Consider the following 144,179-nt stretch of genomic DNA (forward strand, 5'->3'; position numbering starts at 1 on the left):
TGAAATCCATCTTTCCAGTCTTGAAGAAAACCTGCAACCTAATATGCAACCTCGAACCTCCTGCAATGAAAACTTCAAAATATCCGCTTTATGAAATTTACTAAACCACAAGACTTGAAGCTACTCTACTGATTTGTGGAAGTTAATTCACCATATAAAACAAGAATCATAGACATGAAAGAGGAAACATCACACCTGAACAAAGATTTATCTAGGGTAAAGAAACTGCTCAAAACCCCTTTACGATATATATATTGTATTCATTAGATAATAGAGAATAAATACAATGCTTGCTCAAGCCTGAGCACACCCTACAAGTGTATAGTCTATCCCTCTGCCTGACTAACTTAACTTGGCCCAACACTTCGCTAATTTCAAGCCTTCCCAAGCTCCTATTTACTTGCATTGTTCCCTTGGGATTCCCCTATTTCTTAGGAATTTCACACCAAGGAATTGTGCAATAGCCTTAGGTAAATCTCTGACTACATGCACCAGCTATACACATGGGAATATGCTACAACTGATAGTACATTGCCTTGGAATTTCCATCTCAACTGGGTAATTCAATTTATCTGCATGCAACAATTATTTTAGGTTGATTAGTCAGTTAATTGGTTGATCACTTAACGATGGTTGAAGTTCCACTACCCTACCTCCACTAGTTCTTCTAACAATTAGAACTTGTTAAACCGACAATAACTCAGATTAATCGCAATCGATTGCTACAAATTAGCAATTAATCATGTAGAATTTAACTCAATCTTTCCCAACTTTAATTTACTAAGCTAACTGAGTGACAAGAGCCATGTCTCCTCAGTTAACTACCTCCAAGTATTCTGTTGAAATAGAAATTCAAATTTTAATCTAGTTTGAACAAGACAAAGTCAAAACTATTTTTTTTTATTGCGTTTTCAACAAGAAACTCAACCATAATATCACCAACATAATCACTACAAGCATACATGAATCATAGTATAAGAATAGCTCTTATAAATATGTGAAAATACCAACCAAGCCAAGGACTTCCATGTACCACCTGACCATATATTGGGCTAAACCAAACCTTTCTTTGAGTCAATCACCCCCACGCCATATTCCAATCATGAATATGGGATCTCATGGAATAAACTAAGAAAAAACCAACCAGAGCTTCCAGATGCCAAGCCACCTCAATTGTTAACCATATTGATTCCACCTCCATTGTCAGACATTACTAACATCAACCAAATTGTTCTCTACCCAATTTGTCCAAGGCTCCAGGAACTAGTAACTCAACCCATAGCCTTGCGAGACTCTAAAGAGTTTTTCCAACTCTACTCTAGGGACTAGTAACTAAACCCAGTGAGGGTTCCAGATCGTTTGTCTGAACCTAGGCTCTAGGATGAGTAACTCAACCCAAGTTGTTCCAGGGCTTCCAGAGAATTTGTTCCAACCCAAATCCATAAGGAACATGAACACGAACAAGAAACTAATCAAATGGAAACACCCACAACACCATGGCTATCCAAGAAATGGCAAGGCAAGGCTCAAAACATTGTCAATCCAGGAAATCCTCCATCCTAATGACATCACATTAACAGATAATGACATGCATATATCATGCATCCAAAAATAAACAAGGAGATCATACATGCAACATGTTAACTACAAAGAAATTCAGTTGTAGCTACAGATCCATATGTTCCCTTGCGCTATCTTACTTTCCCCTGCATTATTTCTCCAATCCAAGTGAATAATAAAGTGCTCCAAGCATCCTACAATAATTCTCTAAGTGTGCAAGAGTATGATAGAATGGGAGAATGAACAAGAGCTCCCATCCAAAACTATCAAAAGACTAAAAAATGATCCTTAGAATCCTTTTTATCTATAACGCCCTCCTCCCACATTTACCCAAGTTAACAGATCCCCTAGGGTAAACATGTGACAAGAGGCTACTGTGAACTCTCCATGTCCAATTAAGGAAGTATAACTGAAAAAACAAATCCATTATGAACTTCCACACATGCTATAGAACCTTCAGGAGCCAACCAATCTTTCCAGGTGGCCAACCCTTGAGAAAACTTGACATTTCACAGATTTGGACCCTTAGTCTCTCCCATGACAAGCCATGCTACCTAGAACTTCATGAAACTTTCAAAAATGATAAATAACAATATAATAAGGCTACTAATGCAATCATTGATAAAATTACTTGATGTAACGCCTACAATCCATTTTAGGCATTTTGTTAAATATGTCACAAATATGTAATCTACAGGTCATAACAATAGATTTTAGCATAGGGGTCTCATAGTTATCTGATATTCAGAAAGAGGCATTGTTGCTCTATCACAATATCTACATTATCATATATTAGTTCATATATTCATTTTACATTCATTTGTAAATCAAAGCATGATGAGAGACATACATCAAGTCTGTCATAAAATATACTCATAACTAGCATATAACCAACAGAAATAACAAGGATATAACAACCATAAGAATCACATATGAACCAGTATATTTACACTTGAAATACCAAGGAGAAAGAACTCTTATTAATGAATGCATAATTCAATCAGCTATGGGACTTCCACGAACCCCCCAACCATAGATTGGTTGAACCGAATATTTCTTTCAGCCAATTACCCCCATGCCATATTCCAGGCATGAATGTGGGACTCACAACAAAACCAATCCAAGTTTCCTCAGGCTTTACCACAATCCTCATCGGACCACTAGGCCCTAAACAAGCATGGGTGCCACCGGATTTCTCCACCTACACTGTGAGGAATTTGTCTTCCTCCTAGTCTCTAGGCTTTACCGTATATCCTACCATTCACCAATCAAGGATTCTTAGGCCTAATCGAGACTCCACCCTCCAAGATTTACCGTATATGTCGCCATTCACTAGTTGAGAATTCCTAGGCCTGATCGAGGGCACATACCTCTAGGCTTTACCATATATCTCTCCATTCATTGGCCGAGGATGCCTAGGCCCACCGAGGTACACAAAATTTGGCTTTACTACAATCCCACCTTATCCGGTCCAGGGATTCCTAGGCCTTGTGTTCTTCTTCAAAGATCACCTCACTTAGTTTCAAAACCATCTGAAAATCCAGGTTAACCAATTAAAAGAGAGCCCATCACACCATGGCTATGTAGAAATGGCAAGGAAAGGTTGAAAACCATTGCCACACTTGGAAAACCCCATGCCAATGACAACAAGAGAACCAAGTACTCACATGCATGTACCATGCATGCCAAATCTAGCAAGGAAATCACACATGAAAATCGATAACTACAAGTAATCTCACTGTAGCTACTTGATCCTGCTCTTCCTTGCTTGATCTTTGCTTCCCTTTGCATTCTTTTTCCTTCCTTTTCTTTCATTTATCCAATGCTAGAGTGTCGCAAGTATGCTCTAAGTGTCCAAGAGTGTGAGAGAGAGAAAGAGAATAGAGAGAAAGCTCCAAAACTGAGCCGACAAAATGTAAACTACAAAAAGGTACCAATTGATCCTCAGAAGCTTTTTTATTGATGAGGCTTCTATTTTCTTCTATTTTCTATTATTTTCCTTCATTTTCCTCCTCACATGCAACCTGTGACATTTCGCCTTCATTTTCTCCTAATTTCCATTATTTTCATAAATAAAATACCAATTAATGCCTCATTTCGTTCCAAAGCCTTTGTTAATTTTCTTTAGCCAAAATAAACCAAATGAACACCCATCGGGATGTTTTTCCCATCATTCACCTATGAATACATGTCCCATTACCTTGGTTATTATTTTGCCTTCATTAATTTTATTACATGGAATTTAGACCAGGGTTGTTACAGAACCCTCCCCCTTTGGTGGAACACTATCATCAGTGTTCAATGACACCTACAATTAGCAAGACTGCTGAAATCAAAACATACTACTCATGAAGCTTTATAACTTAGCTTGTTGCAGTATTTACAATGATAAACCTGCTAAAAAGCAAAATAACATGACAACCATAATGACATGACACCCATACTTCTTATTGGAGCTTTATATCATATCTCATGGTGGTATTTACGTCCATATACATATGTGCATATACCAAAACAACATACCAAAACATATACCAAAAACATTCACTCAAACAGTGAATAGATAAGGATACATAATCCACATCTGATGCACCATCTCCCATGTATCTTCATTGGGCACAAAGTGCTTCCACTACACTTTGACCTGCTTGCTTGCTTAGTTTTGGTGCATGAGCATCTTTCTAGGAAAAATACAATGAGGTTATGACTGGAATTCTCCTTTTGGATCCACCTACAAAACAGACCAGTAAATCACATGATCAACATCTTTAACACACTTCTTAAGTAATGACACATGGAAAACATCATGGAATTTCACTGTAGGAGGCAATGCAAGTCAATGGGCTATTGGACCAATCCTTTCAAGAATCTTAAAAGGTACACAAAACCAAGTTTCCAGCTTCACACATGACCCAATCCTTAAGGAACTCTTCTTGGGATTGATGCGCAAGTACACCTGTTCCCCAACCTAAAACTCCTTAAACACCTTGTTCTAATCTGCATAAACTTTATGTTTTTCCTATGCTGCCTTTAGATTCTTCTTGATTACCTACATTTCTTGTTGCATCTCCACCAACATGTCTGATCCTATCAACACCCTATTCACTAGATCACTCCAACTAATGGGAATATTCCAACTCCACCCATATAGTACATCAAACAGACTCATCCTCAGTAACTCTTGGGAACCATTTTTGTAAGTGAACTCATCCAAAGGTAGATACTCTTCCCACTTCCATTGTTAATGCATCACATACATCCTCAACATGTCCTCCAAAATCCTGTTGACCCTCCCCATCTGTCCATATGTCTGCAGATGATAAGTTATGTTGAAGGCCAACTATGTAGCCAAACCTACAAATAAGTCTTTCCATAACATAAAAGTGAATGTAGCACCCCTGTCTGACACAATGTTCTTCGGCACACCATGCAGCCTCACCACATCTCTAATGAATACCTGTGCCATATCACTAGCTAAATGTAAGTGCGCTACCTTTGTCAACCTGTCTACCACAACCATGATAGAATCATGTTGTCTAGATGTCCCCAACAAACCTATAATAAAATACATGGAAATGACCTCCCACTTCCACTCTAAAATCATAATCAATTATAGTAGTCCACCCGGATGCTTACATTTGTCTTTCACCTTCTGACAGCCCAAACATCTAGCCACAAACTCTACTATGTCCTTTCTCATGTTTTGGAAATGATAAAACATATTCATTGTTGTCAATGTCTTCTGGTAGCCTGGGTGACCTGTATATTGTTTTGCATGAAACTCTCACAAAATAGTTGTCTTGAGCTCACTATCATTCAATACATGTATTCTGTCCCTAAATATGACCAAACCATATTCAGTAAGACAATGGTTCACATCTTGAACACATGTACCCTACTATAACCTATACATAAGCTCCATGTACTGGCCATCCTATTTTTCTACCTGTAAGATCCAATCATGTAAGTCTATCCCATAAGAACTCATAGTTGTTATGTGATTCACCTATACTCTCCTACTAAGAGCATCTGCAACCCTATTCTCCTTACCCTTTATGTACCTAATTGCAAAGTCAAACTCACTAATTGTGGACAACGATCTAGCTTTCCTAGCGTTTAGATTCGGTAGGTCAAACATGTGTCTCAATCCACTGTGGTTGCTCATCAGTACAAACCTCTTGCCAAGATGATAGTGCCTCCACATATTAAATGCATGGATGGTTGTTGCCAACTCAAGATCATGTGTCGGATAATTCTTCTCATTGTCATTCAGTTTTCATGACTCATATCATACTACCTATCCTTCCTGCATCAAGACTCTACAAAGTCCTCTCTTGCAAAAATTTGTACACACCAAAAACTCTTTGCCTCAATCTATAATCTTTAACATAGGATCATTTGTCAACAACTACTTCAATTGCTCAAAACTAGCTGCACATTCCTCATTCCATTCAAATTTCTTACCTTGCCTCTGTAGTGACGTAATAGGATATGAAATGAGAGAGAAGTTCTTGATGAACCTCCTGTAATAACCTACTAGCTCCATGAATGATCTCACCTCATCCACATTTCTAAGAGTTTCCTACTCCATGATAGCTCTTATCTTATATGGTTCCACAACTATACCTTCCTTACAAAAAACATGTCCCAAGTAATGTACCTGTCTCTGATAGAAACTGCATTTGCTAAGCTTGGCATAAAACCGATGCTCTCTTAGTAATCTCAACACTATTGCTAATTTCTCGACGTGATATTACTCATTTTTAGAATATATCAAGATTTCATCAATGAATACAATAACAAACTTGTCCAGATAAGGATACAATACACTATTCATCAAGTACATAAAATTAGTTGGAGCATTAGTCAAACCAAATGGAACTACAACAAACTCATAATGCCCATACCTGGTTTGAAAATTTGTATTTTTAATTTCCTCCTCCTTGATGCGTACCTGATGTTTTCCTGATCACAGATCAATCTTCGAGAACATTTCTTCTACCTTCAACTAATCAAACAAGTCATCAATCGTTAGGAACAGATACCTGTTCTTGATGGTTACCTTGTTAAAATTCGTGTAATCAATCCATACCCTGAGAGTACCATCCTTCTTCTTCACAAACAATATTGATGCACCCTAAGGTGATACACTTGGCCAAATGTATCCCTTGTCAAGCATTTCCTTCAGCTATAACTTTAACTCTACTAACTCTGGTGTGTTCATCTTGTATGGTGCTTTCGATGTTGGTGCTACCCCTGGTACCAACTGAATGGAAATTTCCACTTCTCTATGAGGGAGAAACTCTAAAATATGTTCTGGAAACACATATTGAAACTACTGCAAGATCGGGTACCTTCTCAATACATCCACATCCTCAACATCCTTACCTTATCACTAGAAATGTGAAATGCAAATAACGCACACCTTTTTCTGCGACTACGCTTTTCCTGCATAGTTGCCACCATTCTATGGATGTTGTCTTCTTCTTATCTTGCAAGATCCTTTGTTCTCCATTGCCATCCAAGAACTCAATGGCCTTGTCTTAACAATCCACCTTGGTCCTAGTAAGATACAACCAGTCCATGCACAAAAGAATACTATATGATCCAAGCAACAATACATTCAAATGTGTTGATGTAGGCATACCATTAAAATCGAATGTTTTGGCTTACAGGGGCCTAACCCAAGTTCAGAGTTGTTCACACCAACCAAAAAAACCCTAATTGTTGACCCTTTCGGCAACAGCCCGTGTAGTGCAGGCTACAGTCTCACCCAAAGCAGTATTGGGGGATGGTAGAACCAGGTTTCTGCATCTAGGGACATGTGATAAGTGGTTTTTAAGTCTTCGCACCTCAGATATGCCTCCGCACAGATCGATATCCTTCTAGAGATCGTTACAGTAACTCGGGTAAAATGGCTTCTAGAGCTTCATGAAGGTCCATGATCAGTATTTACAGACCCTAAATAGGAGGATTATCGACTTGCATGTGTTAATCAATAACCCTAGATATCCCTTCACACAGATCTATCCAATTTATCATAAATGATAATAGAAATAACCTGTAACTTCGCGAAAAAAGATAATTTCTTAAAACAGACATAAATAAGATAGATTCAGTAGTTTCACATAGAATTCATACATTATTCGATGAAAACATATTATTGAGCCAGATAATATAGCATAAGCAGAATTCACAATTATACTCAAATGCACAATAATTCTTCAAAACCAGTCTTTATTCAATTCCAACTTTCAAATTATAGACTTCTTCGCCCTGCACACTCAGCTATAGGGGTCTGCGCACTCAGTTGTGGACTTACCAAGGCCTCTTGCACACTCAGCTGTAGGAGCCTTCCCCTTCTCACCTAAGTACAAGAAGCAGAGCCTTCCTACCTTAGCACTTTCCCAAAACCACAAAACTCATTCAAAGTTCACAATTCTTCATTCTAAGTTATCTCTAAGACTCGCTATGACTCAACTATTTATAGATTTTTTTCCATATAATACCATGGTCCCCAGACCATGGGAGAATCTTAAAACCGAACCAAAACAAGGGGCTAAAACACTTTTGACTCCTATCTAGCTACGCACTCCGCATCCACATTTCGCGGAGACTTTACATTCTTTACAAAAAAATTTACAAAATTGGGTTAAACTAACCCCAAAACTAACCCCTAAGGACCCTAACCCAACAGGACCCCAACACAAATATAGCGACTCACACTCAAGTCACCTAGTTGGCACCTCGATCTTGCTACGAAGGCCACCCAAATCAACTTATAATGTTGCGGCCTCAACAACGATTTGTACTGCTACCTATTGTACTTCCTCGACTAATTTCTATGTTATCGAGCTTTCAACCATTAGGCGCATTATCCTCTGAGTCTGCTGCAAGACTTTTAACTTTTTCTTAAGCAATAAAGTAAGCTGGAAGGCCTCCTCTAGCCACGGCTTCAGCCTAGCCTTTAGAAGGGCCTCTTTCCTCTGTAATTATTCCATTTGTTCTTGCAACCGCTTGCCTTCCTGCAACTTCGTGATCCATTGCGTTGGCACCAAAGTGCATGCAATCTCACAGACTTCATCACACTTGCAGTGTGTCTCTCATACATCGTTGTTCAGTGTTATGAAACCAGCTCAAGAAAATATAGAAAAGATAGATCAACGCCTTAGAATTCAGCCTCTTCGAGGGGGCAACCTCCTTTACATTACATAAATGAATAATTCTTAGATGATTCAAATGAAAAAACCTCCTTTCTATATATATGAGTCTAAGGGGTCACAATATAACCTAGCTGACCTAACAATAATAATATAAATCCACAAAAATAACAATAGAGGGATTCTATGGGGCACAATAATAACAATATGGGGATAATAGGGGCACAACAATATTAATAAGGGATGAAACTACAATATTAATGGGGTAATCACTAGTATTATAGGGACCCAACATGCCCCTCTCCTTCAAAAAATTGTTGTCCTCAACGCTTGAGTAGTTCTGGATGCTTCTGTATAAAATTCTCATCTTCCCATGTGGAATCTTCAGCAGATAAGTTCTTCCACTTTATAAGATACTCCGAAATTGATCGATTTCGTAGTTGTTGAGTTCTTGTTTCTGTGACTGCTTCTGGTTCCAATATAATTTTTCCTTCCTCATCAAGTTCTGGCAATATTGTTTGAACTAGGAGCTTGTCACCTATAACCTTCTTTAAACATGAAACATGGAAAATTGGGTGCAATCGAGAAGCTACAGGAAGCTCTAATTTGTATGCCATAGTACCAATCTTTTGCAACACCTTGTACGGACCATAATACTTTGGTGATAATTTATTATCCTTCTTAGCTTGCTTGAGGGACATTTGCTTATATGGTTGTAGCCGTAGGAATACCCAATCACCTACATCAAAAATTCTTTCATTGCGATGTTGATCTGCCTATTGTTTCATTCTATTTCGTGCCAACACGAGGTTATCCTTTAAGAGTTGTAGGACTTATTGTTGATGTTCGATGTGATGTTCCACTGCTTGAACCTTAGAATTTTCTCTTAAATATGATGTGATGGATGGTGGCTGATATCCATAAAGTGCCATAAATGGGGTCATTTTTATTGTTGTATGGAAGGAAGTGTTATACCACCATTCAGCCAGAGGCAACCATTTGACCCATTGTGTCTATTTATCAGATATAAAGCAACGAAGATATCCTTCCAAACATTTGTTTACTATCTCAGTTTGCCCATCAGATTGAGGATGATAAGATGAGCTATGAGCTAAATGAGTACCAAGACAAGAAAATAATTCTATCCAAAAATTTCCAATGAAAATGGGATCTCTGTCACTTACAATAATCTTTGGGTTTCCATGTAGCTTTTGAATTGTTTCCATAAATGCAATAGATATTGTACTGGCTTTAAATGGATGTGATAATGCACAAAAGTGTGCATACTTAGTAAGTCTGTCAACTACCACCATGATGACACTCTTTCCCTTAGACTTGGGTAAACCTGTGATAAAATCCATTGAAACCTCCTCCCAACGTTGGCTTGGAATGGATAAAGGTTGTATAGACCCGGTGTCTTAACTATATCAACTTTATTTTGTTGTCAAACCAAACATTCTGCCACAAATTTTTGAATATCCAATTTAAGGCCATCCCAAAAAAATTCCTTCTTAACCCTATGGTAAGTTTTTAAAAATCCCGAGTGCCCTCCTAAGGGAGAAGTGTGCAATTCCATAAGAATCTTTTTTTTAGTTGGGAATTCTTACAGAGGTATAAGCGATCTTTGTACCATAACGAATCATTTTTCCAGCTAAATGTATCAGAAGTACTGGAATCTTGTTGTAGCTTTCGAATAAGTGCCCACACTTCTTCGTCATTCTTCCATTCCTCCCTTGCTTCGTTTATCCAATCTGGATGGATAATAGAAATGGCACACAACCATGCTTCCACATCCTCATCCTTTCTTGAGAGTGCATCTGCCACCACATTTTGCTTACCTTTCTTCAATAATGTTGTTAGAGGTGCTGCTATTCTCCCATAATTCTTAACAAACTTACGATAATACCCTGTCAACCCGAGAAATCCTTGCAAATGCTTTATAGATGTGTGGATTTTCCATTCCTTAATGGCTTTAATTGTACTCCAAAGAAACATTTGGATCTTTTTGCATATAATTGTTTCTCCTCCAATAGTTGTAGCACCCTGTCAACATGTTCAACATGATCCTTCCAAGACTTGCTGTAGATTAGTATATCATCAAAAAATACTAAAACAAATTTTCTACTGAATGGTTTGAAAATGGAATTCATCAAACCTTGAAATGTTGAAGGTGCATTGGTAAGGCCAAAAGGCATGAACAAAAATTCATAATGACCCTCATGAGTTCTAAATGTTGTTTTTGGAATGTCTTTAGTCTTCATTCTGATTTGATGATATCCTGAACGAAGATTCAACTTGGTGAAGTAAATTGATCCATGCAATTCATCCAGTAATTCATCAATGACAGGAATGGGAAACTTATCGTTAATAGTTAGCTTGTTGAGCTCCCTATAATCCGGACACATGCGCCATGATCCATCCTTCTTGTGCACTAATATTACTGGAGAAGAGAAAGAACTTTGACTCGGTTGAATTATACCAGCCTCTAGCATTTCTGCAACCATACGTTCAATTTCGATCTTTTGGCATAGTGATATCTCTACGGCCTGATGTTTGGAGAACACTTCCTGGAATCAGATGAATAGCATGATCATGATCACGAATAGGTGGGAGACCTTTGGGAGTCTCAAATACCTTGGAATGATTGTTCAAGACTTTTTGGAGATCTGGAGAAATAGATGATTCCAATGTGGAAACATCTAGTGAACATAATTTTTCAATTACACCTCTTTGTTCCTTTTTTAGAAGCTTTTTCATACCGTTAGAGCTGATTATCTTTCCCGATTTCCCTGCAATACCCCTTATTTCAACTTCCTTTACTTCCACAGAAAATTTCGTGAAAAGTTCTTGAAAATTAGAAGCTATTGTACCCAAGGATTGTAGCCATTGGACTCCTAATACAACATCAGCACCTCCCATTGCAATGGAAAGCATTGGGCTAGTCAATACATATTATCCCGTCGATAGCTTGATATTATGGCACTTTCCAGAGAAATTTATTGTTCCTCCATTTTCAACCATCACTTGACACTCTGGTGTTGGATATAAGAAGCAATTCAATTCTTTTTCTACCTTACAATCAATAAAATTGTGGGTACTTCCTGAATCAATCAACACTATTACCTTTTTCTTCTTGATTTGTCCTTCTATCTTGATGGTTTGGGGAGTGGTAATTCCAGCCAATGCATTACAAGATATGGTTGGATTCATTTCTTCTTTATCTAGGCTTTGTTCCTGGAGTATATCCTCTTCTTTTGATCTTTCTTGCTCCTTTTCTTCTTCCTCTTCACAATTTATGTAGAATAATTTCTTCTCAGCACACTTATGACCTTTAGTGTATTTTCTATCACAACTATAACAAAGCCCTTTTGCTCTTTTTTCTTCCAATGTTGCAGTGTCAACCTTATAGGTTGTGGAAGATTAGGGGCAAAAAAACTTCCATCTTTATAGTTGTGAGTGGTATGCTTCCTGGTTGCCATAATTTTTCTTTCCATTTTTCTTGCTAACCTGAATGCCTTCTCTAATGAATCAGGTTCCCAAAGGCGAACATCATGTTGGATATTATCCTTTAAAGTTCCTATGAACACATCAATCCTATGCTCCTCTGGAATATTTTTCACCCTTATGTTCAATTTTTGGAACTCCTCAATGTGCTCCATTATTGAACCCTTTTGTTTGAGACTTATCAATTGGCTAAAAAAAGTGTTGCTTTTTGTATCCTCATAATGTGCTGTCAATTCTTCCGTAAAAATTGCCCAAGTGATAATTTGTTTACGAGAGCAAAGCCATTGATACCATACAAATTGATTTGGTTCCAAATATAAAGTTGCAATACGTACCTTTTGTGTGTTTTGCACATTATTGAGATCGAAAAATTGCTCCATCTGTAATATCCATGTTGCGGGATCCTTGCTATCAAACTTCCTCATATCGATTTTTGGAATATGGTGGGTCTTCAATCCCACATTAGAGTCTATGAAATCATGATTAACATTTCTTTTGTTTGCATCATGAGTTTCCTTTACAACCTTTTCACCATTAGGAAGTATTTCTTGTAGAAAATTTGTCAAATCTGTCTTCAAATCTGCCATGTCTGTCTTCGAGTCTGTCTTCAAATTTTCCATGTCTCTCTTCAAATCTGTCTTCAAATCTATCTTCAAATCATCCATCTTAGCTTCCATGCCCTTTATCGTAGATTCCACGCCATTTATCTTAGCTTGTGTTATCTTTTGTGAGCGTGACATTTGTTGCACTTGTTCTTGTAATTTTGATATATCATGTAGCATTTCTTCCTCTTCTTCATGAGTCATGCTAGAGCTTTCAGGTTGCTTACTAGGTGTTTGCATTTTCTTTCCTCGGGGCATCAGTTACTGATAATAATGCTCTACTATGCCCTTTGAATTCCTTCAAAATAATTTTTCAAACCAATCTTAAGCAAAAGTTTAAAAGAATCTACACACCTTTTTTCACTTTGTAGGAGCTCGATATTGCCTCTAATGTATATCTGTACTTTTGGATCATCTAGTTATGGAATTGAAACCTGAAATAGCCCTCTATGTCCTCTTTCCAATGCCACCAGTCTGATCCAAATTGGATTCTCCAAGGCAGAGTTATGCGAAATCTCCCACAGTGACCTGATTATAGACTAGTTCAGTAGAGCGAACTTGTATGACGTGCAACAAGTCACTGTTTCAACCTTTGGCTCTGAAAAATATATACAAGAAACTATAGTTCGTCCTCTTTCTGTACCTTCTTACGAAATTTAAATCCGATGCTTAGAGAGAAAGTTATGACGATTTTCCTCAGGTCACCTGTTTGGAATGTAATTCAGGAGTTTGCAAAAAGACCAACTTCCTCAGATCATATCTCCGTAAATATAGCACGAAAAGCTCTGAAATTTGGTCCCATGATTTAGCATGATTTCTTATCAAATGGTTTTTTTTTTAGCTTCTGAAACTTCGCAAAAAAAAATTTATAGCAAAAATGCCACGATGACCTGTTTGGAGGAGCGAAACCCTAGAATCCAAAGCTCTAATACCAAATGTTATGAAACCAGCTCAAGAAAAGATAGGAAAGATATATCAACGCCTTAGAATTCAGCCTCTTCGAGGGGGAAACCTCCTTTACATTACATAAATGAACAATTCTTGGATGATTCAAATGACAAAAACTCCTTTCTATATATAGGAGTCTAAGGAGTCACAATATAACCCAGCCGACCTAACAATAATAATATAAAGCCACAAAAATAACAAAAGAGGGATTCTATGGGGCACAATAATAACAATATGGGGATAATAGGGGCACAAAAATATTAATAAGGGATGCAACTACAATATTAATGGGGTAATCACTAGTATTATAGGGACCCAACATTCAGCCTCCTAAAGTTCGGGTCCTCCGACAAGTTGTTCCACAATTCCATAGCTTGATCAAACATCGTGGTGCAGTCTATGATTGTGGTATCTAATGTGCCCATATTCTCCTTGATTATTGCTCTACGTTGCTCCCAAACCTCTGGTAGAGTAGTTGGCTACAACTTCAACTGTAGGTTGGATATCTTCATTTGAAAATCAAATGTAACCATGCCCACTTCATCCTTTGATGCACGTACTGCAACAGCCAATTTCCTTGCTTTTGCCGAAGCTTTGGCATCCTCCGAGATGTTCAATTTTGGCAATATCTTGCAGGCCTGCTCAATTGATGTCTCCAGGCTCTGACTTCTTGTCTGTATCTCCTCCTTTTCCTTCAGCATCTACGTTTTCTCTGTGAACAGATGTTCATTGTTGACCTTAAACTCACTTATGACTGTGAGGGCGCACTGCTCTCTGATCCTCAACTCATCTAAAACTCCTTGATGCAATGCATGGAGAGTCGAATGTAACAGCACGAACAAATTCACTCCCATGTCCTTCACTGTACTGAGCACAGTGGAATCCTCATCTGATTTTGCATGAACAGACCCTTCTGGAAATGGTATGACTCTGAGGTCTAGTGTCCATTCTAGCTCTGCGACTATTCCACTTCCTTGTGTCAGGATCCCTTGTACCCCGCTCGCTTGCCCAACGCCTGCCTGAATCCTGCTAGTTTGGATCTGTAGCTCGCGCAAACCCTTTTGGATGCTGCCCAACGTCTACATATACTGTTGCTCGAACTACTGCAACAACTCGGTTGTCATGTCTCTAACCTTGTCACTAATCTCATCAAGATCACCTTTTGTAAGCACCATCGGGTCAATGCACATCTTCTTATCATACTTATGCTTTTTTCATTGTCCACTAGTCTGCTCCTACCCACGCCTCTTCAAGGTGAAGGGAGTGCTTTGCTCCTCTCCACCGCCTCCTTCCTCCTTTGAAAGATCCTTCTTATCTGTGCATTACGAAGCCAAATCTTCAAAGTCTTCTATCTCCATGCATTCTTTTCAGCTCTCTCTTTCATAGCGCACTCCTTCTTAGAAAATTCCTTCACAGCACGCTCTTTTTCCACGGCGACCTTGTCAGCGGCTTCTTTATTCTTTTTCTCAACCAAAGCAATTGCTTCCTTTTGCGCTACTTCTTTATGCTTCTGCACAGTAGAGCTGCCTGCACCTTTACTAGTACCTATGCCAAGCTCTATGGGTTCATGCCACTCACCTAGCCAACTCCCCACGATCTTCTGCATGTCCGTCTCAGGTACGAAATATGGCAGCTTGTGCCATAGGTGCTTTGGGTCCTTGCTCAGCCTAATTGAAACATTATGGAAATTGGTCTTGAACACCGCGTAGGTCATCAATTGCACGAACAAGGTTGGGGACAACCTTGGCCTCTGACCAATAACCATGGGAAGGTCCATCTCCATCAGAATCCTGAAAATTTTCGACTCCTTGATCCTTTCTGGATCCTTTTTTATCCATAACGAAGTGAACCTTGTTGCCCCAGGTAAGTATTTTGGTTACGGGGGAAACTGACTGTCCTCCGACAATATCCAAGCTACTAAAACAATAGACAGTAACAACCACACATAGTGGAAATGATTGCTCTCTTGCTGATCTTCGTGGCAGTTCGCGAGGAACTCCTTGCACAGATACTTCACCCAGTTGTATTGAATTCCCTTCGCGCACTAGGCAGCTAGCGATACCAATGACTTTGGAACTTCGTTAGCAGGACATTTCCTTAGGATTTTCCCTGCAAGAATCTGGGCGGCGAATTGCATCGCTTCGTCCTAAATAAAGAGGATAGAATATCTGTGTGACTTCTTAATGAGCCCATATTTGGCCTTCATCTTGTCTATTAACTCTTTTTCTCCACTTTTCCCTCTAAACTCCTTGGCAGGGTCCGCCCCTTTGTAGGGAAGCTTTGTGATCCGATGAATTAACATGTTCGTAATTGGGATGGACTCCCCAAGCCATAGGCACCCATCATGCACCAATGCGAGGAGCTTGCGTACACACACCGTGTTGATTTTCAATCTATGAAAAGGCAGTACACAGAGTATGTGCAGTAACCCAGCCTACTCAACGCCCTTGAACCATGCCATAGGTTCCAACAGTGTAACCCCAGTCTCTTCATAGTAATTTTTCATCATATACTCGTTGGTCACCAAATGTGTGAATTTCTTATGGTCCACGATGTCCCAATCCCCCATTTTTAGCACTAGAATGCACGCAAGTGTTGTGCCTTCAAATTCCACCTGTTCAGGCAACAAGGGTGTTGAAACTGTGAATTTCCCATAATCCGAGTCCTTGGTAACTTTGGTTTATCCCTTCTGCGTAGGGATATACTTTGAGAGCCATGTGATAGGCTCACCCTCCTTGGTATTAACCTCTTCCACACCTTCATATTCTTCCTCCTCCAAATCGAGCACTTTCTCCAGTTGTTTACCTTTCTTCTCCTTCGGTCACACCTCTGGGGTCTTACTCGGTGACTATCTCACCGTCATCAGCTTCTTCTGTTTTTCTTTAGCATCAGATTGCTTCAGTGTAGGAAACCTTGGCGTGATAGGGACAAGGTTTGACACTTCAAGGCCCGACGAATCAGAAACAACAGCTTTGGAACCTATGGCATCGGTGGGGTTTGTAGCAGTCATCCGTTATATGAACAACTCTTGGGATTATTCAATGTATTTTACGAACGAGGGGCGGATCACAAACTTCTCCCAGAGTTGACGATTCATAAGCATCAAAAAGTAAAGCACCCAGAGAAATCTCAGAATGAAAAGTGTTCTTTAGCAAACCAACACGCATAATTTATAGGAAGTTTTAAATTAAAATCTGACCATTCCACCAAATTATGATAATAAATGCATCTTTGACGGTAGATCTCCAATGATATTCAAAATAATAGCGCCTACCCACTCCTCTTAACTGATGTTTTTCCATCAAATCATGAATAGTAACCCCAACGACTAATTTTGGACCCCTCTGCACAACACCATCCTCCATGGCGCAGCTCATCCAGCGCAACTTCACATGTCGCACTCTTGTATTCCGTTGCGCAACCCCCAACTATGTCATTGAATTCAACGAGTAGCATATTTTATAGTCCCACAATCCCTTACAATTTCTTGGATTACTAAGAACCTGTAGCCATATATTCATTGCACAGGGGCATGATCCCTTGTGTAAAACTTCAGTCTACTTCCGTTCACTTTCCCAGGGAATGGTTCCCCATTCATCTTTGCGAGCTGAACTACGCCACCATTCATGATCTCCTTAATAACATATGCCCCCAACTAGCGCATTGAAACTCTCCTGGAAATTTCTTGAAATTGTTGTCGTAAAACAACACTAAATCATCCACCTTAAACGTGTGCAGCTTAATATGCCTATCGTGCTTTGATTTCTCGCGCTCCTTTTTTTCTTTTTAATGAAATCCCTCAGGAAAGTGATCTTATTCTAACTCCATCAACTATGCAAGTCATTCCTCCAAGGTCTTGCAATCTGCCATGTTTGTTAAAGCTGTAATACGTAGACTCGACACAATATACTCCATAGGCCTGACTGCTTCAATCCCATAGACCAACATGGATGGTGTTTGACCTGTCAACTTCTTGCAAGTCATCCTATAAGCCCATAAAACAACAAGTATGCGCATGTCCCAACCATTCATATTTGCGTTGCATACCTTTGTTAATGCATTCTCCAAAATCTTGTTAAAATCTTCCACCATTCCATTCACCTGTGGGTGATAAGGCATGATTTTTTGATGATATTCTTGGAACTCCTCAAGCATCGCACTGATAGTTTCATTCAAGAAATGGGTACCCCTATCACTCATCAATATCTTAGGACATCCAAACCTAGTCAAGACATATTCAAACAAAAACTTCACAGTAGTGGCCCCTGTACAATCTTTCACTGACTGCGCTTCTGCCCATCTGGTTAAGTATTCTGTGGCAGTAATGATATACTGAACACCTATCTTCTTTCCTAGTGGCTAGATAGGACCTATGAAATCAATGGCCCATTTATCAAAAGACTTGCAACAAAAACTAGGGATATAACGACATTTCATCTTTTAGCGAAGGTTTCCCCATCCATTGGCAAGAATCGCACGGCTTGCAATACAACTTAGAATCCTTATGTAATGTAGGGCACCATAACACAACGTGAAAAATATTTTGCGCAGTCACTTTTTCGGCATAGTGGCCTCCTGCCACTCCTCCATGGGCTTCAGCTGGGATACTAGCGCATTCAAACTCCGGAACATACCTTCGCAGTATCTCATTTATTACCATCTTATAAAAATGACCTGCAACCACTAAAAAATTTGTAGTGCAGACTACTAACTCCTTCTTTTGTGAGTGGAATAACCTTCGAGAGTGGTTCCCGTTGTTAAGAACTAAATGATATCGGAAAAATGATCATCTGTGATGTGCACCGCAAAGAGCTGCGCATCTGACAATCCTTCCTCCAAATTACTTGGTTCTTCGCCTGTTTCAATCCTTGACAGATGGTTTGGTCTGACATTCAACCTTCCCATCTTCATAATTACTTCAAAGTCATATTCCTAGAACAATAGTAACCATCAGCATATCTTTCCCCCCAACATAGGCTTATTGACCAGGTTCTTCAACATGGAGTGATCTGTATACATTTTAAAACGTTCACCCAATAAATGGTGTCTAAACTTTTGTAGCGCATAGACCATTGCGAACCCTTCGCGCTCTGTAGTGGAATAATTCTTCTCAGCTTTGGATAACTTCCTGCTCGCAAAAGCTACTAGACAATCAATCTCGCCCTCACTTGCTTGTGTTAATACTACTCCAATCACAATTCAAGAGGTGTCAACATGCACATGGAATTATTTCATCTAGTCTGGAGATACCAAAATAGGCGTTTTCACCATATTTTCCTTCAAGACATCCAAACTACACTGACAGTCTTCATCCCAGCAAAAATATCATCTTTCTTCAATAGTTTCTCCATCGTCGTGGTTATCTGGGCATATGCCTTGATAAACTTCCTGTAATACCCAGTGTGTCCTAATTTTTTGCATATTTGTTTCACATTCATAGGAGCTTCCAAATTCACAATTACAACGATCTTCGAAGGGTCCATCATCAATCCCTACTTACATTCAACATGGCTGAGAAAAATTCCAAAATGGACACAGAATATACACTTCTTCAAATTCAGTGTGATATGATACCTTCGACAGGTATCCAGCATAAGGTGCAAAATCGCAACATGGCACTTCACTAATCCAAACAAAGTCCAATCGTCAAAGTATACTTCCAAGAATTTATGAATAAAGTCTTTGAATGCCGCGATCATGACCGAGGAAAATATTGCAGGCACGTTCTTTAATCTGAATGACATAACTATATATAGAGAACAACCCCACTCCATCGCGAAGGTTGTCTTGCTTCGATCTTCAGGCATGATATTGATTTGATGATATCCTGAAAAACCATCAGTAAATGAATATGCCTCTTGTCCACCCACATGCATCATTCAGCTTCTTTAGATCTACGCATATCCTGATTTCACCTTTTTGTTTCTTCTCCTGGACCACCATAGGGCTTACCTAATCAGATTCCTCAACAGGTTCAATAATACTGGTAGCCAACATCTTCTTAAGTTCTTGGCGCGCCTTTTCCTTATACTTTAGATTCAACCTATAAGGTCGCTGCTGAACATGCTTCACATCCGGTTTCAACGTAATATTCATAACACCCAAGTCTCCTACAATCCATTTCAAATCGAAGAAATTCATTGGGGATAAATACTAGTACTCGCGCAGTAGTTCGACCACATTGCCGACTATATCATCATACCAATAGTCTCTTATCTTCGTGAACTTAGGTTCTGCTTCAAACCTAATGTTTACTTATCGAGTTTTCAAAGGTTCCAATATATCTAGGTTCTCCACCTTCGGTCCTTCAACTTCGCTATGTCCTTCCCTATCTAGAATGTTAATATTCTGTGCATCATCATCATCTTGTTCAGTAGTCACATTGTAACATTTAAGCGCATGGCACAACTGTGTACTCCAATCAAGCTGAGCCCATTCTACCGGTTCCTTCAATGCTCTGAATATAGTTGGAGCGCTTCGTCAATACAGGAAAACCCATCCTCAAAGCTAAAAATTAGTAAGAATCTTTCTCTTAAAATGTCCCATTCGGCCGTTTCGTGGCAAAGCTCCGTTTCCAGATACCAATTCACTGGGATTGTATCTAAGGTGTGACAAAAAATATGCACCCATTCTAGTTGTGGTTCTGTTCCCTCGGCCTTAGTCCATCACACTAAATGATCGCGCAGATCATCCTTTCCACTTTATTTTTCTGTCATCTGTGTATTAGTATACCCAAATCTTAACTTCATCATTCTTCTGCATTATTTCCATCCAGCAAAGTTCTCCTTGTGCGTACCCCACCAACGGGCAGGCGTAGTGCCAATTCCAGTGCCTAGAATCAATGCTCTTCTGATACTTCCCTTTCAAATTCATCCAAAAACAACTCCACATCAGTCAAACCATCATAATGCAAAAGATTTCTTACCTTAGTCGAGACACACCGCAGCGATTTCGACATTATATTTCAACGGAGCATAGATACTTCATGTAGCCGATTCTGCGGTGTTCAAGTTCTTCATCTGAATTTGAGGCATAGGAGATATCCCTTGTTGTGTGGAAAAGTATCCGATGCGGATGACCCTATCCCTACTCTAAAGGTGACAGTCTTTAGCAACAACTGAAAGTAAAGCTTTGATGTTTTCCTTTATGAAAGTACAGAGAGAAGGAAGAAAAGATTAACCAACCTGGTGTCTTTCTCTTAGTCGATCCTTGTCCTCTCTCTTTGTCTCTTGTTCCCAGCTCTTTGCTCTCTTTGCCGGTCCAGCTACACACAGATCCTGCACAAAACAAGAGAGGAAACTACAAGATACATGTACTCATAACTGATGCATGGATTAGAGTGAATCAAATATACATGTAAATACAATACATCAATGCAATACAAGTATATAGGAGAACATGCAAAACTTTATTGATAGAAGTAACAGGGTTCTGAGAAGGTTACAACCATTGATGGCTCCAATCCAGCAGCACCTCCCCAGCAGCAAGAACTCTCCTCTTCACCTCTAGTAAAACAATCACCCAATAGCTCTAACTGTAAACCAACAACACCTCCTTGCTTTACACAAAATTCCAGCCTCCTTAGACCTCATAGAAGAGCTCTATATATAGGATAGAAGAAGAGAGGATGAGTCAGCTTGAGACTGACATGAAGCTGCCTTGTGTCCTCTCCCTCTTCAGTTAATCTTCAGTTCTTGAGTCCACTTGGAGATCCTTGGTTACACATGGTGATCAAGTACCTCTTACTCATCACAGGGCGAATCTCATGAACCAAGTGTCAGTTTGGAAGCTTCCTGGGTAGTTGACACCTTGCAGGATGACTGTGCCACTTGGCCAATCTCACCCAGCGCAGGTAGCCTTCATTAGTTTTGACTTCCAGCGCAGGTACAAGGAGGGACAGTTGCATTCCAGCGCAGAAGCTCAGTGGAGTAGCTGACATGATCCAAAATAAGCCTGTTTTGAAGTGTTTTCAGGTGGATAACTGATTGGAAGTGCTGTTGTTTGATGACCTTGCTCTTTTAGGGGTAAGAACAACATGTTTAGGGACTGAGGATCCCTGTAATTATCGACATTTCATGCTCCATGATGCGAGGCACAAAAATGTCTATAACAGTTGCCCCCTAAAGTATGAGGCCGTTTATCGGGTGAAATGCTTTATCTAGAGGGTCCGAAGTTCGTTCCAGTGCTGAGGAGGCGCCCTGTAATACAATACAATACATTATTTTTCATTCTTTTTTTCATGATCTAGCTGAGGCGGGCATTCCCATGCTCAGCTTTTATAAATACATTTTGGTACATATGACAGACGATCGTCTGAAGGTAGACTGATAATTTTCTGCTGAAATTATCAGCCTTTGAACAGGATGATCATCTGCTGCAATGATGTACATGGAAAATGCTTTTATATTTCCTGAATATATATCGCAGCCCGGATGGATGAAACTAGATCCGGGGTCTTCAAACTCGTTCGATCTTCACTCTAAGTACAAGTCGATCCATGTGAGAATTTCGCTGAAGTCGAACATGGAAAGACATCGCTTGATTACCGGTCAATAATGAAAACCGTTAACAAGCGCGAGAGGAATCACCAATAATGACGATGATCCTCAAGGTACTGCAGTACAATTCACGTGGCGTGAATAAAGGACTTGGCGTCGAACGCCACGCAAAATCTTCTGGTCGAAGGTCATTGATGTATACCTGTCGCCGGAAGTGAGAAACTTGCCATTGAGGCATGCAAGCTTCAAAGTACTGATGGGGGTGTTCCTAGATCAACTTCTTGGATAATGAGCTGACGTCGACAAGAAGCGATCCGTCAAAGGAGGGCCTTAATGAATCCCACATCAATGACACGGAATGGAGCTAATGATTTTAGTGGAGGTGAAAACAAACTGTGACATATGATTCAGGGTGGCGATCATGAATGGATGAAGGATAATGTATGGCAGTGGATGGGACACAGTTGACACTTTCAGAATGACCCCTCTTGAACATATAACGACATCGATGCGATGGATCGGTAGCATTACCCCAAATGTGGATGGTTTGGCGAGGACCATGGCGGTGAGACCGGTGAATGAAACAACCCAACCCGATGTGGTACGGAGGAAAAGTGTCATGTTCAAGAGTGACTTGCTACCATTAAACTTTGATGTTCTCCCAATTTTTCCCCAGTCATTTCTGACCAGTACCTCTTTATTTTTGTCAAGCTTGAGGAGGATAACATATGCTTGTTCTATAACCTGCCCTTCGGGCAAGCCCATCGCTATGATTTAACGAGCCTAGCGATAGGGAAACTCGTTCTCGTCTAAAGACAAGTTTGTCGCTATTTAATCATTTTAACGAGTCTAACGACAAGGAAAACTCGGTCCCTTTCATTTTTAGAGAGTCTAAAAAGGTACAGAAAGTCAACTCCATAATTCCTTTTTCGTCAGCTAATCCCTTAAGTCCGAAAAAGTATAAAACAATACAGAAGGGATGGCTGTTCGGTACTTTTAACGAGCCGAACAAGACAAGCACTCAATCCTTTTGTGCAATAATCCCTCAGGTCCAAAAAGATTAAAATTTAGAGGAGGGATAGCATTCCGGTCATTTAACGAGCTGGAAGGCCAAAACTCGGCAAACTTTTCATATTTTACGAGTCAGTGAAAAGAGCTCAAAGAAGACTCGTCTTTTGAGGAACGAGTGATAAACAGGGATAGCAGCAGATTCCAGGTACAGGTTGGAATTTTCCAATCACGGCAGTGTCACAAGGATGGCTAGGTGAAATCACTCTTCGCAGCTGTTTCTCAAAAGAGGTAAACACACAAATGGAAGTGAATAATCGGCCAAATGAACAGTGGAGGTGATGGATGAAAACACGATCAAGGTTCTTATGGCTGATGAATTTACGATCTCAAAAGGTCATTTACCGGTTCATTTTTTCATGAGCTTGAACTCTGGGGGAACCTTTTGCTCACACTTTTCTATTTTTTAACGAGCATAAATTCAGTCATAAAACTGCTCGGATTTTGCGTTTATTTTTTAAACGAGCATGAACTATATGCTAAAACTGCTCGATATACCAGTCATAATAAGAACGCCTCCTATGAGATAACTATTTTTTAAGGAGCTTTATCTCATAAATCTATGCTCCAATTTTGGCAAATTTTACTTTTGCCCCACAAGCTTTCTTCATGCAAGGTCGGAAACGGCTAATCCTACAAGTTTAACGGGTTAGACCTACAGGTTTAAAGGGAGGACCTAAAAATTTTAAAAATAAATAGTCGTCCCTTGCTTGCATTCCAAAAGTTTGCATGCCCCCAGGTATAGGATAGAATTTCGAGGCTGCCCCTCCTCTCCCCTACCTCTGCTTTTCTTTGGGTGTTCACAGTTATTTGTCATCTTGCTAATCTAATGCTAACGATACTTGTCTTCTCATTATTTTAAGGGGTCTTACGCAGTACTCAGGCTTCCCGTTGGCCCACTTTTAACAAACAACTATTTGTGACAATAGAAGAACACTACTCAAAGACAAAACATTGGTATTATTGAGGGAGGCTTGCCTCTTTCTTATTATCCGAAGAGGGTTCTATTCGCTGCCGCAAATCAATCTCTTTCTTCGGCGGTGTCTATCATTGGGTTGTCCAAAGATGGTTACCCTCTGTCACAATAATATAGTCTCCTACTTTGTAGGCTGCCCCTGCTTATCCTTCAAAACATATGTTTCGATGGGCGAGGCTTGAATTCAAAGATGGTTACTATTCGTCGCGATAAGGGAATTCCTACTTGGGCATTGCCCACTTTTTTAGACAAAGGTGAATGACTCTTTTGTCAAACACATAACTTTAACAAAAGATTATTATTCCAGAACAACCCCACTTCCTTCCACGGACGGGGTACGGACTAGTCATATTCTTCTGCAGAAATTCTTCCTTATACCCGGAGTTTCTTCTGCCCGAAGCAGACGAGGGTGCATGCCCCCTGGGTCCTAGTCTTTCTTTCCGAATCACTCGCATTCATCGGGAAGGAGGACTGGGGGCGGAGGTGTATCTTGAGTGAACAGACCATTTAGGATTGGTATTTGACTATTTGCGATGCGAGATCCCGGAAATGAAAGTTGGTCTACGAGCTTGACCATCCTTCCTTCGTGTGGAAAACACATTACTCTAAAGAGTGAGGAGACTATCGCTCCCATGCAATAAATATAGTCGCGTCCGAGGAGTAGGTTATAATCCAAGGGTCCTTGGACGACCAACACGTTCATCCTGACGGTGTTCCCCTTCAATGTAACAGGTACATTGGGGAGGATCCCTAATGGTCGACTGGTTCCTTTATCAAAACCTGAGAGATTTCTCAACTCAGGTAAAAGCGCTGGGGAACCCAGTGCTTTCCAAGCAATAGAGGAAAGGATACTCACAGACGCCCCTTCATCAATCATAGTACCAGCCATAATCATTCTATAGATCTGGACAATGATTCTGAATGGTATACTGGCTGGTAACCGGGGTCTGCCTAGTTGATTCCAATGAAAGGATACAACCAGGTTGCTTGGCGGTGGGACTGAATATACGGCCGGATATGACTCTGATGATGTTCCTTCCTGCGATAAAGGAATGGGCGCATTGCCCTGACGCTCATCGGAGTCGGTGCTGATGAAAAGAACCTGGATGGTGTCATCCTTATTCTCTTCAGTGAGGGTGTCGCATGAAGATGACTCTTCGGCGACGGTGTCATTTGAAGACGGGTCTTCAATGACGGAGTCATTGGACGATAGAACCTCTGAATGAAGAACCGGGCCAACTGTCGTTTCAACCTTTAGACTTTCGTCTGGTCTAGATTCGGTAGGTTCATTCTCAATGACCAACACTTCAGCTGACCACTTGAGCGGGTCAACTGGATTTTCAACTATCGAGGGATTAGGCGCGAGTTTTCGGTATCCAGGAGGAAGTTGCAACGGCAAAACCGGGCGATCTTCCAAAACTCTCTTTGCCTCATCTAAGAATGGACATTTGTGGATGGCATGATTGCCTTCACACAATAGACAGGGTGATCTTGGTCCCCTTCTTCGTCCTTCACTCTCGCTAGTTGACGGAATGCAATCAACATGACAACCAGAGGTTGATGCTACCGGATTGTGCAACCTTGGGGACCAGTCCCTTAGTATCCGGGGAATACAAGGACAATCACGATGGAAATGGATCCCTTTGCAAATGACACATGGCGATTTAGGCCCGGTCGGTGCAGTGTGTGGGTTTTTGTCAGCTTTCTTCTGCTTGCCCCTAGTCGCCTTCGCCAGAGGCTCCTTCTGCTTCTTTTCTCTCTTCTTCTTTTCCTTCTTCTCCTTGGGAGGCTGACTTTTGCCGGCTCTACCTTGCGAAGATGAAGGATCAGAGGAAGTATCGTAAGAAGGGGAAGGCTGGTGGGTAGTTCTAGATTGTTCTGACTGTTGATTCGACTGCTCAGGATTAGTGGCGATCTGGACTACATTAGTTGAAAAGAGCCATACAGGGAGGGCAATTGTCAACCCTGGAAGTGACAATGTAGCCATATGAGGCGCACCAACATCTCCCCAAGAGGAGAAGGAATTTGGACTTCCGCCAAGGTTACTTCCTTGGTTGGTGGGCTCCATACTTTTCAACTGAAAGATCAACGTGGGAATAACAGGTGATTATGTTCCGCTTAAAATAAATTTTATTAACGACGCTTTTAGACACAAACTTGCTTTTTCATATTTTAAGAGTCGAGAAAAAGCTAAAGATGACTCTAGTCGCCTTCAATGTATTAACGAGCCCGAAGTGACAAATGCTCGGTTGGACCTTTTCAGTTATAGAGTTTGAAAAGGGCCAAAAGAAACTGCTCTGGAGATCTAGGCAGAGGGTGTGCCAAACCTTTCGCGAAACCACAGAATACGTTTTACGGTACGAGTGGTCGATCTTCGTGAATGCTGTGTTCACTGCATCGCGATCAGTAGGGCGGCCGACACAGTTTCCTAAGGATAAAGGATAAAAGCCTATAGGGGTCTCCCAATATACGCGACGGTACGCGGGAGCTCAAGTCTGTGTTAGTGCCACCGACTCTCAGGAGGAATCACCCACCTTCGTAGAGATCGACAGTCACTATGTTTAACGACGCCGGAACACGTCTCTACCTAGACCTCTAGATGTTTGCGTTAAATTCCAAAGCGTTGTTATGTAAATTGAGTTTATTTTAATGTTGATCTTTCTTAACAATTTGCCTTTCAGGTTCGCCACGAGATGTATATATACAACTTCCTATATGCAATCTAAGAATGAGAAGCAAATCTTTTCAATCTTTCAACTTTGAAAACCTTAATCTACTGAGGGAAAAGAAAGACACAACTTTTTCCACAGATCATAGAACACACACTAAAATGCACATTTTCCTAAATCGTCAAGCACACAGTCAAATGCAAAATGCACAATGCATGTATTTCTTTTCGTTATCCTTAATGTTGATGTAAGACAGAAAGGAAACTGTTGTATAATTTTGAATCTAATTTCAAGTAGAAATAAACAAGCTTGTCCACAATCAAAAAGACACCTTATGATAGACTTGTTTAAACACAGGAAATGTATAGATTCAAACCATAAAAATGAAGAGCAAACAAACTCAAACAGCCATGAACAGTAATAAAACTAGCTCACAAGATCACAAAGACACTTTTACAGTTCAGGATCTAAGAGGTCACAGCTATACTAGTTCGGTTTTCACAATGGGAAACTGTGACTGAAACAAGAAATACTGAAAGAACACTCATAGTTTCATCACACAACTGAGGCGGAATAATGTCAAGGAGAAGTGGTTTACAGCAAGTTCAATGACCAGCAAGCAATCAGCAAAAAATCAGTGAAAAACAGGGCCAAGACACAATGGGAAAGCTGAGCAAGACAATGGCTAACTGGACCAGCGCAGGTTCTAGTCTGCCAGTTTGACTCTCAGCGCAGTTCCCGAAGGGAGCACCTGCGCTGTAATGCAGACTGCCTGTGGACAGCCTGCACTGACACACGAGAGTTGCGTCTACAAAGAATTCCGGGTCATAAAAAGCTCAAAAATGCACTGTTTTTGCTGAAATAAAAAGCTATAGGTCAAGTACAGGCTAAGGGATGATCAAGAGGATGAAGATCTATCACAAAGAGTAAAGAGTCTTTTGTAGATAAGCTCTTCAAATCTTGAATTTGCTTAGCAAATGAGTAAGAGTAGCAGTCCCTCTACTTCGCTTTTGATATAGTCAAAAGCTTTTCGATTTGGTACTCTTTTCTTCAAGAAATGAATAGCAAAATACTACAAACACCAACAAGATACTAGGCTCCCCAGTGGAGTCGCCAGTTTGTTGTGGGGAAAAGTATCCGATGCGGATGACCCTATCCCTACTCTAAAGGTGACAGTCTTTAGCAACAACTGAAAGTAAAGCTTTGATGTTTTCCTTTATGAAAGTACAGAGAGAAGGAAGAAAAGATTAACCAACCTGGTGTCTTTCGCTTAGTCGATCCTTGTCCTCTCTCTTTGTCTCTTGTTCCCAGCTCTTTGCTCTCTTTGCCGGTCCAGCTACACACAGATCCTGCACAAAACAAGAGAGGAAACTACAAGATACATGTACTCATAACTGATGCATGGATTAGAGTGAATCAAATATACATGTAAATACAATACATCAATGCAATACAAGTATATAGGAGAACATGCAAAACTTTATTGATAGAAGTAACAGGGTTCTGAGAAGGTTACAACCATTGATGGCTCCAATCCAGCAGCACCTCCCCAGCAGCAAGAACTCTCCTCTTCACCTCTAGTAAAACAATCACCCAATAGCTCTAACTGTAAACCAACAGCACCTCCTTGCTTTACACAAAATTCCAGCCTCCTTAGACCTCATAGAAGAGCTCTATATATAGGATAGAAGAAGAGAGGATGAGTCAGCTTGAGACTGACATGAAGCTGCCTTATGTCCTCTCCCTCTTCAGTTAAGCTTCAGTTCTTGAGTCCACTTGGAGATCCTTGGTTACACATGGTGATCAAGTACCTCTTACTCATCACAGGGTGAATCTCATGAACCAAGTGTCAGTTTGGAAGCTTCCTGGGCAGTTGACACCTTGCAGGATGGCTGTGCCACTTGGCCAATCTCGCCCAGCGCAGGTAACCTTCATTAGTTTTGACTTCCAGCGCAGGTACAAGGAGGGACAGTTGCATTCTAGCGCAGAAGCTCAGTGGAGCAGCTGACATGATCCAAAATAAGCCTGTTTTGAAGTGTTTTCAGGTGGAGAACTGATTGGAAGTGTTGTTGTTTGATGACCTTGCACTTTTAGGGGTAAGAACAACATGTTTAAGGACTGAGGATCCCTGTAATTATCGACATTTCATGCTCCATGATGCGAGGCACAAAAATGTCTATAACATCCCTGTCCCACACAATTCGTCCATCAGCTATGGGATTGATCCAATCTTCATCTCACATTGTTATCTTGTATATCTGATCCAAGTCATCGTCACTTTCTACATAGTCGCAGACAGGTTCTGTATAATGCGCTCCTTCTGCAGGGTCTATTGGTATTATAACCCTGAGCAACTTCTTCTCAAATGACATCTTATGCTTCTTCAAGTTGATTACCCTGTTCATATCAATAGCCCAATAAATCCCTAGCAACGTATGGTAGGGGTTATTGTCATACACTATTTCAATGACCTCAAAGTTAGCCAACACGCTCCTGCCCTCAATGTCCACCGTTACAACATATAAGCGCCCCATCGGAATAATCTTATGTTGGTTTTCAATGCGCAACTGAATAGGAGACCATTGCAGCGCGGGTATCCCCATCCTTTCCCATGTCTTCTTAGGTAAGACATTCAAATCAGATCCCATATCCAAGACTACCTGGTCCATTTCATATTCACCTATCTATGCAGTTAGCCTCACCTCACACCCCGTTCGTGTCTTATGCTTAGAAATCTTTCTCACTGTGCGTTGTTGAGCGGGACTCTATTCTTTATCTTCACACTTGTCGATTAATTCTTGCAACCCTTGTACTACTTTCTGATCACGCAATAACTTCATACAAGTCTCCAGAAAAGTGGCTAGTACTGAAGGATCTACTTCTTGCATCACGCTGGTCTTGGGCACTTTCTCCTGACTTCTTGAGGTAGAGGTCTTAGCAAAGTTCTTCTTAGCCTCCATGAAGGTCTCTTTAGCATGATTAAGATCAAAATCTACTTCCTTCTTACCAACCTTGAGCACCCATCCATCTTCCTAAGACTTCTTTCCTTTATCTGCACCAGTCGTTATGCCACTTCTCAGCACGATATTTATGTTCTGATCCTCTTCGTAGGGCTCATTCCTCATCATCTGAATGTTCTGCATAGGCTGTTTTGGCTGCGCATTCTTTTCTTGAATCTTTTTCAAAAGGACCAGACATTCCTCTATGATATGGTCAAATTTTTTACAATACTGACATGATGGATGTGTGGGATTTGTACAATCTCACGCAAAGTTCCCTACTTCGCCACAATTATAGCAGATTACCTACCCATGCCCCCAACCTGGTCCAATGCCCCTTCCTCGTCCTCAACCTTGGAATCCTCTAAGCATAGCCCTTATGTCCTGATCTGTATTCCGGTTCTTTACCTACATTCTGTAGGCGGAGGTTTTATCCATCATCAGCTCCTAACTCCTACAATGGCGTTCATCGTGTCCTACAGACTTACAGAAGTTGCAAAACAACTACTAAGGAGTCTGTACAATTTTTTGCAATAAATGGCAGTTATCAATAGCATGTTGCCCTGTAACCTGACAGATAGTTCACCATAGCACAACTCGCATGCTCATCCCAACATTATTCTCTGGTTTCAGGGGGACAGGTCCTCCCCCTATAATATAGTTTTTATAGACCAAGTAATGGTCCTTATCATATCCATGGCTCTTACACTTTAGACACCAAATCTTAGCGCACACGTTCAGCTAAGCTTCCTGTCCTTTCTTCAAGCTCCGCAACTACAAGTACATGATTTCCAGATGTGAATGAATATGTTGCACTCCAAGGTTCGTACCTTGAATAAGCGATGCATCCAGCCTCATCGTGATCTTCAAGCCTTCCACTTGCATGTATATCTTCTACTGTGACAGAGGTATTCTTAAATCTAGCAAGAGCGATCCTATAAATAAATCGTGATGTTGGAAATCTGAGACTAACATATTAGCCTGCCTAATAAGGCACTTCAACCTCTAATCAAAGTCCCAAGATGTCTCATTGACCTTTTTTCAGATTTCCTTCAATTCAATTTTTGATTGCGCCTTTGACTTAGGCCTACTGAACTTCTTGTTCAAAGTTAGTTGGGTATCCTCCAACGTCGCGTTGGGGTTGTCAGTGCAATACTTGATATACCCTGTTTATTCGCGATTCTGTAAGGTTGTACCCAATTGCGCTTTCCTAACATTATCGTCCGTAATCTGTTGTGTTGTCCAAACAACATCTGCGACAAACCAAAACTGTTATGGATATTCGCTCCCTATTCCTTTAAAAATAGGCATTTTCATTGCATTTTCCATGTTCAATGGTGGGAGTGGAGGTGGAGGTGGAGGTGAAGGTGTATGAGGTGTAGGTGGAGGTGGAGGTGGAGTGGATGGATGAGGTATCCTCAGAATACCCTGTGTTATTAACTGAACTGCACTTCACGGTGTAGTCAGCACCATCCCTTCATCATCGCTTGAAGGAGGTTTGATGAGTGGACTATATTCTGGGCTAGATCCTCCATTTCTACTAAAGAATCTCTCGCTTCGAATAGCGCCAAACATCAAGGTAATTGCATAACCTTCTTTTCACATAATAACATTTTAATCCAAGACTTCATTGATTTCAAATACTTATCTTGCGGTTCTTTAAAATTCTTCGTTCCGCTTCGTTGTAGTTGATGTTTCTGTCGATCCTGAAATAAGTCAGAAAGCTTCCGAATGTGCGATCAATCCAGTGATCCACAAACCGTGCAATGTTTCTTCTTGACACCTTTAGACGTCACACCATTTCAAGAGTCCACACGATAGGGCCTTTGAGCCTCCACATCCATTGACTATCAACCAATTTAGACAACCACTCATATATTTCTTCCGGGAAGAAACAAAATAATACAGTGGTCTTGTCTGTCTACAAAACCTCTATAACCAATGCTCCTTGGATAATTTAGGGCTCCTATTCTCTTGAGTTGTGAATGCGTGCCATTTTCGATCAATCCACTTATCAAGCTCTTTCTCCGTAGAGAACCATTTATCACACTTCTCTTAGACAGATCCTGGTCCTGGAAACAGTATCATTTGTTGGATTAAGGGGGCGTAACATAGGGTCATAGTTGTTCACGCCAAACAACAAAACCCTAACTGCTGGCACTTTCGGCAACAACCCACGTAGTGCAGGCTGCAGTCTCACCCAAAGCTATACTTGGGGATGCTAGAACCAGGTTTCTGCATCCAAGAGCATGTGATAAGTGGTTTTTAAGTCTTTGCAGCTCAGATCTGCCTTTACGCAAATTAGTATCCTTCTAGAGCTTGTTACAGTGACTCGGTTAAAATGGCTTCTAGACCTCCATGAAGGTCTACGATCGGTCTTTGCGGACCCTAAATAGGAATATCATCCACTTTCACGTGTTAATCGATAACCCTAGATCTCCCTCCCCGTAGATCGATCCAATTTATTAGAAATCATAACTGAAATAACCCGTAACTTCGCGAACAAATATAATTACTTAAAACAGGGATAAATAAGATAGATTCAGTAGTTTCGCGCAGACTTCGTACATTATTCAAAGAAAAAAATATTATTGAGCAACAAAATATAACATAAGCATAATTGACAATAATACTCAAATGCACGATAATTCTTAAAAATCAGTCTTTATTCAGTTCCAGCATTCAAATTACAGTCTTCTCCGCCCTACATAGTCAGTTGCAGGGGTCTGTGCACTCAGTTGCAGACTTACCAAGAAATCCTACACACTCAGCCGTAGGAGCCTTCCCCATCTCGCCTAGGTATAGGAAGTAGAGCCTTCCTGCCTTAGCACTTGCCCAAAAACGCAAAACTCATTCAAAGTTCACAATTCTTCATTCTAAGTTATCTCTAAGACTCGCTATGACCCAACTATTTATATATTTATTCCATACAATACCATGGTCCCTAGACCATGGGAGAATCTTAAAATTGACCCAAAACAAGGGGCTGAAACCCCTTTGACTCCTATCTAGCTGCGCGCTTTGCATTTACATTTCACGGAGACTTTACATTCTTTACAAAAAAAATTACAAAATTCGGTTAAACTAACCCCAAAACTGACCCCTAAGGACCCTAACCCAATAGAATGCACAAGCTCTTAACCAGTGATACACTCTCTTCTTTGTAACTGTTGCCAACTTCATTAATCAGGAGTCTGCATGCACTTCTTTATTCAAGCCACACTTATCCACCAGTTCAGGACTAAGATAACTATAATTAGATCTAGGTTCAATCAAAATAGAAACAACTTGATCACAAATCTTATCATCCATCTCGATAATACATGTCTGGTGATCTACCTACCTATTATTCAACGTCGCATAGATACGAGGAATGATCTGCCCAACATCCCAAAATATATGTGCTTCCTATGCAGTGTAAATCTGAGGCCTACCATCTTGATTCAGCTGACAATCCCTCTTAAGATTCTTCTTACCACATGTTCAACACTGCAACTATCCTATACCATCACCTCTATTATGTTTCCCTCCATGTTGTGACCCATTAAACGTATTTTAAGGCACAACATCTTCCTTCTCACATGCATCATGAGTCCTTGTTCTTTTTGGTTTCCATTTACCTTTAGCTATGTCCTTCCATTTCCAACCTTACTGAGATCTTGTCTTGTGCTTAAACTACTCATAACAATGCTTCAATTTCCTAATAACTTCCTCAAGTGATTGAGGCTCATCATACTCAATCTGATCTCTAAATGCTAATGGAAATCCACTAACAAATCTATGAACTTTGGCTTTCTCATCCTTAACATATGGTACATACCTCAATAAGTTTAGGAACTTAGTAGTGTACTCCTCATTTGTCATCGATCCCATCTTTAGCTAATGGAATTCCTTGGCTTTGTTGTCGTAGTACCTCTCTGACGAGTACATATTCCTAAAAAATCTATTAAATTCATGCCAACTCAAGTCTTTTGTCCTGATGTCTCTAACCCACTTCGTATCTTCCCACCAGATGTCTTCTTTCCCTTTGAGGCTGAAGATAGCTATTCTAGCCTTCATATTCTCTGTGTATTCATGCAATTCAAAGAATTTCTTCATCCCAAGTAACCATGCTTCTACATCCTATGGCTTCTGCAAATCTCCATCAAAGGTAGGTGGTTTCACTTGCTTGAACTCATATAGAAAATATCCCCTGTCACTCCTCTTGAAAGGATTATAACGATGACGATCATAGTGCCTGTCAGAACCATAACTAGAATAGAACTTATGTCCATCACCTCTCCTATCTAGAGTATCCAAGAGCCTTCCATCTCATATCGTGTCATCCCTATTTGACCCGTGCCCACCATGATACCAACTACCATATGCCCCATTAGTTCTTTCCTCCTTCCCATGGTTGATATTAAGTGGTCCCTATCTCTACAATTCTGACACACCGTGAAGAATGACTGCATTAAATTCTGCTCGTTTCTCTTGTGCTTGCATGATTACGTCACTATTAGCCTTGCAACTTCTTATTTTTGCCTTCAATCTTCTCAACGTGTCTACTATATCAGAAGAGTTCCCAACACCAGACTCGTCTGATCCATTAAGAGAGTCTCGTGAATTATAACCTACCATCTTTCTAGTCATATTTGATCTTCATCCTGCAATCATACGTTGTTAGCTTAAAACAAAACATAACATAATCAAAATACCTTGGTATATTTCAAGGGAGGATATATCGTCTGCAAGACCAACTAGATTAGCACAATTGATGCATAATGATAATCATATCAATACACAAACAAGATTTCAACCATCAGCCAGTTACCGTGCCTGAGCATACTGACCACATACCATGATCTCATACACAACAACTATAACCATGTCAATGTATGCATAACAACATATAAGCACTAACATGCATAACAACATATAAGCACTAACATGCATAACCTGCACACACTCATGATGACCACATCCAAAAACAACACCATCAAATTTCACATGGCGACACAACTGCAACCATGACCACCACCTTGCATACACAAAAAACACATAACCCACAAGCATAAGGAACACATATGCAACCAATATGTATGCATGTCCAACACACACCGCCGATCGAGTCCAAGGGGTGAACCATGCTCTGATACCACTTTGCAGCACCCTCCTCCCAAATTTACCCAAGTTGCCCGATCTGTTGGGTTAAACATGTGATGAGAGGCTACTATGATGTAATTAAAATCCCCATGTACACTTAAGGAAGTGGAACCGATAAAACAAAACCATTATGGCCTTCTACACATGCTACATAACCTTCAGGAACCAACCAACCTTTCCAAGTGACTATTTTATCTTCAATTTCTTCCTCATGCAAATTTGTGATCCTTCAACTCCATTTTCTCATATTTTCCTTTATTTTCATAGATAAATGTCAATTAATGTCTCTTTTCCTTTGCCAATGCATTTTCCAAGCCAGTAATTAATCACAAGTGATACCCATCACCATGTTTTGCCCAACATTTAGCTTGGAGTATGTGTCCCATGACCTTGGTTTTATTTTATTTACATGGAAAATCAACCAAGGGCTATCACACAATATTTTGGGTAGGTTGATTCTAGTGGCAGTTATTTCTTGTTCTCCTTTTCACTTATTTCCATTGCTAATTCTGATCTCCCTGTTGCTCTTGGCCTACTTGTGATTTGGGGCATCCTTTTGCAAAATGCCCATATTCATGACAAATTTTGCATCTAAAAGGAAGTTGGTCGTATTCAACTTCTTAAACATGAGACCAGTTACCCATGCAAAGGTTGATCACATTCGCTAGTTCTTTGTATATATCTACCTGTACACATATATGTGCACAGGAAAATCATCCATCTTTAGTCTCAATACGACGGACGCTGCTGATGCCGAGTCAACATCTTTCCAGCTGTCAATCATTCTCTCTCCTCTCCATGTGACGGAAATTGAAAAAGTAATTTTTGAAATAGCAGCGAAGTTGTTTAAGATATTAATTTTTTAATTTAATACTTTTTAATGAGAAATCTAAAATTATTGAAATGATTGTAACTTGGTCTGACATTTTCGCATTTTATTTTAATTTTGTTCCGTTTTGTTTTCTACAAACTAACCAACTATTTTCTATAATCTGTTGAAATCTTCATATTTCTTCTTTCTTTATTTAGGGTATTTTTACTTAAATATGTGATATGATTTAAATATTTTAATTTTGTTTTATACAAATTAATAAATTATTTTCTATGACCAGTTGAAAGGGTTTAAATTCGCAATGTCATTTTCGTATTTGTTTTTTCTTTCTTTATTTATTTAGCGTATTTTAACCTAAATATGTGATATGATTTAAGTATTTTACAATAATATGGTAAATATTTTTTTAGATTAAAAAAAATATTGTTGATATTTATATTAATGAAAACTAATATATGGACATATTTAATCGTGTATGTCTATCATCAACTATGAAAATTACAATTCAAAGAACTATCACAATTAAGTTATAACATCAGCTATATCTTAATATCCATTAATAGATTATGTGTTCTCTTATAGATTTCACCAGCACAGAATATTCCAAAAAGTCACACTAGAGACAACTCCATACATTAATCTCTCATCTGAAAATAACACCTAATCCCCGCATTGATTGATGGCATTGAATATTGAGCGTGCACCCATCAAATCATTAATACAAATTAGAGTTTGGGAAAGAGGTTATGATTCAAAGGTATGGCCTCTTGAACAACATTTATCTTTTAATCTATATTTTCCCTTGTAATATGTTAATGGCAGTTTTTCAAGAGCAATGGTCATTTCATTGTATTCCTTCAACTCTGTGTCCTGTGTTTCGTGCTTTTGTTCCGAGACTTCAACATCTTTAAGTTTTCATTCATAATTTGTGAGTAACTATATCAAATTTGTTTTCACTAAGAGTTTTTGGGATCTCTAGCCATGTCTCTATTTCTAGGTTATTATTAACATTCATATGTGTTTTCTATAAGATAAATTCCATTATATTTGAGTTCTTAAGGTTTATGGGCAAACTTTTATCATATCTTGTAACTCTTTGTTTGATGCATGTTTTTCTACTAAAAATACACTTTTTGAAGGTTTTATGTTCCTAGAAGTTGTTGGTCGTTGTCTATATTTGAGCCATGAGTTTTAAATATCATGTAGGGTAGAGAGGGTTTTTTCATTTTCTAGCGGAATTACGTGCTACCGATTTCTTTATGTTGTAAATTATGTTAGCTTTTATATGATGTCTATATTTTTTCTGCTAATGTGCTTTGATGATTTTCAGGTATATCTAAGAGGTCAATAGAGTTGTAGGAGCAACAAAATCTATTTAGTCGCCATGGTTCTGAAGTAAGTTTCCCGTTATCATTATGGTGGGACAACATTATGTCTACGTTTTTATTGTCAGAAATGTTTTTTTATGAAGGTTTTATTAGGGTTTCGCTAATGATTTCCATTGTTGTTTCTAAAGAACTTATATGTGCTTCATGTTAAGCTCTCTTTCAAGGTCCTCCTTGTAAGATCAGATCAACTGCTCATCGCCAGTAAGGATCAATTCATCAACATATAAAACAATAATCAATAAGTTACCTTCTACCAAAATATGATAGAGGTTTGCATCTGCTTCACTTTTTGTGAAGCCCAAACCGATGAGATAGATATCGATCCTAGTGTACCATGTACGAGATGGTTACTTGAGTCCATACAATTCTGGCTTGAGTCTGCACACATGAAATTTTTTGTCAAAGGTCTAAAACACGTCCAGCTTTTCAATATACACCTCCTCCTCAATAACTCCATTGAGGAATTTTGTCTTCACATCAATATGGAGGATCTTCCACCCCATTTATGATGATAGTGCTAGAATTGACCTGATGGATGAGTACTTTGCTACTGGAGCAATGGTCTCATCATATTTATGTCCCTCAACTTGAGAGAACCCTTTGGCCAAGAATCTTTCCTTTTGTTTCTCTATGCTTCCATCTGCTGCATGCTTTTCTTTGTAAATCCATCTCGAACCAACTAATGATTTGTCTATTGGTCTTGGGAACACTTCCCAAACACTGCTTATGACAATGGAATTATATACCTCTACCATAACATCAACACATATTGGTTACTTTACAACTTCCTCAAATTAGGATGGCTCAATCTCTATAAGCTCACTCATCATAGCCATATAGCCAGTGTACTAATCCGATGACCCCCTCTGCTTGTGTTATGATGTGGGTGCTCCCACATTCTCTCTAGCCTCATTTAATAATCTGTCAAATTCCTTGGTTCACTTCCTTCCTTCTCTGGATGTCTCAGTTTGAATGTAAGGATCCATTCTCTACTCCTCTTCTTGTAGCTACTCCACAAATTCCTTAGGTTCTTCCTTTGGAGCCAAAAGCTCCTGATCAAATTACAAATGAAGCTCCCTCTCAACAGAACACTTCATTTCCTTCCCCTCATCAAATTTCACATCCCTTCTAACCATTGTCATCATGAGGGATGGAAAGTACACACGATAGTTGTCAAGTGTTTCTGTGTACCCCACAAATATGCCCAACCCTGTTGTTGACTCTAGCATTTTCCTTACTTCCTTGGAAACATGACAGTAAACTAATGATCCAAATATTTTGAAGTGTGACACAACTAATTTCTTCCTTAAAAAAGGTTCCTCTGGTTTACTCATGCCAAGAATCCTATGAGGACTCTTTTTCTACGAATAGACCTTTGTGTTGCATGCTTCAACCCAAAAGTGCAGTGGTAGGCCTTGGTCATGCAAAATCACCCTGGCTGCTGCCATAATACTACTATTCTTCCTCTCAGTCACCCCACTTTGTTTTGGGTTATGGGGTGTTGTCAACCCCGTTGAATGCCTTCCTTTGCATAGAAATTTTTAAACTCATTCGACACGTACTCACCGTCCTTATCACTCCTAAGATCCTTCACCTTCTTGCCAATTAATTTCTCAACAAGTGTTTTAAATTCAACAAATTTGGAGAATGTATGGTCTTTCTTCTGCATGAAGTAGATCCACCACTTCCGTGAGAAATCACCTACACATATAAAATAATACCTATGCTTGGAATTTGAGGTTGTTGAGAAAGGTCCACATACATCAAAATGGATCCTTTCAAGGACTGTTTGTGCCTTGATATATTGATCATTGAAGGAGGAGTTTTTGTACTTCCCCAACACACACCCTTTACATGTACACCACTGCCTTAGTGCTCCTTTGGGGAGGCCTGTAGAAATATGTTGCATGATCTTCAAAGCACCATGATGCAAATGGCCAAGTCTTATATTCCATAATTAGCCAACATCACAGCTCTGCACCTTCTCTACTTTTGTGCTCAATGCTACACAATCTCCCACATCTAACTTTTACAAGTTATTCACTCGAACCCCGATTTGCTTCACTTGTCTCGTGGAAATGTGTCTCAAGAAAGCCTTCCCTTTTCTAAGTATCACATCATAGCCATGGTCTTCTAACACAGCTACGAAGACTAGATTCTTATTCGGGCTCAGTACGAACATCACATCCTTGAGTGTGAGAGGAGAGCCATACTCCCTCTGAAAAGCAATTGTACCAATGTAGGTTGTGCTATAACTTCCATCATTTCCCATCTCAATGTGCATCTAGAGATTCCCTTTGGATTGGGATTTCTTCCCTTTCCCTTTCTTTGAATTTCCATCCAAGGCACAATTATCCTCATCCTCACCCTTGGATGAGGTCTAGTCTAAGGTGTTTCGCCTTATCTCCTCTTGTACCAAATTGAACCAAAGGCACTCCAAATTTGGTCGTTTCTCCCTTTCGTTCACCAAATATTGGTAGTTGCCTCAGCTCTTAGGAAGGCCTGTAAGGGCTAGGCTCACCAAATCATTCGTTGCTACAGTAACGCCAACTTGACCAAGTTCATCACGACATTGTGTGAACCTGATTAGGTACAGTGGAATGGTATCATTCCTCTGCATCTTGATATTTTGAAGCTTTTCCTTAAGTGCCAATTTCCTATGGTCACTACTATTCTAGAAAAAATTTGTCAGCACTTGCCACATTGGATACAAAGTATATTTCCCATGGATATTGGATACAATATGGTCTCGTACTCTCTCCAATATGATCCTGCTCCCCTTGGCAACACACTTCTTCTAGTTTGTTAGATTATGAGCATCCGTTGTTGTTGGTTTCAGAATATCATTATCAGTGAATTCGTTCAACCCATTATCCTCCAGTATTACCTCCATAAGGTCCTTCCATGAAACATAATTTTAGCTTCCGTCAAGCGCATACTCGAGCCTTAGTCCATTGAAATCCATCTTCCCAGTCCTGAAGAAAACCTGCAACCTAATATGCAAACTCGAACCTCTTGCAATGAAAACTTCAAAATATCTGCTTTAAGGTGATTCCAGCTCTGATACCATGTAGAAATTAATGGGTAGATTTAATAATACTCATGAAATTTACTAAACCACAAGACTTGAAGCTACTCTACTGATTTGTGGAAGTTAATTCACCATATAAAACAAGAATCATAGACATGCAAGAGGAAACATCACACCTGAACAAAGATTTATATAGGGTAAAGAAACTGCTCAAAACCCCTTTATTGTATATATTGTATTCATTAGAGAATAGAGAAGAAATACAATGCTTGCTCAAGCCTGAGCACACCCTGCAAGTGTATAGTCTATCCCTCTGCCTGACTAACTTAACTTGGCCCAACACTTCGCCAATTTCAAGACTTCCCAAGCTCCTATTTACTTGCATTGTTCCCTTGGGATTCCCCTATTTCTTAGGAATTTCACACCAAGGAATTGTGCAATAGCCTTAGGTAAATCTCTGACTGCATGCACTAGCTATACACATGGGAATATGCTACAACTGATAGTACACTGCCTTGGAATTTCCATCTCAACTAGGTAATTCAATTTATCTGCATGCAACAATTATTTTAGGTTGATTAATCAGTTAATTGGTTGATCATTGAACGATGGTTGAAGTTCCACTACCCTACCTCCACTAGTTCTTCTAACAGTTAGAACTTGTTAAACCGACAATAACTCAGATTAATCGCAATCGATAGCTACAAATTAGCAATTGATCATGTAGAAGTTAGCTCAATCTTTCCCAACTTTAATTTACTGAGTTAACTGAGTGACAAGAGCCATGTCTCCTCAGTTAAATACCTCCAAGTATTCTGTTGAAATAGAAATTCAAATTTTAATCTAGTTTGAACAAGACAAAGTCAAAACTATTTTTTCTTATTGCGTTTTCAACAAGAAACTCAACCATAATATCACCAACATAATCACTACAAGCATACATGAATCATAGTATAAGAATAGCTCTTATAAATATGTGAAAATACCAACCAAGCCAAGGACTTCCATGTACCACCTGACCATATATTGGGCTAAAGCAAACCTTTCTTTGAGTCAATCACCCCCACGCCATATTCCAATCATGAATATGGGATCTCATGGAATAAACTAAGAAAAAACCAACTAGAGTTTCCAGATGCCAAGCCACCTCAATTGTTAACCATATTGATTCCACCTCCATTGTCAGACATTACTAACATCAACCAAATTGTTCTCTACCCAAGTTGTCCAAGGCTCCAGGAACTAGTAACTCAACCCATAGCCTTGCGGGACTCTAAAACGTTTTTCCAACTCTGCTCTAGGGACTAGTAACTAAACCCAGTAAGGGTTCTAGATCGTTTGTCCGAACCTAGGCTCTAGGATGAGTAACTCAACCCAAGTTTTTTCATGGCTTCCAGAGAATTTGTTCCAACCCAAATCCATAAGGAACATGAACACCAACAAGAAACTAATCAAATGGAAACACCCACAACACCATGGCTATCCAGGAAATGGTAAGGCAAGGCTCAAAACATTGTCAATCCAGGCAATCCTCCATCCTAATGACATCACATTAACAGATAATGACATGCATATATCATGCATCCAAAAATAAACAAGGAGATCATACATGCAACATGTTACCTACAAAGAAATTCAGTTGTAGCTACAGATCCATATGTTCCCTTGCGCTATCCTACTTTCCCCTGCATTATTTCTCCAATCCAAGTGAATACTAGAGTGCTCCAAGCATGCTACAAGAATTCTCTAAGTGTGCAAGAGTATGATAGAATGGGAGAATGAACAAGAGCTCTGTTACACTAAAAAATGTCACCATGGCTATTTGCAGTTGGTATGGCTCTATCAACAGTCATACTACCCTCTTAAGCAAGTCTTATGCCTCTGCTATCCATGTCAAACTCCAAGAAAGAGAGAAAGTCTTTATAAATATGTTCATCTCTGGGTACGCAGGTTCTCTCAAGCCTTGCCTGCGGGTACGCACCCTATGTTCACAAAAGCTGCGTCCCTGGACGCTCTGTATGTAAAGGGGCAGGTGCGTCCCTCTGAAAAGGTTAAAATGCGCAAGTTTTATCTTCAAAAACTTACTTGTGGTCATTTCTAGAGCATTCTAGAAGGTTGTTTGACGTGTATGAGGCGCCTCCAGATGGTTCATGCACCCCTAGCAAAGAGGAACTTATCCCATCAATAAGGGAGCTATCCCACCCAAAGAGGGGATTATCCCATTGATGTTGGACCTGAATAACTTCCTTTTGAGCACTATAAATACAGGCATTGGGCCAGAGGGAGAGAGGTTGAAAGCTATACATTTCTAAGGGTAAATGCTGCAGGAATTAGGTCTCCCATTTAGAAGCTTGTGAGGAGAGATTGTCATCTTTGCTTGTTCTATTGGGAGTGGGTGAGCTTTGTCAAAGTAGAGGAAGACTCTTGGGGACCTTGGAAGGAGCTTGCACAACACCAAGGCTCAGGTTGTAACAGTTCCTTTTGATTACCTTTAATGCAAATTAGTTCATTCTTCTCAATAGCTTGTTGTTTATGAGTTATTTCATGTACTCCTTGGTCTACATGTTGAATATGCTTTGTTTTATGTTATAATCAGGTGCTATTTAATGGTTTGACTGTTGGTGATTGCAGGTTTTGGAGAAAAGGAAGAGCTCATCCAGATCAACAAAGCTTGGACTTCTACAACAGCGTTTGGACAAAGGTAAGAACGAAACACTTGATTTCTCATATTATGATGCATGTTTAGTAAAGGATAGCTCTAGTTTGTTTTGTTTGTCATTAGAATGTCTTAGACTTCTAGGAAGGTCAGTTCGTGTCCGCACTATTGACCGATTCCGTGTGACAAATTGGCGACTCCGCTGGGGATTCCATTGTTGAGAAAAGACTTTTCCTTTATACGAACTTTGCTTTGAGAAAATTGGTTTATTTTTCTAGTTTTTAGCTCTGTGACTTTGTCTGTGGGTGGGTTAGCTTAGGATTAGGTTCATTTTGATTTTTCTTAAGTTTTTCCAAAGGACGCACCCTCTGAGTGCTGCACAGTGCGTCCCTGGACGCACTTTTGCAGTGTGCACAGAGCGGGCCCGCACCTGTGCTAACGGGTAGCCTGCGTCCCCTGCTAAAATTTGAGAAAATTCTATTTTTTGCATTTTTTGCTCTTAGATTTAGATTTTTCTTAGTTTTTTCTGCCCAGATTCATTAGTCCCTTGTCAAAGATCTTCACCTGAACTTGTTTCGATAGCATTGAGTGTTTTAGTGGATTTCATCGAAGTGTAAGCCCTAGGGTTTGATTTTTGAGTAGGTCTTGTAGTGTCTTTGGCGGTAGAAGTTGTCAAGCCTTAGATCTCTCTAGTTTTGTCAGCATTCTAAGAAGTCAGACCTGTCATAAAGTCTACCTGCGAAAGCAACTTACCATTGAGTTGTCTTTTGGGCCATTTTCGAAGTTCTTGTTGATTAAGTCTTGAATTCCATTTTACAAAAGAACAAAAATATTTGAGTTTTGTTTTGACTAGTCTTTTGATTCTGCATTAGCTGGTCCTTGATTTGATTTTGATCAAGTAAAACAACCTAGAATCATCTTTGTGAGCTTTTGACTTGTTAGGTTTGCTTAGAGTAATTTCTTTTTGATTTGCTTATGAGTCAAGTTTTTATAGTTTTTGTAGCTTTTGAAATTGTCTTTTGGTAAGATAGGTTTATTTGCTTTATTGGAAAAGAAAATACAAAAACATCTCCTTTGAAGAGTTTCATTTCAAGTAGTTTTGAAAAGTTTTGAAAGAAAAAGAGTTTTTTCGTGCACGTAAAAAGTGGTCATGTTTGTATGCTTGAAAAGCGAAAGAGAATTGTTTCTTTGATTGTCTTTTCTAAGGAAGTTGTTTTCTCTAAAAGTTGCATTCTCTCAACTCTCTTAGTTAAAAATTTCATTGAAAAAGGAAAATAGCGTAAATCATCTTAGGTGCATCTTTATAGTGATTTGAAGTCGAGTCTACACACCATTGGTTTCACTTCCATTTCCTTTTGTCTTTAAAGAAAAACCATAAAATTAACGCTTAAAGTAAAATCGACGTAGTAACTTTTATTTACTAGGGCTCTGAAACACCAATTTAGATCAGGCTAGTGTCTTGGAGTAGGTGAGTAATTAACTCTCCAAGACAACAAAACCAAACAAGTAGCTTATCTTGTGATAGAATAAATCCAATTGTCTCAATTGTACTCTGGGAAAGCTCCTCTTAAAGGAGAAGCACGAGCTTGTGTCCGAACCAGTGAGGGGATGAATCCTCCCTCATTGGGAACGATGCCAGACACGCACGTATTACAAACGGTAAACCTCGGATTAACCATTGTCGAGGAGCCAGGGGTCACTTGTTGGTAAACCTTGGACCGCTGTCAAGGAACCGACAAGGGGATTGAGCTTGCTACTCTGCCCTTGCGTGCTGTCGGAGTTTAGACTGTTCCCCCAGGTGCATTTGTTGCGGTTGGTAACCTTAGTGACCATTATCTTTAGGATTCTACCGAGGTGACGGTGGAGGGAAGATCCCACTGTACCTGGAGCAGACGTCGGCTAGACTCACTTGGATTTTCTGGGGGGTTCACTTCACTCGAGACGGTTAAAGTGGAGGAACTTGGTCCAGTCTATTCATTAAGCAGGTTGCCAGGGTAACTGTTCCACCCACCACTTCTGTACTGAATCCGGCGATGTTGGGTTTCATCACCAACTAGCGCTTTCGGTCTGGAAGGCTACTGTTTGTGCTTGGTTTGACGCCCTAGATTCTTTAGGCGAGTGCTTCAAATTTGTTTGGTTCTTTAGAGACCTTAGGTGGTTTGATTTGAAATTTTATTTTGTTTTCGTGTGTAGTAGTTAAAAGTTTTAGCTGTGGCGGAATTACCGAGACAATTCCGTAGACAACGGGGCCAGTCTCCTGAAGTTGTTTCTGTGGCCGAAGTGTTGAGAAGATCCCGTAGACTTAGGGGTGAACCTCCTCGAGAAGAATCCACTCATCTCGAAGGTTTAAAGGTCCTTGTAACTCCTCCTAGGGGCAGTAGAGTAGGTTCACCTGAAGAAGGAGAATCTTCCTTGGTGGTCCATTCAGATTACCAAGGCTTAGAGACAGGTTATAATCCCGAAGTTGTTACAGTTTTTGAGCTTGAAGGTAGTTTTTTGTCTGCTAGTGATACAGGCGAACAACCAGAAATATCTGAGCATGTCATTCCGACTTCTAGTGTTCCAGATTCACCAAGAATAGAAAGAATTATTACCGAAAATCTTCCTATTGGTTTGATTGCTATCGAAGAACTTGCTCCAGAGGAAGAAATAGGTGTCTTTAACCCTGAAGATCAAATTACCCTTGATCTAAGGGAGCGTGAATCTATCTTTTACAGCCCTCCTAGAAGTACTACTTGGTACCTTGCACTAACGAACCATTTAGACAACTTTGGATTAGGTTTTTCTACACCTCGTGCTCCTTTTCCACCCGGAGGTATTCACACTCCTGTAAATATGGCCGGTTCGTCATCCGTGTTTTCTCAAAGTCCTGAATCTTTTATTCATGGCGGTCCTTCTGTCCCTCCTGGGTATCAGTCACTTTCGGGTACCTTTGCGGGGGCATCTCCTCAACCTATTGATCATGGGTTATTAACTGGAAACAGTGGTAATGTACCATTGGGTGTAGGAGACATTTACATGATGTCAGGTTCAGTTCCCGCTTCCCAACCTCAAGGTAGTCAATTTCCGCCTGGGGGGCAGCCTCAATTAACGCCTGGGGGGCAACCTTAAGGTACACAAACTGGGTCTGGGGGGCAACCTCAAGGTCAGTATACACCTATGGTGCAGTACGTGCCTCAAGGTCAATCCCAGCCTCAATATGTACCCCAGGGTCCTCCTCAGTATCAATATCAACTTCAAGGATGGCAACCTCAAGGATGGCAACCCCAAGGGTATCAACCCCAAGGGTACCAACCTCAAGGGTACCAACCTCAAGGTCAAGGTCAACCCCAGTACCCGTATTTACCTCCAGGTTATCAACCTCAAGGTCAATACTCAGGTCAAGGTTATCAACCGCCTCAAGGTCCATCATATGTTCAAGGTATGGGAACTGCACCTTACAGTTATCAATCCTATCCTCAATCCGGTTATGGGTCTCAGTATCCTCAACCTGTTACGGGTCAATACCCTGGAATGTTAGTGTGGGATCCATCACAGGGTCAACAGATGATGCAGCCAAGTATACAGTTGGTACCTCAAGCTGGACAACCCGTAGTTTCTGGTCCACCCCAGCAACCGCAACCTGTCCAGTCAAGTGTTCAAACTCCTGTAACTTCGGTAGTTACTCAGCTGCCAATTGCACCTAGTACTCCATCTCAAACGGCTGCTGCAACTTCCGCACCATCTGTCCAGTCCACCGCACTTACTTCTGGAGTATCGACAGCTCCGGTTTCTACTGTCTCTGCAACCACCCCTCAGACATCTGTACCGTTGTCTGGATCTACGGTTCAAACCACGGTCCAGATGCCTGTAGGGCAGCCTGGTTTAAGTACTGTTGTAACAACTCAACCACAGTATACGTATCAACAGAACCAGGGACAGTACCAATACGGGCCTGCTGTCCAACAACCGGTTTACCAGTATCAACCGTATCCTGGGTACACTTATCAACAACCTCAGCAATCCCAGTACGGTCCGGTTAATCCTGGTTTTCTAGGAGGATATAATATCCCAAATGCGACTCATGTTCCTAGTTATCCTGGATATCCTCCCCTGGAGCCGGTATTGTGACCCAGAGTTTTAGAGATCCTAATCGGCAATTACCGTTTATCGCAACTTTGGACTTACCAGACTTGACGCGCCTAACGAATGATCCAATTCAATATCTTCAGTTATGGCCGCCAATGCCAAATAAGTTGCCCAGCGATATACCCAAGTTCGAAGGTAAGCCTGGAGAGGATCCGTCCAATCACGTGATGACTTACCACCTCTGGTGTGCTTCAAATTCTATCTCGGATGATTCGATCCGTTTACGTCTTTTCCAGCGTACACTCATTGGTCTCGCGGCTAAGTGGTACATTGAGTTACCACGGGCCTCTTTTTACAATTTTAGCCAGTTAGCTACCTCATTCCTAACTCACTTTCAGTTGCCGGTCAGATACGATAACGGCACGGAATTATTAACTTCACTAAAACAATCGACGTCCACGTATATTTCTGATCACATTCATGAGTGGAGGTGTCGAAGAAGATTGGTGAAAGTTTTTATCCCGGACCAAATCTTAGCTGAATGGTTTGTTAAATCATTATTACCGAAGATTACTGAAGATGTAGCTAAGGCCGGAGTAGTTACTGAGGAGCAAGTCATTGCTCAAGCGCAATACCTTGACTTAGTTTACACTCAGTCAGGTACTTTACATGAGAAGATCCCAGATCTTCCAAAATCGAATCAAATCGCTGCTGCTCCTTCGGGATCTCATGCTGCTGATGGTATGATTGGCACCGTGAATACAAAGAGTAAGAAGAAGTCTTCCAAGGCCTCGACTACTCCTATTATCACTTTGCCAGATTCCCCGACAGGAGAGTCTTCTCCTGAACTTACCGTCGATATTCACGCTGTAGAATCATCTACGGCCAAATCAAAGAACAGTGGCAAGAAGAAAGGTAAGAAGAAAGAGAAAGCAGATAAGGCTCCAAAGGAGAAAAAAGAGAAGTCGGAACCTAATGACGAGAAGCGCAAACCTAAATATCCTTGTTTAATTTGTGAAGAAGATCATTTCACAAGGGATTGCCCTCATCGGGCATAGGTTGTGAAAATCGTTAAGGGTTCCCCAACTCCTACTGTTTTGAAAGATCCATTTCCAAAGAAGGAGACTAAGATGATAGGCTCTTCCTCGAGTGCTAGTGAAGAACCCATTTTAATGATGTCTCATGTACGGATTGCGACTCGGTCGCAAGATTATGGTAGTAAGAGTCCTGTTGATGGTAAAGAAGCAGAATCTTCCCATTCTAATCCATCAACCTCAGCTCCGGGTTCCGATCCACTACAGATCGAGAAACCTAACCCAGACTTGGTAATCAAACCGCCCGCCAAGGGTATACTTCGAAAATCTGCTTTCAATCCACATGCGAGGGCAACGCAGAATTATAACATTGTTGAGGACTTAGTTGTCTCACCATCAGCAATGTCGGCCTTGGAAGTGCTACAATCATGTCCAGCACAGCGCAAGTTACTATTGTCGGCTATAGGAGCTGTTGATATTCAGGATCCGAACCTGATGATCTTCGATCTAGAAAATAGTACACCACGTCTTCCTCATCTAATGGCTTTCCAGATCCCAATGATAGTAAAAAACAGACCCGTTCATAGGACTGTAATTGATGAGGGAGCTTCCACGTGTATTATGTCGATTCAATGTTGGAGATCGCTTGGTTCTCCTACGTTGAACCAGTCCCCGACCATTCTTAAGGCCTTCGATGGCCGTGGGTTCCATCCGTTTGTCATTCTTCAGGATCTGCCTATAGGGGTTGAAGGAAAAACAGTTAGTCTGGATGTGGAAGTGGTTGATGCCCCTCTAGATTACAACCTTCTTTTGGGTCAAAGTTGGTCTTACGCTATGACAGCGGTCGTGTCATCGGTCTTCAGAGTTATAAAATTTCCATACAATGGTAAGATCGTGACCATAGATCAGCTGGCTTATTTTTCATCTGACCCAGTCTCTTCTGAGAGTATTCAGCATGTCGGAAAAACGACAATCCCTTATAGGGACGTTGGCGTAGGTTTAGTTAAAGATTCTGGTTTACTGGGAACTTTTCCTTTACCTCCAATCAACGCAGACCCTTCATTTGCAACAATTCATATGATTACGTCAGAAAATATTATTTACGATGATCCTTGGATTGTCCCATCTGAATCTGAGATAGACTCATTCGGTCATGCTATGCCTTTGAGTCCGTATGAACTTGCTTATGAAGCTGTTACGTCTTTTTCCGACACGAGTTCAACCCAAATTGACCAAATGAATGTGGTCGGTGAAGAATCACTTTTCACATCAACCTCAGAACGGATAACGTTTCCTGAAGTTGTGTCATCTGACGAACAACTTCGCGAAATCCTCAGTGTAGACGATCTACCATGGGAAGATCTCCATCATAGATCTTCGTTTTTACCTGAAGATGATGATTTTGAAAAAGATTTTTCATCTATTTTTACCACTGAATATGTCAAGGAGGCTCAGAATCCAATGAAACATCCTGATTCCGAGTTGAATTTAGCAAATATTTCTCATACTATTGCCATTGACATTTCAGTAAAAGTGGGAACTATTGAGAACATTCATATAGGTGCCTCATGTACAAATGATGAAATTCAAAATTACAAGGTCCTATTCCAAGAGTTCCGCGACGTGTTTTCCTGGTCTTACGAAGAAATGCCAGGAATTGATTCCTCCATTGTTGTTCATGAGATAAAGACTTACCCGGACGCTAAACCCGTTCGGCAACGTCTGCGTCAGATACACCCTAGGAAAGCGGCTGCAATAAAAGCAGAAGTTGAGAAGCTGTTGAAAGCAGGTTTCATTTATCCAATTCCGCTAACGGATTGGGTTTCGAATATTGTTCCGGTCAACAAGAAACAAGGGACAATAAGAATCTGTATCGATTATAGGGATATAAATCGTGCTTGTCCAAAAGACAACTATCCCACGCCCTATATCGATCAAATCATTGATGATTGTGCCGGCAGTGAAATATTTTCCTTCATGGACGGTTTTTCCGGATACAATCAAATCAATATTCTGCCTGCCAATCAACCAAAAATGGCTTTCATTTGCCCTTGGGGGACGTTTGCTTATTGCAAACTACCTTTTGGACTTAAGAATGCCGGAGCGACTTTCCAACGGGCAATGTCTTACGCGTTTCACGACATCAAACACATTGTACAACCGTATCTCGATGATTTTCCTGCTCACTCATTACGTCGAGCTGATCACCCTGTTCACTTACGAGCTATTTTCATGAGGTGTCGGCATTATCAAATTCGTTTGAATCCACACAAATGTGTCTTCTGCATAGAAGTGGGACGATTGCTAGGTTTCTTTGTTTCAAAAGCCGGCATTCACGTCGATCCCTCGAAGGTAGAAGCTATCGTGAAATTGCCTCCTCCCTCGAGTTTACGCCAACTCCAAAGTTTGCAGGGGAAAGAAAACTTTTTACGTCGATTCATTCCTAATTACGCCGAGATTACAAAGGGTTTCACCCAGTTGTTGAAACAAAATGTTCAATTCTTTTGGGATGAGATAGCTCAGAAATCTTTTGATGCGCTAAAGCACGCGTTGACCCATGCACCGTTGCTGCATCCTCCCAACTACAACCAGGATTACCTCTTGTATCTCGCCGCCTCCCACTCCACCATTGGAATGGTTTTAGTTCAGGAAGATGAACTCGGAACGGAACATGTGATATATTATCTTAGTCGGACCTTAAATCCCACCGAGTTAAAATACTCACATGTGGAAAAGTTGGCTCTGGTAGCCGTTCAAGCTGTTCAGCGTTTTCGTCATTACATTCTTCTCCGCAAAACTATTGTGATTTCGGATTGCAACCCTATGACCTATATTTTGACAAAACAACTGCTAGGGGGCAAGTACTCCAAATGGATCGTTATCCTGCAGGAGTTCGATTTGGAGTTCGAGAAGTCCAAGTCTAAGAAATCCTTGGTTTTCGCTGAGTTGATGTGTGATTTCCCGTATACTGATTCAGAGACTGTGGCAGAGGAGCCCATCGCAGACGAATCTTTGTTTCTTATCAGTACTTTAGATCCGTGGTATGGGGATATCATCATCTATCTCCAAACCCAAACCTTTCGGCCTGAAGCTTCAAAGTCGGAGCGTCGGAAAATTCGGTTTCAATCCCAGCAATACAAGATCATTGGAGATACACTTTATCGCAAGGGGGCAGACTTGGTTTTTCGACGTTGTTTAACTCACGAAGAGGCTGAAAAGGTTTTGAATGACTGTCACTTTGGAGCGTGTGGTGGTCATATGTCTGGGTATGCCACAGCTCAGAAGGTGTTGCGTGCTGGTTATTTTTTGCCGTCTATGTTTAAAGATTGTATCATTGCGGTACGGAAATGCCACAACTATCAAGTGTTTGATCGCAAGATGCGCACACCACCTACTCCTCTCCACCCTATAATTGCCGTTGGTCCGTTCGCCAAATGGGGTATCGATTTTATTACTTGTAACCCTCACTCGGCCGGGGGGCATGCGTATATCATCCTCGCGGTTGATTATTTTACTAAATGGGCCGAGGCGATGCCTACATTCGACGCAAGCGGCAAAACAGCTGCAGTTTTTGTATTCAATCATATTATAACTAGGTTTGGTGTCCCACAAGCAATCATTATTGACCATGGGAGTCATTTTCGAAACATCATGATGACAGAGCTTACAAGCCAGCTTGGTTTGCGCCACGACAGTTCTACTCCTTATTATCCGCAAGCCAACGGCTTGGTTGAGTCTATCAACAAGGTTCTAGTCATCATGATTCGATGGATCATTGGTATCCATCGATCGAACTGGCACAACATGTTGTTTTCGGCACTATGGGCATACCGAACCTCAGTGAAAACTTCAACAGGGTTCACTCCTTTCCAGCTAGTTTATGGTTTGGAAGCTGTGTTACCCATTGAATGCGAAATCCCATCACTTCAAATGGCTGTCGAATTACTCCCAGCTACTTCTGAAGAGGAGAAACATCTATTGTACTTAGCTAAATTAGATGAGACTCGACGTGAAGCTACTTTAGCAATCGAGACTCATGCGAAACGAATGAAAGCTCAGTATGATAAGAATGTAACCCCTCGTAGTTTTTCGGAAGGAGACCTAGTGCTATTATATGATCAAGCTAATGATAAGCTAGGTGCTGGAAAATTCGTTCCTATGTGGCATGGGCCCTACATTGTAAAGCGAAAGCTAGAAAAAGGGGCCTATGAGTTGGTAGATTTTTATGGGGACTCTTTGGGCAAACCCAAAAATGGGCTATACCTGAAGAGGTATTATGCTTAAATGATGGGTGTGGAGAATTTTTTAGTTAGGTTAAATTTACTTTTCTAGCTAGTATGTTTGTTAGTTTAGTCAGTGTGCTTAGTTTAGAAGAGTGTGTTTTCGTCATTATTCTGGCTTATCTTGGTTTTGCTCTTGATATTGCAGATGTCGACGCCTCTCCAAACGTACATAGGATTTGCTGACGGTGCTTGTCGTAGTACACGGAATATCTCTTCCGCAGCTTGGGTTATCTATTCACCCTCTGACGAGTTAGTTTCTTTGCATGGGGTAAGCCTCGGTCAAACAACAAACAACATTGTTGAATACAGTGCAGTGATTGAATTATTATCTGAGTCTATTTCATTTGGGATTCGGAGTTTGATAGTGAGGTTGGATTCTGAACTCGTTGTATTACAGCTTAATAGATTTTATGCCATTAGAAATCCTGTGTTGTTAAGATTGTTTTTGAGAGTGCGTCTCTTGGAACGTGAATTTGATTACATTGAATATCAACATATTCCAAGGTCTTTAAATACATTAGCAGATGCATTGGCGTCTCGAATGTTAAATAGACATCTGTAAACAATCATACATGCAAATTTAAAAACATTTCATCATACATGTTAAACAAGATAATCCGGTAATAGTGATATATATATAGATAGGAGTGTGTCAAAAAATATACATCGTCTTCGATCATAGGTTGAAAAACACCTTATGATCGGCAAAATGATAAGTACAAAAAGTCAAAATGTCACATGTGTCTACAAGTGACTAGTCAATCACTGGTGGTGCTCTCTATACGACACCACTGCACGGGCTACCTTGCGCAAAAATCTCCTGAATGGTCCAGGGACCGCGACTACATAGCGCTGAAGCCTGATAGGGATATCGTCCATGGTAGTCTTAGGTATATCCGCCGTGAGACGCTGTAGATCATGCTCCAACTCAGTCAGTACCTCTGCAGCCGCCGCGTCCTGTGGGGCCGGTACCGGTGCAACTGGATGTCTTCTCTCAAAAGGCCGGAGGTTGGCTGGACGCTGTGAACCAACATCTGCATTTTGAAAATTTTACTGTCAGTTCTGAGACGATATATATAAAAAACAAAAAAAAAATACATAATTTGAAAACTCGTGAAAAATAAAGTACCTCTGTCGTCCCATTGTTCTCCCTGTGGAAGAACCATGTCCGGATCACCTCGAAAATCTATTCCGGCATACGGGAAGTCCTGGATAGCAAACACTTGGTCCTCTAACCAGTGAAAATATCTGTCAGTGAATCGAACAACTGCCGTACCCTCGTCTGGATGCCGGGCCATTACCATGACCCATCGTATCAGCTTTGGCTCCTGAGGACCCGAAATATCAACGGTGAGATGCTGAGGGATCAGCATCGGGACTCTCTCCAAAGCAAAGCTCACGACTATAGGTCCATATCCAAAGGTCTTTAGTCTCCCAGTCTTTGCCTTGGTCAGTTGAGCTTTCAAGTTAGCCAACATCGTATCACACCAGTTGAAGATGGTGCCTTGGAGACAGTCAATTGCCATCCGCATTTGGGACCCAGTGGCAATATGTAGAGTGGCTGAGCCACAAATCCTGGTCACGGTGAAAGCCAAGACCATGAGTTCACGCCGAGAGATGTATTTGATCTCTATGCCTTTCGCATGGCGTTGATTTGGTACGCACCAATCTGCTCGGAGACTATCAAGGGATTGGCCACCCAGCCTAGTCCTGGCTAGATTGAGTTGCTCGCCTCTGTTCGGCAAGCCAGTGAGAAAGTAGATGTCGGAGCGCTCTATCTCGAGTTGTTGCCCCCCGATATAAAAGTATTGGTCGACAACGTTCCATCTCTCGACCAGCCACTCCAAGAATCTTACCTGAGCCCTCATGCCAGGTATGGCCCAGTATTTGTATAACCCACATCCTCTTAGGGCATCGAGGGAAGGTTGATGATTGATTGCAGCTTCATCAACCTCCTCATGCTCTCTTTCTCTCCAATCCAGCATGATAAGTGCCCTATACATCAGTAAACAGGCATTAGAATAAACTTTATTCAATTTGAATGGTTGATTTGGGAGTTTAGGGTTTCAAAATCCGCGTTTTGCGGAGGACGCACCCCGCGTTTGGCGCACAGTGCGCCGAGACGCAGGTGGCCTGAAGGTAGCCTGCGTCCCCCGAACTTTTCCCTGTGTAGGAAAAAGTTGGGGGACGCAGCCTAGCCTTTAGGGAACCTGCGTCCCCCGCGGAGTGGTTTTCAAAACCTAAAACCTCCCAAAAATAAAAAAAGATACCTAAAACAAAATTCTAAATGGATGAATTTGACAAGGAGGATGTTGTGAAATACCTGGAGGAGACGGCGTTCGATTCCGACGGTCAGATTTTCCGCAGCGACCACGGGAAGTTTCTTGCCAAAAGCCCTTTTCTCAACCTCAACAGTAAAATGGTAAAAATGATATTGTAAAAAGTCTTTTTATAGGTTTTTTGGATGAATTTCTTCATTTTTCACCATGAAAGGATGATTTTCAATGAAATTTTGCCTATCTTAAACAGGTATGAGTAATGTGTCGTTTTTGTGCAGGACAAAGGGATTTAGAGGGAAATTATCATTTTTTACGAACAAAAATATCAGAGTCATCTTTTAAGCCCTTTTCTGACTCCTAAAAAATGAAAAGATTGCTGAGCATTTCTTTTATACTCGTTAAAATGGAATTAAAAGATGGTCCCCTTATAGCTCTTTTCTGACCATAAAATCAGGAAAAGATTGTCGAGTTTTTGTCGTTTCAAACTCGATATGGAAATAAAACGACGTGTCCTTTATCGCTTTTTACTTTTCAGGTCAGTGGCACTAATCATGAAAGTACTCCTTGGTCGCAAGATCAAGCGATTCCCCCAGGTATTATTTTATACTTTTTCGGGCTTGAGGGACACAAATCTATGAAAAAGTTCAACTTGGAGTCTTCTTAAAATTTTCAGACTCTCTAAAATTGAAAAACGCCGAGTTATTCCTATACTGGACTCGTTAAAATTTCACAGTAAAGGACCTATTCAATTACAAACAGGAACGAACCACTCCTTCCTAGGGTTCGAATCAAAACTAGGTTGGACTCGTCCGAAGGATGAGCTTATAACCAAGCATATGTTATCCTCCTCAAGCTTGTTAAAAATAAAGAGGTACTTGCCAAAAATGGTGGGGGAAAAGAGAGAAGAATGAGCCTATTTGTTACCTTTTGTCTCAAAAGAAGCTTTATTACCACTCTTGGACACGACACTTTTTCATTCACCTGGGTTGGGAAATCATTTACCTCACAGTTGACCAAACCACTTTGCAAGTTTTCGAACCGGGTTCTGGGAATTGACTTTGAGTTATTTATCACCAAACCATCTGTCGTGTCGTTATGTGTTCAAGAGGTCTGCAAACAAAACTTTCATCTGCAAAATACTTGTCGTCCATTTGACCATCCCTGAGTCAGTCCTTACAGCAACATTTCCTCAACTTGAACAATGATTTCGTGTTGCAGGCTTGCCTGCAACGAGTCGCTTTCTATCGACATCAACACATTATCTAGAAAGATGACCTAGAAATCGTCAGTACCTTGAAGTCTGCATGCATCAATGGCAGGTTTCTCGCCTTTGACGTCAGTTTACATCATTGACTTTCGATCGAAGGATTCCGTGAAATGTTCGACGTCAACTCATTCATTCACATCTCATGGATTGTACTGGGTACTTTGAGAACCATTGACATTACTGGTGGTCTCTCTCACGCTTGTTAACAGTTTACATCATTGACTGGTAATCAAGTGGTTTCTACCATGTTCGACGACAACTCATTTATTCACATGGCTAGGATCGTACCAATTCGGGAAGTAGAAATGAAGACCCTGGATCTAGTTTCCACCATCCAGGCTGCGAGGAGTTTTGTATTCATTATCTAAGTAGACTAATCATAAACAGATGGCTGCGCCCATACTGTGTCTACAAAAGTCTATGATTATGATGTACTACAAGATCATTCCTGTATCAGAGTAGTTAGTCTGTTAGTTAAAGTTTTGATCTGAGTATGGGAATGCCTACCTCAGTGATGATATAATCTTATACATGTATTTTGTGTTGAAAATTGCAGGTTCCAACCAGGTTCTCTACGAGATAATCCTCGAAATGATAAAGCGCTTCACCCTTCCTAGATTTACAAAACCCTAGTCTATTCCAGACTTCGCACTTTAGGGGGCAATCTGTTACACTAAAAAATGTCACCATGGCTATTTGCAGTTGGTATGGCTCTATCAACAGTCATACTACCCTCTTAAGCAAGTCTTATGCCTCTGCTATCCATGTCAAACTCCAAGAAAGAGAGAAAGTCTTTATAAATATGTTCATCTCTGGGTACGCAGGTTCTCTCAAGCCTTGCCTGCGGGTACGCACCCTATGTTCACAAAAGCTGTGTCCCTGGACGCTCTGTATGTAAAGGGGCAGGTGCGTCCCTCTGAAAAGGTTAAAATGCGCAAGTTTTATCTTCAAAAACTTACTTGTGGTCATTTCTAGAGCATTCTAGAAGGTTGTTTGACGTGTATGAGGCGCCTCCAGATGGTTCATGCACCCCTAGCAAAGAGGAACTTATCCCATCAATAAGGGAGCTATCCCACCCAAAGAGGGGATTATCCCATTGATGTTGGACCTGAATAACTTCCTTTTGAGCACTATAAATACAGGCATTGGGCCAGAGGGAGAGAGGTTGAAAGCTATACATTTCTAAGGGTAAATGCTGCAGGAATTAGGTCTCCCATTTAGAAGCTTGTGAGGAGAGATTGTCATCTTTGCTTGTTCTATTGGGAGTGGGTGAGCTTTGTCAAAGTAGAGGAAGACTCTTGGGGACCTTGAAAGGAGCTTGCACAACACCAAGGCTCAGGTTGTAACAGTTCCTTTTGATTACCTTTAATGCAAATTAGTTCATTCTTCTCAATAGCTTGTTGTTTATGAGTTATTTCATGTACTCCTTGGTCTACATGTTGAATATGCTTTGTTTTATGTTATAATCAGGTGCTATTTAATGGTTTGACTGTTGGTGATTGCAGGTTTTGGAGAAAAGGAAGAGCTCATCCAGATCAACAAAGCTTGGACTTCTACAACAGCGTTTGGACAAAGGTAAGAACGAAACACTTGATTTCTCATATTATGATGCATGTTTAGTAAAGGATAGCTCTAGTTTGTTTTGTTTGTCATTAGAATGTCTTAGACTTCTAGGAAGGTCAGTTCGTGTCCGCACTATTGACCGATTCCGTGTGACAAGCTCCCATTCAAAACTATCAAAAGACTAAAAAATGATCCTTAGAATCCTTTTTATCTATAACACCCTCCTCCCACATTTACCCAAGTTAACAGATCCCCTAGGGTAAACATGTTACGAGAGGCTACTGTGAACTCCCCATGTCCAATTAAGGAAGTATAACTGAAAAAACAAAACCATTATGAACTTCCACACATGCTATAGAACCTTCAGGAGCCAACCAATCTTTCCAGGTGGCCAACCCTTGAGAAAACTTGACATTTCATAGATTTGGACCTTTAGTCTCTCCCATGACAAGCCATGCTATCTAGAACTTCATGAAACTTTCAAAAATGATAAATAACAATATAATAAGGCTACTAATGCAATCATTGATAAAAATACTTGATGTAACCCCTACAATCCATTTTAGGCATTTTGTTAAATATGTCACAAATATGTAATCTACAGGTCATAACAATAGATTTTAGCATAGGGGTCTCATAGTTATCTAATATTCAGAAAGAGGCATTGTTGCTCTATCACAATATCTACATTATCATATATTAGTTCATCTATTCATTTTACATTCATTTGTAAATCAAAGCATGATGAGAGACATACATCAAGTTTTTCATAAAATATACTCATAACTAGCATATAACCAACAACAATAACAAAGATATAGCAGCCATAAGAATGACATATGAACCAATATATTTACACTTGAAATACCAAGGAGAAAGAACTCTTATTAATGAATGCATAATTCAATCAGCTATGGGACTTCCACGAACCCCCCAACCATAGATTGGTTGAACCAAATATTTCTTTCAGCCTATCACCCCCATGCCATATTCCAGGCATGAATGTGGGACTCACAACAAAACCAATCCAAGTTTTCTAAGGCTTTACCACAATCCTTGTCGGACCACTAGGCCCTAAACAAGCATGGGTACCACCGGATTTCTCCACCTACACCGTGAGGAATTTGTCTTCCTCCTGGTCTCTAGGCTTTACCATATATCCTACCATTCACCAATCAAGGATTCTTAGGCCTAATCGAGACTCCACCCTCCAAGCTTTACCATATATGTCGCCATTCACTAGTCGAGAATTCCTAGGCCTGATCGAGGGCACACACCTCTAGGCTTTACCATATATCTCTCCATTCATTGGCCTAGGATGCCTAGGCCCACCGAGGTACACAAAATTTGGCTTTACTACAATCCCACCTTATCCGGTCCAGGGATTCCTAGGCCTTGTGTTCTTCTTCAAAGATCACCTCACTTAGTTTCAAAACCATCTGAAAATCCAAGTTAACCAATTAAAAGAGAGCGCATCACACAATGGCTATGTAGAAATGGCAAGGAAAGGTTGAAAACCATTGCCACACTTGGAAAACCCCATGCCAATGACAACAAGAGAACCAAGTACTCACATGCATGTACCATGCATGCCAAATCTAGCAAGGAAATCACACATGAAAATCGATAACTACAAGTAATCTCACTGTAGCTACTTGATCCTGCTCTTCCTTGCTTGATCTTTGCTTCCCTTTGCATTCTTTTTCCTTCCTTTTCTTTCATTGATCCAATGCTAGAGTGTCCCAAGTATGCTCTAAGTGTCCAAGAATGTGTGAGAGAGAAAGAGAATAGAGAGAAAGCTCCAAAACTGAACCGACAAAATGTAAACTACAAAAAGGTACCAATTGATCCTCAGAAGCTTTTTTATTGATGAGGCTTCTATTTTCTATTATTTTCCTTCATTTTCCTCCTCACATGCAACCTGTGACATTTCGCCTTCATTTTCTCCTAATTTCCATTATTTTCGTAAATAAAATACCAATTAATGCCTCATTTCGTTCCAAAGCCTTTGTTAATTTTCTTTAGCCATAATAAACCAAATGAACACCCATCGGGATGTTTTTCCCACCATTCACCTAGGAATACATGTCCTATGACCTTGGTTATTATTTTGCCTTCATTAATTTTATTACATGGAATTTAGACCAGGGTTGTTACAGAACCCTCCCCCTTTGGTGGAACACTATCATCAGTGTTCAATGACACCTACAATTAGCAAGACTACTGAAATCAAAACATACTACTCATGAAGCTTTATAACTTAGCTTGTTGCAGTATTTACAATGATAAACCTGCTAAAAAGAAAAATAACATGACAACCATAATGACATGACACCCATACTTCTTATTGGAGCTTTATATCATATCTCATGGTGGTATTTACGTCCATATACATATGTGCATATACCAAAACAACACACCAAAACATATACCAAAAACATTCACTCAAAGAGTGAATAGATAAGGATACATAATCCACATCTGATGCACCATCTCCCATGTATCTTCATTGGGCACAAAGTGCTTCCACTACACTTTGACCTGCTTGCTTGCTTAGTTTTGGTGCATGAGCATCTTTCTAGGAAAAATACAATGAGGTTATGACTGGAATTCTCCTTTTGGATCCACCTACAAAACAGACCAGTAAATAACATGATCAACATCTTTAACACACTTCTTAAGTAATGACACATGGAAAACATCATGGACTTTCACTGTAGGAGGCAATGCAAGTCAATGGGCTATTGGACCAATCCTTTCAAGAATCTTGAAAGGTACACAAAACCAAGTTGCCAGCTTCACACATGACCCAATCCTTAAGGAACTCTTCTTGGGATTGATGCGCAAGTACACCTGTTCCCCAACCTAAAACTCCTTAAACACCTTGTTCTAATCTGCATAAACTTTATGTTTTTCCTATGCTGCCTTTAGATCCTTCTTGATTACCTACATTTCTTGTTCCATCTCCACCAACATGTCCGATCTTATCAACACCCTATTCACTAGATCACTCCAACTAATGGGAATATTCCAACTCCACCCATATAGTACATCAAACAGACTCATCCTCAGTAACTCTTGGGAACCATTTTTGTAAGTGAACTCATCCAAAGGTAGATACTCTTCCCACTTCCATTGTCAATGCATCACATACATCCTCAACATGTCCTCCAAAATCTTGTTGACCCTCTCCATCTATCCATATGTCTGCAGATGATAAGTTATGTTGAAGGCCAACTATGTAGCCAAACCTTCAAATAAGTCTTTCCATAACATAAAAGTGAATGTAGCACCTCTGTCTGACACAATGTTCTTCGGCACACCATGCAACCTCACCACATCTCTAATGAATACCTGTGCCACATCACTAGCTAAATGTAAGTGCTCTACCTTTGTCAACCTGTCTACCAGAACCATGATAGAATCATGTTGTCTAGATGTCCCCAACAAACCTGTAATGAAATACATGGAAATGACCTCCCACATCCACTCTAAAATCATAATCAGTTGTAGTAGTCCACCTGGATGCTTACATTTGTCTTTCACCTTCTGACAGCCCAAACATCTAGCCACAAACTCTACTATGTCCTTTCTCATATTTTGGAAATGATAAAACATATTCACTGTTGTCAATGTCTTCTGGTAGCCTGGGTGACCTGTATATTGTTTTGCATGAAACTCTCACAAAATAGTTGTCTTGAGCTCACTATCTTTCAATACATGTATTCTGTCCCTAAATATGACCAAACCATATTCAGTAAGACAATGGTTCACATCTTGAACACATGTACCCTACTATAACCTATACATAAGCTCCATGTACTGGCCATCCTATTGTTCTACCTGTAAGATCCAATCATGTAAGTCTATCCCATAAGAACTCATAGTTGTTATGTGATTCACCTATACTCTCCTACTAAGAGCATCTGTGACCCTATTCTCCTTACCCTTTATGTACCTAATCGCAAAGTCAAACTCACTAATTATGGACAACCATCTAGCTTTCCTAGCGTTTAGATTTGGTAGGTCAAACATGTATCTCAATCCACTGTGGTTGCTCATCAGTACAAACCTCTTGCCAAGATGATAGTGCCTCCACATATTAAATGCATGGATGGTTGTTGCCAACTCAAGATCATGTGTCGGATAATTCTTCTCATTCTCATTCAGTTTTCATGACTCATATCATACTACCTATCCTTCCTGCATCAAGACTCTGCAAAGTCCTCTCTTGCAAACATTTGTACACACCACAAACTGTTTGCCTCAATCTATAGTATTTAACATTGGATCATTTGTCAACAACTACTTCAATTGCTCAAAACTAGCTGCACATTCCTCATTCCATTCAAATTTCTTACCTTGCTTCTGTAGTGACGTAATAGGATATGAAATGAGAGAGAAGTTCTTGATGAACCTCCTGTAATAACCTACTAGCTCCATGAATGATCTCACCTCATCCTCATTTCTAAGAGTTTCCTACTCCATGATAGCTCTCATCTTATCTGGTTCCACAACTATACCTTCCTTACAAAAAACATGTCCCAAGTAATGTACCTGTCTCTGATAGAAACTGCATTTGCTAAGCTTGGCATAAAACCGATGCTCTTTTAGTAATCTCAACACTATTGCTAATTGCTCGACGTGATATTACTCATTTTTAGAATATATCAAGATTTCATCAATGAATACAATAAAAAACTTGTCCAGATAAGGATACAATACACTATTCATCAAGTACATAAAATTAGTTGGAGCATTAGTCAAACCAAATGGAACTACAACAAACTCATAATGCCCATACCTGGTCTAAAAATTTGTCTTTTTAATTTCCTCCTCCTTGATGCGTACCTGATGTTTTCCTGATCACAGATCAATCTTCGAGAACATTTATTCTCCCTTCAACTGATCAAACAAATCATCAATCGTTAGGAACAGATACCTGTTCTTGATGGTTACCTTGTTAAAATTGTTGTAATCAATCCATACCCTGAGAGTACCATCCTTCTTCTTCACAAACAATATTGATGCACCCTAAGGTGATACACTTGGCCAAATGTATCCCTAGTCAAGCATTTCCTTCAGCTATAACTTTAGCTCTACTAACTCTGGTGTGTTCATCTTGTATGGTGCTTTCGATGTTGGTGCTACCCCTAGTACCAACTGAATGGAAATTTCCACTTCTCTATGAGGGAGAAACTCTAAAATCTGTTCTGGAAACACATATTGAAACTACTGCAAGATCGGGTACCTTCTCAATACATCCACATCCTCAACATCCTTACCTTATCACTAGAAATGTGAAATGCAAATAACGCACACCTTTTTCTGCGACTACGTTTTTCCTGCATAGTTGTCACCATTCTACGGATGTTGTCTTCTTCTTATCTTACAAGATCCTTTGTTCTCCATTTCCATCCAAGAACTCAATGGCCTTGTCTTAACAATCCACCTTGGTCCTAGTAAGATACAACCAGTCCATGCACAAAAGAATAATATATGATCCAAGCAACAATACATTCAAATGTGTTGATGTAGGCATACCATTAAAATCGAATGTGTTGGCTTACGGGGGCCTAACCCAAGTTCAGAGTTGTTCACACCAACCAAAAAAACCCTAATTGTTGACCCTTTAGGCAACAACCCCCATAGCGCAGGCTACAGTCTCACCCAAAGCAGTATTGGGGGATGGTAGAACCAGGTTTCTGCATCCAGGGACATGTGATAAGTGGTTTTTAAGTCTTCGCACCTCAGATATGCCTCCGCGCAGATCGATATCCTTCTAGAGATCGTTACAGTAACTCGGGTAAAATGGCTTCTAGAGCTTCACGAAGGTCCATGATCAGTATTTGCAGACTCTAAATAGGAGGATTATCGACTTGCATGTGTTAATCAATAACCCTAGATATCCCTTCACACAGATCTATCCAATTTATCATAAATGATAATAGAAATAACCTGTAACTTCGCAAACAAAGATAATTTCTTAAAACAGGCATAAATAAGATAGATTCAGTAGTTTCACATAGAATTCATACATTATTCGATGAAAACATATTATTGAGCCAGATAATATAGCATAAGAAGAATTGACAATAATACTCAAATGCACAATAATTCTTCAAAACCAGTCTTTATTCAATTCCAACTTTCAAATTATAGACTTCTTCGCACTGCACACTCAACTATAGGGGTCTGCGCACTCAGTTGCGGACTTACCAAGGCCTCTTGCACACTCAGCTGTAGGAGCCTTCCCCTTCTCACCTAAGTACAAGAAGCAGAACCTTCCTACCTTAGCACTTTCCCAAAACCACAAAACTCATTCAAAGTTCACAATTCTTCATTCTAAGTTATCTCTAAGACTTGCTATGACTCAACTATTTATAGATTTTTTTCCATATAATACCATGGTCCCCAGACCATGGGAGAATCTTAAAACCGAACCAAAACAAGGGGCTAAAACCCTTTTGACTCCTATCTAGTTGCGTGCTCCGCATCCACATTTCGCGGAGACTTTACATTCTTTACAAAAAAATTTACAAAATTGGGTTAAACTAACCCCAAAACTGACCCCTAAGGACCCTAACCCAATAGGACCCCAACACAAATATAGCGACTCACCCTCGAGTCACCCAATTGGCACCTCGATCTTGCTGCGAAGGCCACCCAAATCAACTTATAATGTTGCGGCCTCAACAACGATCTGTACTGCTACCTATTGTACTTCCTCGACTAATTTCTTTGTTATCGAGCCTTCAACCATTAGGCGCATTATCCTCTGAGTCTGCTGCAAGACTTTTAACTTTTTCTTAAGCAATAAAGTAAGCTGGAAGGCCTCCTCTAGCCACGGCTTCAGCCTAGCCTTTAGAAGGGCCTCTTTCCTCTGTAATTCTTCCGTTTGTGCTTGCAACCGCTTGCCTTCCTGCAACTTTGTGATCCATTGCGTTGGCACCAAAGTGCATGCAATCTCACAGACTTCATCACACTTGTAGTGTGTCTCTCATACATCGTTGTTCAGTGTTATGAAACCAGCTCAAGAAAAGATAGAAAAGATAGATCAACGCCTTAGAATTCAGCCTCTTCGAGGGGGCAACCTCCTTTACATTACATAAATGAATAATTCTTGGATGATTCAAATGACAAAACCTCCTTTCTATATATATGAGTCTAAGGAGTCACAATATAACCCAGCTGACCTAACAATAATAATATAAAGCCACAAAAATAACAATAGAGGGATTCTATGGGGCACAATAATAACAATATGGGGATAATAGGGGCACAACAATATTAATAAGGGATGAAACTACAATATTAATGGGGTAATCACTAGTATTATAGGGACCCAACATGCCCCTCTCCTTCAAAAAATTGTTGTCCTCAAAGCTTGAGTAGTTCTGTATGCTTCTGTATAAAATTCTCATCTTCCCATGTGGAATCTTCAGCGGATAAGTTCTTCCACTTTATAAGATACTCCGAAATTGATTGATTTCGTAGCTGTTGAGTTCTTGTTTCTGTGACTGCTTCCGGTTCCAATATAATTTTTCCTTCCTCATCAAGTTCTGGCAATATTGTTTGAACTAGGAGCTTGTCACCTATAACCTTCTTTAAACATGAAACATGGAAAACTGGGTGCAATCGAGAAGCTACAGGAAGCTCTAATTTGTATGCCATAGTACCAATCTTTTGCAACACCTTGTACGGACCATAATACTTTGGTGATAATTTATTATCCTTCTTAGCTTGCTTGAGGGAAATTTGCTTATATGGTTGTAGCCGTAGGAATACCCAATCACCTACAACAAAAATTCTTTCACTGTGATGTTGATCTGCCTGTTGTTTCATTCTATTTCGTGCTAACACGAGGTTATCCTTTAAGAGTTGCAGGACTTATTTTTTATGTTCGATGTGATGTTCCACTGCTTGAACCTTAGAATTTTCTCTTAAATATGATGTGATGGATGGTGGCTGATATCCATAAAGTGCCATAAATGGGGTCATTTTTGTTGCTGTATGGAAGGAAGTGTTATACCACCATTCAGCCAGAGGCAACCATTTGACCCATTGTGTCTATTTATCAGATACAAAGCAACGAAGATATCCTTCCAAACATTTGTTTACTATCTCAGTTTGCCCATCAGATTGAGGATGATAAGATGAGCTATGAGCTAAATGACTACCAAGACAAGAAAATAATTCTATCCAAAAATTTCCAATGAAAATGGGATCTCTGTCACTTACAATAATCTTTGGGTTTCCATGTAGCTTTTGAATTGTTTCCATAAATGCAGTAGATATTGTACTGGCTTTAAATGGATGTGATAATGCACAAAAGTGTGCATACTTAGTAAGTCTGTCAACTACCACCATGATGACACTCTTTCCCTCAGACTTGGGTAAACCTGTGATAAAATCCATTGAAACCTCCTCCCAACGTTGGCTTGGAATGGATAAAGGTTGTAATAGACCCGGTGTCTTAACTATTTCAACTTTATTTTGTTGGCAAACCAAACATTCCGCCACAAATTTTTGAATATCCAATTTAAGGCCATCCCAAAAAAATTCCTTCTTAACCCTGTGGTAAGTTTTTAAAAATCCCGAGTGCCCTACTAAGGGAGAAGTGTGCAATTCCATAAGAAACTTTTTTTTAGTTGGGAATTCTTACAGAGGTATAAGCGATCTTTGTACCACAAAGAATCATTTTTCCAGCTAAATGTATTAGACGTACTGGAATCTTGATGTAACTTTCGACTAAGTGCCCACACTTCTTCGTCATTCTTCCATTCCTCCCTTGCTTCGTTTATCCAATCTAGTTGGATAATAGAAATGGCGCACAACAATGCTTCCACATCCTCATCCTTTCTTGAGAGTGCATCTGCCACCACATTTTGCTTCCCTTCTTTGTAGATGATTTCAAAGTCATAACCCAACATCTTTGTGACCCACTTTTGTTGCTCTTCAGAGGATAATCTTTGTTCTAAAAAGTATTTAAGGCTATCATGATATGTTTTTACCTTGAAGTGTCTTCCCATTAGGTAGGGTCGCCATTTCTTAAGTGCATGGAGTATTGCCAACATTTCCTTCTCATAAATAGCTTTGTGTAAAAACTTTCCCTTGATTGGACGACTTTCAAAAGAAATGGGTCTTTCATCTTGCATTAAAACAACACCAATTCCATTTCCAGAAGCATCACATTCCACAATAAAGGTCTTTGTGAAGTCTAGTGTAGCTAAGACCGGTGCTTGTCACATTGCCTCTTTAAGATGTTCGAAGGCCCTTGTTGCTTTTGGAGTCCATGAAAATGCATCTTTCTTCAATAATGTTGTTAGAGGTGCTGCTATTCTCCCATAATTCTTAACAAACTTACGATAATACCCTGTCAACCCGAGAAATCCTTGCAAATGCTTTATGGATGTGGGGATTTTCCATTCCTTAATGGCTTTAATTTTAGTCCAAAGAAACATTTGGATCTTTTTGCATATAATTGTTTCTCCTCCAATAGTTGTAGCACCCTGTCAACATGTTCAACATGATCCTTCCAAGACTTACTGTAGATTAGTATATCATCAAAAAATACTAACACAAATTTTCTAAGGAATGGTTTGAAAATGGAATTCATCAAACCTTGAAATGTTGAAGGTGCATTGGTAAGGCCAAAAGGCATGACCAAAAATTCATAATGACCCTCATGAGTTCTAAATGTTGTTTTTGGAATGTCTTTAGTCTTCATTCTGATTTGATGATATCCTAAATGAAGATCCAACTTGGTGAAGTAAATTGATCCATGCAATTCATCTAGTAATTCATCAATGACAGGAATGGGAAACTTATCTTTAATAGTTAGCTTGTTGAGCTCCCTATAATCCGGACACATGCGCCATGATCCATCCTTCTTGTGCACTAATACTACTGGAGCAGAGAAAGAACTTTGACTCGGTTGAATTATACCAACCTCTAGCATTTCTGCAACCATACGTTCAATTTCGATCTTTTGGCATAGTGATATCTCTACGGCCTCATAATGTGCTGTCAATTCTTCCGTAAAAATTGCCCAAGTGATAATTTGTTTACAAGAACAAAGCCATTGATACCATACAAATTGATTTGGTTCCAAATATAAAGTTGCAATACGTACCTTTTGTGTGTTTTGCACATTATTGAGATCGAAAAATTGCTCCATCTGTAATATCCATGTTGCGGGATCCTTGCCATCAAACTTCCTCATATCGATCTTTGGAATATGGTGGGTCTTTGATCCCACATTAGAGTCTATGAAATCATGATTAACATTTCTTTTGTTTGCATCATGAGTTTCCTTTACAACCTTTTCACCATTAGTAAGAATTTCTTGTAGAAAATTTGTCAAATCTGTCTTCAAATCTGCCATGTCTGTCTTCAAGTTTGTCTTCAAATTTTCCATGTCTCTCTTCAAATCTGTCTTCAAATCTATCTTCAAATCATCCATCTTAGCTTCCATGCCCTTTATCATAGATTCCACGCCATTTATCTTAGCGTGTGTTAGCTTTTGTGAGCGTGACATTTGTTGCACTTGTTCTTGTAATTTTGATATATCATGTAGCATTTCTTCCTCTTCTTCATGAGTCATGCTAGAGCTTTCAGGTTGCTTACTAGGTGTTTGAATTTTCTTTCCTCGGGGAATCAGTTACTGATAATAATGCTCTACTATGCCCTTTGAATTCCTTCAAAATAAATTTTCAAACCAATCTTAAGCAAAAATTTAAAAGAATCTACACACCGTTTTTCACTTTGTAGGAGCTCAATATTGCCTCTGATGTATCTCTGTACTTTTGGATAATCTATTTATGGAATTGAAACCTGCAATAGCCCTCTATGTCCTCTTTCCAATGCCACTAATCTGATCCAAATTGGATTCTCCAAGGAAGAGTTATGAAAAATCTCCCACAGTGACCTGATTATAGACTAGTTCAGTAGAGCGAACTTGTATGACATGAAACAAGTCATTGTTTCAACCTTTGGCTCTAAAGAATATATAAAAGAAACTATAGTTCGTCCTCTTTCTGTACCTTCTTACGAAATTTCAATCCGATGCTCAAAGAGAAAGTTATGACAATTTTCCCCAGGTAACCTGTTTGGAATGTAATTCATGAGTCTACAAAAAGACCAACTTCCTCAGATCATATCTCCATAAATATAGCGCGAAAAGATATATCAACGCCTTAGAATTCAGCCTCTTCGAGGGGGCAACCTTCTTTACATTACATAAATGAACAATTCTTGGATGATTCAAATGACAAAAACTCCTTTCTATATATAGGAGTCTAAGGAGTCACAATATAACCCAGCCGACCTAACAATAATAATATAAAGCCACAAAAATAACAATAGAGGGATTCTATGGGGCACAGTAATAACAATATGGGGATAATAGGGGCACAACAATATTAATAAGGGATGCAACTAACATATTAATGGGGTAATCACTAGTATTATAGGGACCCAACATTCAGCCTCCTAAAGTTTGGGTCCTCCGACAAGTTGTTCCACAATTCTATAGCTTGATCAAACATCGTGGTGCAGTCTATGATTGTGGTATCCAATGTGCCCATATTCTCCTTGATTATTCCTCTACGTTGCTCCCAAACCTCTGGCAGAGTAGTTGGCTACAACTTCAACTGTAGGTTGGATATCTTCATTTGGAAATCAAAAGTAACCATGCCCACTTCATCCTTTGATGCACGTACTGTAACAACCAATTTCCTTGCTTTTTCCGAAGCATTGGCATCCTCTGAGATGTTCAATTCTGGCACTGTCTTGCAGGCCTAATCAATTGATGTCTCTAGGCTCTGACTTCTTGTCTGTATCTCCTCCTTTTCCTTCAGTGACTACGTTTTCTCTGTGAACAACTGTTCATTGTTGACCTTAAACTCACTTATGACTGTGAGGGCACACTGCTCTCTGATCCTCAACTCATCTAAAACCCCCTGATGCAATGCATCGAGAGTCGAAAGTAGCAGCACAGACAAATTCACTCCCATGTCCTTCACTGTACTGAGCATAGTGGAATCCTCATCTGATTTTGCATGAATGGACCCTTCTGGCAATGGTATGACTCTAAGGTCCAGAGTCCATTCTAGCTTTGCGACTATTCCACTTCCTTGTGTCAGGATCCCTTGTACCCCACTCGCTTGCCCAACGCCCGCCTGAATCCTGCTAGTTTGGATCTGTAGCTCGCGCAAACCCTTTTGGATGCTCCCCAACGTCTACATATATTGTTGCTCGAACTACTACAACAACTCGGTTGTCATGTCTCTAACCTTGTCACTAATCTCATCAAGATCACCTTTTGTAAGCACCATCGGGTCAATGCACATCTTCTTATCATACTTATGCTTTTTTCAATGTCCACTAGTCTGCTCCTACCCATGCCTCTTCAAAGTGAAGGGAGTGCTCTTCTCCTCTCCACCACCTCCTTCCTCCTTTGAAAGATCCTTCTAATCTGTGCATTACGAAGCCAAATCTTCAAAGTCTTCTATCTCCATGCATTCTTTTCAGCTCTCTCTTTCATAGTGCACTCCTTCTTAGCACATTCCTTCACAACGCGTTCTTTTTCCACGGCGACCTTGTCAGCGGCTTCTTTATTCTTTTTCTCAACCAGAGCCCTTGCTTCCTTTTGCGCTACTTCCTTATGCTTCTGCACAGTAGAGCTGACTGCACCTTTACTAGTACCTATGCCAAGCTCTATGGGTTCATGCCACTCAGCTAGCCAACTCCCCACGATCTTTTGCATGTCCGTCTCAGGTACCAAATATGGCAGCTTGTGCCATAGGTGCTTTGGGTCCTTGCACACCCTGATTGAAACAATATGGAAATTGGCCTTGAACTCCGCGTAGGTCATCAATTGCACGAACAAGGTTGGGGACAACCTTGGCCTCTGACCAATAACCATGGGAAGGTCCATCTCCATCAGAATCCTGAAAATTTTCGACTCCTTGATCCTTTCTGGATCCTTTGTTATCCACAGCGAAGTGAACCTTGTTGCCCCAGGTAAGTATTTTGGTTACGGGAGAAACTGACTGTCCTCCGACAATATCCAAGCTACTAAAACAATAGACAGTAACAACCACACATAGTGGAAATGATTGCTCTCTTGCTGATCTTCGTGGCAGTTCGCGAGGAACTCCTTGCACAGATACTTCACCCAGGTGTATTGAATTCCCTTCACACACTAGGAAATTGTTAATACCAATGAATTTGGAACTTTGTTAGCAGGACATTTCCTCAGGATTTTCCCTGCAAGAATCTGGGCGGCGAATTGCATCACCTCGTCCTAAATAGAGAGGATAGAATATCTGTGTGACTTCTTAATGAGCCCATATTCGGCCTTCATCTTGTCTATTAACTCTTTTTCTCCACTTTTCCCTCCAAACTCCTTGGCAGGGTCCGCCCATTTGTAGGGAAGCTTTGTGATCCGATGAATTAACATGTTCGTAATTGGGATGGATTCCCCAAGCCATAGGCACCCATCATGCACCAATGCGAGGAGCTTGCGTACACACACCGTGTTGATTGTCAATCTATGAAAAGGCAGTACGTAAAGTATGTGCAGCAACCCAGCCTACTCAACGCCCTTGAACCACGCCATAGGTTCCAAAAGTGTAACCCCGGTCTCTTCATAGTAATTTTTCATCATATACTCGTTGGTCACCAAATGTGTGAATTTCTCATGGTCCACGATGTCCCAATCCCCCATTTTCAGCACTAGAATGCACGCAAGTGTTGTGCCTTCAAATTCCACCTGTTCAGGCAACAAGGGTGTTGAAACTGTGAATTTCCCATAATCCGAGTCCTTGGTAACTTTGGTTTATCCCTTCTGCGTAGGGATATACTTTGAGAGCCATGTGATAGGCTCACCCTCCTTGGTATCAACCTCTTCCACACCTTCATATTCTTCCTCCTCCAAATCGAGCACTTTCTCCAGTTGTTTACCTTTCTTCTCCTCCGGTCGCACCTCTGGGGTCTTACTCGGTGACTATCTCACCGTCATCAGCTTCTTCTGTTTTTATTTAGCATCAGATTGCTTCAGTGTAGGAAACCTCGACGTGATAGGGACAAGGTTTGACGCTTCCATAGTTGAACTCTCAGGGCCCGACGAATCAGAAACAACAGCTTGGGAACCTACGACATCGGTGGGGTTTGTAGCAGGCATCCGTTATATGAACAACTCTTGGGATTATTCAGTGTATTTTGCGAACGAGGGGCGGATCACAAACTCCTCCCAGAGTTGACGATTCGTAACCATCAAACAGCAAAGCACCCGGAGAACTCTCAGAATGAAAAGTGTTCTTCAGCAGACCAACACACATAATTTATAGGAAGTTTTAAATTAAAATCCGACCATTCCACCAAATTATGATAATAAATGCATCTTTGATGGTAGATCTCCAATGATATTCAAAATAATAGCGCCTACCCACTCCTCTTAACTGATTTTTGGCCATAAAATCATGAATAGTAACCCCAGCGACTAATTTTGGACCCCTCTGCACAGCACCATCCTCCATGGCGCAGCTCATCAGTGCAACTTCACATGTCACACTCTTGTATTCCGTTGCGCAACCCCCAATTATGTCATTGACTTCATCGAGTAGCATATTTTATAGTCCCACAATCCCTTACAATTTCTTGGATTACTAAGACTGTCCTGTAGCCATATATTCATTGCACAGGGGCATGATCCCTTGTGTAAAACTTCAGTCTACTTCCGTTCACTTTCCCAGGGAATGGTTCCCCATTCATCTTTGCGAGCTGAACTACGCCACCATTCATGATCTCCTTAATAACATATGCCCCCAACTAGTGCATTGAAACTCTCTTGGAAATTTCGTGAAATTGTTGTCGTAAAACAACACTAAATCATCCACCTTAAACGTGTGCAGCTTAATATGCCTATCGTGCTTTGATTTCTCGCGCTCCTTTTTCGCTTGCTAATGAAATCCCTCAGGAAAGTGATCTTATTCTAACTCCATCAACTACGCAAGTCATTCCTCCAAGGTCTTGCAATCTGCCATGTTTGTTAAAGCTGTAATACGTAGACTCAACACAATATACTCCATAGGCATGATTTCTTCAATCCCATAAAGGTCCATAAAACAACAAGTATGCGCATGTCCCAATCATTCATATTTGCGTTGCAGACCTTTGTTAATCCATTCTCCAAAATCTTGTTAAAATCTTCCACCATTCCATTCACCTGTGGGTGATAGGGCGTGATTTTTTGATGATATTCCTGGAACTCCTCAAGCATCGCACTGATAGTTTCATTCAAGAAATGGGTACCCCTATCACTCATCAATATCTTAGGACATCCAAACCTAGTCAAGACATATTCAAACAAAAACTTCATAGTAGTGGCCCCTGTACAATCTTTCACTGACTGCGCTTCCGCCCATCTGGTTAAGTATTCTATGGAAGTAATGATATACTGAACACCTATATTATCTCCTAGTGGCTATATAGGACCTATGAAATCAATGGCCCATTTATCAAAGACTTGCAACAAAACCTGGGGATGTAGCGACATTTCATCTTTTAGCGAAGGTTTCCCAATCCATTGGTAAGAATCGCACGGCTTGCAATACTCCTTAGAATCCTTATGTAATGTAGGGCACCATAACTCAGCGTGAAAAATATTTTGCGCAGTCACTTTTTTGGCATAGTGGCCTCCTGCCACTCCTCCATGGGCTTCAGCTGGGATACTAGCGCATTCAAACTCCGGAACATACCTTCGCAGTATCTCATTTATTACCATCTTATAAAAATGACCTGCAATCACTAAAAAATTCACAGTGCGGACTACTAACTCCTTCTTTTGTGAGTGGAATAACCTTCGAGAGTGGTTCCCGTTGTTAAGAACTAAATGATATCGGAAAAATGATCATCTGTGATGCGCACCGCAAAGAGCTGTGCATCTGACAATCCTTCCTCCAAACTACTTGGTTCTTCGCCTGTTTCAATCCTTGACAGATGGTTTGGTCTGACATTCAACCTTCCCATCTTCATAATTACTTCAAAGTCATATTCCTAGAACAATAGTAACCATCAGCATATCTTTCCCCCCAACATAGGCTTATTGACTAGGTTCTTCAGCACGAAGTGATCTGTATACATTTTAAAACGTTCACCCAATAAATGGTGTCTAAACTTCTGTAGCGCATAGACCATTGCGAACCCTTCGCACTCTGTAGTGAAATAATTCTTCTCAGCTTTGGATAACTTTATGCTCGCAAAAGCTACTAGACAATCAATCTCGCCCTCACTTGCTTGTGTTAATACTACTCCAATCACAATTTGAGAGGTGTCTAGATGCACATGGAATTATTTCATCTAGTCTGGAGATACCAAAATAGGCATTTTCACCATATTTTCCTTCAAGACATCCAAACTGCACTGACAGTCTTCATCCCAGCAAAAATATCATCTTTCTTCAATAGTTTCTCCATCGTCGTGGTTTTCTGGGCATATGCCTTGATAAACTTCCTGTAATACCCAGTGTGTCCTAATTTTTTGCAAATTTGTTTCACATTCATAGGAGCTTCCAAATTCACAATTACAGCGATCTTCGAAGGGTCCACCATCAATCCCTACTTACATACAACATGGCTGAGCAAAATTCCAAAAGGTACACAGAATATACACTTCTTCAAATTCAGTGTGATATGATACCTTCGACAGATATCCAACATAAGGTGCAAAACCGCAACATGGCACTTCACCAATCCAAACAAAGTCCAATCGTCAAAGTATACTTCCAAGAATTTATGAATAAACTCTTTGAACGCCGTGATCATGACCGAGGAAAAGATTGCAAGCGTTTTCTTTAATCTAAATGACATAACTATATATTGAGAACAACCCCACTCCATCACGAAGGTTGTCTTGCTTCGATCTTCGGGCATGATATTGATTTGATGATATCCTGAAAAACCATCAGTAAATGAATATGCCTCTTTTCCACCCACATTTTCCAATACTTCATCTGTGAACGGCATAGGAAATGGATCGTGTACACATGCATCATTCAGCTTCTTTAGATCTACGCATCTCTTGATTTCACCTTTTTGTTTCTTCTCCTGGACCACCATAGTGCTTACCTAATCAGATTCTTCAACAGGTTCAATAATACTAGTAGCCAGCATCTTCTTAAGTTCTTGGCACGCCTTTTCCTTATACTTTAGATTCAACCTATAAGGTCGCTGCTTAACAGGCTTCACATCCGGTTTCAACGTAATATTCATAACACCCAAGTCTCCTACAATCCCTTTCAAATCGAAGAACTTCATTAGGAATAAATACTAGTACTCGCGCAGTAGTTCGACCACATTACCGACTATGTCATCATACCAATAGTCTCTTATCTTCGTGAACTTAGGTTCTGCTTCAAACCTAATGTTTACTTATCGAGTTTTCAAAGGTTCTAATATATCTAGGTTCTCCACCTTCGGTCCTTCAACTTTGCTATGTCCTTCCCTATCCAGAATGTTAATATTCTGTGCATGATCATCATCTTGTTCAGTAGTCACATTGTAACATTTAAGCGCATGGCACAACTGTGTACTCCAATCAAGCTGAGCCCATTCTACCGGTTCCTTCGATGCTCTGAATATAGCTGGAGCGCTTCGTCAATACAGGAAAACCCATCCTCAAAGCTAAGAATTAGTAAGAATATTTCTCTTAAAATGTCCCATTCAGCCGTTCCGTGGCAAAGCTCCGTTTCCAGATACCAATTCACTGGGATTGTATCTTAAGGTGTGACAAAAAATATGCACCCATTCTAGTTGTGGTTTTGTTCCCTGGGCCTTAGTCCATCACACTAAATGATAACGCAAATCATCCTTTCCACTTTATTTTTCTGTCATCTGTGTATTAGTATACCCAAATCTTAACTTCATCATTCTTCTGTATTATTTCCATCCAGCAAAGTTCTCCTTGTGCGTACCCCACCAACGGGCAGGCGTAGTGCCAATTCCAGTGCCTAGAATCGATGCTCTTCTGATACTTCCCTTTCAAATTCATCCAAAAACAACTCCACATCAGTCAAACCATCATAATGCGAAAGATTTCTTACCTTAGTCGAGACACACCGCAGCGATTTGGTCATCATATTGCAACGGAGTGTAGATACTTCATGTAGCCGATTCTGCCAGTGTTCAAGTTCTTCATCTGAATTTGAGGCGTAGGATATATCCTTGTCCCACACAATTCGTCCATCAGCTATGGGATTGATCCAATCTTCATCTCACATTGTTATCTTGTATATCTGATCCAAGTCATCGTCACTTTCTACATAGTCACAGACAGGTTCTGTATAACGCGCTCCTTCTGCAGGGTCTAGTGGTATTATAACCCTGAGCAACTTCTTCTCAAATGACATCTTATGCTTCTTCAAGTTGATTACCCTGTTCATAGCAATAGCCCAATAAATCCCTAGCAACGTATGGTAGGGGTTATTGTCATACACTATTTCAATGACCTCAAAGTTAGCCAGCATGCTCCTGCCCTCAATGTCCACCGTTACACCATATAAGCGCCCCATCGGAATAATCTTATGTTGGTTTTCAATGCGCAACTGAATAGGAGACCATTGCAGCGCATGTATCCCCATCCTTTCCCATGTCTTCTTAGGTAAGACATTCAAATCAGATCCCATATCCAAGACTACCTGGTCCATTTCATATTCACCTATCTGCGCAGTTAGCCTCACCTCACACCCCGTTCATGTCTTATGCTTAGAAATCTTTCTCACCGTGCGTTGTTCAGCGGGACTCTATTCTTTATTTGCACACTTGTTGATTAATTCTTGCAACCCTTGTACTACTTTCTGATCATGCAATAACTTCATACAAGTCTCCAGAAAAGTGGCTAGCACTGAAGGATCTACTTCTTGCATCACGCTGGTCTCGGGCGCTTTCTCCTGACTTCTTGAGGTAGAGGCCTTAGCAAATTTCTTCTTAGCCTCCATGAAGGTCTCTTTAGCATGATTAAGATCAAAATCTACTTCCTTCTTACCAACCTTGAGCACCCATCCATCTTCCTAAGACTTCTTTCCTTTATCTGCACCAGTCGTTATGCCACTTCTCAGCACGATATTTATGTTCTGATCCTCTTCGTAGGGCTCATTCCTCATCATCTTAATGTTCTGCATAGGCTGTTTTGGCTGTGCATTCTTTTCTTTAATCTTTTTCAAAAGGACCAGATATTCCTCTATGATATGGTCAAATTGTTTACAATATTGACATGATGGATGTGTGGGATTTGTACAATCTCATGCAAAGTTCCCTACTTCGCCACAAATATAGCAGATTACCTACCCATGCCCCCAACCTGGTCCAATGCCCCTTCCTCGTCCTCAACCTTGGAATCCTCTAAGCATAGCCCTTATGTCCTGATCTGTATTCCGGGTCTTTACCTACATTCTGTAGGTAGAGGTTTTATCCATCATCAGCTCCTAACTCCTACAATGGCGTTCATCATGTCCTACAGACTTACAGAAGTTGCAAAACAACTACTAAGGAGTCTGTACAATTTTTTGCAATAAATGGCAGTTATCAATAGCATGTTGCCCTGTAACCTGACAGATAGTGCACCATAGCACAACTCGCATGCTCGTCCCAACATTATTCTCTGGTTTCAGGGGAACAGGTCCTCCCCCTATAATATAGTTTTTATAGACCAAGTAATGGTCCTTATCATATCCATGGCTCTTACACTTCAGACACCATATCTTAGCGCACATGTTCGGCTAAGCTTCCTATCCTTTCTTCAAGCTCCGCAACTACAAGTACAGGATTTCCAGATGTGAATGAATATGTTGCACTCCAAGGTTCTTATCTTGAATAAGCGATGCATCTAGCCTCATCGTGATCTTCAAGCCTTCCACTTGCATTTCTATCTTCTACTGTGACAGAGGTATTCTCAAATCTAGCAAGAGCGATCCTATAAATAAATCGTGATGCTGGAAATCTGAGACTAACATATTAGCCTGCCTAATAAGGCACTTCAACCTCTAATCAAAGTCCCAAGATGTCTCATCGACCTTTTTTCAGATTTCCTTCAATTCAATTACTGATTGCGCCTTTGACTTAGGCCTACTGAACTTCTTGTTCAAAGTTAGTTGGGTATCCTCCAACGTCGCGTTGGGGTTGTCAGTGCAATACTTGATATACCCTGTTTATTCGCGATTCTGTAAGGTTGTAACCAATTGCGCTTTCTTAACATTATCGTCCGTAATTTGTTGTGTTGTCCAAACAACATCTACGACAAACCAAAACTGTTATGGATATTCGCTCCCTATTCCTTTAAAAATATGCATTTTCATTGCATTTGCCATGTTCAATGGTGGGAGTGGAGGTGGAGGTGGAGGTGAAGGTGTATGAGGCGTAGGTGGAGGTGGAGGTGGAGTGGATGGATGAGGTATCCTCAGAATACCCTGTGTTATTAACTGAACTGCACTTCACGGTGTAGTCAACACCGTCCCTTCATCATCACTTGAAGGAGGTTTGATGAGTGGACTATATTCTGGGATAGATCCTCCATTTCTACTAAAGAATCTCTCGCTTCACATAGCGCCAAACATCAAGGTAATTGCATAACCTTCTTTTCACATAACAACATTTTAATCCAAGACTTCATTGATTTCAAATACTTATCTTGCGGTCCTTTAAAAATTCTTCGTTCCGCTTCGTTGTAGTTTATGTTTCTGTTGATCCTGAAACAATTCAGAAAGCTTCCCAATGTGCGATCAATCCAGTGATCCACAACCCGCACAATATTTCTTCCTGACAGCTTCAGACGTCACACCAATTTAGGAGTCCACATTATAGGGCCTTTGAGCCTCCACATCCCTTGACTATCAGCCAATTTAGACAACCACTCACATAGTTCTTCAGGGAAGAAACAAAATAATGTAGTGGTATTGTCTGTATACAAAACCTCTATAACCACTACTCCTTGGATAATTTAGGGCTCCTATTCTCTTGAGCTGTGAATGCGTGCCATTTTCGATCAATCCACTTATCAAGCTCTTTCTTCGTAGGGAACCATTTATCACACATCTCTCAGACAGATCCCGGTCCCGAAAACAATATCATTTGTTGGATTAAGGGGGCCTGACATAGGGTCAGAGTTGTTCACGCCAAACAACAAAACCGTAACTACTAGCGCTTTCGGCAACAACCCACGTAGCGCAGGCTGCAGTCTCACCCAAAGCTATATTTGGGGATGTTAGAACTAGGTTTCTGCATCCAAGAACATGTGATAAGTGGTTTTTAAGTCTTTGCAGCTCAGATCTGCCTTTACGCAAATTGGTATCCTTCTAGAGCTCGTTACAGTGACTCAGTTAAAATGGCTTCTAGACCTCTATGAAGGTCTACGATCGATCTTTGTGGACCCTAAATAGGAATACTATCCACTTTTGCGTGTTAATCGATAACCCTAGATATCCCTTCGCGTAGATCTATCCAATTTATCAGAAATCATAACAGAAATAACCCGTAACTTCGCGAACAAATATAATTACTTAAAACAGGGATAAATAAGATAGATTAAGTAGTTTCGTGCAGACTTTGTACATTATTCCAAGAAAACATATTATTGAGCAACAAAATATAACATAAGCATAATTGACAATAATACTCAAATGCACGATAATTCTTCAAAATCAGTCTTTATTCAATTCCAACATTCAAATTACAGTCTTCTCCGCCCTGTACAGTCAGCTGCAAGGGTCTGTGCACTCAGTTGCAGACTTACCAAGGCCTCCTGCACACTCAACCGTAGGAGCTTTCCCCATCTCGCCTATGTACAGGAAGCAGAACCCTCCTACCTTAGCACTTGCCCAAAACCACAAAACTCATTCAAAGTTCACAATTCTTCATTCTAAGTTATCTCTAAGACTCGCTATGACTCAACTATTTATAGATTTCTTCCATACAATACCATGGTCCCCGGACCATGGGAGAATCTTAAAATTGACCCAAAACAAGGGGCTGAAACCCCTTTGACTCCTATCTAGCTGCGCGCTCTGCATTTACATTTCGCAGAGACTTTACATTCTTTACAAAAAAAATTACAAAATTCGGTTAAACTAACCCCAAAACTGACCCCTAGGGACCCTAACCCAATAGAATGCACAAGCTCTTACCCAGTGATACACTCTCTTCTTTGTAACTGTTGCCAAATTCATTAATCAAGAGTCTGCATGCACTTCTTTATTCAAGCCACACTTATCCACCAGTTCATGACTAAGATAACTATAATTAGATCTAGGTTCAATCAAAATAGAAACAACTTGATCACAAATCTTATCGTCCATCTTGATAATACACGTCTGATGATCTACTTACCTATTATTCAATGTTGCATAGATACAAGGAATGATCTGCCCAACATCCCAAAATATATGTGCTTCCTATGCACTGTAAATCTGAGGCCTACCATCTTGATTCAGCTGACAATCCTTCTTAAGATTATTCTTACCACATGTTCAACACTAAAACTGTCCTATACCATCACCTCTATTATGTTTCCCTCCATGTTGTGACCCATTAAACGTATTTTAAGGCACAACATCTTCCTTCTCACATGCATCATGAGTCCTTGTTCTTTTTGGTTTCCATTTACCTTTAGCTATGTCCTTCCATTTCCAAGCTTGCTGAGATCTTGTCTTGCGCTTAACTACTCATAACAATGCTTCAATTTCCCAATAACTTCCTCAAGTGATTGAGGCTCATCATACTGAATCTGATCTCTAAATGCTAATGGAAATCCACTAACAAATATTTGAACTTTTTCTTTCTCATGCTTAACATATGGTACATACCTCAATAAGTCTAGGAACTTAGTAGTGTACTCCTCATTTGTCATCGATCCCATCTTTAGCTAATGGAATTCCTTGGCTTTGTTGTCGTAGTACCTCTCTGACAAGTACATCTTCCTAAAAAATCTATTAAATTAATGCCAACTCAAGTCTTATGTCCTGATGTCTCTAACTCACTTCTTATCTTCCCACCAGATGTCTTCTTTCCCTTTGAGGCTGAAGATAGCTATTATAACCTTCATATTCTCTATGTATTCATGCAATTCAAAGAATTTCTTCATCCCAAGTAACCATGCTTCTACATCCTATGGCTTCTTCAAATCCCCAGCAAAGGTAGGTGGTTTCACTTGCTTGAACTCATCTAGAAAATATCCCCTGTCACTCCTCTTGAAAGGATTATAATGATGACGATCATAGTTCCTCTCAGAACCATAACTAGAATAGAACTTGTGTCCATCACCTCTCCTATCTAGAGTATCCAAGAGCCTTCCATCTCATATCGTGTCATCCCTATCTGACCTGTGCCCACCATGATACCAACTACCATATGCCCCATTAGTTCTTTCCTCCTTCCCATGTTTGATCTTAAGTGGTCCCTATCTCTACAATTTTGACACGCCGTGAAGAATGACTGCATTAAATTCTGCTCGTTTCTCTTGTGCTTGCATGATTACGTCACTATTAGCCTTGCAACTTCTTATTTTTTCCTTCAATATTCGTGTCTGCTATATCAGAAGAGTTCCCAACACCACACTCATCTGATCCATTAAGAGAGTCTCGTAACTATAACCTACCATCTTTCTAGTCATATTTGATCTTCATCCTGCAACCATACGATGTTAGCTTAAACCAAAACATAACATAATCAAAATACCTTGGTATAGTTCAAGGGAGGATATATCGTCTGCAAGACCAACTAGATTAGCACAATTCATGGATAATGATAATCATATCAATAAACAAACAAGATTTCAACCATCAGCCAGTTACCGTGCATGAGCATACTGACCACATACCATGATCTCATGCACAACAATATAACCATGTCAATGTATGCATAACAACATATAAGCACTAACATGCATAACCTGCACACACTCATGATGACCACATCCAAAAACAACACCATCAAATTTCACATGGTGACACAACTGCAACCATGACCACCACCTTGCATACACAACAAACACATAACCCACAAGCATAAGGAACACATATGCAACCAATATGTATGCATGTCCAACACACACCGCCGATCTAGTCCAAGGGGTGAACCATGCTCTGATACCACTTTGCAGCACCCTCCTCCCAAATTTACCCAAGTTAATCGATCTGTTGGGTTAAACATGTGATGAGAGGCTACTATGATGTAATTAAACTCCCCATGTACACTTAAGGAAGTGGAACCGATAAAACAAAACCATTATGGCCTTCTACACATGCTACATAACCTTCAGGAACCAACCAACCTTTCCAAGTGACTATTTTATCTTCAATTTCTTCCTCATGCAAATTTGTGATCCTTCAACTCCATTTTCTCATATTTTCCTTTATTTTCATAAATAAATGTCAATTAATGTATCTTTTCCTTTGCCAATGCATTTTCCAATAGCCAGTAATTAATCACAAGTGATACCCATCACCATGTTTTGTCCAACATTTAGCTTGGAGTATGTGTCCCATGACCTTGGTTTTATTTTATTTACATGGAAAATCAACCAAGGGCTATCACACAATATTTTGGGTAGGTTGATTCTAGTGGCAGTTATTTCCTATTCTCCTTTTCACTTATTGCCATTGCTCATTCTGATCTCCCTGTTGCTCTTGGCCTACTTGTGATTTGGGGCATCCTTTTATAAAAATGCCCATATTCATGACAAATTTTGCATCTAAAAGGAAGTTGGTCATATTCAACTTCTTAAACATGAGACCAGTTACCCATGCAAAGGTTGATCACATTCGCTAGTTCTTTGTATATGTCTACCTCTACACATATATGTGCATAGGAAAATCATCCATCTTTAGTCTCAATGCAATCGATATAGCTACCCAAGGAATTTTCAATCAACTCGAAGGTTGCATCATTCTAGTAATTTAAGGGAAAATAGGGAAGCTTTACCCAGACTGGGATAGTCGTGGGGATATTGCAGTCTGGGTTGAAGTTAGGGTTTCAACAATCTAGATAAAGACCATAGGCTCCCATGAAATAAGGACCGCTCCTAAACATTAGATCTCGATCTAGTTTGTTCTCCAAAATAAAATGGAGGTAAATATATATGGATAAAAATCTTGTTCCATGCTTTTTCAAATATATATATGTTTAACATATATATTAATTCTTTAACAATAATAATAATAAAAGTGATAATTTAATTTTATAATTTTTTAAATTTTAACCATATCAAATGTATTATAAAATGTTTTGATACTTATTATGAATTAACATTTAACATTTATCTAAATTTAATTTATATAATTTTATAAGTAGTAATTGTTTTTAATAATTTTATATAATAATCTATCTTAAAATTATTACTATTATTTATAATTTATTGCTTTGGTTTAATTTAAATTTCTATATCTGATTTTATAATTAATTGTATTATTGCTAAAAAAGAATTGAAATAAATAATTCATGTAAAAATTAAAATAATATTATTATTACTGTGAAAATGATGCTATCACAGTAACATAAATATGAAATATATATACAAATAAAAAGGGAGAAAAGGTCAAATTAGTTTTAAAAGTTATGACTAATAAGATAATAAACTAAATTCTATATGTTATATGGTTGCTGGTTGATTATTAGAAAAGTTACGCGTGATTATTATCTTTTTGTTCTTTGAAGGATGGCCCTTTGAGACGGCAGCGCCTAACGGGGCATATATAGGGTATTAAATGCCCTTGAAGATGCACGGGACATAACCCATTAACACAGGAATTGCGAAATTCGCCACTAAATAAAATAAGGCAATTCATGTGTTAACGGGCTATGTCCCGTGCATCTTCAAAGGCATTTAATACCCTATATATGGCCCGTTAGGCGCTGCCCTTTGAGACCGCATGACACGTGGATTCAAGTTGCCCACTACCTCCCCTGATGCGACGTAAATGAAGCAGAGCAAGAAAATAAAGTAACAACCAATGACCGTGGTTTTCAATGCAAAGGGTGATGCCGAATTTAGAAAATAAAAATGATGGCGCTGTCCGGCACCAATAGTGAGATTACATGAAGGAGATAGTGGGCGTGGGAAACAGTGAGATTCCATGAAGGAGCAACATGAACGACAAATACATGTGAATAGTTCCCGCGAAATCCAAAAAATTATATTAAAAGCAATTCCTTTGTAAACATGGGACCATTTTGAACGACAAATACATGTGAATAGTGATGGCGCTGTCCGGCACCAATGACCATGGAAATAGTGAGATTCCATGAAGGAGCATTACATGGGACCATTTTGAACGTTGCAAATCAAAATCATGTTGGCTTTCCAACGGTTGAATACGACGGACGCTGTTGACGCCGAGTCAACATCTTTCCAGCTGTCAATCATTCTCTCTCTTCTCCATGTGACGGAAATTGAAAAAGTAATTTTTGAAATAGCAGCGAAGTTGTTTAAGATATTAATTTTTTAATTTAATACTTTTTAAATGAGAAATCTAAAATACATCATGCAATAGCTCAACTAACCCATAGGAAGAGCGTATTTCCTTCTCGCAGTTGCAGGTGCCACATCGGTAGCTTGAACTGAAGTGCTGCAAGAGGATAAGATAATGTTTATAGTCCAAATATTATTAAGAGCTAATAATATTCGATTGTTCTATTTTTGGACTGACATTCTAAAAATAGACTCCGCCCATATGTCTAAAAATAGAAGTCCATCTATTTTTACCAACATGACCAATCATCCATAAATATCATCCTGCAACTCATAAACCATGATCCATATGTCTAAAAATAGACATAGTCTAAAAATAGACTTTGCGCCAAAAATAACCTGTGGGCCCACTTAGTGAAGGCAACATCTTTTCACTAAGCTCCATCATCTTGTTGCATTTTCAACACTCCCTCTCAACAAGATATGGATTATCTGCAACCCCTATCTTGCCTCTGTGGTATTTGAATTTTCTCCTGGTGAGCGCCTCCGTCAAGATAGCAACATCCTGATCCTCCGTGGGAATGTATGAAACTAACATGATTCTCCATTGCACACAATCTCTGATATGATGGTACCTGATGTTGATGTGCTTGGATCTATCATGAAATACTGGATTAGCCGAGAGTTTAATGCAACTCTGGTTATCACAATAAATCACAGTAGGCTCCAAGTGTGACCCGAACAACCCGACCAGGATCTTCCTCATCCATATAGCCTCGCATCCAGCCAAACTTGCTGCCATATACTCGGCCTCTGCTGAACTGAGTGCCAGGGATCTCTGCTTCCTGCTGTACCAAGAAACTGTTGTCGACCCGATAGTGAAGATCCATCCAGATGTGCTCTTTCTGTCCGTTGGGCTCCCTGCCCACTCTGCATCCGTGAAGCCACATAGCTTCACCTCATCCTCCTGTCTGTACCACAATCCATATCCTGATATGCTTATGAGATAACGCAATACATGCTTTCCTACCTTCCAGAAGAGCTTGGTTGGCTTAACCATAGCTTGTGAAAGCTGGTTAACAGCGTAGCATATATCGGGTCGTGTATTGACCATATACATAAGCAACCCCACCAACTGTTGATAAACAGTGGCATCCACTACCTCCGCTGAAGTAACATCCTCCTTCCTCCAACCTCCAGGAAGAGGAGTATCAACAGGCTTGTAGCCATGCATGTTGAACTTCTCCAATATCTCCCGGGCATACTTACCCTAAGAAACAAATAGTCCATCATTGCGCAGCCAAATTTCCAATCCCAGGAAATAATGAAGGAGGCCCAAGTCCTTCATCTCAAACTCTCTAGCAAGATCCTCCTTGCATGAAAGTCTCAACAACTCATCTCCCATCAAAATCAAATCATCTACATAAAGTACAATGATCAACAACTTACCCTCTACCACAATTTGGTATAGGTTAGGATCCGCCTCACTCTTGGAGAATCCAAGTCTGGTGAAATAACTGTCTATCTCGAAACCTTCGGGCTGCTCTATGTACACCTCCTCCTCAATGACTTCGTTGAGGAACGCAGTCTTCACATACATCTGATGGATGTGCCACCCCATCTGCGCTGAGAGAGCAAGAATCGTCCGTATGGAAGAATACCTTGCAACAGGTGCAATGGTCTCCTCATAATCGATCCCCTATATCTGTGAGAATCCTCGGGCAACAAATCGTGCCTTGTACTTCTCCACACTCTCGTCAGCTGCCTGCTTTACTTTGTAGATCCATCTCGAACCCACCACTGATTTCCCCTCTGGTCTTGGGACAATCTCCCATGCACTGTTTCTGACAATCAAATCATACTCTTCCACCATGGCATCTACCCATGTGAGATCCTCCACAACTTCCTCGAAAGAAGATGGCTCAGTCACGAAACGTTTTCTCACAAGAGCCATGTATCCAGTGTACCGATCAGGTGACTGTCTCTGCCTGCGCTGTGCTATAGGTGGTCCTACAACCTTCTCTGCATCTTGAGCCAGTCGCTCAGCTTCTGTAGTGCGCTTTCACCCTCTGATGGTTGGCGTTGCATGAGTGGTCTCTTCCACTCCATGAACTTCATCTTGTGGCTGATCCACATCCTGGAACTCATCCTTAGGAACTAATAACTCCTCATCTGTATGCAAGTGTAGCTCCCTCTCAAGCGAACACTTCATGGCTTTCTCCTCCTGAAATTTGATATCCCGTCGCACAACAGTCTTGTGACTCTCTGGAAAATACACACGATAGTTGTGGGGCGTATCAATGTACCCCACAAATATCCCAACCTTTGCGGTCGGCTCCAGCTTCTTCCTGGCATCCTTCGTCACATGCATGTAAACAAGAGAACCAAAAATCCTCAAATGGGGAATATCAGGCCTCTTACCAGAATAAGCCTCCTCGGGTGTGCTCATGCCAAGTATCTTATAAGGACAACGGTTCTGCACATATACTTCAGTATTGCATGCCTCCGCCCACAAGTGAACAGGTAGGCCCTGATCATGCAACATCGCCCGTGCAGCACCCACGATCATTCTGTTCTTCTGCTCAGCAACCCCGTTTTGCTATGGGTTATGGGGAGCTATGAGCTCTCTTCGAATCCTTCTGCACTGTAGAAGTCCTTGAACTCGCCAGAGATGAATTCACCACCATTGTATCTCCTAAGAGCCTTCACCTTCTTCCCCGATTCCTTCTCAGCCAGTGCTTTGAACTCATAGAACTTTGAGTATGTCTCACTCTTCTTTTGCATGAAGAAGATCCAACACTTTTGAGAGAAATAATCAACAAAGATCACATAGTACTTGTGTTTTGGTGTCAAAGCTACTGAGAAAGGTCCACACACGTCTGTGTGAATTCTCTCAAGGATCGTCGTGGCACGACTATCCTTCTCGTGAAAGGTGGCTTTCACAAATTTTCCCAAAGTACACCCCTTGCACTGATCTGACTGCGCAAGAGTGCCTTTAGGAAGCCCAGTAGAAATCTGTTGCAGTATCTTCAAGGCTCCATGGTGAAGGTGGCCCAATCTCCGGTGCCACAGCTCGCCATCATCCCGGCTCACCAATCCTTCTACCTTGCATGCCATTGCTGCGTAGCCATCTAGTAAAGGTTCTTGACACGAACCCCTATCTTCCAGGTTTCTCCAGTTGTCTTACTATGCAGGAAAGCCTTTCCCTAGTTGAAGACAACATCATATCCCTTGTCTTCTAACATCGCCACATAGATAAGATTCTTCTTCAATCATGGAACATGCGTCACTTCCTTCAATACGAAGAGTTTACCAGATTTCTTCTCAAAGGAAATGGTACCGATACCGGTCGCATTGTATCTACCATCATCGCCCATGTCGATGTGCACTCCAAGATCTTTCTCATCCAGATCAGAAAAAAAATCTCGATCTCCTGTCATGTGAAAAGACGCACCACTGTCCAAGAACCATACCGATCCCATCACACTTGATAGCAAGCATGCGATCAGTGAAAAATCCAGCTCAAATAGTGAGGCTAAGGCCTCTCCCACTGCAGATCCAGCAACTTGCTTATTTTTCTTCTTCTGCGGACAATTTGTGGCATAATATCCGTGTCGGTGACAGTGAAAGCACTTCACCTTGGACATGTCCTGCTTCTTGCCTTTCGCACTAGAATGAGAAGCTTTCTTGTTCTTCCCCTTCTTTGCTTTGGCAGCCAAAGCACAATTTTCTTCATCATATGCCTTTGATGAAGATCCATCCCTGGTATTCCGCCTGATCTCCTCTTGCACAAGATCTGACCAAAGTCTCTCCCATCCTAGCAATTTCTCCCGACCATTGACAGAGTCTTGATAGGAATGCCAACTCTTCGGAAGACCAAGGAGAGCCAAGCTCACCAAGTCCTCATCATCGACAGTCACCCCCACACTTCCCAGCTCATCCCGGCATTGGGTGAACTTCGTGAGATACTTGGGCATACTGTCTCCTTTCTCACACTTAATGTTTTTGAGTTTATCCTTGAGTGCCAACTTCCTCTGGTCGCTCTTGCTTGGAATAAATTTGTCAACACTTTCCAAATCAGGTATGGAGAAGCCTTTCCATGCAGGCTGGATACAATGTGATGCTTCACGCCCTCTAACCGAATCCTTTGATGTTGAGATTGCAACAAGATGATGGAGCTTAGTGAAAAGAGTCGCCTTCACTAAGTGGGCCCGCAGGCTATTTTTGGCGCAAGTCTATTTTTAGACATATGGATCATGTCTATGGATTGCAGGTTGTTGTTTATGGATGATTGGTCAAGTTGGGAAAAATAGATGGACTTCTATTTTTAGATCACAGTGGAGTGACTGCTCAGTCTAAATATAGAACAGTCAAATATTATTGTCTCATAATAATATTTGGACTATAAACTTTGTCTTATTCTCTTGGAGCACTTCAGGATGAGCTACGGATGTGGTACATGCAGATCCCAGAAGGAAATACGTGGTTACCTATGGGATGACTGATCTTTACATGCAGGACTTCAGTTAGAACTCAAGTGAGTTGAGTTTAGTGGACTGGAGGTGGAGTTGATGGAGTTGTGTTCAGTTTAGCTTTGTTAAACTGGTTGTATTTAGTCTAACTTGCAAATAGACTAGAGATGAGTTGGGTGAATTAGTTATTAATTAATTCACAAGTTATTAACTCATAATGCAACTATATAATACATCAGTTAACTCAGTTGCACGTCAGTGCATGTTCAGTTCAGCAGGGACATGTGTTAGAGGATCAGATTGCTATCAGTTGTGGCTATAGTTGTGCATGATGATTTGCACAATCAAAGGGATTGATTATGCCAATGAATTGGCCAATACCAAGTAATTGTAGCCTGTGCTCACGTCTTTCATAGTGTGAGTGATTCTTTGCAGGTAAAATACGAGTTTGGTAAACCATTCTCATCAATTCTTGAGCAGGTATTGAGCTGTGGCGGCAGGAAAGCAATGGAATAGATTTGGAGATCAGATCTGAGCTGTATTGTGTGTAACAGGTGGAGCTGGTACTGGATTGCTTGTGATAAGCATTGTACTTTGTAATGTTACATGTTCTCAATCATTAATATACAAATAGTGTGGGGTTTTTAGTGAGATGCTTTCCCTGGGTTACATACTGTGTTAGTGTGTGAATTCTCTTGATGTTTTATTGTTATTGATGCTGCTATATTGACGATAAACATAGAGGAGCTTATGTATTGTGTATGTATTCCAAAATAGTACATGATCAGGATAATCTCTGTTGAATATGTGTTTATTATTGAAAATTTCTACATGGTATCAGAGCTGTTGATCATCTAATCTACTCAGGAAGTGTTTACATTCTATTTCTTCAGGTAGAGTCTGTAATCGGGCCAGGTAGCCTTTGGATTCATCCTTCTTTTGGAAGGTGAGATATCCGATGAATGCCCATACAGTCGATCTCTGTACGAGAAATATTGTGTTCTCATGAATCTTAGATCCGAGGCGGTTGAGTTGGTTGTTGGTGAAATTCGAATTTGCAGCAGTGTTTTCTTGGTGGCAACACAACAATGTATTTCAACGAATTGCGATTGGTGTATGCTCTTATGGGCAGCTCAAACTATATTGCATGGAAGGACAGGATGGAGGCAGTATTGGATGATAACGGGCTGAAGGAGTTCATAGAGATGGATGTCCAAAAGCCTACTGATGCTACTTAAGCTGATGCTTGGCAAAATAAGACCGCAAAATGTCGAAGAATTCTGTTGGAGGGCGTGAGGGATCACATTGTGTCCAGCCTCCATGGAAAGGCTACTCCATATTTGATGTGGAAATCATTAACAGAATTATTCCAAAGCAAGAGTGATCAGAGGAAGCTGGCGCTCAAAGATAAACTTAGAAACATCAAATGCGATAAGGGTGACAGTATGCCAAAGTATCTCACGAGGTTCACTCAGTGTCGAGATGAGCTGGGAAGTATGGGGGTTACTATCGATGATGAGGACTTGGTGAGCTTGGCTCTCCTTGGTCTTCCGAAGAGTTGGCATTCCGATCAGGACTCTGTCAATGGTCGGGAGAAATTGCCAGGATGGGAAAGACTGTGGTCAAATCTTGTGCAGGAGGAGATCAGGCAGAGTACCGGGGATGGATCTTCGTCAAAGGGAACTGATGAAGAAAATTGCGCTTTGGCTACCAAAGCAAAGAAAGGGAAGAGCAAGAAAGCTTCTCAGTCTGGTGCGAAAGGAAAGAAGCAGGACATGTCTAAGGTGAAGTGTTTTCACTGTCACCAGCACGGACACTATGCCACAAATTGTCTGCAGAAGAAGAAGAACAAGCAGGCTGCTGGATCTTCAGCAGGAGAGGCTCTAACCTCGCAGTTTGAGCTTGATTTTTCATTGATCCCATGCTTGGTTTCAAGTGTGATGGGATTGGTGTGGTTCTTGGACAGTGGTGCGTCTTTTCACATGACGGGAGATAGAGATTTGTTTTCTGATCTGGAGGACAAAGATCTTGGAGTGCACATCGAGATGGGCGATGATGGTAGATACAGTGCGACCAGTATCGGTACCATTTCCTTTGAGAGGGAGTCTGGTAAACCCTTCGTATTGAAGGAAGCCATGCATGTTCTAGGATTGAAGAAGAATCTCATCTCTATGGCGATGTTAGAAGACAAGGGGTATGATGTTGTTTTCAGCGAGGGAAAATCTTTCCTGCGCAGAAAGACAACTGGTGAAACCCGTAAGATAGGGGTTCGCGTAAGGAACCTTTATCAGTTGCATGTAGATGGATGCGCATCAATGGTAGGCAAGGTAAAAGGATTGGTGAGCCGGGATGATGGCGAGTTGTGGCACAGGAGATTGGGTCACCTTCACCATGGAGCCTTGAAGATACTGCAGCAGATCACTACAGGGCTTCCTAAAGGCACTCTTGCGTAGTCAGGTCAGTGCAAAGAGTGTACTTTGGGGAAGTTTGTGAAAGCCACCTTTCACGAGAAGGATAGTCGCGCCACGATGATCCTTGAGAGAATTCACATAGACGTGTGTGGACCTTTCTCAGTTTCTTCGACAACAAAAGACAGGTATTATGTGATTTTTGTTGATGATTTCTCTTGTAAGTGCTAGATCTTCTTCATGCAGAAGAAGAGCGAAACATATTCAAAGTTCTGTGAATTCAAAGCTCTGGTTGAGAAGGAGTCGGGGAAGAAGGTGAAGGCTCTTAGGAGCGATAATGGTGGTGAATACATCTCGGACGAGTTCAAGGATTTCTGCAAGGCAGAAGGGATTCGTAGAGAGCTCATAGCTCCCCATAACCCACATCAGAACGGGGTAGCTGAGTGGAAGAACAGAATGATCGTGGGTGTTGCACGGGCGATGTTGCATGATCAGGGCCTACCCCTTCACTTGTGGGCTGAAGCATGCAATACAATAGTTTATGTGCAGAACCGTTGTCCTCATAAGATACTTGGCATGAGTACACCCGAGGAGGCTTATTCTGGTAAGAAGCCTGATCTTTCTCATTTGAGGATTTTTGGTGCTAACATTTACATGCATGTGATGAAGGATGCCAGGAAGAAATTGGAGCCCACAACAAAGGTTGGGATAATTGTGGGGTACAGTGATACACCCGACAACTATCGTGTGTATTTGCTAGACAGTGGTAAAACTGTTGTGCGACAAGATATAAAATTTCAGGAGGAGAAAGCCATGAAGTGTTCGCTTGAGAGGGAGCTACACTTGCATGTAGATGAGGAGCTATTATTTCCTAAGGATGAGCTTCAGGACGTGGATCAGCCACAGGATGAGGTTCATGGAGTGGAAGAGTCCACTCATGCAGCGCCAACCATCAGAGGGCGAAGCGCTTGACAGAAGCTGAGCGACTGGCTCAAGATGCAGAGAAAGTTGTAGAACCACCTACAGCCCAACGCAGGCAGAGACAGTCACCTGACCGGTACATTAGATACAAGGCTCTTATGAGCAAGTGTGTTGTGACTGAGCCATCCTCTTTCGAGGAAGCTGTGGAGGATCCCGCATGGGTAGACGCCATGGTGGAAGAGTATGATTCTATTGTCAGAAACAGTGCATGGGAGATTGTTCCTCGACCAGAAGGGAAATCAGTGGTGGGATCAAGATGGATCTACAAAGTTAAGCAGGCAGCTGACGAGAGTGTGGAGAAGTATAAGGAAAGATTTTTTGTCCAAGGCTTTTCACAAATAGAGGGGATCGATTATGAGGAGACCTTTGCACTTGTCGCAAGGTATTCTTCCATACGGACGATTCTTGCTCTCTCAACGCAGATGGGATGGCACATTCATCAGATGGATGTGAAGATTGTGTTCCTCAACAAAGTCATTGAGGAGGAGGTGTACATTGAGCAGCCCGAAGGCTTTGAGGTCTTCAACAACGAGTCGCATGTGTGCAGGCTCAAGAGAGCGCTGTATGGGTTGAAACAAGCACCACGTGCTTGGTACACACGGATAGACAGCTATTTCATAGGACTTGGATTCTCCAAGAGCGAGGCAGATCCGAACCTATACCAGATTGTGGTGGAGGGTAAGTTGCTTATCATTGTACTGTATGTTGATGATTTGATTCTAACAGGTGATGAGCTGTTGATACTGTCATGCAAGAAGGATCTTGCTATAGAGTTTGAGATGAAGGACTTGGGCCTCCTTCACTATTTCCTAGGATTGGAAATATGGCAGCGCAGTGGTGGACTTTTTGTTTCTCAGGGCAAGTATGCTCGGGAGATACTGGAGAAGTTCAACATGCATGGCTGCAAGCCTGTTGATACTCCTCTTCCTGGAGGTTGGAGAAAGGAGGATGCCACTTCGGGAGAAGAAGTGGATGCCACTGTTTATCGACAGTTGGTGGGGTCGCTGATTTATTTGGTCAATACACGACCCGATATATGCTATGCAGTTAACCAGCTTTCACAAGCTATGGTTAAGCCTACCAAGCTCTTCTGGAAGGCAGGCAAGCATGTATTGTGCTACTTGAGAGGCACATCGGGATATGGATTGTGGTACAGACAGGAGGATGAGGTGAAGCTATGTGGCTTCACAGATGCATATTGGGAAGGTAGCCCAACGGACAGAAAGAGAAAATCAGGAGGGGTCTTCAGTATTGGATTGACAACAGTTTCTTGGTACAACAGGAAGTAGAGATCTATGTGGATGAGGATGATCCTGGTCGGGTTGTTGGGTCCAAGCACATCAGTACCATCATATCAGAGATTGTGTGCAGCAGAGGATCATGTTACTTTCGTACATTCCAACGGAGGATCAGGATGCTGATATTCTGACGAAGGCGCTCACCAGGAGCAAATTCGAATACCACCGAGGTAGGATAGGGGTTGCTGATAATCCATATCTTGTCGAGAGGGAGTGTTGATATTGCAACAAGATGATGGAGCTTAGTGAAAAGAGTCGCCTTCACTAAGTGGGCCCGCAGGCTATTTTTGGCACAAGTCTATTTTTAGACTATGTCTATTTTTAGACATATGGATCATGTCTATGGATTGCAGGTTGCTGTTTATGGATGATTGGTCAAGTTGGGAAAAATATATGGACTTCCATTTTTAGATCACAGCGGAGTGACTGCTCAGTCTAAATATAGAACAATCAAATATTATTGTCTCATAATAATATTTGGACTATAAACTTTGTCTTATTCTCTTGGAGCACTTCAGGATGAGCTACGGATGTGGTACATGCAGATCCCAGAAGGAAATACGTGGCTACCTATGGGATGGCTGATCTTTACATGCATGACTTCAGTTAGAACTCAAGTGAGTTGAGTTTAGTGGACTGGAGGTGGAGTTGATGGAGTTGTGTTCAGTTTAGCTTTGTTAAACTGGTTGTATTTAGTCTAACTGGAAAATAGACTAGAGATGAGTTGGGTGAATTAGTTATTAATTAATTCACAAGTTATTAACTCATAATGCAACTATAGAATACATAAATTAACTCAGTTTCATGTCAGTGCATGTTCAGTTCAGCAGGGACAGGTGTTAGAGGATCAGATTGATATCAGTTGTGACTATAGTTGTGCATGATAATTTGCACAATCAAAGGGATTGAGTATGCCAATGAATTGGCCAATACCAAGTAATTGTAGCCTGTGCTCACGTCTTTCACAGTCTGAGTGATTCTTTGCAGGTAAAATACGATTTTGGTAAACCATTCTCATCAATTCTTGAGCAGGTATTGAGCTGTGGAGGCAGGCAAGCAGTGGAATAGATTTGGAGATCAGATATGAGCTGTATTGTGTGTAACAGGTGGAGCTGGTACTAGATTGCTTGTGATAAGCATTGTACTTTGTAATGTTACATGTTCTCAATCATTAATATACAAATAGTGTGGGGTTTTTAGCGAGATGCTTTCCCCGGGTTACATACTGTGTTAATGTGTGAATGCTCTTGATGTTTTATTGTTATTGATGCTGCTATATTGATGATCAACATAGAGGAGCTTATGTATTGTGTATGTATTCCAAAATAGTACATGATCGGGATAATCTCTGTTGAATATGTGTTTATTATTCAAAATTTCTATATTTGACACTTTGCTGTCTTCTTTTGCCAAGCCTCAACTTGAGCAACATCAGTAGGCTTTGGGACCTCATCATCTATGAACTCCTTCAACCCATTGTCATCTAACACCACCTCCATCCTGTCTTTCCATGCAATATAATTCGAGCTGTCTTCAAGGGCATACTCCAATCACAATCCGTTGAAAGACATTTCAACTTCGACACCAAGAAAACACTGTTGGAAATTCGAATTCCACCAGCTCAAAACTCAACCACTTATGATCTAAAATTCGTGAGAACAAGGTATTTCTCGTACAGAGATTGACTGTATGGGCATTTACCGGATACCTCACCTTCCAAAAGAAGGATGAATCCAAAGGCTACCTGGCCCGATTACAGACTCTGCCTGAAGAAATAAAATGTAATCACTTTCTGAATAATAGATCTGATGATCAAATTCGCTCTGATACCATGTATAAATTTGAATAATATAACAATTATTCACAGAGATCATCCTGATTATATACTATTTGTGGAATGCATGCATAATACATAACCTCCTCTACCATTGATCATAAATTTGCGGAATTAAAAACAATCGCGTGCACACATTGAAACATCAATCACACATATTAACACAGTATGTAATGGGGAAAGAATACAGCTGAAAACCCCCAAATATCTGTATATTATAATGATAGAGAACATGTAACAATACATAGTACAATACTCCTCACAAGTACTCAGTACTATCTCCATATGCTAGACACAAACTAGCTCAGATCTGAACAAGTCACGGGTTCAAATCTCCTCCACTGTTTTCCTGCCTCTACTGCGCAATCCAAGTTGAGAATAGATCAGATCCAAGTTTGAATTCCCTTGGCTTGTACTGTGCAATACTCATTGGAAATCTCAATCAATGATTGTGAAAAATCTCATGCACAACTATAGTCACTGATAGTAGTCTCACCCTTTCACCCACCTCTAACACTTGTCTCCACTGAACTGTCCATGCACTGAGTTAACTGATGTATTATTTAGTTTATTTATGAGTTAATAATTAGTGAATTAATTAATAATTAATTCACATCACTCATCACTAGTGTATTTGGCAGTTAGACTAAATACAACTAGTTCAACTAAGTCAAACTGAACACAACTCCATCAACTCCTCAATCAACTCCACCAAACTCAATCACTTGAGTTTTAACTGAAGTCCATCATGCAATAGCTCAATTAACCCATAGGAAAAGCGTATTTCCTTCTGGCAGTTGCATGTGCCACATTCGTAGCTTGAACTAAAGTGCTGCAAGAGGATAAGATAATGTTTATAGTCCAAATATTACTAATAGCTAATAATATTCGACTGTTCTATTTTTGGACTGGCAATCTAAAAATAGACTCCGCCCATATGTCTAAAAATAGAAGTCCATATATTTTTACCAACATGACCAATCATCCATAAATAGCATCCTGCAACTCATAGACCATGATCCATATGTCTAAAAATAGACTTTGCGCCAAAAATAGCCTGTGGGCCCACTTAGTGAAGGCGACTTCTTTTCACTAAGCTCGATTATCTTGTTGCATTTTCAAGACTCCCTCTCAACAAGATATGGATTATCTACAACCCCTATCCTGCCTCTATGGTATTCGAATTTTCTCCTGGTGAGTGCCTTCGTCAAGATACCAGCATCTTGATCCTCCGTGGGAATGTACGAAAGTAACATGATTCTCCGTTGCACACAATATCTGATATGATGGTACCTAATGTCGATGTGCTTGGATCTATCATGAAATATTGGATTAGATGAGAGTTTAATGCAACTTTGGTTATCACAATAAATCACAGTAGGCTCCAAGTGTGACCCGAACAACCCGACCAGGATCTTCCTCATCCATATAGCCTTGCATGCAGCCAAACTTGCTGCCATATACTCAGCCTCTGCTGAACTGAGTGTCAGGGATCTCTGCTTCCTGCTGTACCAAGAAACTGCTGTCGACCCGATACTGAAGATCCCTCCAGATGTTCTCTTTCTGTCCGTTGGGCTCCCTGCCCAATCTGCATCTGTGAAGCCACATAGCTTCACCTCATCCTCCTGTCTGTACCATAATCAATATCCCGATGTTCCTATGAGATAACGCAATACATGCTTGCCTGCCTTCCAAAAGAGCTTGGTTGGCTTAACCATAGCTTGTGAAAGCTGGTTAACAACATAACATATATCAGGTCGTGTATTGACCAGATACATAAGCGACCCCACCAACTATTGGTAAATAGTGGCATCCACTACCTCTGCTGAAGTAGCATCATCTTTCCTCCAACCTCCAGGAAGAGGAGTATCAACAGGCTTGCAACCATGCATGTTGAACTTCTCTAGTATCTCCTGGGCATACTTACCCTGAGAAACAAATAGTCCATCATTGCGCTGCCAAATTTCCAATCCCAGGAAATAATGAAGGAGGCCCAAGTCCTTCATCTCAAACTATCTAGCAAGATCCTCCTTGCATGAAAGTATCAACAGCTCATCTCCCATCAAAATCAAATCATCTACATAAAGTACAATGATCAGCAACTTACCCTCCACCACAATCTGGTATAGGTTAGGATCCACCTCACTCTTGGAGAATCCAAGTCTGGTGAAATAACTGTCTATCCATGTGTCCCAAGCATGAGGTGCTTTTTCAACCCATACAACGCTCTCTTGAGCCTGCATACATGCGACTCGTTGCTGAAGATCTCGAAACCTTCGGGCTGCTCTATGTACACCTCCTCCTCAATGACTTCGTTGAGGAAAGCAGTTTTTGCATCCATCTGATGGATGTGCCACCCCATCTGCGCTGAGAGAGCAAGAATCGTCCGTATGGAAGAATACCTTGCAACAGGTGCAAAGGTCTCCTCATAATCGATCCCCTCTATCTGTGAGAATCCTCGGGAAACAAATCTTGCCTTGTACTTCTCCACACACCCGTGAGCTTCTTGCTTTACTTTGTAGATCAATCTCGAACCCACCATTGATTTCCCCTCTGGCCTTGGGACAATCTCCCATGCACTGTTTCTGACAATCGAATCATACTCTTCCACCATGGCATCTACCCATGCGGGATCCTCCACAGCTTCCTCGAAGGAGGATGGCTCAGTCATGACACATTTTCTCACAAGGGCCATGTATCCAGTGTACCAATCAGGTGACTGTCTCTGTCTGCGCTGTGCTATAGCTGGTCCTACAACCTTCTCTGCATCTTGAGCCAGTCGCTCAGCTTCTGTAGTGCGCTTTCACACTCTGATGGTTGGCGCTACATGAGTGGTCTCTTCCACTCCATGAACTTCATCTTGTGGCTGATCCACATCCTGAAGCTCATCCTTAGGAACTAATAGCTCCTCATCTGCATGCAAGTGCAGCTCCCTCTCAAGCTAACACTTCATGGCTTTCTCCTCCTGAAATTTGATATCCCGTCGCACAACAGTCTTGCGACTATTTGGAAAGTACACAAGATAGTTGTGGGGCGTATCAGTGTACCCCACAAATATCCCAACCTTTGCGGTCAGCTCCAACTTCTTCCTGGCATCCTTCGTCACATGCATGTAAATAGGAGAACCAAAAATCCTCAAATGGGGAATATCAGGCCTCTTACCAGAATAAGCCTCCTCGGGTGTACTCATGCCAAGTATCTTGTAAGGACAACGGTTCTGCACATATACTATAGCATTGCATGTCTCCACCCACAAGTGAAGGGGTAGGCCCTAATCATGCAACATCGCTTGTGCAACACCCACGATCATTCTATTCTTCTACTCAGCAACCCCGTTCTGTTGTGGGTTATGGGGAGCTATGAGATCTCTTCGAATCCCTTCTGCGCTGCAGAAGTCCTTGAACTCGCCAAAGATGAATTCACCACCATTGTCGCTCCTAAGAGCCTTCACCTTCTTCCCCGATTCCTTCTCGGACAGTGCTTTGAACTCACAGAACTTTGAGTATGTCTCGCTCTTCTTCTGTATGAATAAGATCCAACACTTTCGAGAGAAATCATCAACAAAGATCACATAGTACTTGTGTTTTGCTGTCAAAGCTACTGAGAAAGGTCCACACACGTCTATGTGAATTCTCTCAAGGATCGTCATGGCGCGACTATCCTTCTTGTGAAAGGTGGCTTTCACAAATTTTCCCAAAGTACACCCCTTACACTGATCTGACTGCACAAGAGTGCCTTTAGGAAGCCCAGTAGAAATCTGTTGCAGTATCTTCAAGGCTCCATGGTGAAGGTGGCCCAATCTCCGGTGCCACAGCTCGCCATCATCCTGGCTCACCAATCCTTCTACCTTGCATGCCATTGCTGCGCAGCCATCTACATGTAATTGATAAAGGTTCTTGACTCGAACCCCTATCTTCCGGGTTTCTCTAGTTGTCTTACTGCGCAGGAAAGCCTTTCCCTCACTGGAGACAACATCATATCCCTTGTCTTCTAACATCGCCACAGAGATAAGATTCTTCTTCAATCCTGGAACATGCATCACTTCCTTCAATATGAAGGGTTTATTAGATTCCCTCTCAAAGGAAATGGTACCGATACCGGTCGCACTGTATCTACCATCATCGCCCATCTCGATGTGCACTCCAAGATCTTTCTCATCTAGAGCAGAAAACAAATCTCGATTGCCTGTCATGTGAAAAGACGCACCACTGTCCAAGAACCATACCGATCCCATCACACTTGATACCAAGCATGCGATCAACGAAAAATCCAGCTCAAACAGCGAGGCTAAGGCCTCTCTCGCTGCAGATCCAGCAACTTGCTTATTTTTCTTCTTCTGCGGACAATTTGTGTCTTAATGTCCATGCTGGTGATAGTGGAAGCACTTCACCTTGGACATGTCCTGCTTCTTGCCTTTCGCACCAGAATGAGAAGCTTTCTTGTTCTTCCCCTTCTTTGCTTTGGCAGCCAAAGCGCATTTTTCTTCATCAGATGCCTTTGATGAAGATTCATCCCTGGTATTCCACTTGATCTCCTCTTGCACAAGATCAGACCAAAGTCTCTCCCATCCTGGCAATTTCTCCCGACCATTGACAGAGTCCTGATAGGAATTCCAACTCTTCAGAAGAGCAAGGAGAGCCAAGCTCACCAAGTCCTCATCATCGACAGTCACCCCCACACTTCCCAGCTCATCCCGGCAATGGGTGAACTTCGTGAGATACTTGGGCATACTGTCTCCTTTCTCACACTTAATGTTTCTAAGTTTATCCTTGAGTGCCAACTTCCTTTGGTCCTTCTTGCTTTGGAATAAATCTGTCAACACTTTCCACATCAAGTATGGAGAAGCCTTTCCATGCAGGCTGGATACAATGTGATCCTTCACGCCCTCCAACAGAATCATTCGACACTTTGCTGTCTTCTTTTGCCAAGCCTCAACTTGAGCAGCATCAGTAGGCTTTGGGACCTCAGCATGTATGAACTCCTTCAAACCATTGTCATCTAACACCACCTCCATCCTGTATTTACATGCAATATAATTCGAGCTGCCTTCAGGGGCATACTCCAATCGCAATCCGTTGAAAGACATTTCAACTTCGACAGCAAGAAAACACTACTACAAATTTGAATTCCACCAGCTCAAAACTCAACCGCTTCTGATATAAAATTCGTGAGAACAAGGTATTTCTCGTACAGAGATTGACTATATGGGAATTTACTGGATATCTCACCTTCCAAAAGAAAGATGAATCCAGAGGCTACCTGGCTCGATTACAGACTCCGCCTGAAGAAATAAAATGTAATCACTTTCTGAATAATAGATCTGATGATCAAATTTGCTCTGATACCATGTAGAAATCTGAATAATATAACACTTATTCATAGAGATTATCCTGATTATACACTATTTTCGGAATGCATGCATAATACATAACCTCCTCTACCATTGATCATCAATTTGTGGAATTAAAAACAATCGCATGCGCACATTGAAACATCAATCACACATATCAACACAGTATGTAATGGGGAAAGCATATAGCTGAAAAACCCCAACTATCTGTATATTATAATGATAGAGAACATGTAACAATACATAGTACAATACTCCTCACAAGTACTCAGTACTATCTTCACATGCTACACAGAAACTAGCTCAGATCTGAACAAGTCATGGATTCAAATCTCCTCCACTGTCTGCCTGCCTCTACTGCGCAATCCAAGTTGAGAATAGATCAGATCCAAGTTCGAATTCCCTTGGCTTGTACAACACAATACTCATTGGCAATCTCAATCAATGATTGTGCAAAATCTCATGCACATCTATAATCACAACTGATAGTAGTCTAACCCTTTCACCCACCTCTAACACTTGTCTCCACTGAACTGTCCATGCACTGAGTTAACTGATGTATTCTTTAGTTGATTTATGAGTTAATAATTAGTGAATTAATTAATAATTAATTCACATCACTCATCACTAGTGTATTTGGCAGTTAGACTAAATACAACTAGTTCAACTAAGTCAAACTGAACACAACTCTATCAACTCCTCAATCAACTCCACCAAACTCAATCACTTGAGTTCTAACTGAAGTCCATCATGCAATAGCTCAACTAACCCATAGTAAAAGCGTATTTCCTTCTGGCAGTTGCATGTGCCACATCCGTAGCTCAAACTGAAGTGCTGCAAGAGGATAAGATAATGTTTATAGTCCAAATATTATTAAGAGCTAATAATATTCGATTTTCTATTTTTGGATTGGCAGTCTAAAAATAGACTCCGCCCATACGTCTAAAAATAGAATTCCATCTATTTTTACCAACATGACCAATCATCCCTAAATAGCATCCTGCAACTCATAGACCATGATCCATATGTCTAAAAATAGACATAGTCTAAAAATAGACTTTGCACCAAAAATAACCCCCGGGCCCACTTATTGAAGGCGACTTCTTTTCACTAAGCTCCATCATCTTGTTGCGTTTTCAACAAAGGATCAATTCATCAAAATATAAAACAATAATCAATAAGTTACCTTCTACCAAAATAGGATAGAAGTTTGCATTTGCTTCACTTTTCGTGAAGCCCAAACCGGTGAGATAGATATCGATCCTAGTGTACCATGTACGAGATGGTTACTTGAGTCCATATAATTCTGGCTTGAGTCTGCACACATGAAATTTTTTGTCAAAGGTCTGAAACACCTCCGGCTTCTCAATATACACCACCTCCTCAATAACTCCATTGAGGAATTTTTTCTTCACATCCATCTGGAGGATCTTCCACCCCATTTATGATGATAGTGCTAGAATTGACGTGATGGATGAATACTTTGCTACTGGAGCAAGGCTTTCATCTTATTTATGTCCCTAAACTTGAGAGAACCCTTTGGCCAAGAATATTGCCTTGTGTTTTTCTATGCTTCCATCTGCTGCATGCTTTTCTTTGTAAATCCATCTTGAACCAACTAATGATTTGTCTATTGGTCTTGGGACCACTTCCCAAACACTACTTATGACAATGGAATTATATTCCTCTACCATAACATCAACACATATTGGTTGCTTTACAACTTCCTCAAATGAGGATGGCTCAGTCTCTATAAGCTCACTCATCAGAGCCATATAGCCAGTGTACTCATCCGATGACCCCCTCTGCTTGTGTTATGATGTGGGTGCTCCCACATTCTCTCTAGCCTCGTTTAATAATCTGTCAAATTCCTTGGTTCACTTCCTTCCTTCTCTGGATGTCTCTATTTGAATGTATGTCTCCACTCTCTACTCCTCTTCTTGTAGCTGCTCCACAAATTCCTTAGGTTCTTCCTTTGGAGCCAAAAGCTCCTGATCAGAATACATCTGAAGCTCCCTCTAAACAGAACACTTCATTTCCTTCTCCTCATCAAATTTCACATCCCTTCTGACCACTGTCATCTTGAGGGATGGAAAGTACACACGATAGTTGTCAGGTTTTTCTGTGTACCCCACAAATATGCCCAACCCTGTTGTTGACTCTAGCATTTTCCTTACTTCATTGGAAACATGACAGTAAACTGATGATCCTAATATTTTGAAGTATGACACAACTAACTTCTTCCTTGAAAAAGGTTCCTCTGGTTTACTCATGCCAAGAATCCTGTGAGGACTCTTGTTCTATGAATAGACCTTTGTGTTGCATGCTTCAGCCCAAAAGTTTAGTGGTAGGCCTTGGTCATGCAAAATCACCCTGGCTGCTGCCACAATACTTCTATTCTTCCTCTCAGCCACCCCATTTCGTTGTGGGTTATGGGGTGTTGTCAACTCCTGTTGAATGCCTTCCTTTGCATATAAATTTTTAAACTCATTTGACACGTACTCACCTTCATTATCGCTCCTAAGAGCCTTCACCTTCTTGCCAGTTTATTTCTCAACAAGTGTTTTAAATTCAACAAATTTGGAGAATGTATGGTCTTTCTTCTGCATGAAGTAGATCCAACACTTCCATGAGAAATCATCTACACATATAACATAATACCTATGCTTGGAAGTGGAGGTTGTTGAGAAAGGTCCACATACATCAGAATGGATCCTTTCAAGGACTGTGTGTGCCTTGATATACTGATCATTGAAGGTTGATTTTTGTACTTCCCCAACACACACCCTTTGCATGTACGCCACTGCCTTAGTGCTCCTTTGGGGAGGCCTGTAGAAATCTGTTGCATGATCTTCAAAGCACCATGATGCAAATGGCCAAGTCTTATATTCCATAATTAGCCGACATCACAGCTCTGCACCTTCTCTACTTTTGTGCTCAATGCTACACAGTCTTCCACATCTAATTTTTAGAGGTTATTCACTCGAACCCCGATTTGCTTCACTTGTCCCATGGAAATGTGTCTCAAGAAAGCCTTCCCTTTTCTAAATATCACATCATAGCCATGGTCTTCTAACACAACTATGAAGACTAGATTCTTCTTCAGGCCCGGTACAAACATCACATCCTTGAGTGTGAGAGGAGAGTCATACTCCCTCTGAAAAGTAATTGTACCAATGTAGGTTGTGCTATAACTTCCATCATCTTCCATCTCGATGTGCATCTAGAGATTCCCTTTGGATTGGGATTTCTTCCCTTTCCCTTTCTTTGAATTTCCATCCAAGGCACAATTATCCACATCCTCACCCTTGGATGAGGTCTAGTCTAAGGTGTTCCACCTTATCTCCTCTTGTACCAAATCGAACTAAAGGCACTCCCAATTTGGTCATTTCTCCCTTTCGTTCACCAAATATTGGTAGCTGTTCCAGCTCTTGGGAAGGCCTATAATGGCTAGGCTCATCAATCATTCGTTGCTACAGTAACACCAACTTGACCAAGTTCATCACGACATTGTGTGAACCTGCTTAGGTACAGTGGAATGGTCTCATTCCTCTACATCTTGATATTTTGAAGCTTTTCCTTAAGTGCCAATTTCCTATGGTCACTACTATTCTGGAACAAATTTGTCAGCACTTGCCACATTGGATACAAAGTATATTTCCCATGGATATTGGATACAATATGGTCTCGTACTCTCTCCAGTATGATCCTGCTCCCCTTGGCAACACACTTCTTCCAGTCTGTTAGATTATGAGCATCCGTTGTTGTTGGTTTCAGAATATCATTATCAATGAATTCCTTCAACCCATTATCCCCGAGTATTGCCTCCAGAAGGTCCTTCCATGAAACATAATTTTAGCTTTCTTCAAGTGCATACTTGAGCATTAGTCCATTGAAATCCATCTTCTCAGTTCTAAAGAAAACCTGCAACCTAATATGCAACCTCGAAACTCCTGCAATGAAAACTTCAAAATATCTGCTCTATATTGATTCCAGTTCTCATACCATGTAGAAATTAATGTGTAGATTTAATAATACTCATGAAATTTAGTAAACCACAAGGCTTGAAGCTACTCTACTGATCTCTGGAAGATAATTCACCATATACAACAAGAATCATAGGCATGCAAGAGGAAACATCACACCTGAACAAAGATTTATCTAGGGTAAAGAAACTACTCAAAACCCCTTTACTATATATATTGTATTCATTAGAGAATAGAGAAGAAATACAATGCTTGCTCAAGCCTGAGCACACGCTGCAAGTGTATAGTCTATCCCTCTGCCTGACTATCTGAACTTGGCCCAACACTTCGCCAATTTCAAGCCTTCCCAAGCTCCTATTTACTTGCATTGTTCCCTTGGGATGCCCCAATTTTTTAGGAATTTCACACCAAGGAATTGTGCAATAGCCTTAGGTAAATCTCTGATTGCATGCGCCACCTGTACACATGGGAATATGCTACAACTGATAGTACACTACCTTAGAATTTCCATCTCAACTAGGTAATTCAATTTATCTGCATGCAACAATTATTTTAGGTTGATTAATGAGTTAGCTGGTTGATCACTGAATGATGGTTGAAGTTCCACTACCCTACCTCCACTAGTTCTTCTAACAGTTAGAACTTGTTAAACTGACAATAACTCAAATTAATCGCAATCAATTTCTACAAATTAGCAATTGATCATGTAGAATTTAACTCAATCTTTCCCAAATTTAATTTACTGAGTTAACTGAGTGACAAGAGCCATGTCTCCTCAGTTAACCACCTCCAAGTATTCTGTTGAAATAGAAATTCAAATTTTAATCTATTTTGAAGAAGACAAAGTCGAAACTATTTTTTCTTATTGTGTTTTCAACAAGAAACTCAACCATAATATCGCTAACATAATCGCTACAAGTATACATGAATCATAGTATAAGAACAACTCTTATAAATATGTGAAAATACCAACCAAGCCAAGGACTTCCATGTACCACCTGACCATATATTGGGCTAAACCAAACCTTTCTTTCAGCCAATCACCCCCACGCCATATTCCAATCATGAATATGGGATCTCATGGAATAAACTAAGAAAAAACCAACTAGAGCTTCCAGATGCCAAGCCACCTCAATTGTCAACCATATTGATTCCACCTCCACTGTTAAACATTACTAACATCAACCAAATCATTCTCTACCCAAGTTGTCTAAGGCTCCAGGAACTAATAACTCAACCCATAGCCTTGCGAGACTCTAAAGAGTTTTTCCAACTCTGCTCTAGGGACTAGTAACTAAACCTAGTAAGGGTTCCAGATCGTTTGTCCAAACCTAGGCTCTAGGATGAGTAACTCAACCCAAGTTGTTCCAGGGCTTCCAGAGAATTTGTTCTGACCCAAATCCATAAGGAACATGAACACCAACAAGAAACTAATCAAATGGAAACGCGCACAACACCATGGTTATCCAGGAAATGGCAAGGCAAGAGTCAAAACATTGTCAATCCAGGAAATCCTCCATGCTAATGACATCACATTAACAGTTAATGACATGCATATACCATGCATCCAAAAATAAACAAGGAGATCATACATGTAACATGTTTCCTACAAAGAAATGCAGTTGTAGCTACTGATCCATATGTTCCCTTGCGCTATCTTACTTTCCCCTGCATTATTTCTCCAATCCAAGTGAATACTAAAGTGCTCCAAGCATGCTAAAATAATTCTCTAAGTGTGCAAGAGTATGATAGAATGCGAGAATGAACAAGAGCTCCCATCCAAAACTGTCAAAAGACTAAAAAATGATCCTTAGAATCCTTTTTATCTATAACACCCTCCTCCCACCTTTACCCAAGTTAATTGGTCCCCTAGGGTAAACATGTGATGAGAGGCTACTGTGAACTCCCCATGTAGAATTAAGGAAGTATAACCGAAAAAAAAAAACCATTATGAACTTCCACACATGCTATAGAACCTTCAGGAGCCAACCAATCTTTCCAGGTGGCCAACCCTTGAGAAAACTTGACATTTCACAGATTTGGACCCTTAGTCTCTCCCATGACAAGCCATGCTACCTAGAACTTCATGAAACTTTCAAAAATGATAAATAACAATAGAATAAGGCTACTAATGCAATCATTGATAAAATTACTTGATGTAACCCTGACAATCCATTTTAGGCATTTTGTTAAATATGTCACAAATATGTAATCTACAGGTCTCTAGGCTTTACTGTATATCCTACCATTCACCAATCAAGGATTCTTAGGCCTAATCAAGACTCCACCCTCCAGGCTTTACCGTATATGTTGCCATTCACTAGTTGAGAATTCCTCGGCCTGATCGAGGGCACAAACCTCTCGGCTTTACCATATATCTCGCCATTCAATGGTCGAGGATGCCTAGGCCCACCGAGGTACACAAAATTTGGCTTTACTATAATCCCACCTTATCCGGTCCAGGGATTCCTAGGCCTTGTGTTCTTCTTCAAAGATCACCTCACTTAGTTTCAAAACCATTTGACAATCCAGGTTAACCAAATAAAAGAGAGCCCATCACACCATGGCTATGTAGAAATGGCAAGGAAAGGTTGAAAACCATTGTCACACCTGGAAAAACCCATGCCAATGACAACAAGAGAACCAAATACTCACATGCATGTACCATGCATGCCAAATCTAGCAAGGAAATCACACATGAAAATCGATAACTGCAAGTAATCTCATTGTAGCTACTTGATCCTGCTCTTCCTTGCTTGATCTTTGCTTCCCTTTGCATTCTTTTTCCTTCCTTTTCTTTCCTTGATCCAATGCTAGAGTGTTCCAAGAATGCTCTAAGTGTCCAAGAGTGAGAGAGAGAGAAAGAGAATAGAGAGAGAGAGCTCCAAAACTGAACCGACAAAAGGTAAACTACAAAAAAGTACCAATTGATCCTTAGAAGCCTTTTCATTGATGAAGCTTCTATTTTCTTCTATTTTCTATTATTTTCCTTCATTTTCCTCCTCACATGCAACTTGTGACATCTTGCCTTCATTTTCTCCTAATTTCCATTATTTTCGTAAATAAAATACCAATTAATGCCTCATTTCATTCCAAAGCCTTTGTCAATTTTCTTTAGCGATAATAAACCAAATGAACACCCATCGGGATGTTTTTCCCACCATTCACCTCGGAATACATGTCCCATGACCTTGGTTATAATTTTTCCTTCATTAATTTTATTACATGGAATTTTGATAGAACCCTCCCCCTTTGGTGGAACACTATCATCAATGTTCAATGATACCTACAATTAGCAAGACTGCTGAAATCAACACATACTGCTCATGAAGCTTTATAACTTAGCTTGTTGCAGTATTTACAATGATAAACCCGCCAAAAAGCAAAATAACATGACAACCATAATGACATGACACCCATACTTCTTATTTGAGCTTTATAGCATATCTCATGGTGGTATTTACGTCCATATACATATGTGCATATACCAAAACAACACACCAAAACATATACCAAAAACATTCACTCAAACAGTGAATAGATAAGGATACATAATCCGCACCTGATGCGCCATCTCCCATGTATCTTCATTGGGCACAAAGTGCTTCCACTACACTTTGACCTGCTTGCTTGCTTGGTTTTGGTGCATGAGCATCTTTCTAGGAAAAATACAATGAGGTTCTGACTAGAATTCTCCTTTTGGATCCACCTACAACACATACCAGTAAATCACATGATCAACATCTTTAACACACTTCTTAAGTAATGACACATGGAAAACATCATGGATTTTCACTATAGGAGGAAATGCAAGTCGATGTGCTATTGGCCCAATCCTTTCAAGAATCTTGAAAGGTTCACAAAACCAAGTTGCCAGCTTCACACATGACCCAATCCTTAAGGAACTCTTCTTGGGATTGATGCGCAAGTACACCTGTTCCCCAACCTAAAACTCCTTAAACACCTTGTTCTGATCTGCATAAACTTTATGTTTTTCCTATGTTGCCTTTAGATTCTTCTTGATTACCTACATATCTTGTTCCATCTCCACCAACATGTCCGATCCTATCAACACCCTATTGATTAGATCACTCCAACTAATGGGAGTATTACAACTCCACCCATATAGTGCCTCAAACAGAATCATCCTCAGTAACTCTTGGGAACCATTTTTGTAGGTGAACTCATCAAAAGGTAGATACTCTTCCCACTTCCATTGTTGATGCATCACATACATCCTCAACATGTCCTCCAAAATCCTGTTGACCCTCTCCATCTGTCCATATGTCTGCAGATGATAAGTTATATTGAAGGCCAACTATGTAGCCAAACCTGAAAATAAGTCTTTCCATAACATAAAAGTGAATGTAACACCCCTGTCTGACACAATGTTCTTCGACACACCATGCAACCTCACCACATCTCTAATGAATGCCTGTGCCACATCACTAGCCAAATGTAAGTGCACTACCTTTGTAAACTTGTCTACCACAACCATGATAGAATCATGTTGTCTAGATGTCCCCAACAAACCTATAATGAAATACATGGAAATGACCTCCCACTTCCACTCTAAAATCATAATTAGTTGTAGTAGTCCACCTACATGCTTACATATGTCTTTCACCTTCTAACAGCCCAAACATCTAGCCACAAACTCTACTACGTCCTTTCTCATATTTGGGAAATGATAAAACATATTCACTGTTGTCAATGTCTTCTGGTAGCTTGGGTGACCTGTATATTGTTTTGCATGAAACTCTCACAAAAAAGTTGTCTTTAGCTCACTATCATTCAATACATGTTTTCTGTCCCTAAATATGACAAAACCATATTCTGTAAGACAATAGTTCATATCTTGAACACATGTACCCTACTATAACCTATACATAAGCTTCATGCTTGCCATCCTATTGTCCTACCTGTAAGATCCAATCATGTAAGTCTATCCCATAAGAATTAATAGGTGTTATGTGTTTCACCTATACTCTCCTACTAAGAGCATCTGCAACCCTATTCTCCTTGCCCTTTATGTACCTAATCGCAAAGTCAAACTCACTAATCATGGACAACCATCTAGCTTTCCTGGCGTTTAGATTCAATAGGTCAAACAGGTATCTTAATCCACTGTGGTTGCTCATCAGTAAAAACCTCTTGCCAAGATAATAGTGCCTACACATATTAAATGCATGGATGGTTGTTGCCAACTCAAGATCATGTGTCGAATAATTCTTCTTATTTTCATTCAGTTTTCATGACTCATATCATACTACCTATCCTTCCTACATCAAGACTCTGCCAAGTCCTCTCTTGCAAACATTTGTACACACCACAAACTCTTTGCCTCAATCTATAATCTTTAACATAGGATCATTTGTCAACAACTACTCCAATTGCTCAAAACTAGCTGCACGTTCCTCAGTCCATTCAAATTTCTTACCTTGCCTCTACAGTGACGTAATAGGATATGAAATGAGCTAGAAGTTCTTGATGAACCTCCTGTAATAACCTGCTAGCTCCATGAATGATCTCACCTCATCCACATTTCTAAGAGTTTCCCACTCCATGATAGCTCTTACCTTATTTGGATCCACAACTATACCTTCCTTACACAAAACATGTCCCAAGTAATGTACCTATCTCTGATAGAAGCTGCATTTGCTAAGCTTGGCATAAAACTGATGCTCTCTTAGTAATCTCAACATTATTGCTAATTGCTCGACGTGATATTACTCATTTTTAGAATATATCAAGATTTCATCAATGAATACAGTAACAAACTTGTCCAGATAAGGATAGAATACACTATTCTGCATCAAGTACATAAAATTAGTTGGAGCATTATTCAAACCAAATGGAACTACAACAAACTCATAATGCCCATAACTGGTCTGAAAATTTGTCTTTTTAATTTCCTCCTCCTTGATGTGTACCTAATGTTTTCCTGATCACAGATCAATCTTCGAGAACATTTCTTCTCCCTTCAACTGACCAAACAAGTCATCAATCGTTAGGAATTGATACTTGTTCTTGATGGTTACCTTGTTAAAATTCTTGTAATCAATCCATAGCTTGAGAGTACCATCCTTCTTCTTCACAAACAATATTGATGCACCCCAAGGTGATACACTTGGCCAAATGTATCCCTTGTCAAGCATTTCCTTCAGCTATAACTTTAGCTCTACTAACTCTGGTGTGTTCATCTTGTATGGTGCCTTCGACGTTGGTGCTACCCCTGGTACCAACTAAATGGAAATTTCCACTTCTCTATGAGGGAGAAAATCTGAAATCTATTTTGGAAACACATATTGAAACTACTGCAAGATCGGGTACCTTCTCAATACATCCACATCCTCAACATCCTTACCTTATCACTAGAAATGTGCACTACAAATAATGCATACCTTTTTTTGCGACTACGCTTTCCCTGCATAGTTGTCACCATTCTACCTGATGTTGTCTTCTTCTTATCTTGCAAGATCCTTTGTTCTCCATTGTCATCCAAGAACTCAATGGCCTTGTCTTAACAATCCACCTTGGTCCTAGTATGATACAACCAGTCCATGCACAAAAGAATACTATATGATCCAAGTGACAATACATTCAAATGTGTTGATGTAGGTATACCATTAAAATCGAATGTGTTGGCTTATGGGGGCCTAACCCAAGTTCAGAGTTTTTCACACCAACCAAAAAAACCCTAATTGTTGACCCTTTCAGCAACAACCGTGTAGCGCAGGCTACAATCTCACCCAAAAGCAGTATTGGGGGATGCTAGAAGTAAGATTCTGCATCCAGGGACATGTGATAAGTGGTTTTTAAGTATTCCCACCTCAGATATGCCTCCGCGTAGATCGATATCCTTCTAGAGCTCGTTACAGTAACTTAGGTAAAATGGCTTCTAGAGCTTCACGAGGTCTATGATCAGTATTTGCAGACCCTAAATAGGAAGATTATCCACTTGCACGTGTTAATCAATAACCCTAGATATCCCTTCACACAGATCTATCCAATTTATCATAAATGATAACAGAAATAACCTGTAACTTCGCGAACAAAGATAATTTCTTAAAACAGGCATAAATAAGATAGATTCAGTAGTTTCACGTAGAATTCATACATTATTCGATCAAAACATATTATTGAGCGAGATAATATAACATAAGCAGAATTGACAATAATACTCAAATGCACAATAATTCTTCAAAACCAGTCTTTATTCAATTCCAACATTCAAATTACAGACTTCTTCGCCCAGCGAACTCAGCTGTAGAGGTCTGTGCACTCAATTGCGGACTTACCAAGGCCTCTTGCACACTCAGCTACAAGAGCCTTCCCCTTCTCGCCTAACTACATGAAGCGGAGCCTTCCTACCTTAGCACTTTCCCAAAACCACAAAACTCATTCAAAGTTCACAATTCTTCATTCTAAGTTATCTTTAAGACTTGCTATGACTCAAATATTTATAGATTTTTTCCATATAATACCATGGTCCCTAGACCATGGGAGAATCTTAAAACTAATGCAAAACAAGGGGCTAAAACCCCTTTGACTCCTATCTAGCTATGCGCTCCGCATCCACATTTCGCGGAGACTTTACATTCTTTACAAAAACATTTACAAAAGTGTGTTAAACTAACCCCAAAAATGACCCCTAAGGACCCTAACCCAACAGGACCCCAACACAGTTATAGCGACTCACCCTCAAGTCACCCAATTGGCACCTCTATCTTGCTGCGGAGGCCACCCAAATCAACTTATAATGTTGTGACCTCAACAACGATCTGTAATGCTACCTATTGTACTTCCTCGACTAATTTCTCTGTTGTCGAGCCTCCAACCATTAGGCGCATTATCCTCTGAGTCTGCTGCAAGACTTTTAACTTTTCCTTAAGCACTAAACTAAGCTGGAAGGCCTCCTCTAGACACGACTTCAGCCTAGCCTTCAGAAGGGCCTCTTTCCTCTGTAATTCTTCCGTTTGTGCTTGCAACCGCTTTCCTTCCTGCAACTTCATGATCCGTTGCGTTGGCACCAAAGTACATGCAATCTCGCAGACTTCATCATACTTGTAGTGTGTCTCTCATACATTGTTGTTCAGCCTCTTCAAGTTTGGGTCCTCCTACAAGTTGTTCCAAAATTCCATAGCTTGATCAAACATCTTGGTGTAGTCTATGATTTTGGTATCCAATGTGCCCATATTCATCTTGATTATTGCTCTACGTTGCTCCCAAACCTCTGGCAGAATAGTTGGCTACAACTTCAACTATAGCTTGGATATCTTCATTTGGAAATCAAAAGTAACCATGCCGACTTCATCCTTTGATGTACGTACTGCAACAACCAATTTCCTTACTTTTGCCGAAGCTTTGGCATCCTCCGGGATGTTCAATTCTAGCACTGTCTTGTAGGCCTGCTCGATTGATGTCTCTAGGCTCTGACTTCTTGTCTATATCTCCTCCTTTGCCTTCAGCGACTACAGTTTCTCTGCAAACATTTGTTCATTGTTGACCTTAAACTCACTTATGACTATGAGGGCGCACTGCTCTCTGATCCCCAGCTCATCTAAAACCCCCTGATGCAATGCATGGAGAGTTGAAAGCAGAAGCACGGACAAATTCACTCCCATGTCCTTCACTGTACTGAACACAGTGGAATCCTCATCTGATTTTGCATGAACGGACCCTTCTGGAAATGGTATGACTCTGAGGTCTAGAGTCCATTCTAGCTCTGCGACTATTCCACTTCCTTGTGTCAGGATCCCTTGTACCCCGCTCACTTTCCCAACGCCCACCTGAATCCTACTAGTTTGGATCTGCAGCTCGCACAAACCCTTTTGGATGCTCCCCAGTGTCTACATATATTGTTTCTCGAACTGATGGAACAACTCGGTTGTCATGTCATCTCATCAAGATCACCTTTTGTAAGCACCATCGGGTCAATGCACATCTTCTTATCATACTTATGCTTTTTTCATTGTCCACCAGTCTGCTCCTACCCACACCTCTTCAAGGTGAAGGGAGTGCTCTGCTCCTCTCCACTGCGTCCTTCCTCCTTTGAAAGATCCTTCTTATCTGTGCACTGCGAAGCCAAATCTTCAAAGTCTTCTATCTTCGTGCATTCTTTCTCAACTCTCTCTTTCGTAACGCACTCCTTCTTAGCACGTTCCTTCACAACACGTTCTTTTTCCACGACGGCCTTGTCAACGGCTTCTTTCTTCTTTTTCTCAGCCAGAGCCCTTGCTTCCTTTTGCGCTACTTCTTTACGCTTCTGCACAGCAGAGCATCCTGCACCTTTACTAGTACCTATACCAAGCTCTGTGGGTTCGTGCCACTCAGCGAGCCAACTACCCACGATCTTCTGCACATCCGTCTCAGTTACCAAATATGGTAGCTTGTGCCATAGGTGCTTTGGGTCCTTGCACACCCTGATTGAAACATTATGGAAATCGGCCTTGAACTCCACGTAGGTCATCAATTGCACGAGCAAGGTTGGGGACAACCTTGGCCTCTGACTTATAACCATGGGAAGGTTCATCTCCATCAGAATCCTGAAAATTTTCGACTCCTTGATCCTTTCTGGATCCTTTGTTATCCACAACGAAGTGAACCTTGTTGCCTCAGGTAAGTATTTTGGTTACAGGGGAAACTAACTGTCCTCTGACAATATCCAAGCTACTAAAACAATAGACAGTAACAACCACACGTAATGGAAATGCTTGCTCTCTTGCTGATCTTTGTGGTAGTTCCCAAGGAACTCCTTGCACAGATACTTTACCCAGTTGTATTGAACTCCCTTCACGCACTAGGCAGCTAGTGATACCAATGACTTCGGAACTTCGTTAGTAGGACATTTCCTCAGGATTTTCCCTGCAACAATCTGGGCGGTGAACTGCACCACCTCGTCCTGAATAGAGCGGATAGAATATTTGTGTGACTTATTAACGAGCCCATATTAGGCCTTCATGTTGTCTGTTAACTCTTTTTCTCTACTTTTCCCTCCAAACTCCTTGGCAGGGTCTGCCTCTTTGTAGCGAAGCTTTGTGATCCGATGAATTAACATGTCTGTAATTGGGATGGGCTCCCCAAGCCATAGGCACCCATCATGCACCAGTGCGAGGAGCTGGCATACACACATCATGTTGATTGTCAATCTATGAAAAGGCAGTACACAGAGTATGTGCAGCAACCCAACCTACTCAACACCCTTGAACCACGCCATAGGTTCCAACAGTGTAACCCCAGTTTCTTCATAGTAAATTTTCATCATATACTCATTGGTCACCAAATGTGTGAATTTCTCATGGTCTGCGACGTCCCAATCCCCCATTTTCATCACTAGAATGCATGCAAGTGTTGTGCCTTCAAATTTCACCTGTTTAGGCAACAAGGGTGTTGAAACTGTGAATTTCCCATAATCCGAGTCCTTGGTAACTTTGGTTTATCCCTTCTACGGAGGGATATACTCTGAGAGCCATGTGATAGGCTCACCCTCGGTATCAACCTCTTCCACACCTTGGGATTCTTCCTCCTCCAAATCGACCACTTTCTCCAGTTGTTTACCTTTCTTCTCCTTCGGTCACACCTCTGGGGTCTTACTCGGTGACTATCTCATTGGCATCGGCTTCTTTTGTTTTTCTTTAGCATCAGATTGCTTCAGCCTAGGAAACCTTGGTGTGGTAGGCACAAGGTTTGATGCTTCCATAGTTGAACTCTCAGGACTCGATGAATCAGAAACAACAGCTTCGAAACCTATGGCATCGGTGGGGTTTGTAGCAGTCATCCATTTTATGAACAACTCTTGGGATTATTCAGTGCATTTTGAAAACGAGGGGTAGATCACAAACTCCTTCCAGAATTGACGATTCGTAAGCTTCAAACAACAAAACACCTAGAGAACTCTCAGAATGAAAAGTGTTATTCGGTAGACCAACACGCATAATTTGTAGGAAGTTTTAAATTCAAATCCGATCATTCCACCAAATTATGATAATAAATGAACCTTTGACGGCAGATCTCCAATGATATTCAAAATAATAGCGCCTACCCACTCCTCTTAATTGATTTGTTGCCATCAAATCATGAATAGTAACCCCAACGACTAATTTTGGACCCCTCTGCACAACACCATCCTCCATGGCGCAGCTCATCCAGCGCAACTTCACGTGTCGCACTCTTGTATTTTGTTGCGAAACCCCCTATTATGTCATTGACTTCATTGAGTAGCATATTTTACAGTCCCGCAATCCCTTACAACTGCTTGGATTACTAAGACTGTCCTGTAGCCATATATTCATTGCACAGGGGCATGATCCCCTGTGTAAAACTTCAGTCTACTTCCATTCACTTTCCTAGGGAATGGTTCCCCATTCATCTTTGCGAGCTAAACTATGCCACCATCCATGATCTCCTTAATAACATACGCCCCTAACTAGTGCATTTGAAACTTTCCTAAAAATTTCGTGAAATTGTTGTCATATAACAACACTAAATCATCCACCTTAAATGTGTGCAGCTTAATATGCCTATCGTGCTTTGATTTCTCACGCTCCTTTTGCACTTGCTGATGAAATCCCTCAAGAAAGTGATCTTATTCTAACTCCATCAACTACGCAAGTTGTTCCTCCAAGATCTCGTGATCTGCCATGTTTGTTAAAGTTGTAATACGTAGACTCGACACAATATACTCTATAGGCATGACTGCTTCAATCCCATAGACCAACATGGATGGTGTTTGACCTATCAACTTCTTGCAAGTCATCCTATAAGCCCATAAAAAAACAAGTATGCGCATGTCCCAATCATTCATATTCACGTTGCAGACCTTTGTTAATGCATTCTCCAAAATCTTGTTAAAATCTTCCACCATTCCATTCACCTGTGGGTGATAGGGTGGATTTTTTGATGATATTCCCGGAACTCCTCAAGCATCGCACTGATAGTTTCATTCAAGAAATGGGTACCCCTATCACTCATCAATATCTTAGGACATCCAAACCTAGTTGAGACATATTCAAACAAAAACTTCACAATAGTGGCCCCTATACAATCTTTCACTGACTGCGCTTCCGCCCATCTGGTTAAGTATTTTGTGGAAGTGATGATATACTGAGCACCTATCTTCTTTCCTAGTGGCTAGATAGGACCTATGAAATCAATGACCCATTTATCAAAGACTTGCAACAAAACTTGGGGATGTAACGACATTTCATATTTTAGCGAAGGTTTCCCCGTCCATTGGCAAGAATCACACGGCTTGCAATACTCCTTAGAATCCTTATGTAATGTAGGGCACCATAACACAGCATGAAAAATATTCTGCGTAGTCGATTTTCCGGCATAGTGGCCTCCTGCCACTCCTCCATGGGCTTTAGCTAGGATACTAGCACGTTCAAACTCCAGAACATACCTTCGCAGTATCTCATTTGTTCCCATATTATAAAAATTAACCGCAATCACCAAAAAATTCACAACGTGGACTACTAACTCCTTCTTTTGTGAGTGGAATAACCTTCAAGAGTGGTTCTCATTGTTAAGAACTAAATGCTATCGGAAAAATGATCATCTGCAACGTGCACTGCAAAGAGTTGTGCATCCCACAATCCTTCCTCCAAACTACTTGGTTCTTCGCCTATTTCAAACCTTGAAAGACAGTCTGGTCTGACATTCAACCTTCCCAGCTTCATAATTACTTCAAAGTCATATTCCTAGAACAATAGTAACCATCAACATATCTTTCCCTCCAACATAGGCTTATTGACTAGGGTCTTCAGCACAGAGTGGTCTGTATACATTTTAAAGCATTCACCCAATAAATGATGTATAAACTTCTGTAGCGCATAGACCATTGTGAACCATTTGTGCTCTATAGTGGAATAATTCTTTTCAGCTTTGGATAACTTTCTGCTCACAAAAGCTACCAGACAATCAATCTCGCCCTCACTTGCTTGTGTTAATACTACTCCAAGCGCAATTCAAGAGGCGTATACATGCACATGGAATTATTTCATCTAGTCTGGAGATACCAAAATAGGCGTTGTCACCGTATTTTCCTTCAAGATATCCAAACTGCACTGGCAGTCTTCATCCCAGCGAAAAATCTCATCTTTCTTCAGTAATTTCTCCATTGTCGTGGTTATCTGGGCATATGCCTTGATAAACTTCCTGTAATACCCAGTGTGTCCTAATTTTTTGCACATTTGTTTCACATTCCTAGGAGCTTCCAAATTCACAATTACAACGATCTTTGCAGGGTCCACCATCAATCCCTGCTTACATACAACATGGCTGAGAAAAATTTCAAAAGGGACACAGAATATACACTTCTTAAAATTCAGTGTGATATGATACCTTTGGCAGGTATCCAACATAAGGTGCAAAATCGCAACATGGCACTTCACCAAGCCAAACACAGTCCAATCGTCAAAGTATACTTCCAAGAATTTATGAATAAACTCTTTGAACGCCGTGATCACGACCGAGTAAAAGATTGCATGCGCATTTTTAATCCAAATGACATAATTGTATATTGAAAGCAACCCCACTCCATCGCGAAGGTTGTCTTGCTTCGATCTTCAAGCACGATATTGATTTTATGATATCCTGAAAAGCCTTCAGTAAATGAATATGCCTCTTGTCCACCCACATTTTCCAATACTTCATCTGTGAACGGCATAGGAAATGTATCATGTACACATGCATCATTGAGCTTCCTTAGATCTACGCATATCCTGATTTCACCTTGTTGTTTCTTCTCTTGGACCACCATAGGGCTTACCTGATCAGATTCCTCAACAAGTTCAATAATACTGGTAGTTAGCATCTTCTCAAGTTCTTGGCGCACCTTTTCCTTATACCTTGGATTCAACCTATAAGGTCGCTTCTTAAAAGGCTTCACATCCAGTTTCAATGTAATATTCATAACACCCAAGTCTCTTACAATCCCTTTCAAATCAAAGAACTTCATTGGGAATAAATACTGGCACTCACGCAATAGTTCGACCACATTAATGACTATATCATCATACCAATAGTCTCTTATCTTCATGAACTTAGGTTCTGCTTCAAACCTAATGTTGACTTATTAAGTTTTCAAAGGTTCTAATATATCCATTTTCTCCACCTTCGGTCCTTCAACTTCACTATGTCCTTCCGTATCCGAAATGTTAATAAGTCGTGGATCGTCATCATCTTGTTCAGTAGTCACATTGTAACATACAAGCGCATGGCACAATTGTGTACTCCAATCAAGTTGAGCCCATTCTAGTGGTTCCTTCGATGCTATGAATATAGTTGGAGCGCTTCGTCAATATAGGCAAACCCATCCTCAAAGCTAGAAATTAGTAAGAATCTTTCTCTTAAAATGTCCCATTCGGTTGTTCTGTGGCAAAGCTCCATTTCCAGATACCAATTCACTGGGATTGTATCTAAGGTGTGACAGAAAATATGCACCCATTCTAGTTGTGGTTCTTTTCCCTGGGCCTTAGTCCATTGCACTAAATGATCACGCGGATCATCCTTTCCACTTTATTTTTCTATCATCTGCGTATTAGTATACCCAAACCTTAACTTCATCATTCTTCTGCATTATTTCCATCCAGCAAAGTTCTCCATGTGTGTACCCCACCATTGGGCAGGCGTAGTGCTAATTCCAGTGACTAGAATCGATGCTCTTCCGATACTTCCCTTTCAAATTCATCCAAAAACAACTCCAATATGTCAAACCATCATAATGCGAAATATTTCTTACTTTAGTCGAGACACACCACAGCGATTTGGTCATCATATCTCAATGGAGCATAGATACTTCATTCAGCCGATTCTGCCAGTGTTCAAATTCTTCGTTTGAATTTGAGGCGTAGGAGATATCCCTATCCCACACAATTCGTCCATCAGCTATGGGATTAATCCAATCTTCATCTGACATTGTTATCTTGTATATCTAATCCAAGTCATCGTCACTTTCTACATAGTTGCAGACAGGTTTTATATAACGTGCTCCTTCTGCAGGGTCTAGTGGTACTATAACCTTGAGTGACTTCTTCTCAAATGACATCTTATGCTTCTTCAAGTTGATTACCCTGTTCATATCAATAGCCCAATAAATCCCTAGCAATGTATGGTAGGGGTTATTGTCATCCACTATTTCAGTGACCTCAAAGTCAGCCAGCATGCTTCCACCTTGAATGTCCACCGTTACACCATATAAGCACCCCATCTGAATAATCTTATGCTGGTTTTCCATGCGCAACTGAATAGGACACCATTGCAGCGCATGTATCCCCATACTTTCCCATGTATTATTAGGTAAGACATTCACATCAGATCCCATATCCAAGACTACCTGGTCCATTTCATATTCACCTATCTCCGCAGTTAGCCTCACCTCACACCCCGTTCATGTCTTATGCTTAGAAATCTTTCTCATTGTGCGTTGTTCAGCGGGACTCTTTTCTTTATTTGCACACTTGTCTATTAATTCTTGCAACCCTTGTACTACTTTTTGATCATGCAATAACTTCATACAAGTCTCCAAAAAAGTGGCTAGTACTAAAGGATCTACTTCTTGCGTCACGCTAGTCTCGGGCGCTTTCTCCTGACTTCCTAAGGTAGATGCCTCAGCAAAGTTCTTCTTAGCCTCCATGAAGGTCTCTTTAGCATGATTAAGATCAAAATCTACTTCCTTCTTAGCAACTTGAGCACCCATCCATCTTCCTAAGACTTATTTCCGTTATCTGCACCAGTCGTTATGCCACTTCTTAGCACGATATTTATGTTCTGATCCTCTTCTTGGGGCTCATCCCTCATGATTTGAAAGTTCTGCATAGGCTTTTGTGGCTACGCATTCTTTTCTTGCATCTTTTTCAAAAGGACCAGACATTCCTCTATGATATGGTCAAATTGTTTACAACACTGACATGATGGATGTGTGGGATTTGTACAATCCCACGCAAAGTGCCCTACTTCGCCACAGTTATAGCAGATTACCTACCCATGCCCCCAACCTGGTCCAACGCCCCTTCCTTGTCCTCAACCTTGGAATCCTCTAAGCATAGCCCTTATGCCCTGATCTATATTCCGGTTCTTTACCTACATTCTGTAGGTAGAGGTTTTATCCATCATCAGCTCCTAAGTCCTACAATGGCGTTCATCATGTCCTACAGACTTATAGAAGTTGCAAAACAACTACTAAGGAGTCTGTACAAATTTTTGCAATAAATGGTAGTTATCAATAGCATGTTGTCCTGTAACCTGACAGATAGTGCACCATAGCACAACTCACATGCTCGTCCCAACATTATTCTCTGGTTTCAGGGGGACAGGTCCTCCCCCTATAATATAGTTCTTATAGACCGGGTAATGGTCCTTATCATATCCATGGCTCTTACACTTCAGACACCAAATCTCAGCGCACACCTCCGACTGAGCTTCTTGTCCTTTCTTCAAGCTTCACAACTCCAAGTATAGGATTTCCAGCTGTGGATGAATATGTTGAACTCCAAGGTTTGTATCCTGAATAAGTGATGCATCCAGCCTCATCGAGATCTCCAAGGCTTCGACTTGCGTTTCTATCTTCTACTGTGACAGAGTTATTCTTAAATCTGGCAAGAGCGATCCTATAAATCAATCATGATGCTGGAAATCTGAGACTAACATATTAGCCTGCCTAATTAGGCACTTCAACCTCTAATCAAAGTCCCAAGATGTCTCATCGACCTTTTGTTAGATTTCCTTCAATTCAATTACTGACTGCACCTGTGACTTTGGCTTACTGAACTCCTTGCTCAAAGTTAGTTGGGTATCCTCCAACGTTGCTTTGGGGTTATCAGTGCAATACTTGATATACCTTGTTTTTGCGCGATCCTATAAGGTTGTAACCAATTGCGATTTCTTAACATTATCGTCCGTATTCTGTTGTGTTGTCCAAACAACATCTGCGACAAACCAAAACTGTTATGGATATTCGCTCCCTATTTCTTTAAAAATAGGCATTTTCATTGCGTTTTCCATGTTCAATGGTGGGAGTGGAGGTGGAGGTGTAGGTGAAGGTGTATGAGGCGTAGGTGGAGGTGGAGGTGGAGTGGGTGGATGAGGTATCCTCAAAATACCCTGTGTTATTAACTAAACTGCACTTCACGGCGTAGTCAGCACCGTCCTTTCGTCATCGCTTGAAGGAGGTTTGATGAGCAGACTATATTCTGGGCTAGATCCTCCATTTCTACTAAAGAATCTATCGCTTCGTGTAGCGCCAAACATCAAGGTAATTGCATAACCCTCTTTTCACATAACAACATTTTAATCCAAGACTTCACTGATTTCAAATACCTATCTTGCGGTCCTTTAAAAATTCTTTGTTCCGCTTCGTTGTAGTTGATGTTTCTGTTGATCCTGAAATAAGTCAGAAAGCTTCCCAATGTGCGATCAATCCAGTGATCCACAACCCACGGGATGTTTATTCCTAACACCTTCATACGTCACACCAATTCAGGAGTCCACACTATAGGGTCTTCGAGCCTTCACAGCCCTTGACTATCATCCAATTTAGACAACCACTCATATAGTTCTTCAGGGAAGAAACAAAATAATGCAGTGGTCTTGTCTGTATACAAAATCCCTATAACCACTACTCCTTGGATAATTTAGGGCTCCTATTCTCTTGAGCTGTGAATGCGTGCCATTTTCAATCAATCCACTTATCAAGCTCTTTATTAATAGGGAACCATTTATCACACATCTCTCAGACAGATCTCGGGTCCCGGAAACAGTATCATTTGTTGGATTAAGGGGGCATGACATAGGGTGAGAGTTGTTCACTCCAAACAACAAAACCCTTACTGCTGGCACTTTCGGCAACAACCTCCTGTCTCACCCAAAGCTATATTTGGGGATGCTAGAACCAGGTTTCTGCATCGAAAAACATGTGATAAGTGGTTTTTAAGTCTTTGCAGCTCATATCTGCCTTTACGCAAATCGGCATCCTTCTAGAGCTCGTTACAGTGACTCGGTTAAAATGGCTTCTAGACCTCCACGAATTTCTACGATCAGTCTTTGCGGACCCTAAATAGGAATATTATCCACTTTCATGTGTTAAACGATAACCCTAGATCTCCCTTCAAGTAGATCTATCCAATTTATCAGAAATCATAACAGAAATAACCCATAACTTCGCGAACAAATATAATTACTTAAAATAGGGATAAATAAGATAGATTCAGTAGTTTCGTGCAGACTTCGTACATTATTCCATGAAAACATATTATTGAGTGACAAAATATAACATAAGCATAATTGACAATAATACTCAAATGCACGATAATTCTTCAAAATAAGTCTTTATTCAATTCCAGCATTCAAATTACAATCTTCTCCACCCCGCACACTCAGCTGCAGGGGTCTGTGCACTCAGTTGTAGACTTACCAAGGCCTCCTGCACACTCAACGGTAGGAGCCTTCCCCTTCTCTCCTAAGTATAGGAAGCAGAGCCTTCCTGCCTTAGCACTTGCCGAAAACCACAAAACTCATTCAAAGTTCACAATTCTTCATTCTAAGTTATCTCTAAGACTCGTTATGACTCAAATATTTATAGATTTCTTCCATACAATACCATGGTCCCTGGACCATGGGAGAATCTTAAAATTGAACCAAAACAAGGGGCTAAAACCCCTTTTACTCCTATCTAGCTGCGCGCTCCGCATTTACATTTCGTGGAGACTTTACATTCTTTACAAAAATTTTTAGAAAATTCGGTTAAACTAACCCCAAACTGACCATAGGGACCCTAACCCAATAGAATGCACAAGCTCTTACCCAGTGATACACTCTCTTCTTTGTAACTATTGCCAACTTCATTAATCAGGAGTTTGCATGCACTTCTTTATTCAAGCCACACTTATCCACCAGTTCAGGACTAAGATAACTATAATTAGATCTAGGTTCAATCAAAATAGAAACAACTTGATCACAAATCTTATTGTCCATCTCGATAATACACGTCTGGTGATCTACCTACCTATTATTCAACGTTGCATAGATACGGGGAATGATCTGCCCAACATCCCAAAATATATGTGATTCCTATGCACTATAAATCTGAGGCCTACCATCTTGATTTAGCTGACAGTCCCTCTTAAGATTCTTCTTACCACATGTTCAACACTGCAACCATCCTATACCATCACCTCTATTATGTTTCCCTCCATGTTGTGACCCATTAAATGTATTTTAAGGCACAATATCTTCCTTCTCACATGCATCATGAGTCCTTGTTCTTTTTGGTTTCCATTTACCTTTAGCTATGTCCTTCCATTTCCAACCTTGCTGAGATCTTGTCTTGCGCTTAAACTACTCATAACAATGCTTCAATTCCCCAATAACTTCCTAAAGTGAGTAAGGCTCATCATACTCAATCTAATCTCTAAATGCTAATGGAAATCCACTAACAAATCCCTGAACTTTGGCTTTCTCATCCTTAACATATGGTACATACCTCAATAAGTCTAGGAACTTAGTAGTGTACTCCTCATTTGTCATCGATCCCATCTTTAGCTAATGGAATTCCTTGGCTTTGTTGTCGTAGTACCTCTCTGACAAGTACATCTTCCTAAAAGATCTATTAAATTCATGCCAACTCAAGTCTTATGTCCTGATGTCTCTAACCCACTTCTTATCTTCCCACCAGATGTCTTCTTTCCCTTTGATGCTGAAGATATCTATTCTAGCCTTCATATTCTCTATGTATTCATGCAATTCAAAGAATTTCTTCATCCCAAGTAACCATGCTTCTACATCCTATGGCTTCTATAAATCTCCATCAAAGGTAGGTGGTTTCACTTTCTGATCTCCCTGTTGCTCTTGGCCTACTTGTGATTTGGGGCATCCTTTTGCAAAATGCCCATATTCATGACAAATTTTGCATCTAAAAGGAAGTTGGTCATATTCAACTTCTTAAACATGAGACCAATTACCCATGCAAAGGTTGATCACATTCGCTAGTTCTTTGTATATATCTACCTCTACACATATATGTGCACAGGAAAATCATCCATCTTTAGGCTCAATGCAATCGATATAGCTACCCAAGGAATTTTCAGTCAACCCAAAGGTTGCATCATTCTAGTAATGCAAGGGAAAATAGGGAAGCTTTACCCAGACTGGGATAGTCGTGGGGAAATTGCAGTCTGGGTTGAAGTTAGGGTTCCAACAATCTAGATGAATACCATAGGCTCCCATGAAATAAGGACCGGTCCTAAACATTAGATCTCGATCTAGTTTGTTCTCAAAGTAAAAGGTGTAGAAGCCCTTATCACAGAAGGAGGATGCCACTTATCCCTTGATGAGGGGTTTCTAGTTCTTCTCCACCCATGTCTTAATTGAGCGAGGGGAGGGAAAAAGACCCATAACTGACCAATAAGACCTTGATCTACCAACTACATGGCTCGAATCCATGCTTGAGGAGTCTTGATCTCGATCTTTGAGATTTCATCAAGCTTTTTCACAAAGCGAGATGATCCAGATCTCTGAAAGGGCCAGCTACCACAAGAGAGTTGAAGGCAACAATCTCCCTCGAGAAGCCTGATTCATGTGTCGGCTCAGCCATGATTGATTGTCCAACCAACAAAGAGCTGAGCGTAGCACTTAGTGAATCAATAGAAACTGAGAGTAGGAAAGGAAGGAGAAAATTGCAAAACATAGGAGCCGACAACCTGATCTAGCAACGATTTGAATTACAAGCTCGGGAAGTAGGCGAGTCGAAGACACTCATTGTTCTACTCGCCTTGTTTTGATAACGACATATCATTTTTAAAGAATATTATAAATTTAGTTAATTCTTTTTTTTTTTAATTTTTAGCAACTTAAGATGTACGTTGAAGAAAGCGTTTCAATGTTTATTATGGATTGATGCCTGCCAACATTTACCAAACATTTAATTTAGGCATAGTCTAACTAATAGATGAAATAACTTTCTTGATCACAATCTGACAATACAATTTTTTGCCAGATTATGATTTCTTGTTATGTAAAATATACTTTTGAATGCAAAAATGGATTCAACACCCTGAAAAACCCTTAAGGAACTTGATCTTTGTAGATTAAACAACTTAAGCTTATGTTTTTAAAAAATATGTACAGTATTTTGGACAAAATTGACAAGGAAAAATGATCGAGAAATGGTCATTTCGTCTATTAGTTAGGCTAATCGTTTAATTTATATGGTTGCACTATTTAATAACAAGCATACTTTTCCATCATTTTTAGATAAATATAGATACTTTAATGTAATAAATAAATAAATAAAAATATGAATGCAAAATATGAAATGAAATGTAAACATTAAAAAGCATTGAACTTGCTAACTAGGTTTGGAGAAAATATAAGAACAAACAAATTGTCCATCATTTTTAGATAAATATAAATACTTTAATTTTCTCTCAGGAGCCCCAAGGGATAGCTCAATTGCTCGAGTTCCTGTTGCTAAGTACCTTGCCCAGTGGGAGGTCACGGGGTCAAATCTCCTCGACGCCCTTGGGGTTAGGCTCGCCCAGAAAAGCCGACGGGTAGATCCCTTCGGGTGGATCTACTCAGATTATTTCCCGTGGATGTAGCGGCCAACGGGTAGATCCCTTCGGGTGGATCTGCTCGGACTATTTCCCGTGGAAAAAAAATATAGATACTTTAATGTAAAAAACAAATAAATAAAAAAATTAATGCAAAATATGAAATGAAATGTAAACATTGAAAAACATCCAACTTGCTAACTAGGTTTGGTGAAAATATAAGAACAAAGAAAATATGCATGTTTGTTTTGGAGTTGAGTTTTCATAATTTTATTTAATTATCAATAATTTTTATTTCCCGTGGATGTAGCGGCCAACGGGTAGATCCCTTCGGGTGGATCTGCTCGGACTATTTCCCGTGGAAAAAAAATATAGATACTTTAATGTAAAAAACAAATAAATAAAAAAATTAATGCAAAATATGAAATGAAATGTAAACATTGAAAAACATCCAACTTGCTAACTAGGTTTGGTGAAAATATAAGAACAAAGAAAATATGCATGTTTGTTTTGGAGTTGAGTTTTCATAATTTTATTTAATTATCAATAATTTTTATTTAGATCCTCGGGATTTAACCAAATATTCTTAGTAGTATACATAAATCAAAGGTTGAGATTTAACTCGGAGTAGTTATGCCTTTTTTTCTCTTTTAATAAAAATGATTAATTAAAAAAAATATCATATGAATGAGTGTCATATGAAGTGAGTAGTTTTTTGGACATGTGATATTCATAAACCATGGTATTGGCTTATGGTATTGTAACAAAGTCTATTTACAGATTAAAAATCTCCAAAATAAAATGGAGGTAAATATATATGGATAAAAATCTTGTTCCATGCTTTTTCAAATATATATATATGTTTAACATATATATTAATTCTTTAACCATAATAATAATAAAAGTGATAATTTAGTTTTATAATTTTTTAAATTTTAACCATATCAAATGCATTATAAAATGTTTTGATACTTATTATGAATTAACCTTTAACATTTATCTAAATTTAAATTATATGATTTTATAAGTAGTAATTTTTTTTTAATATTTTTATATAATAATCTATTTTAAAATTATTACTATTATTTATAATTTTTTGCTTTGGTTTAATTTAAATTTCTATATATCTGATTTTATAATTAATTGTATTATTGCTAAAAAGGAATTGAAATAAATAATTCATGTAAAAATTAAAATAATATTATTATTACTGTGAAAATGATTCTATCAAAGTAACATAAATATGAAATATATATATATATCTATATATATATATATATATAAATAAAAAGGGAGAAAAGGTCAAATTAGTTTTAAAAGTTATGATTAATAAAATAATAAACTATATTCCATATGTTATTTGGTTGCTGGTTGATTTTAAGAATATCTTTAATATAATGTTGATAACCCTTTGGAATATATTAGAAAAGTTACCCGTGATTTATCGCTTAATCAGTCTCAGATGAACTATAAAGTGAATCATTTCACAAAAAAATGGGCAGCAAGCGGATTCTAAATGGTTCTCTGCACCAGATAAACTCTCCGGTGCTTTATTATGACTAACCTGAAAGTAATAGCAAGCCAAAATTAGAATGGTGACCTTAGCTCCCAACTTCATGAAGGCAAATATTGATGATGACATCCTCATACCTGTAGGACATGAATAAAATAAGTGTTGTGAGTACATTTCTTCAAGAGAGATGGACTTGCAATACAGTAACAAAGGAAAAAAACATTATCAATGAAACTAATGTTAACCTTACATTTTCATACTTGTTAGTATACAACTCCAGCGCAAACCAATCCCGCATACCATTAAGAGAGAAAACCTTAGATTCGATTGGAGACATCTAGAATGAGGACATTAAGGAAGATGAAAGCTTGGAAGACAAGTTGTCGTTAGGGTAGCAAGATTGTTTACAAATACTTTCAAAAAATACAGTATGCTAGTTCTAGAGAAAAATAAATACAACTACGATAATTCTAGAACATACATGCGTTATAACGCAATATGGGTATTCAAACCTTGAACCGTCGAGTCGACCTTGTATGTTGTTGTTTCTCATGGAAAGAAAATCAAAGTCGACTACATCATGGGCATATTCGAAGTAATAGAAAAAAATGTGCTGAAGGTTAAACAAAGTGGTGAGCTATTTACTTGAAGAGGAATGGTAGAAGGATCAGAAGGGAGAGACCCAGTAAGAGTGACTTACAGGGAGGAAACAAACAAACCATTAATGTAAGGAGAGCCTGGAAACCACATACAGAAGAGGGCTTTGTCAATAAAAACAAAATAGAACAAATATTGAAGAGACTAAAACCAGTAATTGCCATAAGAATGCTAACGAAGCCTTTTAAATCTCACTTGCAATTTTCATAGAGGACAACTGGAAGTGTTAACAGAGGGTCCCATGCCTCATTACCTTCGTGAAATGCGTAGGTGCCAAGCGAAGGGAAATACTCATGGAGAAGAGGTACTTCCACGACACCATTACCAAGCGGCGACAAAACACATAAAATTCAAAAGAAACTATTATAGGGAGGAGGGTTAGGGTTAGGGCCTTTGAATTATACCCTTTGATTTCCCAAACCTCATCTCGACTATCCATTGAATCAGTTAAGGCGATTGCATGGTGAGCACGTGATAAAGGAGAACGTGGCAACCCTCGATTTGAGTATGAATTTCCAAGAGGGCGCTATCATTGAACCCAAAATCACTATATTTAATATGACAAGTGCATTTAGCGGTAATAAACCATTTAACCTATAAGGCTTAACCATAGATTAGGGCCATCATTAAATGAGTGTCATAATATTATTAATCTTACATAACCTCCATTAAATCACCTTCTGTCTAACACATCAATAGTTATGCATCAATATAAATGCAAAGTAAACATGCTTGCCAATGATAGGCATACTAGTGACAAGATACACTGGAGTTACATTTTCCAAGTAAATGTGTTCCTAGTGTGAGGCATAAAGTATGTGGATAGTTAAATTATATGCTAGGTATGAGATAATTATAATGACTTCGTAAGTTAAGTGTAATCCTCCATAATGCTAATTTCATACCAACATTTATAAAGGTTTAAATTGATACAGAAAATTAAGAACACGAGGCAATCGAGAATGGTATCCATTACCATGATAAGCCAAATCTTGTAGCATATGCACCCTAAACTGTTTTCTAAAGGTTTCCAATGATAAGGATGAAAAATATAGTTACTTAACCCATGAGTGAAGAACCATTTATCAAATAATTGTATATACAGAAAGGAAAACAAAAATTGTTAGTAATATGTTTGGCTAGATAAGGTATATGACAGAGTTGATGGGGAGACCAAAGGTAGTTTGGTCACCTATTCAACTAATATTAACAAATATGTATAGGATTTATCCCATAAAGGGGTATAGGATGTAGATGTTGACATTGATGGGGCAAAAACACTGGTTCATTTTCAAGTGAATGAAATAATGGATGGTAAGGATCCTTACCCAAATATTTTGGGAATATATTGGACATTTGATGACAATGAAATTATGAATTTGGAGAAGAATATGCCTTTGAAATAGATGCACTAAGGGTTGTTACACCTTTGGATCCCACTGAAGTGAATGATTCATGTACTCAAACAATGATGAAGTTCAAGCTTTAGTTTTGTGTTATGTAAGCAACTCACAAAATAGAAGAAAAGATAGATCAACGAATTCAAAATCAACCTCTTCGAGGGGAAACCTCCTTGACATTACACAAATGAACAATTTTTGGATGATATAAATGACAAAAACTCCTTTCTATATATAGGAGTCTAAGGGGTCACAATATAATCAAAGTTGACATAACAAAAATAATATAAAGGCACAACAATAACAACAGTGGGCTTCTATGGGGCACAATAATAACAATATGGGGACAATAGGTGCACAACAATAACAATAAGGGCTACACTAACAATAGTAATGGGGGAATCAGTAGTATTATAGGGACCTAACATGCTCCTCTCCTTCAAAAAAATGTTGTCCTCAACGCTTTAGTAGTTATGGATGCTTCTGTATAAAATTCTCATCCTCCAATGTGGAATCTTTAGCAGGTAAGTCCTTCCACTTGATGAGATACTCCGAAATTGATCAATTTCGTAGCTGCTGAGTTCTTGTTTCTGTGATTGCTTTAGGTTCTGATATTATTTTTCCTTCCTCGTCAAGTTCTGGCAATATTGTCTGAGTTGGGAGTTTGTCACCTATAACCTTATTTAAGCATGAAACATGGAAAACTAGGTGCACTCGAGAAGTTGCAGGAAGCTCCAATTTGTATGCCATAGTACCAATCTTTTACAACACCTTGTATAGACAATACTACTTTGGTGATAATTTAGTATCCTTCTTAGCTTGCTTGAGGAAATTTGTTTATATGGTTGTAGTCGTAGGAATACCCAGTCACCTACATCAAAACTTCTTTCACTGGGATGTTGATCTGCCTGTTGTTTCATTCTATTCTACGCCAAAGTGAGGTTATCATTTAATAGTTAGATAACTTGTTTTTGATGCTCGATGTGATCTTCCACTGGTTGAACCTAAGAATTTTCTCTTAAATATGATGTGATGGATGGTGGATGATATCCATAAAGTGCCATAAATGGGGTCATTTTTGTTGCAGTATGGAAGGAAGTGTTATAACACCATTCAACTAGAGGCAACAATTTGACCCATTTTGTATTTTTATTAGATACAAGGAAACGAAGATATCATTCCAAACATTTGTTCACCATCTCAATTTTCCCATCATATTGAGGATGATAAGATGCGCTACGAGCTAACTAAGTACCAAGACAAGGAAATAATTATGTCTAAAAATTTCCAGTGAAAATGGGGTATCTGTCGCTTATAATAATCTTTGGGTTTCCATGTAGCTTTTGAATTGTTTCCATAAATGCAGTAGAAACTATACTAGCTTTAAATGGATGTGATAATGCACAAAAGTGTACATACTTAGTAAGTCTGTCAACTACCACCATGATCAAACTCTTTCCTTCGGACTTGGGTAAACCTATGATAAAATCCATTGAAACCTCCTCCCAACATTGGCTTGGAATGGAAAAATGTTGCAATAGACCTGGGGTCTTAATTGTTTCAACTTTATTTTGTTGGCAAACCAAACATTCCGCCACAAACTTTTGAATATCTGATTTAAGGCCATCCCAAAAAGATTCCTTCTTAACCTTGTGGTAAGTTTTTAAAAATCCTGAGTGCCCTCCTAAGGGAGAGTTGTGCAATTCCATAAGAATATTTTGTTTTAGTTGGGAATTCTTACATAGGTATAAGGGATCTTTGTACCATAACAAATTATTTTTCCAGATAAATATAATAGATGTATTGGGATCTTGTTGTAACTTTTGAATAAGTGCCCATACTTCTTCATCATTCTTCCATTCATCCTTTTCTTTGTTTATCCAATCTGGTTGGATAATAGAAATGGCTCAAAACAATGCTTCCACATCCTCATCCTCTCTTTAGAGTGCATCTGCCACAACATTTTGCTTCCCTTTTTCGTAGATTATTTCAAAGTCATAACCCAACATCTTTGTGACCTATTTTTGCTGCTCTTCTAAGGATAATCTTTGTTCTACAAATTATTTAAGAATATCATGATCTGCTTTTACCTTGGAGTGTCTTCCCATTAAGTACGGTTTCCATTTCTTAAGTGCATGTAGTACTGCCAACATTTCCTTCTCATAAATAGCTTTGTGTAAATACTTTCCTTTGATTGGACGACTTACGAAAGCAATGGGTATTTCTTCTTGCATTAAAGCAACACCAATTCCCTTTCTTGAGGCATCACATTCCACAATAAAGGTTTTTGTGAAGTCTGGCGTAGCTAAGACCAGTGCTTGGCACATTGCCTTTTTGTGATGTTCAAAGGCCTTCGTTGCTTCTGGAGTCCATGAAAATGCATCTTTCTTCAATAATGTTGTTAGAGGTGCTGCCATTCTCCCATAATCCTTAACAAACTTGCGATAATACCTTGTCAACCCGAGAAATCCTCGTAGATGCTTTATGGATGTGGGAATTTTCCATTCCTTAATGGCTTTAATTTTGCTAGGGTCTACCTTCACACCTTCATGAGATACAATATGATCCAGATATTCCACCTCTTGTATTCAAAAGAAACATTTGGATATTTTTGCATATAATTGTTTCTCCTCCAATAGTTTGAGCACCCTGTCAACATGTTGAACATGATCCTTCCAAGACTTGTTGTAGATTAGTATATCATTAAAAAACAATAACACAATTTTTCTAATGAAGGGTTTCAAAAGGGAATTCATCAAACTTTGAAATGTAGAAGGTGCATTGATAAGGCCAAAAGGCACGACCAAATATTCATAATGACCCTCATGAGTTCTAAATGTTTTTTTCAGAATGTCTTCAGTCTTCATTATGATTTGATGATATCTTGAACAAAGATCCAACTTGGTGAAGTAAATTGCTCCATGCAATTCATCCAATAATTCATCAATGATAGGAATGGGAAATTTATCTTTAATAGTGATCTTGTTGAGCTCCCTATAATCTAGACACATGCACCATGACCCATCCTTCTTGCGCACCAATACTACTAGAGTAGAGCAATAACCTTGACTAGGTTGAATTATACCAGCCTCTGACATTTTTGCAACCATACATTCAATTTCACTCTTTTGGGCATAGGGACATCTGTAAGGCCTGATGTTTGGAGGAACACTTCCTGGAATCAAATGAATAACATGATCATGATAAAAAATAGGTGGGAGGCCTTTGGGAGTCTCAAATACCTTGGAATGATTGTCCAAGACATTTTGGAGATCTATAGAAATAGATGATTTCGATGTGGGAACCTCTAGTGAACATAATTGTGCAATTACGCCTCGTTTTTATTTCTTTAGAAGCTTTGCCATTCCATTAGAGCTGATTATCTTTCTCGGTTTCCCTGTGATACACTTTGATTCAACTTCCTTTCATTCTGAAAAAACATTAATGGAAAGTTCTTGAGAATTAAAAGATATTGTACCCAAGGATTGTAGCCATTGGACTCCTAGTACACCATCAACCCCACTCATTGGAATGGAAAGAATTGGGCTATTCAATACATATTCTCCCATGGATAGCTTGATAGAATGGCACTTTCCAGAGAAAGTTATGGTTCCTCCACTTGTAACACTCTTGGAGAATCCAAGTCCAGTGAAATAACTGTCTATCTGTGTGTACCAAGCACGAGGTGCTTGTTTCAACCCATACAACGCTCTCTTGATCCTGCACACATGCGACTCGCTGCTAAAGATCTCGAAACCTTCGGGCTGCTCTATGTACACCTCCTCTTCAATGACTCTGTTGAGGAACGCAGTCTTCACATCCATCTGATGAATGTGCCACCCCATCTGCGCTGAGAGAGAAAGAATCGTCCGTATGGAAGAATACCTTGTGATAGGTGCAAAGGTCTCCTCATAATCGATCCCCTCTATTTGTGAGAAGACTCGGGCAACAAATATTACCTTGTACTTCTCCACACTCCCGTTAGCTGCCTGCTTCACTTTGTAGATCCATCTCGAACCCACCACTGATTTCCCCTCTGGTCTTGGGACAATCTCCCATGCACTGTTTTTGACAATCAAATCATACTCTTCCACCATGGCATCTTCTCATGCGGGATCCTCCACAGCTTCCTTGAAAGAGGATGGCTCAGTCACGACACATTTGCTCACAAGAGCCATGTATCTAGTGTACCAGTCAGGTGACTGTCACTGTCTGCGTTGTACTGTAGGTGGTCCTACAACCTTCTCTGCATCTTGAGCTAGTCGCTCAACTTCTGTAGTGCGCTTTCGCCATCTGATGGTTGGCACTGCATGAGTGGTCTCTTCCACTCCATGAACTTAATCTTGTGGCTGATCCACATCCTGAAGCTCATCCTTAGGAACTAATAGCTCCTCATATGCATGCAAGTGTGGCTCCCTCTCAAGCGAACACTTCATGGCTTTCTCCTCCTGAAATTGTATATCCCGTCGCACAACAGTCTTGCGACTGTCTGGCAAATACACATGATAGTTGTGGGGCGTATCAGTGTACCCCAAAAATATCCCAACCTCTGCGGTTAGCTCTAACTTCTTCCTGGTATCCTTCGTCACATGCATGTAAACAGGAGAACCAAAAATCCTCAAATGGGAAATATCAGGCCTCTTACCAGAATAAGCCTCCTCGGGTGTACTCATGCCAAGTATCTTGTGAGGACAACGGTTTTGCACATATATTGTAGTATTGCATGCCTCCTCTCACAAGTGAAGGGGTAGGCCCTGATCATGCAACATCGCCCATGCAACACCCACGATCATTCTGTTCTTCCGCTCAACAAACCCCGTTCTGATGTGGGTTATGGGGAGCTATGAGCTCTCTTCGAATCCCTTCTGCGCTGCAGAAGTCCTTGAACTCGCCAGAGATAAATTCACCACCATTTCCGCTCCTAAGAGCCTTCACCTTATTCCCCGATTCCTTCTCCACTAGTGCTTTGAACTCACATAACTTTGAGTATGTCTCGCTCTTCTTCTGCATGAAGAAGATCCAGCACTTTCGAGAGAAATCATCAACAAAGATCACATAGTACTTGTGCTTTGCTGTCGAAGCTACTGAGAAAGGTCCACACATGTCTGTGTGAATTCTCTCAAGAATCGTCGTGGCAGGACTATCCTTATCGTGAAAGGTGGCTTTCACAAATTTTCCCAAAGTACATCCCTTGCACTGATCTGATTGCGCAAGAGTGCCTTTAGGAAGCCCAGTATAAATCTACTGCAGTATCTTCAAGGCTCCATGGTGAAGGTGGCCCAATCTCCAGTGCCACAGCTCGCCATCATCCCAGCTCACCAATCCTTCTACCTTGCATGCCATTGCTGCGCAGCCATCTACATGAAATTGATAAAGGTTCTTGACTCGAACCCCTGTCTTCCGGGTTTCTCCAGTTGTCTTACTACGCAGGAAAGCCTTTCCCTCGCTGAAGACAACATCATATCCCTTGTCTTCTAACATCACAACAGAGATAAGATTCTTCTTCAATCCTGGAACATGCATCACTTCCTTCAATATGAAGGGTTTACCAGACTCCCTCTCAATGGAAATGGTACTGATACCGGTCACACTGTATCTACCATCATCGCCCATCTCGATGTGCACTCCAAGATCTTTCTCATCCAGATCAGAAAACAAATCTCAATCTCCTGTCATGTGAAAAGACGCACCACTGTCCAAGAACCATACCGATCCCATCACACTTGATACCAAGCATGTGATTAGCGAAAAATCCAGCTCAAACTACGAGGCTAAGGCCTCTCCTGCTGCAGATCCAGCAGCTTGCTTATTTTTCTTCTTCTGCGGATAATTTGTGGCATAATGTCCATGCTGGTGACAATGAAAGCACTTCACCTTGGACATGTCCTGCTTCTTGCCTTTTGCACCAGAATGAGAAGCTTTCTTGTTCTTCCCCTTCTTTGCTTTGGCAGTGAAAGCGCAATTTTCTTCATCAGATGCCTTTGATGGAGATCTGTCCCTGATATTCCGCCTGATCTCCTCTTGCACAAGATCCGACCAAAGTCTCTCCCATCCTGGCAATTTCTCTCGACCATTGACAGAGTCCTGATAGGAATGCCAACTCTTTGGAAGACCAAGGAGAGCCAAGCTCACCAAGTCCTCATCATCGGCAGTCACCCCCACACTTCCCTGCTCATCCTGACATTGGGTGAACTTCGTGAGATACTTGGTCATACTGTCTCCTTTCTCACACTTAATGTTTCTGAGTTTATCCTTGAGTGCCAACTTCCTCTGGTCGCTCTTGCTTTGGAAAAAATTTGTCAACGCTTTCCACATCAAGTATGGAGAAGCCTTTCCATGCAGGCTAGATACAATGTGATCCTTCACGCCCTCCAACAGAATCCTTCGACACTTTGATGTCTTCTTTTGCCAAGCCTCAACTTGAGCAGCATTAGTAGGCTTTGGGACTTCAACATCTATGAAATCCTTCAACCCATTATCATCTAACACCGCCTCCATCTTGTCTTTCCATGCAATATAATTCGAGCTGCCTTCAAGGGCATACTCCAATTGCAATCCGTTGAAAGACATTTCAACTTCGACACCAAGAAAACACTGCTGCAAATTCAAATTCCACCAGCTCAAAACTCAACCGCTTCTAATCTAAAATTCGTGAGAACAAAGTATTTCTCGTACAGAGATTGACTATATGGGCATTTACCAGATATCTCACCTTCCAAAAGAAGGATGAATCCAGAGGCTACCTGGCCCGATTACAGACTCTGCCTGAAGAAATAAAATGTAATCACTTTCTGAATAATAGATCTGATGATCAACTTCGCTCTGATACCATGTAGAAATTTGAATAATATAACACTTATTCATAGAGATTATCCTCATTATACACTATTTGTGGAATGCATGCATAATACATAACCTCCTCTACCATTGATCATCAATTTGCGGAATTAAAAAACAATTGCATGTGCACATTGAAACATCAATCACACATATCAACACAGTATGTAATGGGGAAAGCATACAGCTGAAAACCCCCAACTATCTGTATATTATAATGATAGAGAACATGTAACAATACATAGTACAATACTCCTCACAAGTACTCAGTACTATCTCCACATGCTACACACAAACTAGCTCAGATCTGAACAAGTCACGGGTTCAAATCTCCTCCACTATTTGCCTGCCTCTACTGCGCAATCCAAGTTGAGAATAGATCAGATCCAAATTCGAATTCCATTTGGCTTGTACTACAATCCTCATTGGAAATCTCCAACAATGATTGTGCAAATCTCATGCACAGCTATAGTCACAACTGATATTAGTCTCACCCTTTCACCCACCTCTAACACTTGTCTCCATTGAACTGTCCATGCACTGAGTTAACTGATGTATTCTTTAGTTGATTTATGAGTTAATAATTAGTGAATTAATTAATAATTAATTCACATCACTCATCACTAGTGTATTTGGTAGTTAGACTAAATACAACTAGTTCAACTAAGTCAAACTGAACACAACTACATCAACTCCTCAATCAACTCCACCAAACTCAATCACTTGAGTTCTAACTGAAGTCCATCATGCAATAGCTCATCTAACCCATAGGAAAAGCGTATTTCCTTCTGGCAGTTGCATGTGCCACATTCGTAGCTCGAACTGAATTGCTGCAAGAGGATAAGATAACGTTTATAGTCCAAATATTATTAAGAGCTAATATATTCGACTGTTCTATTTTTAGACTGGTAGTCTAAAAATAGACTCCGCCCATATGTCTAAAAATAGAAGGCCATCTATTTTTACCAACATGACCAATCATCCATAAATAGAATCTTGCAACTCATAGACCATGATCCATATGTCTAAAAATAAACATAGTCTAAAAATAAACTTTGTGCCAAAAATAGCCTGCGGGCCCACTTAGTGAAGGCGACTTCTTTTCACTAAGATCCATCATCTTGTTGCATTTTCAACAAAATCACCACACCTGGTGTGTTGTTGATCTGCTTGATGTATTCGCTAGCATAATAGAAATACTCATACAATATATACCCCCTTTCCATAGACCCCTCGGGTTTTGCCCTTTGTTGAACAAAATCTTTCAATATCTTCATGTACCTCTCTAAGAAGAACATCCAACTACAAGAAATGACCCCAACTAATTCAACCTCATCTACTAGGTGAATTAGAAGATGAACCTACAAGTCCATGAGGCTCGTCGATAATTCCTTCTCAAACATACAAACACTATGAGTTATCTCTTGATACCACCATGGAATGCTAGCCATATGAATCTCCTTTGATATGATCCAACATACAAATGCAGATAATTTAGATATGTCATCTCATAGGACTTACGGGAAGGCATAGTTCACACACCCACACATGAGTAGAGGATAATAATACTGCATAGTAAATAATACATTATACAAAAATTAATTATAAAATATCCCATTACATAAAAATAATAAAAATAATAATGTCATGTTTTTGACATACGTACTCTTAGAAGGTTCAAATGGTCATGCGATTTTAACCTCAACAAACAGTCTTCCACACTGAAGAAACGTCATAGTGAAGACCCATATAAAGAAGGCACTCTCACACTCATTATTACTTCTTTTTCCAAAGAAATATCGTATTTCTTTAAAATCCATGGGACTTCACCTTATTTGAAAGACCAAGAGGGACCATCTTCTCCTCTAGTTCTTGGCCAATGTTCCAATTTAGTTTTTGAAGAGATATGATCTCTCCTAATAGCCAATGTGTCACTTTATTTCGATGATATGTTCCTCCATAAAGAAGATGAAACCTTTTTAAATATATGCATGGGATCTAGCAAGTGGAAAATCTTAAGATGCTCCCAATATGGGAGCTCATAAATAGTAAATTTCCTTTTCATCCTAATGGGAAATATCTCAACACAAGTGTTGAAGAATTCTACATCATTAAACATAGGCTCCCCATTTAAATCAAAAATTTAGGCAAACTCCTTATCATTCTCTCTCTCATATGCTCTAAGGCATTCAACTAGTGTCATTATTGCAAACCTTTGGGTTTTCTCTGGTTTACCATTGAAAGAGGATGTTTCTCTTCTGTAAGGGTGTTATTCTTGGAGGAATACCTTGGAGGAGTCATACAATGGATTTCTTGGTGGTTGAACCACCTAGGCTTCAAAGAAGGCTCACATCATTTACATCCATGATACCATTTCATTACAAGACCTACAAAATTATAGTATACAAGTCAATAAGTTAGCAACCATGAAGATATGAACAATTGTAGAGAACTAAATTAATATGCGAAACAATAATGTTACTAAACAAATCAATAATAATGTAATTTACCACAACAAACTCCTAAGCCTTAATAATCATGTATGGTATAAGCACATATGACATACAACATAAAACTCCTCTCTATTGCGGTGGGTCTTGATACATCGTACACATGTATCCCTTCCAATACTTCCTTCAATTCAGATACCAATAGTTGTAAGTAGACATCAATATTCTTACTTGTTTTCTACTAGGGACTATGAGAGCCAAAATAAGATGTTCATTCTTCATAGAAAACCATGGGGGGGTAATGTTATTTATCACTACTATAGGCAAAATAGAATAGTTTTTGTTTTGGAGGGAATATGGGTTGACACCATCCATGGCTATGTTGAGTTGTAGACTTCATACTTCATCCTTGAATTTTTCAGGCCATGTATCCTCTATATGCTTCATGACTATTGAATCTGTGGGGATTCACATAATTCTCGACTCACTTTTGTTTGAGGCATGCCATCATTGCAACATAGCAAATTCTTTGCAACAGAAGAGTCTTTGAATCCTTTGTATTATAGACATGTGCCTCAATATCTTATGAAGAGGACCATGTAATTTATGTATTTTTTGAATTACAGTACTTGTCATGCTCACATATAAGACATATCTCTTTTTATGCATATTCTCCTCTATATGTAATGCAATCATTCAGATATGCATGATATGATATGTACTCAACACCCAACATTTTCAACAACTGCTTTGCCTCTTCACAGCTACTTGACAAGACATTATCACTTGAAAGAACCTTATCTTTGAATATCCTGCAGTTGTTGGGGAATATAATTGTACAATGTCAATATTTAACATTCATAAAATCAACCATTTTTAATTTTGATTTTGTGACAAAATATAAGGAACTTGATTGATCATGTAGGTCAGTTACCTTGATATTTATGAGACCTACCTACCTACCTTCTTGCAAAATTCCTTTCTCAAAAGCTTAAACCTCTTGTTGGTCACATTGACTCTTTTGTTAAAGGTTTTGCCTCCTTTGTTCAAGAGTGGAGAGATGTCAGATTGGAACCTGAAGATTTGCTGGTTATTTTTGACGTCGTATGCTTATTCACCAAAATTCCCATCCAAGAAGCCATTGACATCATAAATCGCATCTCTGAAAAAGACACTGACAAGTTAGTTGGTATTTGCCTCACTTCGAATTTCTTCAGTTTCCAAGGAGAATTTTATGAGCAAACTTGCACTGTTTCCATGGGATCCCCTCTTTCTCCCATCCTTGCTAACTTGTTTATGGAAGATTTTGAGACCAAGGCTTTAGCCATTACTCAATTTCACCCTAAAAAGTGGAAAAGGTTCGTTGATGATACCTGTGTCATCTAGTCTCATGGTCATGAGAAACTGGATCTTTTTCTTAACCACCTTAATTATCAGTCAAACTCTATCATGTTCACATTGGAAGTTGAGGAAAATGGTTGCCTTCCCTTTCTTGACATTCTCCTTTCTAGGAGGGAAGATGGTTTATGTTATCACCTAGATTGACCTCAGGCTGAAGTGAGGCAATTCCGGGGTAACCAAAAACCAAGATTAGCCTGGTAGCTAGCCCTACCAGGCTGGGAGAGGGATCTCTCCGTAAGGATCTTGTTAAACACACATATGGAAACAACATAATCTGAAAGATAAAACATGAAAATACAATTTTATTAACAACTGATATACATTTATAATACATGTTGTGACCATTGGGTTCCACATCCTAAGGTCTCTTGGACTCCTTTTTTCTATTCATCTTCCACACTAACCCATTGAGGATTGGGTGTCCAACATTCCCCCCCTTAATCCGAAGGGTTATGTATGAGTCCAAGAAGAGAGTTGTAATACAAAATGTGCAAAAATGCATGGCAGAACTAGGTTGAATGTGCTCTCTGAAATGTTGGTATAAAGGGTGGTGGTTTAAGGATGACCACCAACACTGGAATGCTTAGTGCAGTTCCTTGAACTCTTCCAAAACTGGCAAGAAGCTGAAGTCTTCTCCTAGAGGAAGTGCTCCTATTTTTTTGAAGAGGGAAACCTTCAACCATGAAAGGGAGGTCTCACCCCACATAAAAGGGAGAAATTCAACCTGAAAAGGGAAGTCTCAACCTGTGATGGTTTAAGGATGACCAAAAACTCTGGAATGCTTAACACAATTCCAGGAACTCTTCTGAAACTAGCAAGAAGTTGAAGTCTTCTGTTAGAGGAAGTGTCCCCAATTTTGTTCCTGGAATTCTTATGAAACTGGCAAGAAGCTGAAGTCTTCTGCTAGAGGAATTGTCCCATATTCTTTGAAGAGGCATTACCAAATGAAGGCATTCTTAGGGGCATCTTTGTCTCTAGCTACAACTCTGAAACTGGTGTGACAGGTTGTGGCTCACGCTCGCTTGATGTGGCTTTGAAGCTTGTAGGTGACCATCATTTCCACCCTTGTTAGATACAAGGTGAGATGATGGAGAAAACTCAACTGCAGGACTGTTCAATATTCTGGAACAAGTTCTGACATGTGATTGGAATATCTTCTTGGCTGTTGATGCCCATTGCCAAGAAGCGATCCATCCAAGATGAACCTTTGTTCTTGCAGGACGTTTGTTTCTGAAGCATCTGTGTGAAGAATGGGTGCTTTTATGACAATGATTACATGGATGAAGATCAAAACAATGATCTTTCAAATGGCCAACTCGTTCATAGTGTTGGCATTTCACAATCTGTTGTTGTTGCTATTGCTGTGGAAGAGGGGAAGAATCTGAAATAGCTGGAGATGAACTTTCATGAAGGAATCCAACACTCTGAAATTGAATGGGCTTTGAGTTGTTTGGAATATGAAAGGACACATCCTTTTCATATCCAAGACCAGTTCTATGCTTGTTGTGGACAAGCTATTCCCAAGGTTTGATGATGGGCTTGGGAAGTGCAGAAAGAAATTTTTCATCTGCATGTAACCTTGCTGCTTTATGGGATTCTGTTTCAATCTTATGAATAGAGACAGGTTCAGAATGACTTCTCTATTTTAATTCTTCTTGCTGTAGCTGAGATTCGAGCTGAAAAAAATCAATTTTCTCTTGTGCATTTTGTAGATAGACCAGAATTTCTGTGAGAGAAACTTTGTTGATTTTTAATGTATCATGAGTAGTAGACAATATCAGAGTTTTGAGGAACTCTAATACTTCATTGATTCTAGCCATTTTTTTTTAATGTCAGAATTATACCTTAAAAACTGATCACAACTGCTACTCAATGCAGAAAAGTAATACCCACTAGCAATATCCTTTATAAATGTGCAACATATGATCAGTGTGCAACTAGCAAGCACCAATTACGATCCATTACATAAAAATAAGATTTTACTCATGACCAACACTTGTTATGACAATACAACTGACTAAACTTTTCTCCACAAAAGATTACTTTTATTTGTCAAAACAATCATTTCCTTTATACAGCCCACCAAACTCTTATGCAGCAGTCGAATCAAAGAATCAATGCATATATGTTGGCATTATGGTTCAAGTGTTGTCCTTGATGGCAACTCACTCAGTGGATGGTACAGGTGCTCAGAGGTTAGTACAGGTGATGGCAACTTAATCAGAAGACAGATCTCAGTACAGCATGCCAAGGAAGCTCATACACGCTGTTTCGTTAAGCCCAAGTCGCGTGTACACGCAAGTTCGACTCAGAAAAAGCGCGTGTATGTGGAAAGGTTCCTTTGGTTCATGGTGGTTAGTCCTTGGAAGTTGTGCCTATGATTTCGGACCATTATGTCTCGACGGGCGTGTCGATCCCTAGTTTTAAAGTTGATGGTATTGTGTTACTATGGTTTTGGCTCTTGGTATTGAGAAAGGCCTAAGGCTATATAAGGAGAAGAAGATCATTAGGCAAAGATCATCTTTCGACAAGGCATGAATATCTAAGAGAGAAAGAGATCTGATATGCAGGTTCTGAGTTGGTTGATCTAAGCCAAGGAGAGATCACATCGGTTAATGGAAGACTAGATCTAAGGATAGATCGGGATCTAATGGTTTGAATTGCACTATCATGATATGGTTGATTATGCGTATTTCTAGATCTGCATATTGTCGCAATGTTACGTTCTGAGTCTAACTAATATCTGGTACAGCTGCAAATTGAGAAAGTTTATTTTTAGATCTGTACGCAGGTTGGCTTCGGTAAAAGGGCGTGTATACGCGGTTTCTGCTCATTAAAGTAGCGTATATCTTTTGAAGCTTGATTTGGGTTTACAGTGGGGTCTGACTGTTATTACAGAGTTCTGTAGTCTGCTCTGTGTTCTGGTAACTGGTGATTGACAGGGCTCAGTGGTTCAGTGATTCAAAGTTGGGTTGTTTTATGCTTCAATGATCTGTTGTGAAATTGAATGAATTGTGGTCTTCAGATTGTAATGTTGTGCTTCAGGAATATCCAAGTCTGAAAATGTATGAAAAGTGATACCTGGAAGAAGGAAGATTGTAGGTCAGCACCTACGTACTAGTATCTTGGCTAGTACAAAAGCAAAAGGGGGTTGAAGCTCCCTTCCAAGGAAGTTTGGAGAACGAGAGAAGGTTGAAGCCTTCTGCAGGTTGTAGCCTGCGTACTGGTATAAGGCTGCACCAGTACAAAAGATTGTAAACTGAAGTTTCATATTAAGAAAGATAGAGACAACTTGCAGCAGGTGGTTTTCACCCACATTGGGTTTCCACCTTATATCTTGGTGTTCATGTGTGTGGCTTTTTATCTGTTCTGTTATACTGCACATGTTTACTGTTAATATGATGAATAATGTCCTGATGCACTTAATTGAAGAATAAGCCAACTAAATTGTGAGTTTTCTGCTTATACGCTGTTTTACTTCGTCACAGTAGCGTGTACACGCTGGTTCACTTAACTGAAGTAGCGTATATGTTTTGGGCATTTAAAAAGTTTGATTAATCTGATAATACTGATTCACCCCCCCTCTCAGTATTATTTCCAACAATTGGTATCAGAGCTGGTCCTTCAGAGAAGCTTGATCGCTTGAAGGAAGATCATTCATCATGAGCAACTACGAGAAAGAAGCATCAATCAGGCCACCGGTTTTTGATGGAACAAATTTCAATTATTGGAAGGTAAGAGTTACTGCATATCTTCAATCTCTTGGTACAGAAGTTTGGGACATTGTAGAAACAGGCTATGCTTTTCCTTCAGCTACTCCTACAGATCCAGATGAGAAAAGGGCATATGAAACAAATGCAAAAGCAGTCGCTACCCTATTAGGAAGTATATCTCAAACAGAATTCATGAAGGTCATGCACTTCAAATCAGCAAAAGAAATATGGGACAAAATGATCACTAGCTATGAAGGAGATGAACAGGTAAAGCAAGCTAAACTTCAAACACTCAGGATTCAATATGAGACTCTCAGGATGTATAATGATGAAAGTGT

This window comes from Pinus tabuliformis, chromosome 5_2 (assembly GCF_031772625.1).
Source record: "Pinus tabuliformis cultivar Carrire ecotype Pingquan chromosome 5_2, CPIR1, whole genome shotgun sequence".
NCBI classification, from domain to species: domain Eukaryota; kingdom Viridiplantae; phylum Streptophyta; class Pinopsida; order Pinales; family Pinaceae; genus Pinus; species Pinus tabuliformis.